Raw genomic sequence first — 144,179 nt, 5'->3', positions numbered from 1 at the left:
CTGGAGGGCCAGGCACAAAGAGTTGTGGTGAATGGAGGCAAATCCAGTTGGCGGCCTGTCACAAGTGGTGTTCCCCAGGGCTCAGTACTGGGGCCAGTTCAGTTTCATCTCTTTATCAGTCATCTGGATGAGGGGATTGAGTGCACCCTCAGTAAGTTTGCAGATGACACCAAGTTGAGTGGGAGTGTTGATCTGCTGGAGGGTAGGAAGGCCATCCAGAGGGATCTGGACCCGCTGGATCTCTGGGCTGAGGCCAATTGTATGAAGTTCAACAAGGCCAAGTGCCAGGTCCTGCCCTTGGGTCACAACAACCCCAGGCAGCACTGTAGGCTTGGGGAAGAGCGGCTGGGAAGATGCCCAGAAGAAAAGGATTTGGGGTGTTGGTTGACATCTGGCTGAATATGAGCCAGCAGTGTGCCAGGTGGGCAAGAAGGCCAACCGCATCTTGGTTTGTATCAGGAATATTGTGGCCAGCAGGACTAGGGAGGTCCCACCTTGAATCCTGTGTTCAGTTTTGGGCCCCTCATTATAAGAAAGACATTGAGGTGCTGGAGAGAGTTCAGAGAAGGGTGACGAGGCTGGTGAGGGGTCTGGAGCACAAGTCTGATGAGGAGCAGCTGAGGGAACTGGGGCTGTTCAGCCTGGAGAAAAGGAGGCTGAGGGGAGACCTTCTCGCTCTCTACAACTACCTGAGAGAGTTGGTCTCTTCTCCTGAGTAGCAAGTGATAGGACAAGAGGAAATGGCCTCAAGTTGTGCCAGAGAAGGTTTAGATTGGATATTAGGAAACTTTTCCTCATGGAAAGAGTGGGGTATCACTTGTAAATGGGGTTTCCTTTTAATTTCACTATCATAATTTCCAGAATTTCCATGGCTCATTTTTAGTTGAAGAGATGTTTTTGCAGCACTGAGCTAAAAGTGCCTTCTAGATGTGTTTGAAGGCTGCCAGCCACCATCACATACCAGCCATTGTCTCCTTGCCTTCTGTAGCTGTTTCACATCAAGCACTCAGTAGTCTCTGCACTTGCTGCTATCCCTTCTTGAACCAAAAGCTTTTACTATTCTTTGGCTTGTAGATGTGGTTCGGATGAGGACCAGTGCCTAGCTGAGGTGTGTACAATAAAATAATCACTCCAGACACAGAGAAGCAACTTCTCCCATGCACACATTAAGCTGGTAGCATTTAATTGGCACCCAGATAATAAAGACATCTACTTCAGTGCAAAACATGGTCAGGATTCACTGATATGCAATGGAGTTGATAGCCTTTAAATTCTCTTTTACTGTGCTGGCTTACAGAAATGGCTTGGAGCCGACGTGGCAGCTCATTAACACTAAGTTAACACTTCTCTACATAGCACAGCATTGACTTTTACATTTTCTTATTTTCAGGGGAGCAATGCATGTGTAACTGAAGAGGGGTAATAGCTTAAGACGCACAAAATACTATGAAGAAATCAGTTTTCAAAACCTTGAAATAAAAAAGCTACAATGTACTGAACGTACTACTTGTGAATACAGAGTCCAGGAGAAGCCTTACTTTTACCTCACCAAGTTTCCAATGCAATGTTATTTCTGAGAGCTCCAACTTCAGGTACGAAAGACAGACACCTACAGAGGAGTAGTTCATTATCTGAGGAAGCATGCATCTAAATCAGCTTCTGTTTTCAACCTTACAGTAGCATCTGTTTTATTTAAAAAACCTATAACTCACTTTAAACTGTTAGGCTGCAAAATCGGGGAGAGTGCAACTCACTTTCTTTGATGCCTCAGCCTTCAGCTCTGAAAACCAGAATGTTCTCTTCTTGCAAATAAAGCAGTAAAAGAGAAAGTGAAAATGTCAGACTGCATTTGATTGCCAGAAAACTGACTGTTTCGCATGATAAAAGAGAGTAATCCCCATGTGAAATGGAGATCTTGTTTACCAGTTGTCTCAGGCCTCAGGCAGAGCAGTGAGAGCCTGCAGGAGATTAATAGGCAGGTTATCTTCCAGCCCTCCCCACTGCAAAATCTGTCTGTGCTAACAACTGGCCTTGCACAGAATGTGCTGAAATCCCACTTAGGTTGCTCTCCATCCACATGAACCCTGGTCTAGCAGCCATCCAGAGTCTAACAAAAGGTCAGGAAGCAACCTGCAAAGCAACTGATACCAACCAAGGAGGAGGAGGGCATGCCCAAGGTGGCCAATAGATACACTGACACCCTCTACAGCTCCCCAGAGAAGCCCCCCTCCCTGCTGCAATGACTTTCATCCAACAACCTCTCTTGGAGTTCTCAGCAGAAACAAACGCTGCTTCTCTCTGCACGGGACTTTGGCAGGCAGCATTTCCACTCTCCCCCTTGCCAGGTCGAGCCTGCCAAGAGAGAACTGAACTTTTCTGACAGTAGGAGGTACACTTCATGTTCTCCATTACCTGCAGAAGGCCATGGATCTTTTAAAGGTCCCTCTCCTGCTAATCCAGGCACTCTGTGGACACCAGGGCCGCGAGTGTGCTGCACAACATGATGCCACACAGCTACCAAACTCATTTTAAGAGAGCTAGTGTGGTAGTAGGGGCAGTACAGCTGCATTGCTGTGAAGCTCCACCTGGCCCAATTAGCCCCACTGGAAACCACTTTGGGTGTCTCTGTGTGGTCTTATGCTGTGCCAAGTAAACAAATCCATCCAGCACATTTGTAAAGACAGTCTTTACAACTACGCCAGAAACGTTCATGCACAGATTGAGTCATTAAGCAGATTTCAGCTGGATGGCCGTGCATGAACTCTGGTGTTTTGCACATGGAAGATGGCAAGCAACCACTGAAGAAGCAGCTCCTGGCCTCTGACGAGGGCCTGTCTCACAATGAAGAAGCAGTCCTACCCCTCGAAGCTAAAAGGCACTGAGCCTTCTTTTGGAAATGTGCTTGCCAGTGGAGATGGAAAGCAGCAGAAGAAACCCTGGGAGATTATGTATTCGGATAGAAATCTCTTATTTGGTACAATGCCCAAGAGGAGTGCCTCCATGTAATGCAACAAATTCTCTTTGGTGAGGGGGCAGATGGGACAAAGGCAAGCCTGATGCAACCCAGAGTTTTGCTCATATTTGCAAACAAAGAAGCTACAGTGTAAAGAGGACTTCCAATGACCTCTGGTCTTCCCTTTTCCTTTCTCTCCAGATCACCCTAAAAACATTCAGCTGAAATAATCTTTCTAGTTGATCAGTCAATGCTGGGTCTCCTGAAGGTTTTCTTCCCATGTATTTGATAAACTACAATTCATGGTAATACCAACTTTAGTTTTATATTTTTCAGATCTATCACTAATTCTGTGGGGTATATTCCATCCTTGAAAAGCAGTAAAATCCTTTATAGTTTTAAACAATAAATATTAAATGACACCTTATTTTCAAATATTACATTATTTATATTCAAAAACTGATTAAAAGTACTGATCCTTCTGTAAGTTAAAAATTTGACATCTCCATATTCTACATTCTCCTTTAATTCTCATCTACCTTACCTTCTGGACATTGGAGATGCAGAGTTTCCAGCAGAAAGAAAAAACATTTGACTTCCTCCAACCATAGAAAAAGCAAAACAATTTCAAAGAACATTTTACATGAAAAAAATCAGCTTTGCATCTCCTTTCACACTCAAGAACATCCCAGGTCAGACGAACTATTGAGGAGCCCATAAGATGGCCAAATATGACTCTTTGTTACAGCAAAATAAAAAAGTGAATCTTGCCACGGGAAGGATCTCCCTTGTTTAATACTGTGTCCCTGTTAAGGATGCATAGAGGCACTGAATTTCTTATATAAACTGAACATAAACTGTTTGACATGGGAAAAACAAGGCTTTATAGGCAGTCTCATTTTGAAAAATGGCTAAATTATCGTATATGAAACCTCATCATCCCTGTCTCCCTCCCACAAATAATTATAATCAGTGTAGGATATGCAGAGTGGAGAAGTGTAGCCCCAACAGTTAAAGTTCAGTAAAAGGTCTGAAAAAAAGAGTTACAGTGGGAAGTGTTAGGTGATCTTAAGTGAAGGAGTTACTACCTGCGTCGCCTGTAATGTCTTTGTTACTGGGGCCTTGGATATTATGGTGATAGCTGCTACTAAAACATCTCAGACAAATATCCCCACATTAATCTCTTTTGGTGACACTGGAAAAATGCCTGTGAGGTAATAAGTGCTTAGCACATAGGAAGATCAGATTTTATATAAATGAACTATTTTTTCTGGGGCTTTGGCACTTAGCTACATACATAAGCAGAAAATCGGACAAACCTGACAAAATAATATGAAAGCACGTGATGGTGGCTTATTAAAAGACTTACAGCTGAAGAATATGAATGCCGCCTTTTGTCTCTATACATGATGTACCAGCCCCTCTCCCATAGCTCTTTGAAGGCAGAGAATCCAGAAGTAACATCTGAATTTTCAGATCTAAAAGCCAATGAACTGGAATATTCCCCCCAAAAGAGATGATGGTGGCCTTATTGAATTGACTCTTCAAGAAGTGGCTGGCTCCCGTAGTGTGGTCAGGGAGCCAGCCATCTCTTGGAATGTATCTGGCATAAATGAGGAGTAATCCAAGGCAGTATCCATGCCAGGCCTCTTGTCAGCAGCTGACGGTGCTGTTGGGATGCTTGGTCTCAGGTCTCATCTCAAGGCACATCAGGGATAAGAGGGTCATTAGGGGCAGTCAGCATGGTTTTACCAAGGGTAAGTCATGCTTGACCAACCTCATAGCCTTTTATGAGAATGTAACAAGGTGGATGGATGATGGCAGAGCGGTGGATGTGGTCTACCTTGACTTCAGTAAAGCCTTTGACACAGTCTCTCACAGCATCCTGACAGCTAAATTGAGGAGGTGTGGTCTAGACGATAGAGTAGTGAGGTGGGTTGCAAACTGGCTTAAAGAGAGAAGCCAGAGAGTGGTGGTCAATGGTGCGGAGTCCAGTTGGAGGCCAGTATCTAGTGGAGTGCCTCAGGGGTCAGTACTGGGGCAAATATTATTCAATATATTCATTAACGATTTAGACGAGGTAATTGAGTGTACTATCAGCAAGTTTGCTGATGACACTAAGCTGGGAGGAGTGGCTGACACGCCAGAAGGCTGTGCTGCCATCCAGCGGGACCTGGACAGGCTGGAGAGTTGGGCGGGGAATAACCTGATGAAATTGAACAAGAGAAAGTGTAGAGTCCTGCATCTGGGCAGGAACAACCCCAGGTTCCAGTATAGGTTGGGAAATTACATATTAGAGAGCAGTGTAGGGGAAAGGGACCTGGGGGTCCTGGTGGACAACAGGATGACCATGAGCCAGCACTGTGCCCTTGTGGCCAGGAAGGCCAATGGCATCCTGGGGTGTGTTAGAAGCGGGGTGGTCAGTAGGTCGAGAGAGGTCCTCCTTCCCCTCTACTCTGCCCTGGTGAGACCCCATCTGGAATATTGTGTCCAGTTCTGGGCCCCTCAGTTCAAGAAGGACAGGGAACTGCTGGAGAGGGTCCAGCATAGGGCAACAAAGATGATTAAGGGATTGGAGCACCTCCCTTATGAAGAAAGGCTGAGGGAGCTGGATCTCTTTAGTTTGGAGAAGAGGAGACTGAGGGGTGACCTTATTAATGTTTATAAATATATAAAGGGTGAGTGCCATGAGAATGGAGCCAGGGTCTTCTCAGTGGCAAACAATGATAGGACAGGGAGTAATGGGATCAAGCTGGAACACAAGAGGTTCCACTTAAATTTGAGAAAAAACTTCTTCTCAGTGAGAGTGACAGAGCACTGGAACAGGCTGCCCAGGGAGGTTGTGGAGTCTCCTTCCCTGAAGACATTCAAAGCCTGCGTGGGCACATTCCTGTGCGACCTCACCTAGGCGTTCCTGCTCCAGCAGGGGGATTGGACTAGATGATCTTTCGAGGTCCCTTCCAATCCCAAACATACTGTGATACTGCGATCCCCAACTCCATGAACACAGGCTTTCCCTCGGCCAACAGCTTCATTCAGTCTCATTCAGAATAAGGAATCAACAGTAGCACAACCAGGATTTTCAAGAAGGTTCTTGGTGGGGTATAACGAAACGGAGCCTGAGCCTCAGGGAAGAGACTACAAAACAGCATTTGCCAACTATTGCTGCTAGAAACAAAGCTCTTGTGATAGCATCTCCTCTGCTGGGAAGGAGCATGGATACGAGCCAAGCCTACATTCCAGTAGACTGCAAGGGTGTTTGAGCAAAAAAGCCATCAGATACCCTGAATGGAAGATCATTTTGCTCTTGCCAGTTTGCTCTGACATAGGTGAGATCCTATATTTACAGATGCCTTTGTTTGTAGAAAAACGAAATAACTACGAGTAACTGCAAAGGTCTCACCTCATTTACCCAGTATAAATAAACTTGTAACAAAAGAAAAAGGAGCACTAGAAGAACCGCATGTTTGTTTCCCCATACAGTATATACAACACAAACTTTACATCCAAATCTAGCAATAAGTCCTTTTCGCTTTCCATCATGCAAATTTCCAGGTTGCACATCAATGATAGCTTTAGTTTCAGAAAAAGTTGCACACAAGAGGTGGAATTATTTGCAAAATAAAATGAAGTGTTGATGATCGTGTCCTCACCATACAATAAAAGGGTATTTCACTAAGTTTCAAGATGCAGAGTGGCAGCATGGTCCCCCCTGTGATCTCGCTCAGGGAAAGGTCAGGTAGCTAGAGAAATTATATTTACTTTCGGAGCATTCAGCTACATAAGGTACCAGCTGGGAAAAAAGCGTCGAGTGACTCAGAGGGAGATGCTTCTACACCCCCAACACGAATTGAAGTTACGAAGTGTTAACAATGAGAAATGGTGGAAGATGGTTCAATCAACTGATCTGTTCCCACTGTTCCAAAAAAGAAAGCCCAAATGTTCCCAAAGTATGGAGGATTCTCCAAAGCATTTTAAGCCATTCTCTATTTCACAGATGAAAAAGTGCGTACATATCCGTGTTACCATGGAGAAAATGATATCTTTGCTCTCCTCTACACGTGGATTTCAGGTTTTGAACTTTAGATTAATACAGGTCATTTTTTACCTTCATCTTTCCTTCACCACAACACAGATGGTCCTGAAACTGAAAAGTAAAACCATTTACTAGTGGACCCATAGGGTTTGATCCAAACCCCAAACATTACCCTATAATTCTCAAACCTTTGGTATATTTAAACCTAGCACTGCATTTTGCATGGCACATATTTTTCTAACATGTTTGACCAAATTCTGAAGCCTGACCACTTGGGCCAGATTCTGATACCTTTCACAATTAGCATTTTTTCCCCTAAAGACCCACAAACTAATAGAATTTGTATGAGTAGAGACAGGAATGTGACACTTTCTAGCATTCAAAATTTGGATTCAAATTCATATTTTACAGGTTGGGTCTAGCCCGCAATCCAACTCATTTGGCAACACTTTTTCTCCTAATTGAGATATACAGTTCAGCATGAATGAAATACCTCCACAGTTAAAGAAGACACTAAAAAACCTTCTTCCAACAGTTAACTGAAATTAATTTCAAGGTAGTAAAAGTCTGATTATAGAATGATGTCATTTGCATGAACTAACTCCACTCTAACACTAGGATAAATCAAATTAACAAAGCTAATGAAGGTGACAAGAGTAGCAGCGTTTTTAGCTGAAATTAATACTTTCAGCACTGTATGTTAAAACAGGTAATAATCTCCTAATCTTTACTTTGATATGTGCTTTATTTCCACATATGCATTAGTGCCAGGAGATCAATTAATTAGTGAAATAAAAAGAAGGATCTCTAAGGCAATATTAGTATTTAAAAGTTCAAACATCATTGTTCCTTATGCTGTTCTCTAAGTTTTGCTCTTGGAAACTGAACCTAACTTCTCCAATGCATATATTGCTCAGGATCCCCTGATGCTAATCTGACTGTTGTTCTATATGGGTTTCAAAATAAGTGAGAACACTTCAAGTATAAAAGCAGTACAGAAAAGAGACTAAGCAAAAATGATACTTTCTCCCTCCTTGTGCACCACAATGACAGAGCACGGGAGCTTCATGGCTGAAGTATCTGCTGTGATTCCCCAGCTTTTCCCAAGAGACATCTCAGAGAACACCATGAGTACATCCCTGCCCCATCACCCATGGAAGCCAGCACTCACGCAGAGCTCAGGGAGGCAGGTAAGCTTCCATATATCTCCTCCACATGTAGTCACGGCATTGCCAGGGTGCTCACTCAGACCCAGAACTTATGACTCACCCTTGGACTCACACAGTTTAGATATAGCCTTTATCTATCCACCTTATAGACAGGAGCAGGTGTTCATCACTGCACCCCCAGCCCACTTGAGAAAACTCTGATCTAAAAAATGAGCTAACTTCTATCCTGAGTCCTGCTTTATCGAGAACATGTTTTGTTAATAACACAGGGGCAGACAAGATCTCATGGGTCATTGAATTTGAGGTCCTTTATAATAGAAACTACACTTCCACAAAATTATCAAGCACAGTCTAATAATAAGCTAAATTGTTTGCCACCACGACTCTTCCTGGGACACTTTTCCAGAACCTCACTATTTGGATGACTTGAAATCTCCTTCTATTTTCTAGCTTTAATTTATATACTCCTGGGGATTTTTACTATTAGCAATTATAAGCAAGCCAAAAAGAGTTTAGTTTAATCCTCAAAACCAGCATGAGCAAAGAAGGAAAGTCATTAGGAGAAGGTGCCTCTTGGGAAATAAGCAAGTTAAATTTCAAAGGCATAAGAGAAAATAAGCATCCACTGTTCTCATATTCACCACTGACAGTTCATAACTGAATTTTCTGGACCCACACAAACTTTTGTCAGGTTTGGTTTTATTACCAGGAACACGGCCCTATTATTCAGAACCAGGGGAAGTTGTACCTCCAACTGTCCTCTCACCACATAGCAAAGAACACACACTTCAGTGTTATGGATACCAAAGAACTGAATGATGTTTATGAGAACTATTACAGAAAATGTTAGATATAATCCAGCCTAGAAAAAGTTCCGATTAAAAAAGTTTATTATTTATTTACAATAGAAAGGGGCACATGCTTTCACAGATGAGAACTGCCCTTTTCTAGCCAATTCCAGTTGCAAGCAGGAAAGGATATAAAATCTTGAATTTAAGTTTAATTTCTGAGTTTACAAGTGACTCAGCCTGTGTTCTCACACCAGTCCCTGATCCTCTTTCTGTCTCCATTTCCTCATCTTTAAAATATGGGTAATAATACTGCTGCATCCCTTGAGTGTTTCTTAAGCTTAATTAATTCAATGCTTTACTAAGTGCTTTCTGATCCAGAGATGGGAGTGCTATGCATATCCAAAGGATTCTATTTTAGACCATTTGTAAATAAATGAAACTGTACTTTCTAGATCTTATTTTTAATACAGAATAGGCATGACCTAGCCTCAAGTGATCTTCTCTCACGGAAAAGGCATTGGCCACCAGGTCTGCAGCCAGCAGTCTCTCCCAGGTCAGTAGTCTTCCCTTGCCTGGGGAATGTGAGAATGTGGCTGCTGGCCAGGCCTCTCATGCACAGAGGGAGGGAATTGGAGCACCAGGCTTCTGGTCAGCACTTGCCAGCCAAAGCTGCACTTTTCTCATAGAAAGCGAATTGGAAAATGCATCTGCACCCCAACGGGTCTTGCTCGGTTGAGAGCTCTGCAGCTGTCTTGCTAGGAAATGATGTGACATTGTACAAGAGCTCTGAGGCCCCTTGTACATTGAAGGAAGGGGAAGCAGAGGTCAAAAACTTGGGCTGGTCTTGTACTTCATTAGGACTACAGCTCCGCAAATCAGATTACTTAAGGTAGAACATGATTTTTGGAGCTGACACTCCACTGCAAGGCCAAAGATGCGAAGCCCAAGATGAGACCAAGGTTTTTCAACTAGGGTTAAAGTGTTTATATGTATTTGGCTGCAAACGTATGTGGAGTAGGAAAGGACCAAGAATTATTGGCTTATTACTTCTTAGTCAGGTCTACCATTCTTTAAACTGAAAGTAACCGGGGCAACTAGGTTGCTTTATCTGCAATACATCTGTTAATGTTGATTTTGCTCCTGCACATTTTGGTGAAAGCTAATCAGAAGCTGGCTTCTGGCTAGATGTGATGTTTCTTTAAAGTGAAAGAATGGCTTGTTGTGGAAAAAGCGTGGTCAAGTGGTTAGGCAGCAAGTTTGGACTCGGGAGGCCCAGAGCCCATTCCTTATCCTACCAGAGGCACAAGAGCGGTACTTGTATTTTCTGCAGATCTCCTCACTGGGAATGCAAAGTGCCACACACTATTTTAAGTCATCCCATCTCTGTGTTTCAGTCTCCCATGTGTAAAATGGGAGACAATAACAAAGAAGTCTCATAGGGACTGTGAGATGCTCAGATGCTAAAGAAAGAGAGGCCATATGTCTTCCTAAAATAAGTAACAGCGTGGATAGGGCTATTTTGGGATAATAGAGCTGTGCCAGCTTTGTGTGCAATTGCCTCCATCACAGCAGAAATCTATACGAGTTTAAATAAAACTCATGTACACACATATACACATTCCTGTATGTCACGTTTCTAAGGTAAATGATTCTGGGTTTTAGACTGCTCAGGTGACATTATTCAGAAATTCTGGCAGCTACTGAAGTCCGCTTTTAAGTGGCATAGATAACACTGTGAGCTGGTGCAGCTCAGAGCATTACCAGTCAGTACTTTTAAGGGTGATGTCCAGGGAAGGTGTCAGTGGTTTGGTGACTGCCTGGTGTGCGTGGTGTACCCTGGCTGCCCACACCAGGCAGGGAGAGTGAGCGCAGGACCAGAGTGGTGTGGTGAAGAAGCAGTGATGGTGGTAATGTCGCTTCATTTCAGTAAGTCTCTGGCTGAGGCTTTAAATATCGGACTTAAACACCTAACATGGCTAGTGGTGGCTTATGCTCTCCTGCAGGCTTAACTTCTTATACCTACCTCGGAATGATAAAAGATAAAAGCTTTGAAATAGCTATAAAATAAAGAGCATGTGGGGCACATATATAGCTTATGGCTGTTTGCCATAATTAGGGTCTACACGAACTCGCTTTTCCATGTCAGGTACAGCCATGCCCCAGACTGTGCCACAATCTAAGTAGCAGGGAGAAAAGAGGAGACCAGACAGCATCACTTGAACTTGTAAACAGACTTTCAGCAACTGGAGATGAGAGCAGGTCACAACGGTTGTTGAGTGTACATCTGGCACCAAGGTACCTCATCACTTAGTTTACGTATTTAATTAGATATAGACCTAGCAATTTAGCTTGTGTTCCACATAGAGAGTGGTCTGATTTGATCAAATATCCCAGAATTTCACCTTATAAAATGGTCTTCTATGTGTGTGTATTAACACATATATCCATATGATACATTTCTCATTGTTTTTAAATTAGAAATGTCACAGTGATTTTCACTGCCTTTTAAATCCAGGAACAGACGCAAAAACTAGAGGACTGTGAAAAATCAGTGTTGAAAATTAGCCATGTTTGCCTAAGTCTCGAAAATATTCACATTTGTGTTAAACTGCTTTACATATTCTAATTAATTTGCTCTTATTTATAGGTAGTTCCCAGGCTTCTTTGCCAGTGAATAAAATGCATAGGTATGTGTACATGCAAGATAAATTATGAGACCAAATTGCTACAGTCATCACAATTTTCTCTCAGAGCTTAGCCTCGAAAGGTGCTGAGCACCATAGCCAGACACACTTGAAGTCAAGAGAATGAATGGGCTCACAGAGATCAGTGTAATACACATTAAAGATATAATTGGAATGACTTGCTATACTGGGCATAATTGTAAGGTTTTGGTAGGAGCTGGGGCTGCAGGGGAGACCTGTGTAGGAGGAGATGAGGGGCTGCCCTGTGCTGGTCACAGCCATTTCCAGCTGGCTCCACAATGGACAACACTGACACACTTGCACACCAAGACTGAACCAATGAGAGCAGCATATAGTGCCTCTGCAAATACACATCTAAAAAAGGCAGTAAGCACTAAACAAGAAGAGATGACAGAGAAGGAGGGCTGCCAGAGCAGGCACAGAACAAGAAGAGGGGCATGAGCAGGGGCAAGAGAGACCCCACAGGAGGGGAGATGCTGAAGAAAAAGGAGAGACAAGAGGAGCCTGATCCAGGGCAAAGTAGGGACAGAGCAAGAGGAGAGGCTCAAGCAGAGGTGACAAGTTGCCAGAGCTAGCACGCTTCAGAGGGGACTGTGGCCTGTGGGGGAACTTCATCAGAGCATTTGAGTAAGAAACAAGGAGCAGTGAAAGAAAAGGAAAAACCATGCACTGACCACCTTCCCCTGGGATGCCCATTGTCTCATCAAAGGGACGAAGCATGATATGCAGTGATGGGACTGGCGATGGGGAAGGAGAGGTTTCACAGAGGGAAGTGGTATTTTCCCTGTTTGTCTTCTTTGTTTCTCAGTACTGGAATAAAGAATTCAAAGTTTATATTAATTGCAATAAACTAAATTCTGTGCAATTCCCCTACTCAAGACTGCCTTTTTGTCCGTGACACTCAGACAACTAAAGTATCAACCAAAACTTCCATTCCAAACCTGAAATAACTACTTACAGTTTAGCTAAAACAAGAACCTTTTCCCTCTGCTGTATTTCTTCATGTTTTCACCATACTTAGCCCAGATCCAAACAGACCTGCATTTTATGAATTGGACAATACCCAATAACTGTGGGAATTAAAAGATAATAATGTGCTAAAGCACTGACTGCCAGAGCTAGGCAGACACGAGGGACAAGAAGAAATGTTTTTTCCTGAGTATCCAGCTGCTTTGAATTCAGCTGAAACATGGTCTTTCTCTGAGAAACCAAGGAAAAATGGCTTGCACTCTGCAAAGCTGACCCGCCTGCTCACTCGGGAGGGACTCAGCCAACCCAGGACATGGAAGAAGTGACATGAGTTTTCTGACGAGGGGGCCAAATTGCTCCCTGTGCCAAGATATCTTGAGCCCAGGAGAAGGGCTGGGATGCTAGAGAGCCTGTGCTGATTCTCGAATGATGCTGGCCCTCGTCCAGCCTCTCTCATCACGGGGCGCTTGAACTTGTGAGAACTGGACAGGGTCCCTACAGGGCTGGAGCCAGATAAGCGTCAAGACCTCCCTCTCTCCAGCTTCATTTCCCTTGGTGCATTGAGAATCCCCCATTGCCAGACTGACCAGCCCAAAAGTGATGAGGAGTTTGAGAATGAGCCTTGATTGTTGTTTAGCACTCACAACAGCTAGATAGACCTTGGAGTTTCCCACTTTTTCCATCCTAAATGCAGGAGTACTGCAAATGCTGAAGTTAAGGTAAACTCATGTTTTAACTGCAGCCCCTGCAATTCTTGCCTGCACAGCCCGATTCTACCAAATAGGTTCAAACTTAAGTATTTTGTGGACAAAAAGGGTCAGAAACTTTGCAGAAAGCTCCTATGGATGATTTACAGGTGAATCATTGCTAATTCACAAAGGGTGTCCAATTTCTAAGTATGATTGCTTTTTCAGTGACTCCACACAGCTCCAGATAGAACAAAGGCTGGGATTAGCACTTTAGGGGTTGTACAATCAACAATCAGCAAGGCTGAGGTATGCAGATCCTATTTATCTCAATTAAACTCTTTTCATGTTACGACGACCTGAATTTAATTACATCAGTTTCATCCATCAGCTGACATGCAGTCTCTCCAGTTAGATTGCTTCTGATACCACTGAACTTGCAGCATAACCAAAAAAACATCAGCCCTTAAATCATCTTCTCTAAAGCAGGGAAACACACAAGTTCTTTTAGGTAACAAAACATTTTTTTTTTTCTTTAGCAGAGCCTCTTTGTTAGGCATGTTGAGTCTAGTATACCCATGCCCTGTAAAAATTTACTGGCATATTTGTTTTGTGTAAAGTAGCACAACACAGCTGCTCTTTATGCACTGAAACTCTTACCTGGCAATGAAATGATCCTTGGCTTCATTTTATAAAGTTGTGGAAAACCTCAACCTGTGATTATTTTGTTAGCTTTAAAAATGACTTTTGTTTTCAAATGCCTTTAGTACTCTCTAATTGTGCTGGGGACTTAGCTGCGTAATTTCCCTGTGTTGATTTGGAAACCATTATTTCTGCCATAAGATCCATGTGTGTGTTTGTAGCATGGAAAGTTCCAGTTTGTGATTCGAAAGCTGCCATTCAATTAGATATGGACATTTCAACTTCAGTCTGGCAAAAACACTACAGTGATTTCCCAACATCACAGATGCTTTATCTGCACACAAACCCTCCAGATGCTCATGCTTTCACATACATACTGTTGAAGGCTGTCCAACAACGCTCCAAGATCTTAAAAGCATTTACAAAATCAAGCTCAACTGTACTCACCAACAGAGAAATCACATTGAAATATGATGACAGTGAGGATATTGCAGTGAAAGTAATGACCACAATGGGCAGGCACCAGCAGGAGCTGAGCACCTCTGGACAATCAGCTCAGCGTGGAAAGGGACATCCAAAACTCCCAGTTGTTTTGTTCTTCATCTTGATAACCAATCCATCACCTGAATTTAAAGGCAGGAAAGAACAGGTTCAAAGCATTTAGGGCCTGACTCAAAGGCTCCTGTCTTCAGAAAGAAAATGCTGTTGCTGTAGGGGTTGGTGGTATAGGTCTGTGATGCATCTTTGAGAAAACATGAATTAAAAAATTATAGAACACAATCAATTGCCAAATTTCACGTGGAAAACTGTTTTCTGAAGCTTTATTTTTCATATAAGGTTTAATTTTGCTTGTAGCCCTTTCTATCTCTTTGAAATTTTGCTGCTCATATCCATGACCTAGACCTTACAGAATGGAGCACAATTATGCTCAGCTGCAAGGAACATCTACCACAGACAAGCCCTCAGCCTTGCCCAAATTTAACTATGTTCCTCAAGCCCCTCAGAGAAAAGACTGCAGCATCATCTTCATAAAAGGAAGAAAGTGCTTGCCATCACGGTGACAAGGAAGATACAAGGAAGAAAAAACAAAAAAGTTGCCTGAACCCATCCAGGGAACAGGCAGTTTCTACTGCAGCTTCTCTGCAAGGAAAGTCACCACCGATGCAGGATTTGCCCTGCAGCAACAGAAATAGCCCCCCAATTCCCCCACTGAGACTGCACTGCTATTAAAGTGATCTCCCAGCGGAGGAATGGAGCAGCCTGTTGCCCTACTCAATACCAACTAGAGGGAGAGAATAACTTTCACTCCTTGTTTTGTAAGTTCTGTTTCTGTCAGGGGAAAGGGCTCTGGAGCACCCTCCAGGCCACCACCAGGGGAAGGTGGGGTCTGCTGTGAAAAGGAAGCGATAGGCAATCAAAAGCAGTCAAATCACATAAGAGCAGTATTTGGAGGAGTTTGGGGAATAATGAGGGGTTCGTCTCAAAATTAATTTCAATACAATATGTTGAGAGAAATAATATCTGATGGAAACACCAGATCAGCAAAACATTAAGTGGGTACTTAATGTAAAGTTAAATATAAAATCAACTGAATGTAAGTATAACCCAAAAACTTCACCAAAAGTCTTTTCAGCTACTTTGCATGGATTTGATTACTCCACTCAAGAAAACACCATACCCCATCTATTTGCATTTTTCTCTTCTAGGAATAGGCCAAAATCCTCTTTTTCTTCATCCCCCAGATAATTACTTCAGTATAAAAGAAAGATTCCCCACCCTCTTCCTTATGGAGAAACTGTTGTGAGGTTATACCATGGACTTCAACAGATGCTCATAATTACACAAGTGTTTTCCTGAATCAGAGTTTGAAAGAGAAAACGGTATATAGCAGAATGCTAATTATAGCCTACTGAAGTCCCTGGAGAAGGCCTGGCACTACTGTGGCTGAATTTGGTTGAGCATGCACATATGTCAAGGGTTTGGTTTAAAAGCACAAGATTGCAGAATGTCAGAAGAAAAAATTTAGTACACTCAGATATATTCTTGTCTCAGAACGCTGTGAGCAGGTTCTGCAGTAATGAGTTTGATAAAATCCCTCAGGTTCATCTGCACCATCTTGTACTCTTTAGAGGCACAGGGGGAAATATCTTCCAAAGCAAGAGTAATACATTTTGGATCTGAAAAATATTTAGCTTCCAGGACAGTACCTGTGCAAGCAGATATGAAGTAGAACCGAGAAGCATTTAATCTGACCATCTTCACGTTAGTCCTTGGGCGGGAAACCCTTTCCTTGTTGAGGGTCAAAGAGACTCGCTTAGCCCCATTATCACTCACCTTATCTAAAAATGAGGAATCCCACAACATGAAATTAAGTCACAGGTCACAGCCAACAGTCAACAGCCAACAGGCAGTATTTCCCATCCTTACCCTAGATGAAGCTTTGTGGAACATGAACCTTATTTTTTTGTTTGTAACTGTAAAGTATAATGCACATTGCAGTTTCCATAGTGGAACACCATAGGTTCTGCAATGGCCCACACTTTCATGAGTACTGTTCTGTGCATAGCCTTGGTTAAGGAATGTAATATGTAAAGGCTTTCTGCAGACTTAGAAACTAAAAAGAAAAAGCGTGTCTTAAAGACTTAACTACTATATGGATTTCAGAATGAGGAAAGAATTGTTCCAGTCTTCCTGATGTAATTCCTTTATTTGCCTGATTTACAAAATACAAAAAATAGTGCTCACTCCTCCTTTCTACTTCACTAGGCTGCTATGAAGACCATACATACAGTACACCACATATGCAAAATAGTATTTAGCTGTGACATTTGATTTTGCACTCGGTAATCAGAAAAACATGTTTGTTTATGCTCCAACTAGTTTTATTAGAAAATTATTTGCTTCAGAAAATGTTTCTGGCACTTTCAAAACCTGTATTGTACGATAACTTTGTTTTATTCTCATTTATTGACTTATTAAGCCATTTCATTTAGTGTTAATGATGCAAGCAATCTTGTTTAATGCTTTGATGCTGCCCAACATATTATTGCTTTGGTCTGCAGAATAGGGCACTTTTAATACCTCTCTTTTAAAAAACATTATCATTATTTAATTTTTATTACATAAGTTTTACAAAAAAGCCATCTCAGAACAAGTAATTTATAGATTAACTAATACCACAACAGCTTTAAAAACAACACTGCAGTGTTCCAGAGCATTGGCTTAAGACATCATAACAATAATTTAATGAGCTCTTGTGTTTGGGACAAGTACTGTGATTTATCCACACTACAATGTCCCTTTTCAACAGTTGAACACAGTACAGTGCAATGCAGTGTCACCGCAGCATCAGTATGCTGGAATGCTGTGTTTATTGACATGAGAATGTTCTAGACAGAAGTTTTCCAATGAAAGAGACAGTGTAGCTTTGGGCCCAACCTTCACTTGAACAAAGTTCCTTGTTCATTGTCAAGAGAAAGTGACTTTTCTGATTGTTAAGAGGCTGTTGACAGTAAAACACAGGCTGGAGCAAGCAGCAGTGACAAGCTGAGCTTCAGGAAATACTGCAAAACTCTTTTACGACTAGTACCAACCTGCTGGTGGGACATCAATGGGACTACACTGAGATCTCAGCAACAGAGTTGCTGAAGAATACAGCCCTCTTATTTGTTACTAGAGGCAAGACTAAGCTCTTGCAACCTTCCATAGGAGAAAGAAATGGGAATAGGCAGAAAATCTGGAATTCTTGCATTGTGGCATAGAAACAAAGCAGAGGTACTTTGCTTTCCTCTGGACCCCAGCCACCCTGCACAACATCACCACTACCTCTATGTGAACTTTAACTAGAAATTTATTGTTACATGAGTAGTTCTTCAACTTCAGCAGGTAATTGTAAAACCCCTTTGGCACCAGAATTGCTGTGATGTGCTTCAGACCCATTGTTCTGACCTCACTTATTCCTTTCAGGCAGGTGTCTGTGGCATCATGGACTGTCTGCCCTGGTTTAACATTGCTGCTGACATTTCTACCCTGTTCCTAATGGATGTAGCTGTACTTTGGGCTTCATTAATATTCTGAACCATTTATAAGAAGGTAGATATTTTAGTGTCCTCCATGAACAGACAGTATAGCAATTGAAGAAAAAGAAAAAAAAGACACTGAATTCTACAAATGTACAACAGACATTCTGTTACAAGATTAGCATATATTAAAATAGTATACAGTGTCTGTGTAGTAGGGTCCCCAAAAAAGTAACTTTCCATCAGCAAGGTCCTTGTTTTTTATAGGTCTTACTGTGTCATTATTTTTAAGAAACAGAATAAGCAAAATTTAATCAGAGTCGGTCTAAAGCATCTTTTAACCACCTCCAAAGTAGGTTGCATTTTTTTTTATCTCTTTCCCCACTATTCGAGGTTACAACGTTTTCTTTTCCATTCCAATTGTTCCAGTAACTGAATTTTTACTTCAAAGCTCTATTTCTTTCTGTACAATTCCCAGCTTCTGTTGCACCATTATATGAAAGGCATTTTTGTTTGACATTTCATAGAGCCTTATGAGAACAGTATACTTCATGCATCACCTGTGTATTTCATTTCAAGCCACTAGAAGGTAAACTTCATTCAACTCTGTTGAGGTTATCTGTCTTATCCAAGTCCACACTGGTTAGAAGGGTTCTTTCACACAACTGCTCAGGCAAAGCCCTGAATTTTCCATTGCTAAGGCTGCTTCCTCACCCACAGATCGGAGCCCTTTTGATCTGTTTCCCTCTTTCACTTTATGAACAGATTTCTTTCATTTTTAAACACAGGGGACCACCACAATGGTTATTTTAAATGTGGCAACAGCTCTCCAACAACTCAATGACAGATAGAAAACCCATGATATGGAAATCAGCTAAACAAGTCTACAATCAGTTAGGGAGACCACTAGGAAAAGCACCCCTAGCAAGCACCAAAACTTACTTATAGAAATTGTTAAATGAGACAAAGATATTGCAAGCTAGAAAAGCCTTTCTGTGACTTGCAGTTGAAATACTGAATTCTTCTTTACCTTCCCAAAGCTGTATGTAGCTACACCATGGTTTTAAATTCCATGAGGTATGATGCAACAGGAAAAGCACTGTTTTCTCATATGCTATATTACCAAAATCATTCTCATTATCTCCCTTAAGTTCACTGTTTGGCCTTATGGTGTTAACCATTATACTGCCATTCCTTCAGCTCTCAAGCACACTATCTCCTCCCGTGACAAGCATCAGTAACAAACGAGACCCAGGATGCAGTACAACTGTGTATGAGTAGGACTGGTACGATTTTCCCAAACATGAAGTTACTACTAAAGAATATGTGATTAACAGAAGAATGGTCAGTATGTCTGTATTTAGGTGGCTCGTTTGGAAACCTGATTTGAAGGGCACAGAAAAGAAAAATCTGGCTTAAAGCCATGGATTCATAGTCAATTCGGGTATGAATCCATACTGGTGCTTAGCCAGTGGCTCTTGCCTCACTACTTGCAGCAAAGCTGACATCCACATGGCCACACCATGACCTAGCTGACAGACCTGATCTCACCGAGGAGTGACCTGTCCCAGAGGAACAAAAGCCCCCTCGACTTGAGCTCTAGTATGGGGCGACAACACAAACAACGGGAGGGAACTGGGAATTTTTCTGGCAACTGCAGCAACCGGATTAAAATGACTGTTCAATCATGGTCCCTGAACTTAGATGTAAAGCCAACAGGCACAACGCAGCTGGTGCTAATCAAATGCTAATGGGGCACTGAAACAGCGATGACCCCACTTCCCCCACTACCATCCATGTGCTCCTGCCTCTTCCCTTTGCCTTAGTTTTGATACTCATGTCACCTCTCAACAAGGCGGCTCAGCTTCCTGGAGTTTAAGAAAACCAACTCCACAAAAGAGCTGGTGCAGAATAACCACACAGTAAACTGAGAGGAGACTCACAGTCAATGTGATACATAGCAGGGGATAACCAGACTTGAGGGAGAATAGAAACATCATCGCCCTTTTCAAAAGCAAGAAGTTATAAGCTTAGCTCAGCAATTTTCACACTAATGGCTGCAATGATTACCTTCAAAATATAGGACATCTCTAAAGCACCTGACTCTTCAACAGGAGCTTCTATTGAGCTCAGGAGATATCATGGAGATAACATAAAAGCTTAATGACAACAAATTATATTTTAAGTCTTAACTACTCCATTGTTAACCATTTTAGTAGAAACAGCAAGCTAAGGTGTTTATCTGCTGGTAGTGACTTCTCCCCTGGGTGAACTTCAATTAAATCTCTGCAAGCATAGGGAGAAGAACGTAAAATTTCACTCTCTCTCTGTCTCACCACATCCTAAATCTTCTCAAACTGGAAGAAGAGGTGCATTTCCACAAAGGCTGAGTAGTCACAACAAGATATTAGGTTTGTGGGGCTGCAAAACATAAGGAGTCAGAGCAGAGAGGCCTCATTAACAAAAAGTATAAAAGACCACACTTGTCCTTCTCAGTTGGAGAAGTGATAAAGGCAGATTTCAGAAGCCAGCTCTTACACCTGCTAGCTATGAAGAAAGCGTAAATTAGCTTTACCCTTCACCAAAAGGGATCCAAAGCACCATGCCCTGCTGCCACAGCTGTGTATGAGTACGCACGCAGACAGCTACTGCTGACCTGCTGAAGAATCGCTCCCTATCTGATTGTGTGAAGAGTGGCTGACATGCCTACCCCTACAAGCTCAGTTTGGGTTTTGATGTTAATATTGGGCAGTTGTGTCAGAGAAAAGACAATGGCCTTGGTACCTTGTCTATATATATTCTGCATTTAGGACAGGACGGAGTAATGCCATTTCGTAGTATCTAAACCAGTCACTCAATGCCCCAATGTCTCCTCCTTAACTGGTTAGCCTTGAGGGTTTCTTGGAAATTGTAGAAACAAAACCAAATATCAAAGTTGCAGGTGGGAGACCAAGTAGAGAAAGAAGTGGAGTAGGACAGAGGCTTTTGGAGGGGACTGGCAGTGTGTCCCTACTGCATATGACCAAGGCCTTTCTCTTGCTTTAAGGCTTTCCTCTCCGGAGCTCAGAGCCATGACTGAAAGGATGTAGGAAGAATTTAAGGCCTTTCTAGAATGTGCTCAGGACCTCTAAGAATGGCTATGTGTCAAATAAAAACACAGTCTGACTTAATTTCCTAGCTTTGATCAGGGTACCAGCTTCAGTCTTAAACAAGAATTAGGAACAAAGATGATTTAAGTGTTCTCAGCTAAAATGTGTTAAGTTCCCCATGGTGCAGCTTATGAGATTTTGCAGATTGTAAAATTTATCCTGGCACTACTGAAGGCAAGTTCCCCCTAATGAGCTAATAAATTGTTGTGAATGACTTTCTCACCCCTTCAGAAAGCATGTAAGTTCAAACAAGTGGGTTAGAATAACTTAAATCCTCCACTGACCTGGAAAGAAATGGGGAATGTCTATTTCACCCCAGTTCCCACAAAATTTTTGTGTTTTCTTGTTCTGACCCAATTTCTGTCATCCACTTCGGCGATGGTCTTAGCCACTGTTTACTAGAAAGGTTGGGTAGTGGGACAGAACAGGAACCTATAGAGGGAACACCAAAGGAAGCGCCCCCGAGAGGCAGCGTTTCATTTAACTTTCGGTTTGAGCATGAGAATACAAACCCATGGAGGCTGCAGCCGTATTTTCAACCACCAGATGGTACCAAAACTGCTCACAATCTAGGAATGCTCATTCAAAACACCTACCAAAGGCAGCTGTCAAGTCTTTGCTTTAAGTCCTTACCGCTAAAATTAATAAGAAAAGTTGAATAAAAATGTAATTAACAAAACAACGAGAACTCATATGCATCACACACAAATCTTAATTTCTCTCCACAACTTCAGGAAAATACTGTGTTTCTTTTTCCTGGGCCTCTTTCCTCAACATACAGAAACTACAAACCTTTACTTATATCAAATATCCTTAAAACCATACTCTTCCCCTGTTTTCAAGGCCATTAAAATAGCACATTAAAAATTTGTTTTGATTAAGCTTGTGAGAAATGCAGTTGTGATTCGTGCTGATAAGATGTTTAATGTTTACAGATATAACCAAATAAGGCACAGGCTCTGAAGAAAATGAAAAGATAGTTAAGTTTCATGTAAAAAGTTATGGAACTTGTTTTGTACCATCTGCACATGTGACATGAAGGAGAAGGTAACCTTCTCCCGGGGCAGCCGCCACAGGGGAAAGGGGGGAGAACCTGGTAGAAAAGACCTCTTAGTAACAACCTGGAGTCTGCACATGAAGAAACGGATACTGAGGAAGAAGGAACTCTTCAACCACCTATCAGAACGAGAGAAGACCCTGAGTGACAACCAACCACGGAGTCAGAGTACAAGAAGGACTAGCCGAGGAAATAAAAGGAGTTGGTCAGAAACCTAAGGTGTGCCTGTTGGTGAGCGTGGGCTCCCCTTACACCGAGCGCTGTTTTGCTTATGCTTTAATGAACACAAGTTAATAAATTGCATTAAACGTTGCTGTTAATGAAGAAAAAGCGTGAGTAATTTATTTCAAGCTGACTTAATTAAAAGATAGTGATTAATTTGACTTTGAAACTACTAAAATTAAGTGGATTACAGATGACCATTTTCCTCGGAAGTGTTACATCAAAATTATATTCTTACCAGACTGCAATGCTGTATACAGGGAGCAAATGTTTGTAAAATACATTTCTAAAAGTCAGCTATGATCACTGAGGGCAGAGAGATCCCTCTGGGGCTGAGAGGGAAGGATAGGCTGAAGTGCAGGCAAGAGGGGCAAGGTCCTCATTCGTTCCATTAATGTGTCATGGTCAGAAAGCACCATAAAAAATAGTGTCTTAGCCTCTCAATTTTATTTTAAAAGCTCATGCTTAACTTCTGTACATAAATTTTCCATGAGACTGTGAAGCCTGGTACCAAAGCAGATATTGCTCACCTCATGTGCTTCTGGACCTGGTAACTCCAAATGGCACCTGGCACTGGGATCTCGCTCTTTCCCATAGGATATGACTGGACTGGTGTTTGCAGCAGCTAGGGAAATATTCTCCAGTTTAAGCACCACTGTAGTGATACAATGAAACACACTAGTCCAGTACAGACAACTGGCTGGCTCCTTGACTTCACCTTTTCCTCATATTCCCTCTTCCACCATAATTTCATCTTCAACGCTGTGAGCTCATAGAAGGCTGCAGGCAAAGGCAGCATCCAGACACCACACGAGCAATTCCTGCTGAAGACATTTTTGCATGGTACACAACTAGAAGAGCCAGTGAATACTGGTATTTTGTCTAGAGCTGGCACTTTGATTTTGTGACTGCTACTAGGAATATATGGCTTTATAAAAATTATTTCTGATCTAATGTACATGTTGCTTCATTTTTTAACTTGCCCTGAGTAGAAGCTCAGAATGAAATCAGCTTAATAGAATAATTTTACTGCGTGTAGATTTTGTCACAAGTATTGCTTACAGCTGGGATCTAAATTAAGCCTAGAGAAAATAGCTAGAACTCTGCCAGACTGTAAAGTGATGGCATTATTCTCTTATTCTGGGCTCCACTGACATACAGATATACCCAGTGGGCACTGAAAACCAGTGTATAGAGTTAGTGAGACTTGACTCTTTCGTAATAAAATGTATTGCTTCTATTTATTATTTTCTCAAAGAAGAAACCAAGATGAGAAAAGGAAAACATAAGATAGAAGACAAAATTATTCACAAACCACATTTCTGTTGTGATTTCAAGAAGAAAAGCAATTCAAGTAGCAGAGAAGGAATATAAGAATATTCAAATGCAGAACTCTAATTTCTCTTCTATTTCTAGAATTAAATTATAATATTGCTAGCACCAGAAGTTCAGAAAAAAAGGGGGAATGTCAGCCCTAAAGTCTCAAAAATACAATCCCTTCTGCAAATACAAAAAAATAAGATGACACTCTTTTGTTGTATCATGACTTCCAGAGTGAACACTTGATGGAAAACAGTGTCAAGACAATAACAACAAAATTTTGAATTATTGCTAGCATACATAGGTATGAAACACAGAGATAGTAACTGGTGTAAGAGAAATGATGTCTTTAAAACAGTCTTATTCACCCTGCCCCCTTCTTTTACACATCATATTTGTAAGAAATCCTTGATTTAGATGAAGGGATAAACATCTTCTTTCACATACTTCTTTGCCTGCTCTGCACTTTCTGTCACATTCCCATCTAAAACACCATCACACCCACCTAATGTCCTCTAGTAGTTTTGCGAACGTACTGTTTTGAGCCACAGTTCTTGCCTTATTTCTATGAACATTTTGGGTGTAGACCAAATCTGAAGGTGGCATGTGGAGAGTAAAGGTGATGATGCTGCTAATGTGACAAGGCACCCAGTGTATACCCTTATTTGATGTCCTGTGATCACCTACTTCAGACTACAAGCATCTTGGTGCAGCAACCATATTTTCCCAGGTAGGTAAAACTTTATGAAATGATGCTCAAATATACATAGTAAATAAGAGCACACTGCACTTGCAAACTGAAGCAGCCAAGAACCAGTAAATGCCAAAAATAAGGTAACACATAACCTTAATCCAGAACTTGAGGGAATACACATTGTGATGTCATTGTCATCTTACAGGATAGATAGCATATTTTTTAATATCAACCTGCCTTGCTCAGTGCACAAAACAGGCTGGGCTCATTAAAAAAGCAATCATTCTGCATATTTTGTTGTTCAGTGATCCATACCTTGTCTCCTGTATACTCTTCTAATCCTATTCTGAAGGCAGAAGAGCCCATAAGGAAACAAATATTTTGATCATACTCTTTGCTGCAGTATCTGGGTAATCTCACAAACATTCATTTTCACTTATTTTACAAAAGCTGTTATTTGGTGCTGTTTTTGTGATTCACGATACGGAGTAAAGAATAAACTAGTATTAATTTGAAGTGCTTATAGCTTGCCCGGCTGCTGAGTTTGAGAGTACTCTATGCATTTGGCATGCTTTTCATACTCAAAGTATAGTTTCCCCCTGACAACAGTGGGAGCAGTAGCTCCTCTTCAGTTATGCAAATAGCCTCAGAGACAAGGAGTAGACTATTACTGCCATCTATGAAAAACTGTGTTTAAGTGATTTGCCCATTGTCATACACTATCATGTAGCAGATGCAGGGATACAGCTTTACTCTCTTAAACAGTGTTCAATTGTTGTACACACACTTTCATTTTACTACCTGTCATTCCCCAACTCTTTCACCAGTTCTCCTAGATATAGCCACATTTTGGATACAGAAAGGTTGCTTGGGCAGATTTTCAAAGTATTTTTGCAGGTGGCTGAAATTTCTAAATACATAGCAGAATAGCTCTGGTCAGATAGCTGTACAGTCAGTAATCTCTGGCACGTTCAGCACATAAATACAGTCTTACCACATGGATGTGACTCCACTGCTGCGTTACAGAAAAATAGATAAAACACTCCCTCGTACCGATGGATTTCCTGTGAACATACACACATTGCTTTCTGAGGAATCCAGGAGAGAAATAAGACAATCTTTCTTACAAGATATTCTTGACCATGAAATGGAGGTCTTAACCTCCTCAACTACATGACAATTCACCCTCAAAGTCTGGTTTTCTCTGCCTCAACTTGAAGAGAGTCTCATCAAGACCTCTGAGCCTAATAGTGTACAAAGACCCCAAGAAATACTCACAAATTGATTGCTCGTGGCCTATTGCTGTAATACTAGCCATACACTAAAAGAGCATGTACCCAGCTGCCTGCTTCGGTACATAAGAAGAGCTGAAGTGAGACAGCAGGGTTGGGGCAGCAAGTTCATGTTACTGTAACTGTTCTCAACAACAAACTTCCAGGGAAGCGGGCAGGCATTTTCCAGACACACTTCATGTTGGCCCTGTTCCTTCATCAGCTTAATGGGCCAAATAAAGGCCTTGAAGGCAGCTTCCCCCATAAATATCCAAACCACAAGCTATACAGAGGCGCCCAGCTCACTGATTCAGCCTTTTCTTGCCTTTCAGGGGTGGAGTGCTGAGGCAGGTAACAGGCATAAACACACAAACTTATTTATTATTATTTCAAACACCCTTGAAGAGAGAAACAAAATAAAACCAAGAACTACCACTGTTCCTCCTGCTGAAAGAAGCATTCTCATTGAGAGACTAGCTCCCCCTTAACATGGATGCTTGCCCTCTCCTCTGCCTCCTGAGGTACACCAGGTGCACAGCTAGAGGGGCACGGGGGAAGAAAGGATAACACAGCGCCAGAGTCCAGTCTTGCCCACACACCTAAGGCCTCACAGCTACACAATCGGCCCGACGCAGGTGAGAAAAGGGTTCATCAAGCGCCCTTGCTCTCTGAATGGTGCATTTAAATGTCAATCAGAGCTCCTTCCACCCGCGCTTCCCTCGCGGTTGTACTGATATGAGGTGGGAGGGGCGAGGCCCCGATCCCTCGCAATTCGATTGGTCAACTGAGCCGGCGGGGCTCCGCCTCCTCACCGTCTTCCTCTCAATTTACGGTGAGGGAAGGAAAACCGTGCAGAGATCTCTCGCTATCTGATTAGTCAAGTGGAGACGCCACTCAAGTTAAGACTCCGCCTCCCCGGGGGGACAGCGTCTCAGCTGATCGGTCAACCCCGTGACAGGGTGGGCGTCACTGGCGAATGGTCAGTTCCGTCAGTCACTCCTGGAGAATCCCGCCCAGCCGCCCCGAATCTCACCTACAGATTGGCTGCAACGCTAGTCCGTCAACTGTCCCTAGGGGGCGAGGCGCTCGGCGTTTTCTGTCCGCCGGTGCGGCCTGGTGTCTTCCGACCGGCGTCTGGCAGCGCGGCAGCCGACGCAGCGGCGGCCATGGGGCGGCGCGGCGGGGCTCCCTGGGCCCTGGAGGTGGCGGTACTGGTGACATCGGCTTTTCTCGCCGGTGAGCCAGCGTGCGGTAGCGCTGGCCCCGGCCAGCTGCCACCGGGGGGGGGAGGGCTGCGGAGCCTCTGCGGGGGTTGGGACGTTGCGGGGGAAGGGGCGGCCACGCGCCTCAGCGGCAACGGTTGGGAAAAGGACGCGCGAGGGACTGGGAAGGGGGAAGGGAGGCCTCGAGCCTTGTGGGGCGGGTGGGTGGCCCGGGGAACGCGCGGCCCTGTGCCGCCTGGGGCACCCCGGGAGGGGAAGCGCCCCGTGGCCCGGGCCCCGCACATAACCCGTGGCTTCTCCCACCTGTGGGCAGCGTTCGGGGTGTGTGTGTGTGCCTGCTAGCTTCGGGACTGAGAGGTGTGGGCAGAGGGCCGCCAGCCCTCGAGCAGCTGCTGTCCCCTCGCTACAGCTCCCTGCCCTCTTTCTCCCCTCCTTTCCCCCCAGCTCCCTAGGGACTTTGCTGGGCCACTTCCCTCTCCCTTCCCAGCAAAGGGCCCTGCGGAGCGTTTTAGGAGTGCGCATTTTGTTATGCTCTGTTTTGTTACCTCGTACGGATTTTCATGTTTCGCCAAGCTGCTTTTGTGACCATTAGAGGTGGTCGTTCGTTGTGAGTTGGGCATGTGATGTGTGCTTAAGGCTTCCAGGCCCTGTAAATGGTTTTCACTTAGTACACCTTAGTTCTTCAGTCCAGGTTCACAAAGGTTTTTGAGAGCTGAAGTTTACCTGAAGTGCAACTTCTCTAAGGTAGACGTTTAAGTTTTCTGTAGGTGGGTGAATAACAGTATGCGGAATGAATTGCACCTTGGAATTGACTGTCTAGACTTCACCGCATGTGTTGCCCACTAGGGTGTCATGGTCAAGCAATTACAGCACGTCTAAGGAAAAGGCTTATGTTCCCAAGTTTAAATTCACTTTTGCTCATTGAGACCTTGAACAAGTGTAACAAGGCAAATTACGTTAAAAAGGGTAATGCTCTAATTTTATCTGCCTAAGCAACCTTGTCCCAAGTAAGCCAACTTATCCTAATAACTTATGTGACTATCGTATAGCCTTGTGGAAAATTAAAGCAACATGTGAAATCCTGCAGACGAAGCAAAAATATTTGTGGCAATTTTGTAAATTCCTTCCTAAGCAAATTGGTCTGGAAACATTTCTGTTCTTTCAAATATGGTTTGCTACACTGTTAAAATTGATAGTAGGTTATCCAATGAACACATATCAATTTAAAACAAAAAATGCTTTTATCTGCTCCATATACATCTGTTGGTTTGGCTTATTTCCTTTCTTTTGCCACCCTTCCCCAACTTGCATCACAGTACTTTGTTCCTTTAGTGTGTTTATCATAACATAGCTCAGATTTACTGTCAACATTTGTATGCATGATCATGATCAAGACTTTAAAAGAAGCATCTTCAAGGTCAGATTGGTTAAATTAATGATAAGAAAGGTTGTAACTGCACAACACACCAGTTTACTATTGCACTATTTTTGTAAATAGCCTTTAAATTTGCAGATGCTCTGCAAAACTTTTATGTGACTGCTTGGATTGGTAACTAATTTTCAGTGATCATACGAGGAAATACTACTTTTTTTAAAAGTTATCTTATTCACGTAATTTTGGAGTATGTAGTCAGATTGATTATGTAATTAGAACTCAAACTCAGATGGCCTACAAATATTAATTGTTCTCCTGCTTGATTTTTCTCAAGTCTTCTGTCAGATGAGTTTTTTGGTAGAAACATACACAGATTGCTCTTGGGGCGATATGTCTGAATTTTTGCATTGGGTATGTTACTGTTTATATACACTTAATACATTTTAAAATGTATTTAGATAAATGTGTATGCAGTATTGCAGTTATGCTTAAGTGACTCTAAAATAGGAAGCTAGACTGAAATAAAACTATTTCTTATTTCATGGAGCCCTCTTCGACTTTATTACATAATAAATTACTGTCATCATACAACAGATTAGAAATAACACTTTTAGCCGACTTATCTATTCAAGGTAATGGGGAATAGAGTGAAGGGGGGATCACAAATAAATGAAAACCCAATCATTGCAGATTGTGGTTTCACACAGTCACCTTAGGTCCAGTACCTCATATGAGGAAGAAAAATATCTCACAATGTCATGTGGCTGAGAAGGCAGAGCAGGGACACTGGAGCTGTTCTGCAGAAGCCAGATTGTTCCTGGCAGTGCTCTGTTTAAGCCAGCACTGACTCTGCTCATCCTCCTGGCTCTGGGTTCGGTGACTCAGGTTGTTGCCTGCGTGAAAAGAGGTGTTATGCCAAGCAGTGCTGGAAGCAAATAGAGTCCTGTTGTTGCATAGCTGCTTGTGAACTAGCAGGATTTTGTAGTCTACCTGGCTCTACTGAGAGCCAACTCTACCACATCTGAGCTGTAACACTGCTCACAGCCTGCCATTGAGTTTGCAGAGATGTACTGCGCTGTTGTTTGAATAATTGTCCTACTTTTGTTAACATGGATTTGTCCATCCTTAGTCATCACTGTATAGAAACTTTATTTTGTATTCCAGAACATTAAAATGATCGGTTCTTATTACTCATCTTACATAAATTGATAGGTATGAGAACAAGGAATAAGGAATTTTATTAAACTCTAATATGCTCTTCTTTTTGTGATGTAAAAGAAGGATTGTAAAAACTGACAGCTTTTTTTGGTTTTAGGTGTATGTGGTGATGAATTTAGCATCTTACGATCACCTCAATCAGTTGTTTTTCGAAATGGAAGTTGGCCCATTCCTGGTGAGCGGATCCCAGATGTAGCTGCATTATCCATGGGTTTTTCTGTTGAGGAGGTATGTTTCAGGTCTTGGTTTTTGGAATGCCTCTTAAACTACAGACCTACTCACTTAACATGCAAATCTTCCTGTTGTGTCCTGGCGTATATAAAATATCATCATGTTTGTCTTGAGGAATGTATGACCTGTCAGTGTGGTTTCCAAGCACAGAGCAGTATCAGTCATATGAGCAGCAAAAGGCTGTGCTAACTGGCTGATTTGAGTCATCAGCTACAGAAGGAAGCAAGCCTGTGGAGTCTTTACTGTGGTGTTCTTCAGTTCCTCTGAGACCCAACTACACGCTGTATGCCCCATGCACATTCACATACTGAGAATCTGTGGAAACAACTGTTACTTGCGTGCAAGCTCTCCATAGTGCTCTGCTCTTGGGTACTCTGAACATGGTGAGAAATGGCTTGGCTAGGCAGGTGTGTTTTGTCAGGTCAGCAAGCTTGTCTGTTGGGTATAGTTAATAAGAACAAATAAACCAACAGTTAGGAAGTAATCCAAAGACTCGAAAACCCAATTTGTGATAGTGTTACCCAAATTAGGTTTTTGAACACACTTTTACTCATGTTTAAAGTGAGTCACATGAATAGGAGCCCTTGAATTGATTCAACCTTGCCTACTGGAGGCTGTTTCCCATTTCTTCCATCCTGCAGCTGTGCAAGAGGTCTGATAAGGCTGGTTTTAATGCAGGTCTGTTTAGCCTGTGTTTTGGAATTTATCTGAAAATATCTTGCTGTCAATTAATTACTGCTAGTAACATATATTATACATCAGATGCTATTGTGTGCATTGCACGTAAAGACACCCAGAAAAACAGTGGGGTTTGGCCCATTTTGAGCACTTGACTGTTGGCATATTGGTTATCTGGAAGTGTAACATGGTTATCATGGAAAAAAGTGGTTTAGTACTCACTCTGTGCCTTTGCCAAAGCTTGGAATTAATCTGCTGTGATGAGTTCATAGCATCCTTTAGAAATAGTTCTCTGTTAGTATTATGTCAAATCCTAAAAGCAGGCAGGGAAGGCAGTATTTATGTTTCCCTATTCAGTTAAGCCCTGAAGCTGAAAGTTGTCAGCATTGTCAGTAAGGCAGTGAGAACCCTGAGGTAGCTTCCAGCCCTGGTATGGAGAATAGTGCAGGGCCCAAACACTCATTCTGCAGTTTACATCGAGGATGTAGTCCAGGAACATAAACTGGCAGTGCAGTAGGTGCACTGTAGAGATTTTAGAATTCTTACTATTCTCAACAACAGTCATTCAATATTCCTCTCCTGTTAAGGCAAGATAAAGCTGAACCCCCTTTTTGTCCCCGATGATGCTTTAAAAGGTTTTTCTTTTGTTTCTTTGAGGAGATACAGACCATAACATCAATGACATTTCATTATAAAATCCAAATTCCCAACAGATTAATTTGTATTTTGTACTGGAATAAACCAACCACGTAGCCTTCACTTTGCTCTTACTGATACATAATTGTAGTAAACTACTAAGGAATCTTTTAATGTTTCTATGCAAATTTGTAAGTTTTAGATGAATAGGCTGTTGGTAGATTAACACCCACTCCCTCCTTTCCCCCCGTATTGCTTTCTGGTACTGAAAATGTTAGGGTTTTGATATGCCTAAGCCTGCTTCTCTGGTGTTTTGTGAAGCAGTTCTGGGTTTTTTGTTTTGGTTTGGTTTTTAATTTCATTTCAACCTTCACTTCTTAAATACAGACTATGATGTTTCTAATTTAATTATGGGAAATAGCTCCTGATATATCCAATGTGTATAATGCTTTCTCAGTGTAGACTTGAGTTTGAAGGTACTGGCAGCTAACAGTTCAAACTAACAGTTTCTTCATGGTTAACTTGCAACAGGATTATTCAAGATGAGAGCATTCTAGTGTTAACTTAGTTCCCCATGAAATTTCCAATAGGCTGTCCTGCACAGAGATATTAACATGATAGTAAGTTATTTTGCTGTAATGGTGGGACAGGGCTCCTCTCTTTCTCCCTGTGAAATACAAGTTTTTTTATCATTTTGTAATAGGACCTTTCCTGGCCTGGACTTGCCGTGGGTGATCTGTTTCACAGACCACGAGCTACTGTGCTGGTGATAGTGAAAGGTGTAGACCAGCTGATGTTGCCTGTGAAAGGGATTTCTTATCCTATTGAGAATGTGAGTATCCACATTAGGAACTGTTGCATGATTTCTATGACTCTTGTGATATAATGAGGATTACATGACTCTCTACTGTAGTCCTTGACTTGTTTCTTACTTCACTTGAAGTTCACGTAATCCCCTAGAGTGATGAATCAGACTGTATAGTGAATAATCCAGTCAGACTCCTGTACAATGTGAAAGGCCTTTAAGATCTCCCAGGGCCTCTTCCTGTGTTGAGTTGAGTAACTTGTTTGATCAAAGCCCTCAAAAGGCATCTAGTTTTCGTGTTTGTGCTAAGAGGTAGAGAATCCACTGCTTCTCATGTTAACTTATTGATTCATACTCAGAATTATTAACATTTTTAGCTTCTGCTGAGTGTATGTGAAATATAGCACTCTGAGACACAATTTGATTATACTATATCAAAAAGAAAGCAAACGTTACATTTACTTGTCACTGTCTGTTTTTGCCGAGATTCTTCTCAAAATTGTCATATTATCATAGGATCATTTAGGTTGGAGGGACGTTTTGAAATGATCTAGTCCGACCCCCTGATCAAGCAGGGTCAGCTAAAGCAGGCTGTCCAGAACTGCATCCAGTTGGGTTTTGAATATGTCTACAGATGGAAACTCCACAACCTCTCTGGGCAACCTGTTTTCTTGTGTTCAGATAGAATTTCCTGTTTTTAAATTTATGCCCATTGCCTCTTCTCCTGTAAAATTACTTTGTTCACATACATCTTAACAGGAATACAGTAACGTATAAAATATTGATAACTGTACTGTGTCTACTCGCTCCCCTTTACAAGTACATTGTCTGCTTTTTTTTTCCATTTTGCTGCAGTATTGGACCAGTTCTTCATGTTGAGCTGTTGCTTGTCCAGCCCACAAACTGGTTTCAAATAAGTTGGTTTTTTAGGTTATTTCTAGTTAGTTAATTCTGCCTATCTTGGAAAACTTTGTTTTGCACCAGTTTACCTTGCATTTCGGCGCTGTGTGACTGCTGTGCTTCTGTTAAGAATTATTACTGATAATTTTATTATTTTGGTCAAACTGTGGAATCATCAGTGACAATGTTAAACAGTGTTTTGTTTAATATTGACACCCTGTTGCACACCCCAAGATGAGGTGATGATTTACTTGTTAAATTACTTTTATAGCTATCAGGCAGTCTTTTAATCTATTTTGAGATATCAGCATTTAATTGGAATATTATGTGGCTTTACATTGAACTCAGGTCAAATTCTGCTTAGCATGGATCTGCTTTCACATCAGCTTTCAAATACAGCTCACTACTTCGGGCACAGTTACATTTTGACATTGCTGAAATGCTATCTGGACCAAGGCTTATTTAGGGTTGTCTGCACCTAACTGTGTAGGTATTGCTAACTTGCTGAAACCTTAAATATACTTGAAGAAGTCTTCAGTTGTATTTGCACTTGTAACTTTTATAAAGTTCTGATGTGTACATAGTGCATATTTTCTCTATTTCCCATTTATAGGAACTAATATTCCTGAGCTTTAATTGTTTAACTTCTGCTGTGGCTTCAAATAAACTGCCCCAAATGTATGCTGGCAAAGTAGTGGTTCTCCAGTATTCAAGAATAGTTTCAAATGATCATGAGTCCATGTTTGGCACTGCTGGGTACAAGTTATCCTAACTTACAGACTTACTGAAATTTATTAGAAAAAATATTTTTATGCTGTTTAACTAGCAATTGGAAATATGCCATTCTGTTTCTTTTTAGATGAAAGCCAGAAGTAAGTGTTTATAAAAACTAACAGTTTTATTAGCTTGCCAGTAATGGCACTATATCATGCTAGGATTTCTTTTATTCTTTGTGATTTTTTTTTTTTTTTAATATGGCTCTTTTCTTTGGTGTTTCAGCAGTTGGTCTTTCTACTACTGTATTTTCATTCATCAGTTTCCTATGGTTCATAATTTTCCATTTGCACTAAGGTGGATTTCCCCTTTAGTATTGCTTCTATATTTGTTAGTCTTGCTTTACTGATAAACAAGGCTAAACTCCTAGCTTATGTAAGCCTCTTAATTACACAATCATGGCCCCTTGGATTTCTTAAACACGTATTATGTCTGCCATATATACAAATAAATTATCTGTTCATAGATAGTTGGTGTTTTGTTTTGCATGGTGGCTCCTATTACTTGTTCTTATTACTTTGGAAATATTCATACTCTTTCCTCATAAAGAGGTTGTCGTGTTTTTCCAGACTTCTGTAGTTAAGTACATTATCTCCTTTTTTATTGTTAGGGTCTGTTTTACCCAAAAATCTAACTAGACTTTGTTTTGCAGGCTGTTCCGATCAGTCTTGACAGTGTTGCGAATGCTATTCATACTTTGTTCTCTGAGGAAACTCCTGTGGTCTTGCAGCTGGCGCCCAGTGAGGAAGTGAGTATTGCTTCACTTCTTGTTCCAGATATTCTAAATAGTAAACCTCTCTCCACTTGTGCAGTTGGAGCAAAACCAATTGATTAAATGAAATATTTGCATTGGAGAGAGCTTGCAAGTATAATTGGTTATTAATGTGTGACTGGAAAAACTAAAAACTAACCTCTGTTATTAAACAATGGCTGTCCCTGCAGAGAGTGTACATGGTGGGCAAGGCAAACTCCGTATTTGAAGATCTTTCCGTCACGCTGCGCCAACTGCGAAACCGCTTATTCCAGGACAACTCCATTCTCAGCTCCCTTCCTCTCAACTCCCTCAGCAGAAACAATGAGGTAAAAACCTTAAATCAGTGGGAACTTCTATGATTTTTTTTTTCTATTATTCTTAGTTAGATTGTGCTTTTTTTTTTTTCCTTCTTTTTCCTCCTTTTCCTTTGCCTTGGAGAACCCACTCTAATTTTTTTTTCTGACTGTATTCTAAGAACTAAGTTTCAAGATTTTTTTGTAAGTAACTTTATTGAAAGAGTAATTTCCTTCTAGCATGTTCTGATGCTGTAGCAGACATAACTTGTTATAAAATACCGAGACTTGCAATAAAATGAGACTTCCTTAACTTTGTTTTCATTAAAGGAAATACCTGTCTCTTTCTTTCTGCATCTTCCCCCAGGTGGACTTGCTTTTTCTGTCAGAGCTACAAGTCCTACATGATATTGCAAGCCTGGTAAGACTTTTTAAAATGCTTTTCCCATCTTATGTCACAAACTTCAGGGATCTCATTTAAAGGTAGAGAAGCCGTAGCCAGGATACTTGGCAACCGGTGATATAAATTGAAGTATGTCATCAGTTGGTTGCATCCGTTTAAATAATCCAATCTCAAGCTATTTGTACCAGCCCTGCCACAGGCGGAAGAAAACAAGAAACTTTATCATCTGTAGTTTCTTTTGTATTGAGTTTGGTGAGAACAACGGAATTCTGAGCTGCTATTTCTCCATACGGAAAGACACATGAAGTGCTCAATGAAGGATTTGCTGGAGCTTTCCTTGTTTACTTACCTGAGAAGTATAATGGTAGTTGTGGACATGGCAAAGAACATGTTCTTAATTTTGCTTCAAAATATCATCATAACATTTTATCTGCAAAGACTGGAGTGACTTTTGTAATATGAATAGTGGTGGTGATAGAAATGTTCCAATGGAGGGGTGAACTTTTCATTCTGACCTTTTTAAGCAAAAGCTTTCTTATGGTCTTTTTACTAAGAAGCTACTATATTGTTGCTGGGGTTTAGGGTTTGTGTTGGGATTTTGGGGGTATTTTTGTCCTTTAAGCTGCAGCCTTCAGCTATTTAAAGTGAAAAAAAAAAGTCATGAAGAACTCCAAAGTTCACATTAGGTGAAGGGCAGTGGAGAGAAATGGGGCCAGTGGGGAGAAATGGGGCCCTTGAGAAAATGGAGTAGAACAACTTGGTTTTGTCTTGCAGACTAGCAATGCTGTAGTTAAAGTAGATTGGAAGACAGGAACAGGTTAAGTTTTTTGCTTTCAGAGACTGTTCTCTTGTGCAGGCAAATGTCAGTGCTGCAGCTTCACACTTGTAGAAGTGCAAGAATATCACTGCTCTCCTTTGAGATAATTTGAATTCTATTGGTTGGATTTTATGACAATGGGATGATACTCCTTAAGTAAACTACTTTTGTACTTGAGCAACAGCAAGGCAGAAGATGTAACTAACTCAGTTTTGCAAGGGCCCGCTTTGGTGGAGGAAGTAGTAGTTAGTATCCAAGTGTTGTAGTTATGTATATTTTTTTCTCCAGGTTTTAATTTTATGGTAACTACTGAACAAGAATTCTGATGTATAAGTATAATGTTTCTTTTTAGGAGAGCTCTATATTACATGTATATAACGTCATGTTAGGAATAGAAGCTACATGATCATCTGCTTTCTCCTGTAGAATAAGAAACAATTGTGGACATCTTGTAGTTACCTGGGAAGAAATTCCACTTCCTAATCAATATGGAATATGACTGTGGAAAGTGAGGCTGAATTAGTCCCAGCAAACTTATTTTGTGAGATGAGTTTTTAAAGTAACCTGTGTATGAATTGATTTTTTTTCTCCCCTCCATGGTGTGCCAAAGCTGTCTCGACACAAGCACTTAGCCAAAGATCATTCTCCAGACCTGTATGCCCTGGAGCTGGCAGGTTTGGAAGAGGTTGGAAAACGATATGGGGAAGACTCTCAACAGTTCAAGGATGCTTCTCAAATTCTTGTAGACTCTTTGCAAAAGGTATGCTTTCTACCTAACGAACAAAACACACAGGAAATATTTTTTTGTGTTAACTACAAGGGAGTTAATTGATTGACTGCCCTCTGCTTTGAATTGTCACTTCATTAGTGATGGCTTGACTGGTCCTTGGTTTTGTTTTTTGGTCTCTAAGATGCAGCGGCTTAGTTAGAAAATTGAATGTTGCAATTTGTTACTCTGTGGGAAGTGTTGACTGGGTTCTACAATGTGTTAGATATTTTGCATAAAGGAGCAGGAATACATAGAAACCATGTATCAACATGACTTGATATGTTTGTTTTTCCTGAATAAATATATTGCATTTAAACCACTGGATGTCTCACAAAAATGGGCTCTCAGAAATGCAGAAATATCTATCCCAGGGTACAGTGGTTAGTTTCCCTTTGCTGACAAAGCTGTATAAATCTAAATTTCCAAGCCTCTGAAGACAACTGCTGTTCGTCTGTCAGTGTTCTCAATAAAGTAATTCTTTAGCAGGTCTTATGCAATCATTAGATAAAATCTTTATGAAGACCAGTCACTTTTGAGAGTTTCAAAAGCATGATGGAAAAATGTAAAAAGCATTAATTTGCCAAGCCAAGTAACTTTTTTTTCTGTGAACATTACTTCTTGACCTATTTGCATTTAAGTAAATATATTTAAATAATAGACATATCAGTCTTTGGACCAGATCAAAATATTCAGGTTCATAATTTCCAAGTGGATTCTTGAGAACCTAAATATTTTGTTGAAGCTGACAGACATAAAATTGGGAAACTATATGGTGATGGGCCTTTTGTAAAAGGGATGGAAGAATGAGTTTCAGCCCAGAAAGCTGTCACAAGCCACTGTCTGATGAACAGTGGTCAGGGGGTTTTAAGGAGATGTTGTAAACCAGGTGTAAGTTGACACCTTCTTAGTGGAATTCTATAACAGTACAATTTTTTACAACTTCCCCTAAGGTTCTTATTTCTGAACCTAACATCTTACGGTTTGGTACATCTTGCTGACAAAACTCTCCTTAATTCCCTGCTACAGTGTAGTTTTAAAATCAAATTATTTTTGCTTTTCCAGTTTGCAGATGAGATGTTTAATCTGTATAGCGGGAATGCAGTCGTGGAAGTGGTGGCTGTAAAGGCCTTTAATTCTCCCCTCATGAGGAAGACTCGCTCCATTCTCCAGTCTTCAGAGGTAGTATATATTTCTATATATAATTTATTAAAAGTGATTCAAACTGTATCACTTCTTCACTTGAGTGTAACTCTTTATTTAAGGCCTAGAATACTGACTATGATTTAGGCATGGGTGCAAAGAGGTCTGCTTATCTGTCTTGATCTTTACTTAATCATGTAGTAATTTGGATTGAAGAGAGAGCCTCCAACCTTCTGCTCAAAGCAGGATTAATTTAGGGGTTAGGTCAGGCTGCTCAGGTCCTTGTCCAGCGAAGTTCTTGAAAAGTCCATGGCTGTAAGTCCCAGAGCCTCTCCGGACAGCTTGTTACAAAGTCTTAACCACTTTCACTGTGAAAATGTTTTCCCTTACATCTTGTTAGAATACGCATTTCTACCATTTTCTCCCCAGTACAGTAGTGCATGCAAGACCTGCCTCATGGGTGGGGAAAAAATTGTTTTCCTTGACTTGCTGCCTATGCTTCAGATGCAGCCCAGGATGCAGACATGCTGCTGACTCCTGTTCACCTTGTCCACCAGGACTTCCAGGTCCTTCTGGAGAGCTGCTGCCCAGCTGGTCAGTCCCCAGCCTGTGCTGTCAGGTGGGGTTATTCTGTCCCAGGTGCAGGGCTTTGCAGTCATGCTCGTTGAGTTCCTTTGGATTCCCTTAACGTCAGTCACATAATCGCTTTTGCATTTTGTGCCCTAGCATCAGAATTGCCTAGGGAAAAATGCATGTCCTAGTCAGATTGCTTGGATTTTCGATGTAGTCAGAATGTATTTTGTATGCAAGCTAACTTTAAAGTAATACACTTACTTTCTTTATTACAGGGCACAGCAGATAATCCGTATAACCTTGCTTATCAATATAATTACAACTACTCTGTGATCTTCAACATTATTCTGTGGATGATGATAGGTCTTGCTTTGGCTGTGATAGTTATCTCCTACAACCTCTGGAACATGGATCCTGGGTATGACAGCATTATTTATAGGATGACAAATCAGAAGATAAGAATGGATTGAACTACCCTGTATATCAGCGCAAGGAAATGATGAAGAGTAAGATCTCCTTTAAACTGTGTGGAAAACAAATATTCTGACATGGTTAATTGTGGAATTTTTTAAAGGGTGTATTTATTTCTAAGTATTTTTTCCCACTCAAGCCTATTTTAAATGTTAGTAGTAGCACCAGATAGGATTTAGACATTGAAATCTGCTAGTTTAAAAAAAAAAATCTCCAAACTAATTGTTATTAAAGCAACATCATTCCATTTTTTTAATTATGTAACATGAGTTTTTGAAATGCCCTGTACTGCCTGTGACCGTGTGCAAAACAGAGAAATCGAAATTATGGTAGCAACGTGTTGTTTGAAACTTTTACACTGGAAGGTTAGAAGTTACAGCTAAATTGTTTTGTTGTATATTATGAACCAGTTGTAAATGTTTGATGTAAATATTTATAATGGCTGTGTGTTAATTTCAGAGAGGATAGTAATTATTCTTTAGTATACTAAATATAGAAATATTTCTACAAGACTATGATTCTAGTGGCACAGACAGCATTTTGATGCATGTTGATGGCTCCGATGTGAGCAGTAGACAGAAGGATCCTTTACCTAGAACTTTAATGATTTGGAGGTGAATGACACTAGTGTGGTTGGTCTATCTGATGGAGAGTCTATAAATATTGAAGTAGCACCAGTCCCATCATGGTCTAGCATCATGTACAGTTAAAAGTTCCCATTATGATGCTTCGTATTCCTTCCATTTGTGTTGATGTTGTTATTAAAAAAACAACCTAAATCAATTCTTTTTGATGATAAGAGTGGACCAACACTTGATTTAAATATACCTGGATTATAGTCCTGCTTCAACCATTCAATAAAACAAAGAACAGTTGTTCTGGAATGCATTTATTCTTTGTGGCTTCATAGGTGTGCCTACTTCTGTAACAGTTTAGTTTTAACTGTGTTTTCAAAAGCAAATGTCAGAAGATCACCTTGCATGGTTTAACTTTCCTAAGCCAAATACTGAGTGTTGTTAAAAGATGCTGTTCATCTCTGTCTTGAATCTTTTTTAGAACTACCCACTTTTTAGAAACTGTCATTTGCTCTTCTGGTAAAATGAATGGAACATACTTTTTCATCTTCTTGTCCTCTAATGTACTTAACTTTCCCTATTGTTAGGAGAGATCTGTTCTACTTCCAGAAAAGATCTGCTCAGTGAATTAATTTGTCTTGCTTACTGGGAATGTCAGATTTGGAGGGGTTAAAGTTGTTCATGTCTTGGATATCCTGGACAATACTTTGTGTTGAATTGAGTAATGTGCTACAGCTTTGCCCAGGTCTAGGAAATCCAGTTTAATATATTTTACAATCATCGGAAATTACTTTCGATGGCACTTGGTTTTAATCACCCAGATTAAGGGAAATAGATAGAAAGGTAGAGTTGCACTGCCAGTTTTTCTGGACAATTTTGACCAGACAAGAATATGTCGTCTAATTACTGAACATTTGTAGTGTTTTGATAGGAAACAAATATATCTGATGAAACTGTACAAAACTGTATTATGGAAAGAAGTAACATATAGCTCTGTCATCCTGTTTGATAGGCATGAACCCTAATGTTTTAAGTAAACTATTACATGATAGTCTTTGTTTTAAATTTCTTTGATTGTTTTAGGGTTACTTAATGTGGAAAACAATACCCAAGAACTTTAGCAGGAAGCATGATCTAGGTTAAGAAAGGGGTTAGTACACTTGTCATAGAATCTTTCCAACTAAACCATAAATTTAAAAAATTACTTATGTGCCAGGAGGAAGAACGACCACTGTCAGGTTGTCAGATTGCAGGGACCAGTTTGCAGTGAAAGGTTAGCAAAAATAAAGGTAAGGCAAAGGTAAATGCCGTGGGACTATTTAAAAGCTTGCGTTGTTTTCAGCTGTCTTGGACATAAAGCAGTTAAAATAGAGTAAGACCCTTTATGGGATTCTGCTTGTCCTAAACGATACTAAGAGGCTTAGTATGTTAAAATACTCTTTAAAAAACCATGCCACAATAGGTTCCCTGATATTTCAAATCACTCTGAAATTTCTACTTACTGATTTACAATTAAGTCTTTATTATTATTATTAATTCCCTTGTCTCTTAAGGAGATCCTGAAACTCCATTTCTGAGACTCGTTGCATAAACTTTCTGGTGAACATCTTTACTGTGCCATACAGTGATTGCAAAATGTGCCAAGGCGACTGTGTGCACCACTAGAAATTAGGAGCTCAGCTGTGCCGCAAGAGTAAAGCTGCTGTAATTCATTCAAAGTAGATGGGCAGTGTTATTGTGACAAACTTTTTATGAAGAACCTTGCAGACAAGTTTTCCCATATGGAAAAACAGTATCTCTGGGGTAAAAATATGCTACACTGTGATTCTGATAGGCCAAGTGCTGTAATATCAGAAAGTTTGAGAGAGCTCATCTGCTTTTATCAGCAATAAGCAACTCTAGTTGCAGCTTTGTAGAGTATGTTTTAGCAAGGCCTTTTAAGGAGGAGAGGAAAAAAAGGGGATAAAACAAGTTGCACATCTGTTATCTAGTGTTAGGATTCCCGATGTTTTTGCAGGATCAGGCTGTCAGGGCTGTGGGTTCTTAATTTTAAACAAAGTGAAGTGCTGATTGCCTGAAAATTAGTCATGCTGTGGACTTTTTGGTGAGGATTTCCTTCAACTTGAGCTTTTACCTTGTCTATATTGAGTTAATGCATTTCTAGTTAATTCAGAGATTTCATCAGGCTGATATTCCAGTTACTGATGCAGAGTTTCACAGAAGCTAGTTGTTTAAAGTGGCTGTATAATTAATTGTTAAGTCTTTCATGTCTGCATGCCAGGTATGCCTGGGTGGTTACATGATAATCAGTCTGAAGTTGGCAGTATAGAGTTCGTTAACATGCAGGACCACTGTTCCAGCTGCTTGCTGCTGCTGTAGGCTCTAACTTCAGTTTTTAAAGCCAGTCTTAGACTGCTCCCACTTTCCACCATCTGTCTGAAGGGCACATTTGAATTCCCACTTCCCGTATTAGTACCAAATTTGTTCATCTTGTGGCTACAGGCCTCCAGCTGGCACTAAAGGTGCTTTGAGGACTCTAATGTGTGCTGTTTCTTAAATACCAGTTGCTTTGTGCAGCACAAGCTACTTTTTGAACTATTCTAAACCCACAGTGCTTTAGTTCGAGCTAGGTAAAGACATGTTATATTGTACAACAGCGGTGGTCCTTAACTGATAATCAAATAGGCAATTACAATACTTATCCCTGAGCCCAAGAAGCTCTGTGAAGGAAGACAACAGAATCCCACAGTTTTGTTTTCCAAAGGGAAGTTATCACTGTTCTTTGAGGCACTTCTGTGAGGCCAAGGGAGAGAGAGGGATGCAAGGAAAAGTGCAGCTGGCATTGGGATCCTGTCTGCGCAAAGTGAGAAGGGCAGGAGAGTCATGCAATATTCAGCAGCAAGCACCTTTCATCTGGGCTGAGAAAGGCTCGATATCCTACTGTCTGTAGGATTTAGGATGTAGCTGCTACAGGGAGTGGTGATCTGGTCACCAAAGAAGAGTTTTTCCTTCAGGAGCTTGGCTTCTGGTAAAAGGGGTGGGATGTATTTGATTGTGTGCTTCAGAGCTTAGTCATCTATCATCCAGTATTTGGATTGGGGAGTACCTGGGGTCCAGGTATTGGTTCTCATGCAGTACTGACATTTCTGAAAAAGGAAAGAATTAGGAGTCAGAATTGAAGCCTGAGTATTGCTTTCGATATTTAGATTGGAAGGAGAAAGAGAGATGTAAAAGAAAGGGTGCTTTCAAGAGTCAGTGTGTTGCTTTTTCTAGATAATCCCCTGAAGTCTAAACTTGGCAGAAGGGAGGTGTAATCTAGGCTCTGTGTATGCCTCCATTTTCCAGACTTCTCTGTGGCAGGCAGGGCAACTTTCAGAGTTCTTCCAGCCAATGCGTTGCTGTTGCAACACACAGGGAAGGGAAGCCTAAAGCACATCAGAAATATGTAAATATTATGTTTAAGTCAGGGGGAGACAGGAGGGAGGGAAGTGAAAATGAAGAAACCATGTTGAAATGCAAATGTTCAGCAACATTGCAAGTGATTGTTGGGATCTCTTAATGGAGGTGACAAGGATGCTGCCAAAATCTAGCGTAAGGAGATAAGTATCTGTCTTAAAACAAAAACCACAACAACAATAATGTTTTGAATCCTATGCTCACACATTTTTTTTTTTTATGTTGAAGTGGGTGCTTTGAGCTAAAATTCACAAATGTTTTCTAGAAAGAAATACATTTCATGCTTACATAAAGGTTGGGGACTGTCCTGCCGTTTTTTGTTTGTTTGTTTTGTTTTTTGGTTTCGGTTTTTTTTTAAATTTTATTTTCTGCAGGCCCTGAACCATATTCTTAAGAATTCTCGCATTTCTAGAGAGCGGATCCACACAAATATTGTAGGATGGAGGCGGAACTATAGGATTTCAAATTCAACAGAACAAAAGAAACAGGAACAAATGGGGAAGCCCCAAGTCTATTTCCTGTCCTGTTCTGCTACTAATGCAAAGTGTTGCTATGGAGGAGCTACAGTTACTTGCAAGGCACTAAACTATCACGGGCTTCTACAGCTCCGGTGTGTTAAAGATGGAAGGGAAATGAGTAAAGGCAGCCAGCACACGCACAAGCTCTATCTCCTGTAGTCAGTGGAGAACTAGCAGCTGTTAAACCACTTCCCAAATACACGTCCTGGCACAAGGCAACTGCTGTGAAATCACCATGCTGTTCTGTCTACTCAGGCTTGTACAACACATGTCCTGCCTGACCAATGATGAGGTGCAGGTTACAGAAAGCCCAGGTGACCACATTCCTCTTGATTAAACAGAGCAGAAACTAATGGATGGCATGAAGCCACACATCCAAATAGCCCACTCCAGTACACTCTCCTACCTGAACTGCTGGGAAATCAACTACTATAGATGGTGCCCATCTAGGACAGGCAGGAGAGGGGTCCACTGAAAGGCTGTCTAAAACCAGGAGCAGATAGGCAGTGCTCTGAAAATGTAGAGATTCTGGTAGATGTCTATAACAAAACTATCAGGAATCTTTTTCCAGATTAAGTCAAAAAGGCATGCTAGACTGCATCTGTACTCAAGTGGTTGAGGACAGCTTTTATAATATTAATCCCATCCTTAAACAGGGATTTACCTTGCCAGTGTGCTTGCAGAGTTTAAAGAGATTCTATTGCTGAAGAACAGCTTTATGCTAAGGGACTCTGACAATTAACCTTAGTAATGCCATCGGTGTCACCCAACATCACCAAAAATCCATAGCTAAGTTTTTGGCATGAATGCACATCATAAAATATTTAGAGTACTTCATAAAGGAAACAACATTCATGGTTGCACCAAATGTTTTTATAAGGGCAGTCAAATTCCACTTTAATTAGGCTCCAGTGCATGAATTTATGATGGCAAATTTAAATGCCCTTCGTCTAGTGAACATATGCTTTTCATTAGGCAACCTGGATAGAAGCAATATGGCTAAGATAAATACACAGTAATTTAGCTGGTAGCTTATAGCCAATGCTGTAAGGTCGCTGACTGGAAAGACTTCAATGCTGCCTACCTACTTACCTGAACAACCCGCTTATTTTAAGTACTTCCTTAAAATGCCATGGTCAAAGTACCCAAGGAATTGATTAAAAAAAACCCCAGTCTGTGCAATAGCTGTGCAATCAATTACAGCATCTGGAACATAGTGAAGCTAAATGGGAGCTCTAACTACATCCTACAGTAGGTCATCAATCAAAATCTTGACTAATGTACAACATCCGCTTGGAAAGAAAAAATCCTTTAAGTGACAAGACAGCTCTCAATGCCAATTCCTGTCACTCAGTCTCTGCTGAAAAAAAAAAAGAAGAAAAAGGAAAAAATACATAGAACCAGCTATACTAATTCATTTCAATTAGCCTATCTCAAGTGTTTCAACTGGTTGATAGAGCCAAGAGGAGGCAGCTCGACTCCACTGCCAGCACTCCCCATAGCTGAGCTGCCACCCCCACAGCTGCTGGAGCACTTTGCACCAGGGCAGCCAACCCCCAGAAAGTCATCAGCTCTGCAAACAGATCAGTTAGTGTCACCTAAGCCATGATACTGTGTTCAGTTTTGGGCCTCTCACTGCAAGAAAGACATTGAGGTGCTGGAGAGAGTTCAGAGGAGCGTGACAAGGCTGGTGAGGGGTCTGGAGCACAAGTCTGATGAGGAGCGGCTGTGGGAACTGGGGCTGCTCAGCCCAGAGAAAAAGAGGCTGAGGGGAGACCTGATCACTGTCTACAACTACCTGAAAGGAGGTTGTAGCATGGAGGGGGTTGGTTTCTTCTCCCAAGTAACAAGTGTCAGGACAAGAGGAAATGGCCTCAAGTTGCATCAGGGTAGGTTCAGATTGGATATTAGGAAAAAATTCTTCACAGAAAGGGTTGTCAGGCATTGGAAAAGGCTGCCCAGGGAAGTGGTGGAGTCACCATCCCTGGAGGGATTTAAAAGACGTGTAGATGAGGTTCTGAGGCACATGGTTTAGTGCCAGTGTTAGGTTAATGGCTGGACTTTATGATCTTGAGGGTCTCTTCCAACAAAAATGATTCTGTGATTCTGTTCTGTGATGGTGAATGTGCAGCTCTGCCCTCTGGAAACCTTCAGGGAGGTGTGCTCTAAGTTATTCCGTATATCCTTGGGAGCACAGAGGCTCTCTTTTATAGCTGAATGTTGTCCGGAGTAGCTCTGGGTAAGCTGAAAGCAAAATGTACGAGAACAAGGAAGTGTGATGAACTGTCAGTCATGCAGAGAGGCGGATGGGGTGAGGAGGCATAACTGGGAAATGCAAAAACTAAGATAAGCACCCTCCTGCTGTATGAATTGGTCTTGATCTCTTTGGGGCACATGTACATGTGCACACACGTGTATTTATATCGGTCTTTATAAATGAAATGTTGGAAGAAGAGGTTTCCCATTCCTATTAAAATAATTATGTTTATTAAAAAGTAGAAATATTTTTACCTTCTTTCCATATTTTAAAGGAGATTTAAAAAAAAAGTATGCACAATATTTTGTAAAAATGAGGAATTATAGACTCAGAAAGCTAATAGGAATACACCTACCTAAAAAGACGTAAAAACGTCTGGAGGAAAACTGCCCATGCCACTAACATCCCAAAGGTGAGGCTGAGTACCTGAAAATGGCTCTGATGTGTGTTACTTTTGGAGAAAAACAAAATAAGCATACCGAAAATAAGCACAAGTGAATCAGGAAAATAAGCGTGCTGGGTCAAAAACAGTACAGCCAAAGCCTAATGGTCTCAGCATCAACCTGCAGCACAGTGGTCACTTTAATTTTTTCTTCGTCCCTTAACTGCTGCTGTTTATCCAAGGGGACAGATGAGTCCATACCAAAGGGAACACTGAGGGAGCCACAAGGGCCAGGTACAGAACTGAAAGAAATGGTGTCTCCTGCAGGCAGCCGCTGCTGCTGCGGAACATGTGCCAAGCCTGGGGTCACCAGCTGCCTCCATCTTCATTCCTGACTTCTAGGGAGCCCAGGGGCACGAGCTGGCAGCATCCCCACAGGGCCCTATGATGCGGACATAGACAGCCCCCAGCCCCTGGCCTATCCTCAGATGTGTCCACACAGCCCCTTGAGAAGAAACTTGTCCCAGTGGCAGCAGAAAGCCCGAAAGTTTAGAAAAGTCATCTCAGGGCAGCACTCCCTTGAAGTCTGACATCCCTGCCAAGCCCCCTGTGCTCCCAGCGAGGAGCTGGCTGCTGGACAAACCACCTTGTCCCAGGAACCCCCTTGGTGAAAGCAGCCCCTAACATGTCACAGTAGGAGTCATGATCATCCTCATGACACCAGCTTCCTCATCTTGAATGAGTAGTCTAGATTTAAATATCACAGACAGCCATGCTGCATTTTAGTTCCTTCTCTGCTCCAGCCCCCCCCTTTTTTTTCTTTTTTCTGTTATCCCAGAGGTTCCCAGGAGTTCATCCACACAGGAATCACCTTTATTTCTTTTTTTGCGACCTAATATTTGGCCACTTCCACACCACAGGCCTGACTCGTAAGAAATTCCACAGCTGTTGGAATATTTAGATTGTTGGCAATGGTAAAATGAGTCCTTGTTGCTAACATTTCCAGCACTGTGTAGGAGTCATTAGCTGCTGAAGCCTAAATGAACTATTTTTAGCGGAGGGGAAATAAAATCTAAACCCCTGAAGTCTCCAAATCCTATTGCCTGCCAAAAAACTTCATGAATTTCCCTGTAACATGCAATATAGCCTTAGCTAGAAAATAAATGCTTTTACATTCTTACCTTCATTTTTTTCCTCCTCAAGCTCTTCTTTTCCAGCCTCTGTTAAAATTTGGGTTTGGTCATTTGTTTGGTTTTGTTGCTTGTTTGTTTTCCCCCAAAGCATTGTAGCCCTGCACTCCTGTCCTCCCGGAAGTTCTTCATAACCTGCATCTCTTGCAAGCATTGGAGTAGCACAAATAGAGAAAAATATTCTGATGGAATGAAATATTACCATGGAAAGTACCGAATTTTCCCGATAATCTGATGTCTACTGTGAAACTGCGTGTTCTCTAGCCAGAAGTAAACATTTCTGATCCTGGACTTGCAAAACTCAACAGTGGTTAAAATCACTTTAAAAGCATAAAAATCAGGATCTAGAAAAGACCAAGATACAGGACACCCTTGAAACAAACAGGCTACCGTGATGGTGGGTTGTTTAACACCTCCCAGCATTAAAACCCACTGAGGCTGTGACTGCTTGGTATCTGGGGCTTTTCCATGTGAAGAGCCGGCATTTTACCACACGGTGCTGTGGAAGCAGAGACTCGGTGAGACACAACATGTCCCATGAAAACTCCAGTTGTTTCTCAGCCCATGGGAATCAGAGCAGCCTCACTACAATGCTTCGTGAAGATGCTTTGCTGCGACGCTGCCCCAGCCGCCCATGGCACAGACTGTTCATCCTCTCACCTTGTAATTTACACCTGTAACTGAGCATATCATTGCACATGGAACCCCCTCACCTGAACAGGAGGCCAATTTCATCTGCCCTGGCTCTGTTTTCAGCTGTGTCCCCCAGCACTTGCCTCAGGGTGGCCTGAGCCCCGCTGTGTGGCTGCGCTGCCTGCTCAGGCAGGGAAGGTGGGAGAAAGACTGCCGAGGTCACCTGAACTTATTGCTTCTGCCCTGTTTGTGGTAAGGGACTAGAGCAAACTAACATTTAATAAACTGCCATCTGAAGTGTCAAGCAAAAATAATTTCCTGAGATGATTGCAAACTTTTCTTTTACTCTACTCAAATCAGTTTGCAGCCTTATAATCAAGTTGTCCTTGAAAGCAGCGAGACTGTTGGGGACGCCAGCTCTGAGGAATGCCTGCTTGGACCCAACAAACACACTGATGAGAAAATCCCAGTACCAGGGCAATTCCTGGGAGCAGCAATAAGCTTGTGTAGTGCATCTATGCTAGTGGCAGTGCTGGACCACATCTCCATGCTCCAGGAATGTCCCAACGGAGAGACAATGAGACTTCCGCCATGTCCAACACTGAAACACCAGAAGGCTCTTTTGGTGCCAAGAATACAGGGAAAATGACTAGATTTCCATGTTGGAAACGAATTTATGAAGACAATCTGTGAAGTGAAACAAGGTTCTCAGATTAAAGTCTATGAAATGCCAAATTTTGGCAATAGAGCATGGATGGTCAGAATGGGGAGGGATGGAGGGAGAGGACCACACATAGGGTGGGCAGTCTTCCTCAAAGTGGACAAGGAGAACAGAAGCAGAAAACCCCTCTAATACAAAATCTTGGTTTTGAAATACTGAAAATATTCAACCTGAAGGGATACTTCTGTGTCCCTACTGAGTATACAACAAAGCCAGATAGCAAATAACTGTAATATACTAAATAGTTAATGGGAAAAGTATTTATTTTCATTTTCTTATGGATCCAGGTATGTCCCAAGTAACCATGAGGTTAAAAGTACTCATATAAATTGAAAACCTACTACAAATTTTAGGAAAATATGTGGAACGCAAAGAAAGCTAGGCTGGAGGGTATTTATCCCTAGAAAAATCAACAGTTCATTTAAAAAGCATTTCCACTGCCATTATAAGAATCACTGTTTGAAACAACAACAAGAAAAAAAAAACGAACAAAAACCCCCAAACCAACCAAATGAAAAACCGAAAAAACCCACCACCCACTTGCTATTGGTAAAATTAGATTTGTTCTATCAAATCATCTGTGACAATAGAAGAGTGGAGGAGGAGGAAACACCACATTTGCTAAAAGCTTTATTTTAACTCCTGATCTATGCAGGAAAACAACCAAGAGCTGTGAAGGGAGGAGGGCTGGAGGAAGCGGTAGCCAGACAATAGCAGACACCGTCAAAACCAATGTCTTATTTAGAGCAGGAAAAGGAGGTTCTGGCAGAACCATTTCTGTAAGTGCATATCCAAAATTAAGGGTCATAAATCACCAATGTGGGCAGTGGTTCAGAGCAGAACCTCAGCTATTATTTGGGTTTTTTTTTTCCCTTGAGGCTGCAATGTCAGCTTCTGCCCAAACACTTCAAGGTGCAAGAATGAAACAGAGGTGTTACAGCGGCAAAAAAAAAGAAATGACCCAATTTCTCTATGTAAAATTTTATCAAAGCAGCCAAACACAGCCAAATTTGGGGCAACGCTGCGATGTCCAGCAGGTGGGTTCACCTAAAGTAAAAATAGAGCATGTATGTACATGTGCATCAAGCATCCTCCCACAGCCAGAAACTAAAGGGTTAAACAAATCTTCCTTCCAACCTGGGTCCAGAGCCACATTTTTATTCAAAACCAAACCAAACCAAACCAAAACAAAACAAAGAAAAAGAGGTCCAAGTCTCTCACAGTGAAAGCGTTAATAGAGTTCAAAAAGGCTCCGTGCCGTCCCGGGTCCAGACTCGCCCCTACTGAGAAAAGTCTCCTCTGGTGTGCTCGGAGGTGCCCGCTGGCAGCAGGGTCCTTGGAACCCCTCCTGTTCAAGAGGACAATGCGATTTAATTCTCTGGGGCTGGCCTGTTCCTGCACAGCCTGTATGATCTTCATTTCGTCAGCTTTAACCTGTGCTATGCCAATCCCCAAACCAGGCTAATCCTGTGTGGTTTAGCATGTGGGGCACCCTGGCAAAGATTTGGGCTGGGATGTAGGAAGGTACTTTAAAAAATGTTTTTATTTATTTAAATGCCTGTGCAACTCAAATGAGGAGGAACATCTGGAAATTCAAAGGGAATCAGAGTAAGATTTTGCCATCCTTCCTTAAAAACTGAAGTATGAAAAGCACTGAAGCAAAACAACAATACAGGCTGGTCAGCCTCACTTTCTGTTTGTTGTTGTTGATTAGCACAACGTTGCTATATTCAGATTTGCAAAACCGCAATGATGTTCGCATCCAAAAAACCCCACCAATCAACCAAAAAAAACCCCAACAAAACCCAACCCCAAAACTCAGTGCCCTGTCTCAGCTATCTCCACTGGAATTAGAATTTGCATAGAAGATTAATTTTGTAATAATTCCATTTTAAACTTCCTAAATGTTTAAAACTTTAAATGTCATAAAATTTCCTCATAGTGCTAAGTCAAACTATGTAGACATAGACAGGCTTTCAGATAATTACATTTGCTCCAAAGCCCAATAATGACGGGTTGGCTTCATTATTTTTTAAACCATTTCCTTGTATAAACTTTACTAACTTAAGTCCTCCAGAGTCATAGCATGATGATGCATGCAAAATCTTGACTGTAGGACAAAAAGCTCCAAGAAGCTGTGGGATGGGAAAAAAAGGCAGAGAAAAATAAATTCCTTTCAAAATCCCTTTATTTGGAATTGATTTTGGTTAACTTGGTTAACTGAGGAGTCTTGCTGCTGGCAGAGATAGGTAAGAAATATCTAAGAGCTACATAACTGCACCAAGGAGCGAGAGGGCATCTCACAAATGCCAACAACGGAGACAAAGGTGAATGCGCGAAGCCTTCCCTGCAAAATTGCCATGCTGGACTGGAGCAAGAGAGCTGTGAAGAAGATGAAGAACATTTATGGTACTTTTTGGAGGCACTCCAGGTTTGTCACATGGCAGCCTAAAAATCTGCCTTTGCTCACACAGGCCTTCATCAGCAAATACTTTGTTTAAGGTCAAACAAGGAATCCTATAGAACAATCTGCCTGCTGCTTTCCTAAAGCTAACCTCTCTAAAATGAAAAAGTGAGCCCAATAGCGAGGGCTCAAGAACCTTGTCAGACAGCCTCTCCTGCTCTTCTAGATCTCTTGAAGTCTCTCCTTTATTAATTCCTGCTCTGATTAGTTTATTTGCACAGAGATCAAGCACCCTCCCGTCTCTTCTTGCAATCCACCCAATGGATCTGCCTCCTGCTGCACATGGACAGCCCAACCTAGTGACGAGCCTGAGGCACGAAGAGGAGAACAGAACAGGCAACACCAACCCAAGAGAGACGTTCTGGCTCCCTTCCATTTGTTGGGAGGGTGTCCCAGCACCTGGGGCTGGAAGAGCAGCCATGCGGAGCGGGGAGGAGGGAAGCAGCCAGGGACAGTCACTCCACCCAGCCCGTGGTGGGTCGTCCCCAGGCTGATGAAAAATCACAGAATTGTAGAATCATTTTGGTTGGAAAAGACATTTACGATCATCAAGTCCAACTGTTAACCCAGCATTTTTAAGTCCACCTCTAAACCATGTGTGTAAGAACCTCATCTATACATCTGTTAAACCCCTCCAGGGATGGTGACTCCACCACTTCTCTGGGCAGCCTGTTCTAGTGCCTGACAACGCTTTCTGTGAAGAAACATTTCCTAATATCCAATCTGAACCTCTCCTGGCAAAACTTGAGGACATTTCCTCTTGGCCTGTGCTGCCCTCCTTTCTTCAGCTCCCTCCACTCTGCCCTAACTTTAAGCTAGGTCTTTAAGAGAGAGCTGTGGTCCAGTGGATTTTGTTGTTGTTCTTGCAGGAGAACAAATCAAGATGCTTCTAAAATCGCAGTTTAACAGCTGCAGCCCGACTGTGGTCCTAACCCTGCCCAAAGGACTGGAGCCCAGAAACAAGATGGAAAAGGGGCAGTTTTTTTCACTGAATGCTTAAAAATATCAGCTCATACTTTCTGTGACTGACGTAATCTCTGTAGTGCACCACACGGCTCAGAGCAGTGAAGGTCTCCAGGAGCCTCTCCAGGGAATGCTGAATAGACTTCTGAGTTTAGGCAAAAGCACGTGACTTTAAGTGGAGCCTGCTAAGTGTATAAAGAGCATTTTACAGCGCATTTGCCTGCAGTGGATCTGGGTTTGGAGACACAGGAGGCCACTGCCAGCCCTATACTTCTCACTAGAGGCAAAGCAGAACCCGTTGTTTTACCTTTTTTTTTTTTAATATATATATATAGCTGTACAAGCAGTCAGATCTCTGGTACCTTCTGCAATGCACACAGTGAATCTTGGGTTGCCCTCCCAAACCCCTTCAGCCAGGGGGAATATTATTATTATTATTATTATTATTATTATTATTATTATTATTATTATTATTATTATTATTATTATTATTATTATTGTTATTATTATTTCTGCAGAACGCATCACTTCATTGCGGCTTCCAGTGTCCCAAGGAGGAGGTGCAGAGCAGCAGTGATGCCACTACCCAGCACTGATACCACTGCCCACAAATACCCTGCACAATGTAGGGCTGCGCAGTACTGCATATTATGAAAGAAAAGAGGACTCCTTAGAAATACTCTGGTCAGGATGACATCTGTGACTTTGTGCTGATGTATGTCTTACCTCTGAGGCAGTGGTAGCAGTTGAAAAGATGGAGAAGTGCTGCTGTGTCCCAACAATCTGGCCCCAAAACTTTCGTTCTGCCCACAAGCTGGGTAAACCTGCATAACAAAACCCACATGGCTGATGGATCACTTGGGCTTCAGCTGCATACTCTCCAGCATCACTGCCCAACCATGAATGCCACTGACGTTTCAAGGTCATATCATGTGAAGTAAATTAAACAAATTGGAATAATTATCTTCCAGGATGCCCAGAATGTGCTGTTTGCCAATTAACAGCATGTTTGAATAAAAGGTTGATACCTTCAGACTTAAATCTTTCCCTGTCTGAGCAGGTGACTCTTCAGTAAGAGTTGAATATGGATGGTACCACACTGCACCAGACTGTGCAGCAACCAAGAGGCAGGAGGTTGTATAGGCATCTTTTTTTTTTAAAGCACCCATCTGCAACAAAACAACTGTACAAAAACAAATGCAGAAGTATGTAGAGAAAAGCAACTTAAATATCTGGTTTCAGGCTCAACGAGTGCACTTTCAAATCTAAGATGAATTCAAGTTGACTACGACCAACTATGTATAAACCTGGGCACCTGGAGCGTAGAAAAGAATGAATTTATTTGTAAAGCTTACCATGCTCACCACTTGTGAAACACTGTGAAGAGAAAGGCACTAGCCAGGACAACAGTCACTGCCACGGTAAACTCCAGTCCACGGAAATCAAAAGGAATTCAACATTTCTGAGCATCCAGAGCTACTGCAAACACGCACGTTATGCCCATGCATTCAGCATGGAGTTATGTGATGGTAAGGGACTGCACCTACACTGCTGCATGAGAGGGGCAGGATCCAGCCTGGGCCCTTGGGACAAGGGGCCTCAACTGACTCACACCCGCACGTGTCCATACCCACCCCTTTGAGCAAATTCAGCTTGTGGAGAATCATAGAATGTCCTGAGTTGGAAGGGACCCACAAGGATCATCGAGTCCAACTCCTGACCCTGCACAGGACAACCCCACAGTTCACACCATGTGTCTGAGGGCTTGTCCAGTCTCTTCTTGAACACTGTCAGGCTTGGGGCCGTGATACCTCCCTGGGGAGCCTGTTCCAGTGCTCCACCACCCTCTGGGGGAAGAACCTTTTCCTAATGTCCAACCTAAACCTCCCCTGGCACATCTTCCTGCCATTCCCTCGGGTTCTGTCACTGGTCACCAGAGAGAAGAGATCAGCGCCTGCCCCTCCTCCTCCCCTTGTGAGGAGGCTGTAGCCGCCATGAGGTCTCCCCTGAGTCTCCTCTTCTCCAGGTTGAAAGAGAGCCAGCTGGGGTGGTCCCGCACAGAGCCAGGAAGCTTGCTGGCCAGCAGGCTCTGCAGGTCAGCATAGCAAGCCTGAGTTCATTCTCTGGCCCCCTGTTATTTAGCAGGGGAAAAAATGCTGGAATTGACCACAACCTTCAGAGAATCCTGCTATGCAGAAAATTCAATAGTGTGACCACCATGGGTTCCCAGGAGCCTCCTGGCAAACGCCGAGGTCTGTGCTTTTGTTTCCCGTAGCAACTCCTGCATCTCTGCTGGTGCAGAGCAACAGGCTGGAGAACACCAGAGGTTTTTCCATGGTAGTAGCTGTCAGGCAATCACTGCTGGGATGGCTGCTCATCAAACAGCTTCTCATATAATGTCCTGACATGTTAACTGACAGCTGAACTGGAAAAGTTGAACCCAAGAGTGCACAGTGGGTGGAAAGGGTAGAGCCAGGTTCAAATAGGGGTTAGGTCTCAGCTGGTGGAAAAGCTGGCCGCTCTCCTCTGGGCGCTGAGATGACAGCTAAACAGGATTCTTGACTAAGAAGGGCTCAACCAGGCTGCTTCAGCGTGTGGGGAGAGATGTCTTAGTAGTATTTGAAGTTATGCTTCAGTTTCCACACAGCAATGTTACTAAAATACTTCTTTTAACATAGCTTGATCCTTACGAAATGTTCTGCTTTGAAGGCTGCCTGAATAGTTAAGGCATACAACCATTTAACCTTTATTTTTTTCAAGATCATTGGTGCCACATGTATACAAACACTTTTTTTCCTTGCAGCTTTTGATGGGAGAAGGGCACAGGATAAATTCAATTAAACAAGATCTAGTCTGCCCTGCTGTTTTGCCAGCAGACAGAGTCAGCACAAAGGACACAGACAACAGGTTCAAAAGATAAACTTAGTTTAACTCCAGTTTAAAGCAGCAACAGAAAGAGTAAGCAAGGCAATGCACCTAACCATTGCTACATGGAATTAAGTATAACGATTAAAAAAGACGCATCACCAATTGCTCTAATACTTCACCATCATCCAGATCCATGCTTCAGCTGGGGAGCCCCTGTCACAGCAAAGGATCAGAGAACTTTTCCTGGAAATTTGGAGGTTCTACTAAGTGCATCCACTCATAGGTGAGGTCTCTGTCATCGCTGTGAGGGGGTCCTGCTTTTATACAGGTTAACAAACAAATCCACGTATCAAAATGTACCGAAAGGTCTGGTAGACTGGCGTCCTCACTTGCGCGCATTCTGTATCTGGTCAGGATCCCGAGCGCGTCTGAGGAGCTCCTGTTCTGCTAATTTATCTGTATCTTTGACAGCTTCTGAGGATGACTCCCATGGTTAGGTTTGGCTTCGACTACATATTTCCAAACAAGGCCTGATAGCTGATTTCTTGGCATAAACAAGGAAACATTAATTTCTTATGACATTTTATTTTCCTTAATGATTATATTTTATCTAAGCTACATCTTTTGCTAATGCTCATACATATTTCACTAATGATTCTACATATTTCACTATTAGATACAGATATAACATTTGTTTGGGAGGTCAAATTTGGTTCAGGGCCTATTGCTCAGGCATCAGTACTTCAGGAGACGAAGCTGGTGAGGGGTCTGGAGCACAAGTCTGATGAGGAGCAGCTGAGGGAACTGGGGCTGTTCAGCCTGGAGAAAAGGAGGCTGAGGGGAGACCTGATCGCTGTCTACAACTACCTGAAAGGAGGTTGTAGCATGGAGGGGGTTGGTCTCTTCTCCCAAGTTTCAAGTGATAGAATGAGAGGTAATGGCCTCAAGTTGTGCCAGGGGAGGTTTAGTTTGGATATATTTGGAAAAATTTATTCACAGAAACAGTTGTCAGGTGTTGGAATAGGTTGCCCAGGGAACTGGTGTTTAAATGACACACAGATGAGGTTCTCAGGGACATGGTTTAGTGCTTGAGTTAAGTTATGGTGGGACTCGATGGTCTCTTCCAAATAAAATAATTCTATGACTCTTGGTATGATCTTCCAGATATATTTGAGATTATAAGCCTTCGGTATTTACTCCAGTGTTTTTTGCAACATGTTTTATAGCACGTAATGTTGTATGGCTCTGTTTAACGAACGGGGCTCCCTGAAAACCCCCTGAGAGCAAAGTAATGCAAGAGAGACAAACAATTCTTAAAAAAGTAACCTAGATCAATGTATTGTAAAAACATATTTTTGAAAGGACTGCAAAGAGAAGCAAGCACTTTTGATAGATGTCCAGTGGCTAAAAAGCTTCCTAACTTCAGACACTTTCAGATCAGCTTCTGAACCAAAAACAATATAAAAAAAGAGCAAAATCAATGCCATGCCATGTCATGCTTGGAGATCCAGAGCAGCTCAGATGCTCAATCCAGGGAGCCCAGGGCCAGAGCCTCAGGGTGGTGGGGCGTGGTCACAGGCCAGGGGCGGGGCCTTGGGCATCAGGGGCGTGGTCACAGATCTGGGGGGAGCCTCGTGTATTGGGGGCGTGGTCGCAGGGCCGGGGGTGTGGCAGGCGCAGAGCCACAGGCAGGTAGGAGCCGCACTGGCTGTGGCCACAGGACAGGGCTTGACGGCAGGGGCAGGGCCACAGGGCAGGGCTTTGCTGGCAGGGTTGGGGCCGCAGGGGGTGCGGGATTATGGGGAAAGGGGTGGAACCGAAGGCCAGGGCTATAGGGCAGGGGGCAGAGCCACAGGGCAGGCCAGCCCACGCTTTTCTGGAAGACACCAAAGGGACTGGTTCTTTTCAGCCTCATGTGAAAAGGTGAAAACCACACTCCAACGTGGGACACAGCACCTTGTGACTCGCTTCCTCCCTTTAGCCCCAGGTACCATCATGTTCCCATCAATACTGAGCACGTGGGAAGGTCAAGAAAGCCCCCCCAAAATAAATTCTAAGATTCTGGACCACAGCACAGCAATTGCACTGGAAGGAAGGAAGAGCAACAATGCTTGGTCACATGCTTTAGTGAGAGGATTTCAGGAGAAATGTCATCCCAGGCAGGAACGCTCATGCACTTCGAGGCCTTAGGCCAGATCATGTTCTTCCCTCTCTTCTTCTGCTCCATCTGCACATGCCCCCTTGCCATCTCTTCTTTCCAAAGTCTCCTCCCATCCTCAAGCTGATCACTGCTCCAGCACTTCCCAGCACTTGCAAAACCCTCTTCTGGGCCCTTCTTTGCCAAGCTGTGAGCCTCAGGGAAGCGATGCCAGTGCCTCACCAGACAGACCTCAGTGCAGGAGAAGATCTTGCCCGGCTTCCGACTGCTAGGCAGTTGGTACAAAAGTGATTGCCATGTTGGGCCGTGCATTTTCAACCGTTACAACTAGGCTCAGACACATCTTTATTAATCAAAATAGGAACCATCACAACCAACACAGTTTGGGCAACAAGGAGCAACTTTGTTTATTCCTGTAGAATAAAAATTCCTGCTTCGGGATTGAACCAGCTCTTGCTGCATCCTACTGGTTGTGGAAGTGTTTTTCCTGCAAAAAGTTGTTGAGATGCTTGAAGAAGTGGCAGGTGGCTGGCAAGAGCTCAGGTGAATATCATAGTATCACAGTATAGCCCAAGGCAGTCACCTTGTGAAGCGCTGGATGGTGGAGGGGCTTTGTGGGGAGGGAGTGCGTGGGGGGCCAGGGAAGGGGCTCAGTGGGCTGCTGGGGTGGGTGTCCTCTGAGACTCCTCATTTAGATTGGACATGAGGAAAAGGTTCTTCCCCCAGAGGGTGGTGGAGCACTGAAACAGGCTCCCCAGGGAGGTGTCACAGCCCCAAGCCTGACAGTGTTCAAGAACACCAACACAACGCAACACAACCCAAATGTCTTAGCCCCAAAACAGCACAAGGCCAGGACTTAGGGAGCCAGGGATCCACGACACCAGAGAAGGCGTGGCCACTGGCCAGGGGGCGTAGCCCAGGTAGAGCCACAAGTCAGTAGGGCTGGGGACACCCAGCACTGTCAGCTAGTGGGGGCAGGGCCACAGAGCAGGGGCGTGGCAGGAGGTGGGGCACATGCCAGGGGCAGCCCAGGGCTTTCTGGAAAACACTGAAAGAGCTGGTTCTTTCCAGCCTTGGTTCAAAATACAAAAACTGGACTAAAACATGGTACACTCTGCACTCTCTCACCCACTTCCTCCCTTTAGCCCCAGATAGCATAATGTTCCCATCAATGCTGAGCAGATGGGAAGATCAACAAAGCTTAAAAAAATCACTTGTAAGAATCTGGACCACATCAAGTCAATCATGGTGGAAGCAGGAGCAAGAACAGCAGTCAGGATCAGGCTTTAGTTGGGGTGTTTCAGGAGCAATGTCATCCAAAACAGCAGCACTCTTGCAATTCAGCCTTGGATCAGACTGTGTTCTTCCCTCTCTTATTTCATTGCACAGATGCACCCTGGCCATCTCATCTTTCACCAGTCTCCTCCCATTCTGAAGATGCTCACCACTCCAGCACCAGAGTTCTACCCCAGCACACTTGGGAAACTCTCCTCTGGGCCCTCCTGTTCTAAGCCACCAGCCTCAGGAGAGCAGCTCCCATGCCTTGACAGACAGACCTCACCAGAGGAGGAGATCTTGCCTGGCTTCCAACTGCTATTTGGTTGGTGCAAAAGTAATGGCTGGTTTGGACCCTGAATTTTAAATCTTTATAATTAGGCTCACATCCATCTTTATTCGTCAAAATAGGAACCGTTACAATCAACACAGTTTTGCCAACGATAAACAAGTTTGTTTCTTCCTGTAGCCTAAAAATCCAACCTTCAGGATCTGATGAATTCTTGGAAAGCATTTTCTGCATCCTGATGGTTGTGGAAGCGTTTTCCCTATAAAAAGTTTTGAAGATGCTTAAAGAAGCGGTAGTCTGTTGACGAGAGGTCAGGTGAATACAGCGCATGAGGCAAAACTTCATAGCCCAATGTGTTCAACTTTTGGAGTGTTGGTTGTGGGACGTGTGGTTGGGCATTGTCATGGAGAAGAATTGGACCCTTTCTGTTGACTGATGCTGGCTGCATGCATTGCAGATTTCGGTGCATCTCATCCATTTGCTGAGCATCCTTCTCAAATGTAACAGTTGTACCAGGATTCAGAAAGCTGTAGTGGATCAGATCAGCGGCAGACCACCAAACAGTGACCGTGACTTTTTTTTTGGTGCAAGTTTGGCTTTGGGAGGTGTTTTGGAGGTTCTTCTCAGTCCAGCTGCTGAGATGGTTATTGCCAGTTGTCATATACAATACGCACTTCGCACATTTCTCCTTTGCAAAACTTCTTGAGCCAGATACATACTCAGATTTATATTTTGTCTAACATAATTTCCATAGTCTAAAATAAATATAAGCAGCAAGTAATAAGTCAGTAGCAAAAACAAAAATCAAGCAAGAAAAGCGCATTAAAATGATGTATAACATAACCACATTTACTTCAGAATGTACTCCAATATCAAACAGCAAATGTCAACAATGCAAAAAACCACAATTCCTTTTGCACCAACCTAATAGTTTTATGGAGCTTTATCTCAGCTACTTATATTAGAACTTGTTTCCTGCAATCTTTGTAAACTCAAACACTCTCAAAGGTAACCTGCAGGACACTCAAATATGTGCGGAGAGCAAGTAATTTAAACTTAGTTTCAAGTAAAAAAATCCCCCAAACCCTCACCTTGAATCAGCTCCTTGTCTGACTGTTTGCAGGGCTCAGAAACGCCTCTTCCCCTCTTTTCTGTATTAAAAGAACCTTTAACATGATCAATATTTGTTATCTGGAAAGCCAGAAAGTCTATTGCAGTCATGTGGGATGGCTTTTTGGATAGTTGAAAAGTTGTGTTCCCATTTGATACTAGCTAACATTGCTATGACAGATTTGTGGATCAGTTCAGAACTCCTTTTTTTTTCTTTCCTTTCTTTGTATAATTCAATTTCTCTCACGCTTGTCCCACAAGCAGGTTTAGCAAAAATAATCCAAGGGTTCTGTAGGGTGTGGAGTCACTGCAGCACTTTTAGTGAAATAAATGAACAACCAAATCTTCTGCAATGATGAAAATCTGCAAAGAGTACCAATGTAGCAGGTGGATGTGACATCTGGCTATCAGAAAACTAGACTGAACACATGAAAAATGAAATTTAAAACTGCACTTGTGAATACAGAGTCATTTATTTGAAAGCAACAAGTGTCACTGCTCAGTGGGAAATGCTTCCTTTCACTAGTAGCATTTTCCCTAAGAATTAAGCATTTAGGAGAGGCTTAAAACATGGTGGATGTTAAGAGGAGTGGTGTGCATAATACAAAATAAAATTCAATCTTCCCATAATCTCAGATTGGGAATGTCAGTTCATAACCATCTGTCACTAGTTCATGTATTTTGTTTTCTCTGCCCTGTGGGGAGAGACCTTCCCTCTTCCCACCCCCCCAGCTTTTACCTTCAAGTGCTGCAGCTCTCACAGCAGGGGAGGCTTTGCCACCAGCACTCGCTTGCCCCTGAGCACAATGAACACAAAGCTGCTTTAAAGGTATGTGAATGCTCAGACCTTGAATCCAGACTAGTAGCCAGGAAAATAGCCAGTCTTTTTCAGACATACTCATGTCACTTCTCAATTTTAAAACATCTGTGAAGTTGTGAAAAGAGAGAAATAGAAAAATCTTTCCAACTGAGTTACAGAGGTGTCTATAACTACAAACTCCTTGACAGATGAAAAAGGTACTTTCTTCCACTAAACTTTGCTTTTGGGACAGAACAGATGTAGTTCTTTATGATCATAAGAAATGAAGCATCATTTTAACTAATTACTGGTTATTTACACAATGAGGAAAATGAACAAACTCTGGTTTCCTATGACTTGGAACAAATCAAACCCGCAGAATAAATGAAAAAAAAAAAAACAATACATGAACAACCACAATCTTTTTGTTTGTTTGGTTGGTTGGTTGGTTTTGTGTCTTTTTTTTTTCTTAAATTAGCAGCACATGTGCACGCGTGCGTGTGTATAAACAAGGTCGCATACAGACAAACCCAAGTAAGTGTGAATACAAGAGATCTGGCCAGTGGCTACAGTGGAGAGGAATAATATTTAAGGTTATACAACACCCAGGTTAAGATTTTTTAATCCAGTTTATTAAATATTGCTTTTTGGGGACATGTTTACAACAAGCCCAAATAAATTGTCTAAGGATTCAAAGCAGTCATATTAAAATACAGCTTCAATATAAAGTTTGTCACAGTTTTACAGTATTCAAAAATGACAGACCTGCCTTAAAAAAAGACTATTACACCAAAACATAAGAAAAACAGAAAAACAAACAAGTTTGGCATTTTCATAATCTTTATAGTATAAAACAGAATATTAAATCTATTACCAGCAAGCTGATACTTCAATCTGTTACCTAGTCTGAAGTGTCTCCCGTTAAAACACACTATACAACAGCACTATACAAAAGTCGTGGTGATACTCATTTGATGAAAGTGCATCCCTGAAAGTTTGCCAGTTTATTATAGTTAGCTCTTAAAAAAGGTAAAATTACAACGTCCTCTTTTAACTGAAGGCTTTATAATTTTTTTTTTTTTTTCTGTTTTGTCTCACTTTCAGCCTTCTTTTAAAAGTGTCTAGGGACGCCCACCAGGGGGCAGCGTAAGATTAACCATCAAATCACGAACGGCTGCAAATATTGTGCATTCACCTGGAACAGGGAAAAGAGACAGGTTAGCATCGCTCCCCGGCAGGCCCTCACGCCAACAACCTCCCCAGGCAGCGCCCAACACCGGCTCTGACCACACCGGCGACCCCGGATGGGCACGGGCTGACCGTATGCACGGTGACCACCACCCACAAATCCCAGTGACCGCCAAGGACGTTGGGATTTGCAATTTATTTTATACTGAAGTAACTCCGGCTTTCCCAGCAGGACAGCTCTTGTGGGCCGTGACATTGCAAGAGGCTATTAATGTTCAATTCCTTTTGAATGTCACATTGAATCTATATGAGAATTTATCATACGTGGCACTGCAATCTGAATTTTTCCGTGTGTTATTAATTAAAAGCACTACATCTTATAGAGAAAAACCCCATTTTTTTCAAGTTCTATTTGTATTGATTAAAAGCAGAAACTAAACATTTCAAAAGACTCATGTCTGAAACAGCTGGAAGATGTCTTCTGTCCTAAGCCAAGTCCTAGAAACATTTCTAATTCCAAGACTAGGCAAAAGGCAGAAATCTGTTTCTTCCAACCAAATTGCTCTGGCTCTACCCTTGACATCTAAAATGTAAAATAAAATACAGAGAAAATGGACTTTTATTTCAAACAGCTGAGATCTGATACACAGAGAAAAAACCAGCCACAGCCATCTGAAGATTTGAATACCAGCATTTTTTTATAAAAATGCACACACACATTCAGAAATTGCTTAAAGTTAAAACCAGTAGCATCAAAAGGTTTTGATTAGAACAACAAAAGGTGAAGTACTAGGCAGCTGTGACTTTCATCTACTGAGAATACAGTTAATAGCCAGTGTCATACCCTGGTCACTGTGGGTTGAATTTTTCCTGTGTATTTCAAGAAACATCAGTTAGAAGACACTGAATTTTGTTGTTGAAGGAGCAACAGTGTGAGCAAAGAGATATGAGTAGAGCCTGTTGGGATGCATCAATCCTAACTGCCAAACTAGGGATTCTCAAGATTATTTGGGGCAAGTCATTACCATATCAAAGCTACAACTCTGGGCTAAATATCATCCACTGCATCACTGAAAATCAGACACCGAAAAATGCTTAGTCATGAAGTGCTTTAAGAAATATCAGGAGTCCCTTGAGTTTCTCTCTAAGGGTCACCTCCAGCATCTGTAGGGACTTTCATTTCCTTACCAGATTGATGTCCACTACATAATACAGGTTGCAGACTTACAGCTCAAGTTTAACCCTATTATTCCAGGGCTTGATTCCACCTCGGTTCCTATAATTACTTCCCCAAATAAAATATTTTTTCCCACGAAGGCACAGGTAAAGTGATCTGAGAAACACAGCATACTCACAAAGAGTCAACATTTTACTGTTAAACTGCCCACAGATCGGAAAAGAAAACTCTTCCAAAAGAACTTACTTTTCAGGCACTACCATTTTATTAAGAGGAAAATTAAGCTGAATACAAAATACTTTCTCACAAAGAGAGAAAGGTAAAAAAAGATACAGCCAAAATGAGGCAACACTGATTACGGGTTACAATGAAAGTGCCAGTAATATCATACGTGCATGATGGGAAGCCCTGGTCCTTTCTGACTGAAACAGTGAAAAATTCACTTAACCAAGCAAATTGCAATTAGTGCAGCAGAAGAGCTAACACAGGTAGGAAAATCCTGGGAACAGCACAATAGCATCAGGAGAGAAAGGATATGCATGTGGGATCTCCCTTGTATTCCTGTTGTAAAAGAAGTCTCCCGACTATCTACTTGGATCTGTTGGCTCTGCTATCACCTTTCAATGGCAAATAAGGTATCTTGTTCTCTTTTATAAGATAAAACAACATACGTTTTAACAGTAAGAACACAGGAAATTGCATTTCAAGTGTCCTCAGGGAAGATCCTACTTCAGCTGGTGATATGTAAATAAATAAAATAAATAAATAAATCCAGACAGACTCAGCCTTTATTTTAGAAGTCAGAGGAAAGACTACTAGAAGTGTCCTCTGCTCAGCTAGGTACACTCTTCCGTGCCTGGATAAGGTCCTGCTTGGGGCTACAAGCTCTTTTTATATACATTTTTTCCCCTGTCTCTACTCTGCTTCCTGTATCGCACTCCGAAACTACATCAAAACTTGTGTGACAAACACAAATTGTCTATCCTGATCTATCTAATGATCATCAGAAGACACCCCACCTGGGATACTCAAAAGCAGCTTTACTCCCTATGCTGCAGCACTTTTACGTTAAAGCATAACTTAGTGCAATAACAAAGAGCAAAACAAATTATTTACCCTTCCCCACAATAGGGGAACTCAATGGGGAAGCACCTTCCAAAAGAAACACCTGAAGCTTAGTTTACGTATCTTGAAAGAGAAGTGCTACACAAACAACAGTTCTGTACCACATGCAGAACTCTTACAGGTAACCTCACATGCCCTCAAGGCTATTCTCTCTCTCCTATTTACTATATGCTATTACTATATGTAAACCAGAAAATGCAGGTTAATTTAAATCTCACAATTTTCAGAAACGTATGCATATCCACACCAATTTAAGATAAACATTGCTCATGTTCTAGCAACCGAAATAAATCATCAAGCATGGTTAAAATTACTGCATAACAATGAATAATTATACAGAACAGAAGCAGAATTCAACTTCTAGATTCACAACTTCAATCTGTTCACTGGATTACTGAAAAAAAGGCTTCATTCTTCAGCATGTCACTACAGCAGAACTGAAAGGTATTGTTCTTATGAGCCATCTATATATTAGGACCTCACACCACTGCTTACAGACAACATGCTGCCCAAAGAACCTGCCACCATTGTTCAATGCTTCAGATATAAAAAAATATAATTAAAAAGCATGACAAACGAGGGAAAGTAAAGCACACCATCACTCACAGCACACTACCTACAGGCCAATGAACATTCAGAACAACCTATTTAGATCTAACACTTCACAGCACATTTGGTGGACAGAACTGCATGCACCTCTGTTAGTGTACACACTGACAAAGGAGTATACAATCGCTCCAGCTACCTTTTAATCATTCACAGCACGTGAACAAGTTCTCATAACTATTTTAACATCCCTTCATATTCTACTGTTAAGCTCAAAAAATTAATAATTAACCATGAAATCTGACACTTGACCATAGCATATTTCTTGTGACTCATTCTGGGTCCATTTGTTCAAAAAGTATGACTCCTACTGCACAGCAAGAGCTGGGCCAACAAGACATGCATTCTATCACTTGGGCAGAACAGCAAAATCCAGCCTGAATCATCAGTATAACCTTCTGCTGCGTTGCCAGTACTTGCTATTAACTTATGTATTGCCTGTTACATCAGGAGTTTGTAACCACTAAAGAAGTATGATAGAAACTGAGAAGAATTCAGACTCAAGAGAGGTTTAGTTTTACACTGGAGATTTGTCACAGATGTCTGGGTGAAGAGAATATATCTACTGGACATGTACAGTACCTGGTCGTGATGAATTCAGTTCAGCAAACCTCTTTAGAATATTGCTAACCATCATTGGAGCAGCAACAGAAGAGTTCTGTTGCCTCGGAATGTCAGCCTGTTGCGTTGTACCCGAAGCCATATCATAAATAATTGGGACAATAATACTAACAGCTTCCTGTGGGACTGTTGTTTTCTGTGTTAACTGGAGCTGCGAGAAACAAAAAGTGTGTTAAATCGAAAGACCACGTAGTTCAGCACAACTTCAGATAAACTTTCTAGGCCTACGCACGTGAACTTCCACCCCCTCAGCTTTTACACATCAATTCTGTAACAGGGAAGTTATCAATCAGGTGTAGACTATTTTCTTCTCAAAAGCACCCTACAGTGACCATTGCCTCAGTGAAGACACTAATATAGATTTGTTCTAAACACCTCCTTCCTGCTGTCCCTTCTCAGCACCACTTATGTGTGTATCACTTACTCTAGGGTGGTTAGTGCCTCAAAGAAGAAAACACCCAGAGGCTGAGCATCTGAAGATATCCACAGCCCAGAGGGAACTGAATTTATATATTGGCAACTTCTCACCAAGAACACAAAACATGAAATGTTGCTGGGCTTTTATAGGAGGGAGAACAGGAATACTAACTGAACTCATTACAAAAGAGATGAACACAAATCTAGGCTTCCAAACAGCAGAACATCTTTAGCTATTACAGTTGTCAGATACAGCCTGCTTATGTTTTGCTACTAACTTGTGATTATTTCAAAGACATGCAGCCCACAAAATTTTAAAACAGATAGCTCTACTTACAAAAAACAACATTTTGGATTTCAGCACAACAGCAGGTGTTCCTGGAGGCGCAATTGGTGGTGCACTGGGAGGAATTGTTAAACAAAACTGCACATTCCATTTCAGCTGACTTGCCTGATCAGGGAACTATTTAGAAAGAGCAGCACAGAGAAAGCACAGCAAAGGTTTCATGTCAGTAACATATGTTGATATGAAGTAGGGAAGCATTAAAAAGCAGCATGTATCTCCCTAGCTAAACCTGCAGATGTTGCCAAGTTTAGCATAAGTCAAAATAACTCTGAAAGAATTGAGCACAGGATAAACAAGAATACGATGGGAATTATTTCAGCCAGCCCATTCATGTGCCTATAGTGCAGAAATGTGCCTGCAGTTTCTCAAAATCATCAGTTTAAAGGAGAAATTTTGGAAGTTTCCAGGAGAACGAGCGGTAAAATGAAATCTTCTGTATTAACACTACATAACTTCTATAAATTTAGAGTAATTCAAGTGTTTACAGATAAAGATACAGTACCTTTCTTAAAAAACATAACAACCAAAGTTGGGTGAACTAAAGGGAACAGTTAACTTACCAGCTCAAGTTTCATGATGTGGACACAGTCCCTGAGGATATGCGTTGGAGCCCCTAGTAATTTTGTGAAGGCTATTAGGGTGTTTGCTTTAAAAGGTGGTCCTGCAACCTAGAGAAAGACATTATTTAGTACTGCCTGCTTAGCTAATAACTATGTAATATAATATGGTAACCAGCAGTTATTTTGCAGTCCTTATACATGCCAGTGACAGTCAGCAGTACCACCCACACCACCACCAGAGATTAAAAGCAATGCACAAAAATGTAAGCATTACTGATCTGAGTACATACCCTTGTTTCAAAGAACTTCTCCAAAACCTGTAACTCCTCAGATTTCCACTGTCCTGTATTTTCAGGTGTTACTTTCAGTTGCAAGGTCTGGTTGGTTTTGGGATTGAGAGCAACCCTGCACTTCAGTGCCTCCGTCTTAAACATAATTACACCTGGTTCATTGGAGTTTATTAACTGTAGCTGCATAAAAAGAAGTATCACTTTCAGTTGATCATTCATTAAATAGCATGAACACACACATTCACTTCCAAGACTGTAATGGTTAATCTGCTCTCTTTCCAGAAACAAACATGCTATGTTTGTAGACAAGTAAAATTGCCTTGAGAATGAAGCTTATGCAACATCTGGCTTATTTCTCAGTCACTGAATCAATGCCAAAGAAGTGAAGAGGCACACACTGTCTGTCCCAAACCCTAAAGCAACATTCATGACTGAGTAGTTCAGTTATTGTCAGCTAGTAACTAATTTTTTGAATGCTCCTTGCCAAGTAGTGGCATCCATAGTAACCCTGTGGCTACTCTATTACAGTTCTTATATTTGAAGCATTTCAGTTTGTGCCTGATTTGAAAGACGCGGTACAGAAGCACGGAAAACAATAGTTGTGAAGTCATACTTGCAGGTCAACATTAAAACAACATAAACCACACCGTTTCTTGTTGTATGATCCTCTGAAGATGCCTCCTCATAATAACTGATCCAAGGAATCGCTCAAGAGGGGAGCAAAGATAGCTGCCAGCTAGTCCCGGCACAAGCCCAGGGGTAGGAGAGGGCAACAGCAGAATATTCAAGGCACTGTGGGTGAGGATTGTAGGTATGGATGCAGCCCAAGAGCGCTGAGGTAGTTTCCGAGGTGGAGGCATGCTAGTCGGCATTGCTTGGGAACCTATTGATACGGAAAAAGTACTTGCAGTAAGGGAGGATTTAAGCAGAAACATAAGATGTGTTCACTTTATTTGTTGTCGCTATACAAGCAATGAGTTCTCTGGGCCAAAGCTAATCCTTCTTATTTAAGAAATTTGGCTGCCTAGTGACAGGCAGACAGACAAAGTCAAAGAATTAGAGTTCTGACCCTCCACCTGTGCAAAGACTCTTAGTAACATTAAAATCCTACTCTCTTTTTGCAGCATACCAGCAGATAGCAGGTTTGTATAACAAACTCAATGAGATGCAAAGATGGCTAAATCAATCGTGCAAAAGCAGCATGACAACTCTGTGATGCGAAAAGTTAGTTATTTGTTTAGGCAAATATGCCTATCATCGCTTTCATTCTGAACAATTTTCTCTCAGTCATAGAGCTCCATAACTTAAGATTAGTTTCTGCAGTGCAACAAGAGGTATCAATCCTGATGATGTTTATACTGTATGATCTAACTTGTTTTCCATTTTTTTATAGAAGATTTTAATTAGGGCAGACTAAAGGCTTCATTTCATTAGGTACTTTACTGCACAGGGGAGTAATGACTGTTAGGCTGATACACAAAACTATCAAAAAGAACAGAATTAGCAATGTTAAACATGAGTGTTTCACAGTTATAACACTGATAGAGAAGCCTACTTGTTCCAGCTCGTGGGGAATGAGAGGCATCTGGGACAGGTGAATGAAGGGAAGGGTTGGCTGGTGACATTCCAGGCATCCGTGCTGCTGGTGATGGACCAGAGACTTGGGGAGATCCTGGCCAGTTCCCTGCACGCTGACTGGGTGACATCATGGTGTACGGTGAGCTTGGGTCTATGGTACCTACAGATGTTACAAAACCGTTACTATTTTTAAAGTAAGTACAAGGTTTCCTAATCTAGAAATCTAAAAATCCAAAATCTGTAAAGCATGCCAGTGTCTGCAAGCTTTCAGGACTACAGTTTACAACCATACAAAAAACATAACTGGGAGGGGGGAAGGAAATCAAGATACAGATTCACGGGTTTTCTGGTTTCATGTTTTAAAAAGCACAATAAAATTGAAGGCTAAGGCGAATCAGCATGTTCAGCACATAATAGGGTCTAAACTAAAAAGAGCTCTTGCCTATAGACCTGGACTTATACTGCTTCTTAGCAAATGAAAGCCTCAGCTGGACTGTTCCTCATCTATTCAGTATCTCGCTGTTATTTCTGCTATAAAGACTGATCAGAACAAGCTTCTTAAAACAGTCTGTTGTATATCTATCTCACTTTGTTCATTTTGACAGTTAAACTTGTGTGCTAAAATTACAATCTGAACTGTTCATTTATTGTGATCTATGGAATGGTTTCCAATGCACTGTGATTACAACAAACAATTGTTTTGGCAGATTTCCAAAAAGACTTAATAAAGGAAGCAACCAAAAGCCATATTGCTTGGATATAGGTATGTCAAACCAGCAAGACTCTGACAATGTTTTCAAATTGCAAGTATTTGAATTTCTAACCTGTTCCAGCTATTTTTCCAGGAAATGTAGGCAGTGAAAAATCATTCCCTAATCTAACAAGAGACAATGCTCATTAAAAGCCACAGCTGCTGTTCTGCTACAAGACCACACAGAATTTCCCCACATTAGTAAACAAGAAAGAGGGACTGACAGTCAATTTTTAAAACATTAGGAACACCTCAACGTGCCATGTAGCTACTTTTGACTACTGTTAAGAGTTACTGCCACAGGTATGAAAACACCTACTTAAGCCAATTACAAAACACCAATTTGAGTTCTCAGTTAACTTAGGTCTGTTCTGGAAGACTTCAAGAAGCAAATGTGCCCTCCCTGCCACTACAGATACACCTGCCAGAAAAGAACTCACCGTGTGGGCTGGCAAAGTTAGCTGTTTGTCCCATTGTGATTCCAAGAGAGGAAGGTGAGGGAGTTGGACCAAAGGACGCTGGTGATGGTGCTCTTAGAGCTCCGCTAGGTGAGCTTGCAGCATGCAAATTTCCTAATCAAAGACATCATGTCATTCAACATAAGTATTTCTCATTTTTCTCTGATATTTTTTTCAATCAACTGCTATAGCTATCTCCTTTATAGGGAGACAGCAAACAAGATTCCTGAGAACTTGGTTTTGCACTCAGAGGCTTTATTTCATGCATGGATGAGCGTTATATTTTCCAGATTGATTCGCCACACAAAGGAAACTCTCCAAGATATTTGGCTTGAAGAATGGCATTTCCCCCCTGCCCAGTCCTACCCCAAACTTAAATATTTTTCAGCTGTTGCTCTATAACAGCTGTGAGCAGAAAGCAGAGCTCTGGTGATTCAAAGCTCTTCTGAAGAAGCAGGTATTTAAAATTAACAGGTTTTGATCTGAGCAAGTTGTAAGCTGTAAGAATGAAACAGTCCCAAATATTACACAGCTAAAGATAACAGTTCCACTGAATTAATTTTTTTTTTAGCTTCAAAATGTACTTTCCAAAACATGCATGGCATGACTTTGCTTTGCTATTTTTCCACAATATAAGGTGCATTCTCTTGGCTAACCCAGAGTGAAACACAGCTCAAATAACAGACAAAAACATCCACGCACATAGAGTTGTGTGCACATTTCCAGCACATGATCAGCACACAAGCTCTCGGCCTCTTACCTGGTGACTGTGTGTGCATCATAGAGGGAGACGGTGTCACTGTGTTGTGATAGGAGGTGGGTGGGGAAGTGAGAGGGTAAGCTCCTGATGCTCCTCCCTGTTTTGCAAATGGCTGAAATTGGCAACACAGAACAACGAAAACTTTTGATCATTTTGTACTAAAACTAAAATTAAGTATGCACAGAAGAATACTACCGAGAGTTTGGTCACCAGATATGAAATCTTATAGGTCCATCAACATGATTGTTTAATTCTATCACATTGTTCAGTGCTCACTATTTTTTTCAGTGACTTTTTGCAGTTTTTCCTTAAGATATAATAGCTCTGCAACTCATTCTTATTTATCTGCCACCCTATAACAACAAAGCCTCCTGACTCCCCTCCCCATCTTTTATCTTAACCAGTCATTTTCCCTCCCTCAGTCCTTTGCTTCTAAGGCAGCAAGTCTCATGTGACCTTCCAAAGCTGCTGTTCATATGCGACGGGCTGTTTACACTGGAATAAGAAATGGCAAAATAAATTAATACATTTTGCCCCAAGGGGAATTCCACAGCAGAGCAGTTTTATAGTCTCCCTTCCAATTTCTTTACTGCTAATCCTTTTAGAACACAAGTTCTTCAAAACTTACAGGTGTGGAAGACAATAATGTTTCTTATTTTGCCTGGAGGGTACCTGTTGTTGTGGTTGCTGTGGTTGCTGCTGGGGTTGAAGCTGCGATATCAAAGAATCCATCATGTCTCCTCCAATAGGAGAAGGTGGGTTATCATCCTCATTTACAGATCGTCTTCGTGCATCCTGATTGCTGTCAACAAACATGTTCAGGAATGTCTGTGGAAAAATCATTTTTGTTAGCAATTTCCCCATTTAAATTTTATTTCATAAATGAGTACAGTATTTGCTGAGCTGTAATACTATCTTTATCAGCTACAACACATAAGAAACAGGCAGGTGTCTAGAACTGAATACTAGTGGGCATTCATTATATACAGTATGAATAGTTTGCAAAATGTATCAATTCATAAACAGAGCTTCTCAGTGGATTTTTAATTCCCTTTTTCTTTTAAAAAGGAGTCTTGCATCACCAGCAAACAAGAAACCTTGCTCACTGACACAAAATATCTCTAGTTAACTGAAATAGCAACATTTTTCTTTTTCCTGAGGGAAAAAAAAAAAAAAAAAAAAAAAAGAGAAAAAAAGAAGAAAAAAAGAGGAAAAGCCTACACTTGGAAACAGCTGTTCCAGAACAAATCATCAGTATCCAGAAACTATTGAGCTGTTGTATCACACCTACAACTGCTCTGTTTGGGTAAGTATGCCCAGGTCCCCTCCTCCATAGCATTCTCTTGTACCCAGAGGAATTTGCCAACCATCTTGAATTATTTCCTCTTCTACCTTCCCATTTTAATTCTCTTATACCTTCCGCTGGTATCTACAATCCCCTTTCTCTTCCCATTAGCCTTCCACTTGTTATTTGTGAAAGAGAGAGATGCTTAGGATCAGCCAGATGCAGTACCACAGAATCAAGTGTTCAGTTGCAACCGTCAGAAGAAGAAATTAGCAAACTATTTTGTTTTAAAATGCGTGCAACTTTCCAGTATTTCAGTATAACTAGCACTGGTGCAAGCTGTCCTCAGCTAAAGTATTCTGTCAGTGTGCACAGATTCATTTTTCAGGCCAGCACTTTATTCAGAAGCAAAGCCACAGCCTCCTGCCACACACCGATGGAAACTATTTTAAAGGAGAAGTTTCCATCTAGAATCGTCTGACACAAAGCATTTCCTCATCTGCAATATAGGAGCACTGTCCTGCCACACAACATAGTTTGTGAGGAACAATTATTGTCAATCCTGAAGAATACGTGTAGTCTAGTCACAAAGCTTCATTAAGTTTTAACAAAAGGACGCCTGAACTAGCCTCTATGTTATTTTACATAGATAAGAAAAAGAACCCTTACACTCGATGTTAGTTTTCTTAAAGGAAATATTTTAATTCAAAGTAATTAACAAATCTACTGATAAATCAGAAAATTCCTTCTGTGCTCAGAATTTTGAAGGGACTGCAGCTCTTCACAAAAAAAGCTTCACAGAGCTCTTTGCATCAGATCTGTACTTCAAGTTAGAAGCTCATTTATTTACACCATGCCAGAAAACACAGAAGTGGTCACCTTTAATCCAGGTGCAGGGTAAAAACCTTCAACTATTTTGCTGTTGTCAAAGAGACTATACGCTCCATCACGTATTGCTACGACGCCACGACTTCGGCAGTAGATGTCAATGCAGTACATATTCCTGAACGCCAGTCTGATATGCGTAGGTGACTGTGGCAGAATTGAGAAACACTGATAGGCAGTGTTGGTGCGTTGAGTCAGACCCAGCATGGGCACAGTTGGCAGTTTGTTGATGGCATTTAATGGAGCCTGAGTGTCAAACAAAACCTGAGAGAGAACAGATAGTGAGAGATCAGGTAGCTTCCTTTTAAGTAAAGGTCAAGGAAAAGGGGGCACAGGAGGGAGACAATCTTCCCCAAGCCACCTTCTGCCAATGAGATCCATAAACAATCATGAGATATACAAGCAATTTTGAAGACAACAGTTTAAACAGAATTCAGCTCTTAATTATCTTGTACTTCTCTTGAGAGAAGTTTTTAAAAGTTACCTGTAACAACTGCACCACATTTGGTGTTTTATTAAACATCTCCTGGAGCTGGTGCAGAATTGTGTTGTGACAGTTACTGCAACCTGAGTTTGGGCCAACAGTTCCCAGCGAAATGTGGAACTTCTGGAGCATGGAGTTCCACTGAATGCTGATCTGCAACATCAAGAACATAAAGTGGTTTTGGAAACTAGAACAATTATGAAGTTATAACAAGAAAGCTGGTTGGCTGTCATTTTTAATCAAGCCTCAACAGATTTCTAACTCATCCTCCTCAAAAGTTGAAGTTCTGAAAAAAAGTGCTGCTAACTTGAACATTCATTTAGCTAGCCGGATTGTTGGCAACCACAAAACTAGAGAATTATTTAGCAAGTCAATCAGAAAGAACAAAAGCTTTTTCTGCCAAAGGTGAGATAGAGAAAATTGAACTTTAGAGATTCATGCCATAGAGAACCGATTAATGAGTTACTTGGGGTGGTCTGGTTTTCTCAGCTACACCACACAAACCCAAGAACTGGACATGCTAATATGCAAGGAAGTGACCTCCACAATCCACACTGCTACTTTTGCTACTTATTCACTGTGCCAATATAATGCACATAGAAATACTATCAAAAATTCAGCTTAGAGCACGATCACAAAAGCCTTCCAGGAAGCAAATTTCAAGTGCAGAAGCTATACACAACAATACATTCTCAGTCTATAATAACCATGCACACGCTTTCTCCTCTACCTTGCATTTAATGCAAGGGTGTGAGCAAGTACACATTTCAAGTAATTAATAAGATGTAAATTCAAACACTAAAGAGTAAGCTAGAGTTCTGAACAAGGGAACAAACATTGTTACAAAATAATTAAGGACCACCTCATTTCAAAGCACAGTACTACATCTAAAACTTTAGAGTTCTTTCTTCTAAAGCAGTGTTAAGCGCACAGCTTAGATATATCCATATACCCCCAGTATACAACAGTGACCAGTAGCAACACTTGCCATAAGTTTGTCAGAAAAAGGCTGCCACACCAGCTTTCATCAATCAGCAGCACAAACTGTCCTTCTCACATTTTGAAGCATCTTATACAAATTCTCAAAAATTCTGAACACCTAGTAACCTAGCAAATGAGTAATTTGGCACTCTCACTCATTTCCACATTTTTCAATAGGAACTCCACAATAATGCAATACAAGGAAATACATTGTAGCACAACTCTGAGATATCTAGGCCTGCCCATTTTGTTTTCAAACATACATTTTAAGTGTGCTTAGGAGTTACTTACTGAGCTCCCCTTGGTAGTTCCATAACAAAGGATAAGTTTTCGGTAGTTGTAGATACGAACTTCTGAAAAAATGTTTAAGTGGTTGGGTATGTCTTTGAAGAGAAAGGGAAAAGAGTTAGAGTGAGAAAACCATAGTAATCTGTAAACACATAATTTCAATGAAAAGGAGATGATTTCTGTACCTGGTAAGGATCGTGCAAACTCCAGGACACATTCATACAGGCGAGCAATACTGTTCCAGTCATTAAGGAACATCTCGACAACTTTGCGACCTCCAACTGGTTCAGATAACTGGTTTTCATACGTCAGGTAAACATGACGGGTTGGTCCTGCAGTGTCAGGAGGTAGTAAAGACTGATTAAACTAGCGGTTCCTAAACTGTGGTTTACACACTTTGAGTGAACTGTGGCAAGTGACCAGGAAGCATATTTTAATAATAAAAGTGCATCAACTCAGCAGTCAAAATTTTGATTCAGATGCATTGTGGTTTATTAAAATTTTAAGAGCATACAGTTGTCCAGTAACACCAAAGCAAAGAACTACTGGAATAGACAGTGTAAACCACAAATAAACAAAATTCACCACTCTTCCTAAATAAAACTTACCTTGTTCCCTGGATGAAGTGCTATTAAGTGGACAGTTTGCAAACACCAACTCAGCCACCCACGTGCGGTTATTTCTACCTTGTAATCGGAAAGTGCAATCAAGAAGAGATCGGTCCAGAGCCTTCTGCGTTTCCTCATTTACACCTTTACAGGGAGGAATTCTATTCATGAAGAAAAACAGATCTCAGTTATACACAGGATAATTCCAAAACTAAAAATACTACCTTCTAACATTTCCTGAAGGACTTCTAAGCCTTGACATGAAAGAATGAACAAAACAACAGCAAAGATAGCTGGAATGCACAGTGAGATATTCTGTTCCTCTTCAAGGACTGTAATAAGTGTGTTACAAAAGCACTCTGAGTTAAGACCAATTTTTATTTGGATTTAACAGCTGCAAATTACAAACTGTTAAGGGATCTGCTGAATTGCCCTGATCTCCTAGTGAAAGAGCACAGAGATATAAAGCTTTTACACAGAGAAACAAACAAACAAAAAAAAAGGTGAAAACAGATAAGTTCTGTGGCAAGCTGAATTAATAAATTGGTTTGCTTCTAGAATAAGCTCACTCTAAATGCAATGAACCACCTGGTTGTTTAGTACCCACTAAATTTATTCATATCTCAAGGTGAGAATTGAGCTCAGGGGCACAGACTAAATAAAGCTTGAGTAAAAATATGCTGAACTTTTTCAAATCCTTTGAGAGTATATCCAGAAATTCCACATATCACCTTTAACTTCAACTCACAAGTTCTCAGTACTTCTCTGCTTATATGCAAAACTAAAAAGGTAGGTCCTGATGCACTTAGAGACTCATGCGTTTATATCACTGTACACTTCTGCAGCATAAAAGAAGAGGCTTTTACTCTAGAACACGTCTTTGTTGTTTTGGGGTTTTCTCTTCCTTACGTTTTGCGGTTTGTTTCTTTTTTTAATGTTTTAAACCGATATAATCTGTTTTACTTTGTAACACAATCCCAAGTTTAACTGGTGAGGCTTGAAGTAGGCTCCAAGAAGTGTGAAAAACTGGCTGGACTGCCAGGCAGAGACCACTATGGTCAATAGTTGCAGGTCCAATTAGCAGCTGGTTGTAGCTGGCATTCCTTGAGGTTAACACAGAGGCCAATACTGTTTAACAATTTCAATAACCTACGTGACACAAAGGAATAGCAAGTTTGCAGATGACACCAAACCAAAGGAAGCACTTAACATGCTGGAAGACAAGGCTCAGTGGGCAGGAGGAACCTTGTGAAGTTCAACGAAAAATGCAAACTTGCACTTGGGCCCAAAGAACCTCAAGCAACAGCACAGGGTGGGGACTGACTGGTTGGGGAGCAGCTCTGCAGAAAAAGAACTTGGGGGCTTGGGAGCCAGACTGAACAGGAGTCAGCAGCGAGCCCTTGCAGCAATGACAGACAGACGCATCCTGCGCTGTACTACCTTGGCAATCAAGTGACTGCTCCTCTCTAGTCAGCATTTGAGATCGCTGTGCCCAAGGAGGGGACAAAAACCCTTGGAGACTGGAAATGCAGTTGATCAGCCCTGCTCTGAGCAGGAGCTTGGACCAGATGACCTCCACAGGTCCCTCCCACTCTTAAATTATTGCGCAATTCTCAGATGTTTCCTCTGCAAGTTTTCTACCATGCACTTGTCTTTTCTGGGATTCCTTACATTTTCCTTTGCAGTATCCCATACTAGTAATTGTCAAATAACATATGGAGTATGTAGGCCTCTGATCTGATCTGCAATTGCAATTACATGTTTGTGAATCATCATCATATCTTCTTTAGCACTGCCTCAATTTTAGGATTGAGGATGGTCAGACTGTTTTCAGAGCTCCCCAGATTAGGCTAATGATGGAAACAAATTATAGTTGGCTCTGTGTCTACTCTTATTTTCCTTTCTCCAGCACTGCTTCACATGAGAGTGCAAGACACACAATAATTCAAAAACAAACCAAAAATCCAACCCCCCCAAATCCCTTGTCCTGATATTTTTAGTGTTACTCTCCAATAATAATTTTTTTTTTCTCTCAGGCGTATTTAGAGTAATAAAATGAAACACAGGAGTATATCCTCTTACTTTAATAAACGTATTGAATGGCTGAAGCCATCTCCTTCTACTTGTACTCCTTGGTGGGGAATGTCCATATTAGATAACTAGGAATAAACAAGAAAAATGTTATGCCCAGCAAAAAGTCCAGCAAAATACCTAATTTTTTCGAGGATTTTTTTTTCCCCCCTGAAGGGTGACAAATGTTTCACATTGTCAAGCATTGGAAAGCCAAAAAATAGTCTGTGCAAATCTGGTATAAAGTTGTCTCCCACTCCCTCCCACAAGTGTGTCTTTCATCCTCTCATTTTCCCTTTTCCCACAAATTTTCAAGCTTTTTGCAGCGTCTGGTATTAGAGAACCAGCTCTAACAAGACAAGAGCAATCCAGTGTGGAACATCAGTCACCACAGCTCAGCTGGCAGGGAAGCTCCAAAGTGAACACATGACCACAAGTTTGCCAAATAGTCACATCCAGGCAAAAGAATCAGAAGTAGTAGAGGGGAAGAAAGGCACAAAATATTTTAACACATACCTCCAAACGAAGCCCTATAAATGGCATATTTGTATCACACATGGCTACAATATGAGCTAGCACTTTGTTGAAGGCACACATTTCTCCCGACCGTTTTGGTTTCTTAGGTTCTATGGAACATGGATCACCAGACAACTAGAATTAAAACAGAGATAAATGTACTTGCACATTTGGAGTAAAGATTTTGAAAACAGGTCAGAAAATCACCTCATTCATTCAAGTTTTTAATTAATCACACCCTGAGCATGAACTCTTCACAGGATCTGGTCTGCTTCAGGACTGAAGCAATTCAGTTAAAGTAATTTTATAATCATCTCCTTCCTTAAAACAGTATTTACCTATCACTAAGCCATGTCAGCCTGACCCCAAGAATTAATTTGTATCAGCCCCTGCAAGTCTTTCAAAGACTACACAAAGCATATCACATAGATACCAATGCTCTGTGTACACAAGCTACTCTGGCCACCTCAGTAGAGTGCTCTGCCTGGGCTCTTCAGAACAGCTGAGAAGGCCTGGCATGAATTAAAAGACAACTGTTGCAAAATAGTTTCCCAACATCTCCCTGGGGAAGCAGTCAGAGAACCAAGCCACAATATAAGAAAGATGTCAGCCATAGAAACTTTTGAAACAACACTAGTTGGTGTTGGTGCTCAGAACATGCATTCAGCTTTCACACTCTATAACGAGCCCGGTGGCTTTTGAAGCACGTACCTTGCGCTTGACACCACTTTTCATTTGTTTCCCACTTTTTGTGTCTAGTACCAACTCTTCAATGTTTGGTTTGAACTGCTGTAGGAGAAGTGCAGTAGCAGGGCTGTCATCTCCTTCAGCATAGCTCACAGAGAGAAAATGGTATTTGTACTCTAGTTCTGTGGGGTTGCCAGGAACATCAAACATCTCCACAACCTATAATTAAATGAAGCAATAAATTGAGAAGACCCTCAAGCTAAGAATACATCTACATCAGTTCCTATTATCCCCCGTCAAGATATTAATTGAAGATATTAATACTGTGGCTAGGAGAAGGATCCAAGGAGAGAAGGAGGACTAAACTTCCATGAAACATAACAAGAATGAGAAGGTTGCTGAGTAATAAACCTTAAGTTCCCTCCTCCCTATGAGCCTGACTGCTTAACAAACCCACTGAATGCGAGAAGGGAGGGAGAGAGGAGCGTCAAGGATGACATTGGTCTCTTGGTTCCCATGTTAGAGTTAAGAGTACAACACACAAACTGTCTGGTATATCCATGCCTGGGAGTAAAAGAGAAGTATTTTTCAGTTACTTACAATGTAATATTGTGGAAGGCGAGTAAGCTTGATAAACAATTTGTGTTTGGAAAGGTTTCCCACTGGATGGTTCGCATAATTAGCTAGTTGAAGAGTTTCACTGCTCACTGTAGGCAGATGTTTTATAGACTGTTTGCAACGTTGCTGTCCAAGCCAGAACCTTATATTGAAATAAAGGCATTAGTACCCTGAGACTTTTAAAAATTATTCTAATATAGTGCTGTGTAGAGCATTAGTGTCAAATTAAGTCAGTCATATTCTAAGTCAATATCTATCATCGCTGCACAAGTTATACACAGAACATTTCAGTAGTTTATATTTTGTTATTCCTATCATTACATATTGCCTTCAGCTTGACAGCTGTTAATTTCAGAAGAAAAGCTCTGAATAATTTGCTGAAGGAATAAATACTTTCTGTACACCACAATATAAAATTACAATATAAAAGAGAAGGGACAAATAAAACCACATGTAGATTACAGTTATTTTACCATTTGGAATCTTTGATTAGTTTTTGGTATAGAAAATAAAGTCTTTGCTCCCATATACTGGTAAGCAATATAGTAAAAAAAAAAAAGTCACCAAAGCTGGATTAATGTCACTCTTGTTTATGTTATAAACAAACTCATTCACCTGAATAAGTTTGGACACGAAGAACCACATGACGACACCAAATTTATTCTAACGTTTGGAATTAAACTTTTTCTACATCAATAGATTTCAACTACAGTGGCAAGGCCAAAAAGCATAGCGAGGCTTGAAAGGGGCTCAGAAATGTGTAGTTTGGCTTATCAGTGAAACTTCCACTGAAAACAGCAGTAGAAAGTGTGGGTGCTCAGAATCTCTCCATCATGACACCTCGTTTATTCTTGTAGATACATGTTAGATATAGCTGTCCTAAAAAGACATTTTGTGGGACTGTTTAGCTTCCTCAAAACCTGCAGCACTACCCAAGCCATTATCTCAGGTACGTTAGTTATAACAAAGGGAGGTTGATTACTTTCTCCAGGGTGCCAATGCTTCATGCGTCATCATGCTTCTTTTATAAGCAAATTCCTCAAATGGAGGTTTCACCCTGCCATTAGCTCAGAGTACAGGGAATTTCCAAAACGACAGAGCAAGTGGAAAAGGTTTTCATGCAGATGCAAATTGTATTTGTATTATTTGCTACAATCTCTTTTAGGAGCCAAATGTATCTTGTGCCTAAATCTCAGAGCTTTATGGAAGGAAGACTAGAGGTTTAAACCAGTAAGGGCTAAAGTGTTAGAAGAAAAACAGATATTTAAATCATCCTAGGCCACTTCCTGGTTTTCCCTCTGTATTGTGGGAACGGAGATCATTCTTGCTGAGAAATAAGCAGAGTTCAGCCGTAGAAACAGAACGGAATAAAGGAGGTGCAAAGAACATGAACACAAAATGAGATCCTCGGTGAAGCAAGTGGTTTGCTGCTGACTTAAAGTGAAAAGACTTCATGCAGAGTGTGCACACAGCAATGCATGAGGTGTAATTTTCCCCACCTATTTAGAGGAGATGACAAATAAAGTCACTCAGAACAAGGAGAAAGTATATTCCCTACTGTAGGAAAACACAAAGCCATGCAGGTGCGATCATCCAAAATAAAAATATGGTGATACATTCCATGCAAACTAAGTGAATCATTCAAGTCACTCACTTGAGTTGCTGGAGCCAAGGAATGATACGCTTCATATCATCATTAACAGACTTCTCTATGTCATCGAGTGTCAGTTGATCTGCAAGAAGATGAGTGAATGGTGTTAATACCTGCTCTTCACACAAAATTTTCACCTTCCATCAAAATGTCTCACCTAATCTAACAACCACACAATCATAGAACAGGCCAGATTAGAAGAGACCTCAAGAGAACATCTGGTCCAACCTCTTGTGGGAAAGGGAGCCTAGATTAGAATATCAAGCACCCTGTCCAACTGCATCTTGGAAACTTTCAGTGATGGGGAGTCCCCCACAACCCTGGGATGTTGTTCCAGTGATTGATTGTTTTCACTGTAAAAAATTTCTCTCGTATTGAGATTAAACCTCTGCTGTACACCTTGTAGTTTTTGCCCCTTGTCTTCCCCATGTGGCTCATCATAAAGAGATTAAGACAAATTATAAATTATCCATAATGCTTTAAAACCACAGCAGTATGTTATAAGGCAAATAAACTAACTCCTTTTCTTAAGTAATCTGAAACCTTAAGTTATATTGAACAGTAACTCATGATGCATAAGGTCACATAATACAATTTTCAACCACGCTCATAAGAAATGACTGCAGCCATTAATAGCACAACCCAGGAATCGTAAGTCAAAGAACGTGCATTGCAATGATGCCTAACAACATTTAGCCTGTTGTCCTCTTAAAATGCACCTAACTGAACTGTGACCCTGAAGCACAAAGATCCACTTCTCTGTTCCTCAAATGCAAACACCTAGATGATGACCCAAGTGTGGTGTTCATCTGCATTACCATTATTTACTTACAGAACTTCTCAGATTTGACAAAACTGTTCACAGAAAATTACCTCCTAATGCAGGATTCTTGCAAAATATTAAATACAATGTGGTTTTGCACATACTTACCAACACCATACAGCATCAGTTGAAACATTCCAGAGTGGAGATCAACAAATACATGTAGGCACTCTGATCGCCCACATGGTTCCAAAATTGGAATTACAAGAGTTGGAAGAGCCGTCTCAATGAATGCTAAACAAGAAATAAATGTTAATAATTTGGCACAAAATTCAAGCTCATCATATTAAAACTTAACCCATTATAATCACAAAACCTGTTTGTTTTTATAGAAGCAATCTTCACTTCCACATTATTATACTGTTAGCATCATAAAGAAGGAAGTAAATATGAAAATTTATCTGTGAAAATAGTGCTGGTAACAAAACAACGAGAAAAGACAGACCAAATTTGAAGGATGTTATTAATCCCTGAATATGTTTTAACTCATTGCTTCACAAGTATAACCTCAATTTGAATCCAATAGTTTCAACAACAGCTTAAGCAAAGTCTTATCAAAGCTAGCTCAAGACAGTGAAGAATTTGCTTGCAATTCTGAACACATACAAGTTTTCCAGGAGACAACTTCAAGCCAGACTACAACGTTCTGCCAGCTTTATCTATTACACCGCATTTAGAGGTATGAGTATTTTACAGTTATCAATGCAGAATAATTTAAAGCTAAGTTGTATTAATTCTGAATGCACCTCCCTTTATTTTTTTTTTTATTTATTTAAATGAAAGAAAACAAGAAATACCAGGAAAAAAGAAAATTATTCCTCTGCACAAATGGAAATTAACTTAAAAGTGGAAAGCACATACAATTGTCATTAGTGTTGTAGCTCTTTAAAATGGCTTTCAGCTCCTGGAGTTTTTGATGAGATCTTGCATGGACACTGTCTATTAGGAGTTTTTCTATTGATAGGTGGTCAATCTGTAAAAAAGGAATGTACTTGAGCAAGTTTAAATTCAACATGTAGACTTTATGCATTAGCACACTAGAAAAAAGCTACTTGACCTAATAAAACAATTGCTTAAGAAAGAAATTGCATAGAATTGTGGTGACTCAAAAGAGCTATTAACATGAGTATTTAGATCACTATAAAATACAACAAATTAACATAAGATCCTGTCTGTGCAGCAGGCAGTGGGACGGTTTTTCATAGGAGACTAGAAGAAAATGTAAGAAAAAAAAAAAGTAGTTTCACAAACTATACTGTTACCAGTCACTGTGCAGACGTACTTGTTGTGGATCAAGGCCAGAGTATATTCTCCAGCTTAGCATCCACCTGTTTAGATCTGCCCTAAGCTAAGGGACAAAAAAACCAACCAACCAACCCAAACAACAAGAAACCCCAACCAACAAAAAACCCAAAAAAACCCCCACCACACAACCACAAAAAAAACCCCACAAAAACAAACAAACAAAAATCCCACACCAAAAAAAACCCCAAACACAAACCAAACAAAACACAAAAAAATCCCACACCACACCAAAACAAACAAACAAAAAACCAAACAAACCAATCAAACACACCCCCCCCAAAACAACACACTATTAGAATACGATTGTATCTACACAAAACACATACGTAGCTATAGCACGAAATACAACACGCTACTTCTAGTCCTGGTAAGGGGGTGACAACGCACTGAAGATGCAGCAGCAGACAGCGAATATGAGCAACCCTACTAAACCCAGGAGTGTCTAGAGGCTTGTTGCGCTGCCAGCACTGAAGCTTATGTCACCACTTATATAAACTGTAGCTTACCTGTGCAACCTAAATTAAAGTATTCGCATTTATATCCCTTCACATTAGAGTCATATTATTTACACATTTTGCAAAAGCAAAACTACAGATTACTGCAACACCTTTTTCTAATTAACCTCACATTGCTTTGAAAACTGTTCAAGGTGAACTGAACTAAAATTTTATTCTAGCATAAGAGATAAATGCAGAAGAGGTTTGTACCAGAATTTCAGCACATGCCATTGTGCATACTAGAATGACTTTCCCCTAAATAGTAGCTTTCCAAGACAAGGACTTAAAAATCAAGAGTTTATCCATCCACAAGAGCATTTAAACTCAGCAGCTGCTATGAGTTAAATCTTCCTCAAAAATAAATGACTACAGCTTCTATAGCTACATCCAATTTTCAGTAGGTTAATGTATAATAACCTGCTTAGACAAACATATTTGTTCATGCCACTGTTTTATATAGTATCTTAAATAAACAGAAACACAGTGTGCTATCTACGTCATTACAGCTGAGATCATTATTCAAACACTAGAACAGCAGTGTATATACCATAGCTGATAAATTTTTTTAAGCTCAGAGCAAGTAATTACAAAAGGACTTAGCATTAACTTTGATAAATTTCAAATTTACAGTGGCCTCATATCTTAATCGACAGACTGTAGACACGATTTACTGAGCTTAGACTGCATCAGCTTCAGTGGAACTTCAGCAGATATTCTAGATAAAGCACATTTTCCTAAATTTAGGCATAAACGCAGCATCTTCACTAAAATAACTGTATATTTAGTAGCCTAAACATGTTAATTTATGCTCTTAAATTTGTAAATTTAGTTAATACTAAAAGTTCTACTCTAGAAATAGGGTAGAAGGCTACTATGCTCCACAAAGTTTCCCACATTCCTCTGTTGCCCAAACAGATGAAGTTCTTGACATTCACCATACAGAGACTTGTCTGTCAGACATGGTAAACAAGATGGACCAAGAGGTGCAGATACAAAGTGTGTACAGTCAGTGAAGGTTATCATCAGGGGAAGGTTCTGCAAGACAGGTGAAGCACCTGAGCTGGAGAGTTTGTTCCTGTGGGAAAACTATACTGAAAGTTTGAAAACTACACCACTCATTCCAGTTCATTAATTCTCTTCAAAAACTCCAATACTGTAAGAAATAATGACAAACACACATCCTCTTGCTGAGGAACTTACAGAAGACTTGTTATAGAACCTAAAATGCAGTGTCTCTTAGATATCATTAACCAAGGTCAGCATTATCACCAGTGAAGCCTTATCCAAGCAGGAAGCTGACTGCATTGCTCATTTCAGATCATTTCAACAATTCCACCTTTAACCTATGGGAATTTGATCAATACAGAGGCATGTGCAAATAGGCCACACAACAATCTGGTTAGTGATAATGTAAAATCAAGCTTCACCTAACACTTGCAACAAGAAAACCACATTAGCTCCTTTACACAAGATTTCAAAATCATAATGTAAGATTTTCTAAAGTGAATAGCACTGCTGGGTGATGAACTCAAGCAACATGGGGAAGCTGATTTTCAGAGGAAGTTTGCTCATCATCCTCGAGACATAAAAGGGAAGAACTAGCTCTCTGTAAAGCATTTCAAGCCAAACAGAAACCGTAACTGAAACCTTGCTGTTGTTTCCTCCCAGGCTCAGCACTCTGTCTCATATGTGATATATAGTGCACTGTAAAGTAGGTGTAAGTTTTAAGATGAAGTCAAAGCAAATAATTTCACATAATCACAGAATGGTTGGGGTTGGAAGTGACCTCTCAAGATCGTCTATTCCAACCCACCTGCTAAAGCAGGTTCACCCAGAGCAGATTGCACAGGAATATGTCCAGGTGGGTTTTGAATGTCTCCAGAGAAGGAGACTCCACAACTTCTCTGGGCAGCCTGTTCCAGTGCTCTGGAACCCTCAAAGTACAGAAGTTTTGCCTCCTGTTGTGTGTAACAACAATACAAGGTCCAAATATAAACACACCACAACCTAGAGTAACTGCAGACTGGAAATGGCTCTTTAAATAGAATCAAAGTGAAACAAACCAAAAACGCAAAGCATTTTTAAGTTTTCGATTTACAAAACTCGATGCCTACTGCAAAGCAAACCTTTACCTTCATGGCTCTTTCCATCAGCTTGGAATCACAGGCTGGCAGTGGAGGCTCATGAGATATTTGTAAGGGTTTTGAGACATCAGTCTCATCAATCTTAATAGTGACCTTATGAACAGATGCAGTCCCTGTTTTCCTACCAAGAACCTGTTGACTTAAAATAAAGAGAATAATTAAACCATATAACTGGAATAGAAGAAAACATACTTTTTCAGTAGCTGATCCTTGATTCTTAGTTATGCATAAAAATAAGATTATGTCAGCTGAACTGAAAAAAAGCATTTGTTTTAGCCTACACTTTAATGCAGAACTGTTGGTAAACTATAACTACATGAAGAAGTTTTAGATGGCTGCAATTCAACACAGAATCAGAAGAGCATTTGGATTGCTTTTTGAAGATTTTTCTAGTGCAAGTCAAACAGTAAATACAGTGAAAGAACGGCAGAGAATTGTCTAATTCAGTTTTTAAGTTAGATATCCACAAAAATACAAGCTGATTTATGACCGTATCCACTGTTCTCCCGCACATTAATGTACACCCCTCACCTCTTTGCACGTCAAGCAACATGTTCAGGTAATTACAGGAATTTAGGAGTCTCACATCAAAAAGAAAGTAAATTCTGAAAATTCTGGCTCAAGCTTAGTAAATGAAACCCTCCTACCATTTATTTTATTGTTTCTTAATAGCCCTTTTACAATTAACTTACTTCCAAACAGAGAGTGAGAGACATTTCCCTGCATGATATCGCTCCACTTGCACAAGGTCACCCCAGCGCTCTCGAATCAGCATTAGTGTTTGTGAATGCAAGACTTCCAACTGAAGTGCTAAGCAGAAGGAGTCTAACAAATGGAGTTAAGAAAATATAAGAGCTCCAGAGAGTCTGCACACTACACAAATCCATTCCTGTACACTAAATAAATCCATTTGTCACAAAAGTCAGATGAGACGCTGTCTGAAAACACACTAATGTATGAATAAAAGATAAAGACAGATAAACAGCATCAAAAATTTCTCAATTTTTTTCCCCCTTTTAATTTAGACTCTTATCTAGGGCAGAGTCTAAGACAAGAGTGGCATGATAGCTTTGTTTTATAGATTTTAACTCTGATCACCTTTTACAGAAAAGACGATTACTAACAAAGAAATTAAATTCACCTGATAGTTAACACTAACCCCACCCTTCCATGGTCACCCTAAAATAACATGAATGATTGTTTCTGCTGAACCTGTTTCACTGAAAACCATTTCACATCATCAAGCAATTTGCCTTTTGCACACAGAAAGTCACTGCACTACTTTGTGCACATGCTATATCCCATTTTATTATTCACACAGGTACAGTGCAGTTAACACACCATCATCACCTCACTGTCATTCTTGGTCGTAAGAATTGTCAGCTCTGGTACCTTCCAGGTCAGCACTGTGTTCTATCTCCAAAAATCAGCACATGCAGTCAGGTGCTGCTGCACTGACTTACCACACAACCTGCTGTCTTGAGTACCCCACCTTTACCTTTGCTGATTAAGTGTGTAGAATCAAATTTTACATACTGCCGCATGAGACTGTTTCCAAGGTCATCATGTTTACTCCACGTCCAGACATTCCCCCCCTATCTTAACAGGTAATCCATCATACTTGACCTCCAGCTACTAGGAAGAGCAAGGCTAAATTACACAGCTTATTCGGAAGCAACTTTCAGAAGGATACGCAGACAGTTGTACATGTCCTGAAGTGGTTTTTCATCAGCAAACAGCCGTGACTGGACCAACTGATGGATGAAGTTGATCTGCATGCTGTGAACCAAGGCTCGGCCATCTTTCATCAATTACAAATAATTCACATTAGACATCATGAAAACAGGTATTTAAAATAATTAAATACGTTAATAAATTACAAAGGAAAAAAAGATACAGCTGTACTGAGCAATTTCCATACCATAATTTCTAACAGAATAACAAAATCCTTGGTTTACTCTGCTTATTTCAGTCAGTCTACTACACTGTCACAGTCTACCATTATTAAGGTACCAAAAGTATACAGAGCAAGGTGAAAACAGGACAAGTATATAGAGCTTCATTATCTTAAGTTGTGATATGAAACAGACCCTGTATGAAAAACCTTACACAGCATCAGAGATGGACATGATAAAAAGAAAGTGTAAAGGTTGGATTTTTTTACCACCAGTTTCCTTGTCTTCAACCAAAATTTCCAGTTTGAGAAGGCGCCAGGGGATGTCAGGGTCATCACCCATCACTGTCAAGGTGGCCTCAAACTCACCCTCAACTCGAAACTTCACACGGCCATTGGCTAAGGAAGAAAAAAAGGTTTTATTTCACTCACTCTCCAAAGGTGCTTCACAATATCAGTGTGGTAGCTCCTGGCACTCACAATATATTACTTCCCTACAGTTTCTGCTCTGTTGCATAAGTTCCTGTGCAACTGTGAAGATTCACAGTTGTTTCTCCAACAGAACCAGTGTCAATAAACAGTATTGACAGACATTCCAAACTGTCCTGAACAGCACTACTTTAGTTAAGGTGTTAACACTTGTGCTACTATAACACTGAGCTGAGTAGCAGCCTGACAAGTTACACCAAAACCACATTCAGCTTAATTTTTCAAATTCTTTGTTGTATCAACAATTAATACTTTAAGCAATACTCAAAAGAGGTTCAGAATGCATGTCAGCCCAAGCTGAAATCTAGCACGCTGGAAACATATCTCACTGCAAACCATTTATTTAACATTAAAATAACTCCTTTTGCATGTGAGGAAGATAACCTTTTGCCTAATTTATATATATGCATACAAGCAAAGGTTATGTACACTATTTATCTAATTGCCATACATATCCTCACATTTTTGTGAACACCACTATCAGTTTCAAGAACTGGGAACAAAGACTTAAAACTACGTAAGCAAGGTCATAAAGAAAATGAGCAGTAGAGCAAACAATTTATTCTAAGTCCTTACTATAAACTGTGCATCAACATTCTTCTCAGTCACTTAACAAAATATGCCAAACACCTTTACAATTATAGACATATGAAATATTCCTATAGAAATTTTAACCATTTAAACTCATGCAGTTTCATTTTCAAAAGAATCACAGACATGCTCTTAAACCAAACGAAACGCCAAAACAGAAACTAATAGTCATTGAAATGCTTAGTTAACTGAGAAATCTGAAGAGCTCAGACACATATTCACTTACACTTCTGTAAGACAAAAATGGCTCTAATACTGATATCGTGAGCATTCACATAGGGACCAGTGAAAACTACTACCAAGATTTTTCAAAAACATCTTTGATCTAGGTCTGTGGTGCATGGCTTACACATAGCTAACCTTGTCCTAGTTAAAAGCATGGACTATGTCCATTCCAGTGTTATTATCTGCAATTCTGCAATAACCTAGTCCAGTTTATAGCCATACTTCCTGTAAAAAAGGTCATCTGAATGTCTACCACTACTTGGTCTAAATTAAGACAGATCTGAAAACGGATTAAGAGATCTGGCACTACAGCGAGGCACAGAACAAAAGGCATGCATAAATATGAACAGATTCTGTGCATGAAGATGAATATCAAAACATATTTAAAAAAGCAACATTAGAGTGATTTAAGCCAAAGTTCAAAGAGTTTCTACAGGAACAACTAAGAGTTTAATTAAATTGCATTTCTAAATTAACTTAAGATGCACTTACATTGTTAGGCTTAAGATTCTTTCACAACACATTTGCTAAAAGAGCAAGACAATGTCTACCACCTTTTGCCATTAGCTGCACAGGATTTCTTCTTGAAAGTAAATAATATTTCAACAATATTATCAGTGTCCTCACTTTTTAAAAGACATATTTTGATGTCATACAGAGACAGGATCCCAGTCTTAAGAGTTCAAGCATGCCTAATCATCTCACTTTAGATAGCTTTTAGTTTTGCTTTAGCACTAAAGCAACAATTTTCAATCAGCCTGCAATAATGTATTCTTAAAGTAATTCCAGTTCTTACCAACTGTAAGATTTGCCAGCTGTGGAGGGAGATCTGTAGTCACCAGTCGATGTCGAAGAATCTGGTTTAGCTGGTGAAGTGTGGTTTGCTTCTCACTCTTGGTTATTGGGTCAGGAGGGATTATTTTATCCTGTTAAAATGAAGATGAACAAGTCTATGTATCACAAACGTGTATAATACATTGACAGTAGCAATGGTAAAAAATAACCAGACTAGAAGTCTAAAATAAATACTACAGGCCATTAAAGACAAGTGAAGTTTTATATCTTATATTCAGATTTGTTTTCTAGTTGATTACATTTTACCTGAAACTGACCACTGAATAAAATTGCTCAGCTAGGATCAAGTAAATAAATTCAGGGCCTTCTATCAGGCTAAACTTGTTTTAAAATACTAAGACTTAAAAGCTAATCCTTATTTGTAGCTGTAGCTCTCAGTCACAAATATTACTGTTTCTATCATTTCACAAAATCCTGCTATTCTGCATTTTATCAGTAAGAAAAGGCAGCAGCATTAAAGAGAGCTGTACGTATTTCAGTATATTTCCAAATACAGGCAAAACCTCTTAGCACAACAGAAGTCAGTATCTCCTTTTCACACTTCACTTTTCTAGGATGGTGGCTTGCCACATACAAATACTTAAAGTACCAAGGAAGAAGAGTTGCTACTATACACATCCTAGAGCAGAGCTAGTTTTAAATGGAGAGAATGTTTTACTGGGAGAGCATAACGTTTAAATAGGAAGTGCCCTGCATGAGAAACTCACACTACAGAGACCTGGCACTAGGCCTGTGTTAAACTACAGTTGCATTTGCACATAAGCAATTAATTTCATTAACATGTTTTTGATACTGTACAGGGGATTCCCCCCATCAAGACACACAGTAGCCTTATTTACCCTAATGCAGGTTGGCAGACGCGGGTATGATCCAGTTGTCAGAACATCAATAGCATATGGGATAGCAAAACTAGGCAGACGAGCGTGAACCAAAGCATCTCTAGCTAGTGACGCCAGACGATCAGCAGTGTCCACAAACAGAATAGCTTGCTGATCTAAAAAACTTGATATCATCTGTAGAGGACAAGGAGAAAAAAAAAGGTCCAAAAATGCATAAATCAATGCCCCTTTATATTCAGTTCATCTAGTGCAAATGACTGAGATGACTTCATCTATCATTTCCAATTCAAGTAACCACATCTGTAAAACAAAGAATGAATATTCTGGCCATTTCTCACGTTTGTGTGCGAGGACACTTTAAAACTACATGCCATTTCTGATGCTGTAGAGGATCTGTAAAGCCTCATAGCTCTTTATCTGATGACCACCACTGGAATGCAACCATACTTGTTTGTGATCACTTGGGGCCATTTTTTTGCAACATTTTGGACTTCATTCTTATTTAACCAAGAGTAGGATGAAAGTGATAATAAGAGCTAACACACTGAGATCACTATCTTCTCTGTCCTATCACCTAACCCCCAAGCACTCCTGAAACTATGTGCAGACCATCCTTTCATTTTTTGCCACTGATGAGTTTTTTGGGAAAAAGAACTGTTAAAAGACAAGATTATACAATTCCCAAATAGGAAGAAACTGTTTATAATCTAATATTCATTTGCATATGAAGTAGTATTTTTTGTAAACTTCTAAAGTAAGGAGAAGCTTGAGTATACCAAAATCTTACATCACTTAGAGATTACTTCATATCAAAGTCTGTTGCTAACTTACCGCACATTTTTCCACCTTTCCAGCATTATTAGCCCATTTGACTAAGGCTAACAAACGCACAAACAGTTGACGAGTGCGACTTGCAAACTGCACTATTTCTATTTTTCTGGGGAAAAAAAAAAGTACATTAGGCTAGTGCTCAGACATATAATAAAGCTGCAATTCAAGTCTGTGTCAATAAAAAAAGCTGTAACGATAACTCCTAATTATGTTAATGGAGGCATCATTAACATATGGTTTGTTTGATTAGAACATTTAGAAAAAAAAAAAGCTCACTGTTTTGAATACCTAAATGCTAACAACATATACGGATTCTAATCAACCAAGACTGTCTGGGGAAACAAACCCCCCATACTTACACAAATTAATCACTGATTTTCAAAGAAACAATTCCATAGTGAACTCAATCAAACTATTATTTACTTTTACAGGACTTCCCCAGGGCTTATGATTAAGTTTAAAGTAGACAAGGCAATATACCTAAGTGTTCCAGGACCTGGCAGTAACATTACACCAACATTAACAAAAATAAACAAATAAACAAGTAAATAATGCTAAAAATATCACCTTAGTAATTTTGAGACATCTTTACACAGTATGTTAAACATGCTACCATTTTGCCAGGAAACAGGGTGTGGTGGGGAAGACCACAAAAAAAAAAAAAACACACCACCATTTTACCTTCTTCTCCATCCCTGCCTTGCAAAGAAATTGGGATAAGGAGAAATAACTGATAGCAAATTTTCATCCCACCGTGCTCTATATGAGATAGTCAAAACAGGGAGTGTCTGTTTGTATGTATTAAGACTTTTTTTGTCTAAGAGAACATAATAGGGGCACACCCAGCTTTTCCCCCATCATTACAGTTCTATATTGTAGATGCATTAGACCAGACACGCAGCTCTAAAATGTACATGTGTAATACCACACACTGAAATATGATTTCATCTACTGTTTATAGAGGTTTTCCTCCCTTTCTACATGTTCAAATCAATAACTTTGTCATGGTTTTGTAGTTACTTAGAAAAAAACAAAACAAAACAAAACAAACAAACAAAAAAAACCCCACCAAACCCAAGATGGCTCCCTGATAAGATTGTCTAGAGAAAAAAAAAAGCATTTGGACAAAAAGAACAGTAATCAGTGCAATAAATATTGGTCTCTACAAAAGAAAAGATGCACCTCCTTCTGATTCTAATCTTTAAAACACATATACATAATATAGATAGAGCCTGTTTCTGCTGGAAGCATCAGTGTAACAAGGTTAACTCTTTTGTGTAACATAAAGCATAATATGCTTGTAGCAGATGAACATTTAGGCCAGAAGCACAATACCATCTGGTCCAGTCTCTTGCATTACATCCTACGAACCTCATCCAAAAACTTGGGCATGGAGCCAATAATTTCTCTACATTCTATAGCATATGTTTTAGAATGACATTCAGCACAATATTAAAATTTCAACTGGTGGACAAGCCGCTATATGTATATACTGCTCTTATAAGTAACTACGCTATGAAAACAAGATGCAGAGAATTTTGAAAGATTCAGGAAATCTGCATGGGATTTGAAAGATGTCCACAGTGAGACTTTAGAAAGCCATTAGTCACTCAGACAAACTCCATAAAGAAGGTGCTGAAATCTAGAAGTAGCTATGTCCATCAAACTTCTGTGGTGAAAACAGCACAATAACAAGAAAAGCTCTAACTGTTGTTCTGTGGTCAGAAAATAAAGGTAGAAAAAAACTAAAAAAAAAAAAAAACCCAAACCACACAAAACTCCAAAGAACTCACCCAAAACCAACAAAAACAACAACAAACAAAAAACAACTACCACCAACAGCCCAGAAAAAAAGTATAGCAATTTAATAACGAAAGTTATTATTAATAAAACTAGAAACAGGACTCCAGTAACTGTTCCAGTAATACCACACATACGAATTTACAGAAGACTTGTTACTTCTACTTGTCAGAATCCTGCTTCCAGAACTACCACCATCACCCCTGAGTGACAATTGTGTTGGGAATTCACATCCATCTACTTCTCTACTACAAATCCAAGTCTTTCAATTTTGCTGTGTTCCTTTGTCCTTCATTATAGATACAGGACCTTGTGCTGAGCTGCACAAAAAAAAAAAAAAAAAACCAAAAAAACCCAAAAAGCAGCAAACTATTCAAGGAAGATGAAACTTAAGGAAAGAGTACATTTACAAGGCCTAAAAAAGCAAAGCACATTTAAAAGCTTTCTACAGACCACAGTACTCCGTGCATTCTTTACCTTGGTCTTTATTGGTAAGTTCCGATCTCGGATGTTTCAGATCCTCCAGCCTAGTGGCTGAGTCTGGGGGAGTGAAGCAATAGCTACAGTAGAAGAATATCAAGTTAAGGACCACTTAAGCAAGCTTGACGTGTAAAGTTCATCGGAGTAGATGAGATGCATCCAAGGGCGCTGACCACTATGAAGTTGCTCTCTCTAATTTTCAAAAGGCCATAGGGATCAGAGGAGATCTTCATGCCTGAAAAAAGGCAAACATCATGCCCTTCTCAAGGCCAAGAAAGATCCAGGATCCTACAGGCCAGTTGGCCTAAGCGCAGTTTAGAAGAAAATGAGTGGAAGAAATCTTTCCAGAAGCTATGTCCAGACAAATAACGAACATTAAAGTAGCCTCGGAACAGCCAGCACAGAGCCGCTGAGGGCAAGCCATCCCAAATCAATGTGATTGCCTTCTACAGGACAGAGAGCTGTGATCAAGAGAAGAGCAGAAGCCACATTTACACTGACTTTTGCACAGCTTTTGATATGGTCTCCTGTCGCATCCTTGTAGCCAAACTGGTGAGATATAGCATGAATAAGTCAGCTACAAGATAGGTGAAAAACTGGCTGAGATTTCCAGGAACAAAAGACTGGGGGAGCTGGGTCTGTGTGGGTGAGGGTGCCAAAGCACTGGAACAGGCTGCCCAGAGAGGTTGTGGAGTCTCTTTCTCTGTTGACTTTCAAAATCCCCTGAACACCTTCCTGTGTGATCTGCTCCAGGTGAATCTGCTTTAGTAGGTGGGTTGGACTAGACAGAGGTCCCTTCCAACCCCTACCATTCCTGATTCTGTGAAAAGGTTGTAATTGGCTACCAGCTGGATTTTTGTAATGGTGGTTACTAGTGTTGTTTCTTCAGGGTCAATACTGGGGGAAATACAATTTAACACCCCCATCAACACCCTGTGCAATGCAAAAGAATGCACTCCATGGAAGCCTCCAGGTGATGTCAAACTGATGTCAGCAAGCAGAAGGACCCCAGCTGACTGGAGCAACTGGTTGAAAGGAACCTCACGAATTTCAGCAAAATCACATGCACAGGCTGGATACTAAGCAGCAGCTGGGGAGCAGCTCTGCAGAAGTGGTCCTGGTGGACAAGTGAACAGGCATCAGCAATGTGTCCTTGCAACAATGACAGCCTGCATAAGCACCAGTGCAGCCCAGGTCAGGGAACATGACTGTTCACCTGGAGCCAGCATATGTAAGACCACATCTGAAGCACTACATCCAGTTCTATACTCCCTAGGCAAGATACCGCCATAGAAAAGCGGGTTAGGAACACATGACACACAAGGAGGGACTGAGGAAGCTGTGTTTGCCTTTGCTGAAGAAGAGAAGGCTACAGTGAGATCCTAGAGCCACCTTCAAATATCTAAAGGGGTATGGTAGTGAAAACAAAGAAACACACAGTCGGGCAGTGAAATACTGCAGTAGGTTGCCCAGAAAGGTTGCAGGATTTCCATCCTCAAAGATATTTAAAACTCAACTGGATATGACCCTGAGCAACCTGAACCAACCTGGAAACCATCTTTTACTTCAAGCAGAGGGATAGAGTAGGTATCTCCAAAGTACCATTCCAACCAAAAATATTATCTGTGTCCATGAAAGTAGTGTAATAACAGTCATTTTGTAATTAGAAGAGAATGGAACTCAGTGTTGCACAAAAATCAGGTGTGTTATTGCACTGCTATTGAAGTCACAAATAAAATGCTTTTACATGCAAAGTCATTATAATCCAAGATCCAGTTAAATTTTATACAGCCTTAACTGTATTTAGATAAAAGTTTCCCACATATTACACTTTAGAGTATATTATAAAAAGGAAAAGATAAAGAATACTGAACAACAACAACAAGGTCTCCACTATCAAGCACGCCCTTAGACTTTCCCCAAAATTCAGCACTATTAATTTTACACCACAGTACTAATGTTTTTTTAATCCAAACACTTACTTCTTTTTGCAAAAGTTATTGATTCCCATCATTGACAACTAAAAAATTACCCTTTACAAAGAAAAGGCATATTATACTATGATGCATAATTTCCTATCAGTTTTTCTTACTGCATCATCTTTTAGCTAGACACTGTAGAAATTAATGTAGACTTTATGTGAACTTTATTAGAGGATAATATTATCATATCTTCCAAGTATGTGAGCCATCTCACCAAGAAACAGACCTTTAAGCCCAGCTACTGCTGCCAGTACAGCTGTCAAAGTTAGGAAAAACAAAATAATCCGGATAATTAAACTACATTTCTTACAGATTTCTTCCAAGAGCTGGAAAGTCACTTCAACAAGAAGTATTGTAAGTCAAAGCTAACAAGGATGTGAACAATAAATTTCAAGGCAATTTCATTGCAGGATATTCTTTGTAACCATTGAAGGCTGTCTTAGTTTCTTTTATCTGTAAACCGTTAGGACTTCAGTTGCTGCTCCAGACCTGTATGCCCCACAAAGCAGATCCGAGCTTTACCAAGAAATGCTAGATGGGAGAAGTCCCACCATCAGTATGAGGGAGCTCTGGACCTCAGTTAAATGTAATTTCCTCAGCAAATAGAGTGAAAATTTAAAAAACAAACAAACATCACCAAAACCAACCAAACAAAAAAACTCAACAACAAAAACCCCCAAACCATTTCAGACCATTTCTCTTGATAAAATACTATGCATAAGGAAAAGGTGCACAAGGAATCATCCCAGATTATGATTACCTACAACATGTTATGACAGTTTTGGAAGATTCGAGATAACTGAATTAATGACTGTCCTGGTACACAGAATTCTTTATTAACATTCTTAGGAATATCACATGTCTCTAAAGAAAATTAGGTCAATTAGCATGTCAAGACAAATAAAGGAAACAATTTTCTGACAACTTCCATAACATTTCTTCCAAGATACAAAAAAGTAAATCAAGTTATTTCATCCTGGGGGAGTGGGGTGGGGGTGAGGTAAAAAACAAACCAAAACAAAAAAAATCCAAACCAAAACAAAAAACACAAACAAACAAAAAAGCACCAAACCTGCCTGGTCTCTTACATTTTTTCTCTAATAATCTTCATACTTCAAAAACACACAGAAGAGAAGAAGAAAACAGTGCTCATGATAAGACAGATTAGGTAATATGGAAAAAAGTAGAAAACAGCTTTTTACCTTGTTCTCATTGTTGAACTAATTCTTCTGGACAAAAAGTTTCTTTATCACACTAATTATAATCTATTTAAATTCTCCAGTACCATTTCACATCAACTTTACTGTCACTTCATTGCTTCAAGATTCATGAAGAGAAATATACCTTTAACAGAGTTCACCTACTATAACAGCAACAGTATGTCACTGAAAAATGCACCCAAAAAAGCCCAAACAACAAAAACAAAACCCAACAAAAACTAATACTGCCACTGAGGCTGAGAAAAATCTTGAAACTACGTAGTGACAGCATGACAGACAAGGCTTATTTTCTTATATAAAATCTAAAATTAGGAGAAAAATACTTCATTTAAACATTTCTATATTAATCTTCACATCCTAAACAAAGTGCTATGTTTTAACATGCATTACAGATTGCCGTTTTGTAACTCACCTTTCCATATCAGTCTTTCTTGGTAATCTACGTTAAAAAGAAAAAAAAAAAAAAAAAAAAAGAAAAATGCATATTACATATCGTTCTATTACATTTCAGACTACCAGAAATTTTATTACTAACCTTCAACTACATACAAGAACTCCTACATACATGTAAAGAGCATTTCAAAATTCCTACAACTGTAACTGTTTCCTAAATACAGCAAAATTACATGTTCGATAAAGGAAGTACTTTGACAGCTCTAGAAAGCAGCCCAGTGAAAGAGGAAAAATCAATACAATCAGGCATATAATACCACCACAGGACACCTAACACTACTCTGTACCAGGTAAGATGGAGCTAGTCAAATTAATTTAAAAGCCTGATGAAGGGTGCTGAAATCCCAACATTTCTGTTAATCTAGTGAGCCTCACAGTATCAGTGCCTGTGCTTTGTGATTGATTCTCACAAAGCATCCATGACTAGAGTTAATTAATTCATAGTAGCAGTCCCAGAACATCTGCAGCAAGTTTCAATATTGGCTGTTTCCTGAGTTGCCTGAAATGAGTTTCTCTTCCCTTTTTAATCAACCTAAAAGTGGAGAAATGCCATACTCCAAATTTTATCAGTGATCTGTGTGACAGATACTACTGCAGAGAGGGGACTGTACTTCCGTAATGTTCTAAAGTATCACAGGTATCTCATTTTAAAAGTTATTTTTTGTATTCTGCGACCAGGCTAGTGCTGGTAAAAAAATGAGAAATAATTTTGTTGGAGGGGAGGAGAATACTTTCCAGCTGGGCTTTCTACTAGCCAAATCCATACTTTATGGGGAAAATGGAAAAATCTAGCTCACTCTGCTTTTGGTGGGGACATCATATAGCTTATAAACTGCTTGGTGAATCAAAGTGCCCAAAGCATTCCCCACGTGTTGTTCACAGCACCAATTTTCTTTTGTACCTTAATTATGTACTTAAGTCAAAATGAACTGTTCTACACCTGAAAACAAGAATAACGGACATCACAGGCACATGCTCCTACAAGAACACAAACAGTATCTATTACTGTCTACACATACCATAAACTACACATACCAAAAACTTCTTGACTGGCATTTGGAAGCTCTTCGAAAGCAAACTAAAATTCTAAAACTCCTTGTCCTTCCCAGAGTTTCAACACTCTTAACCCCAAGTAAAGCAAAACTCTGTTTACATACTCAGCAGATACGGTATTTTACAAGGACTATCCCTATTTTTTTTTTTCATTTGTGCTGTAAGTCACTTCTTAAAACATACAGGTTCCCCACAAGAACCTCTAAGGTTAAACAAAGTGAAATGAAAACAGGTTTATTCGGAGTCCACATGCTTTCAGGAAGGTATTTCTTGGCCCAAAAACATTCCTTTGTTTTGCCACTTCAAACACAACAAAGTTGGCAGAGCAGATCATAATGTAAGCATAAATAATTTACTTTATTTCCCCCCAAAAAATCAAATGGTATTTACAAGGTACACAGGTAACTCAAAGAGCATCTGAAAATATCTGTGTTTCTCACATCTCAGTTTCATGTATTTTGATATCAGTGCAAGCACTACAATTTGGTTTTTTCACAGTAACTTGAGGGCAAACTTAAGCACTGAACCAGAGAGCCTGTACTCAGCTGCTCTGTGCTCCTCACAACCCTTTTATCTCTTTATGGCAGATCCCTCAGCATCTTTCGCTAGGCCCTAGCAGAGACAAACTTGCATGAACAGGGCATTTATTTCCACAGGGTGGGAGAAGGGAAAAAAGCAACCCCTTCCCCCCACTGCAGCGCCAGCCAGAGACCAGCACTGATCCCTGGGGAGGCCGCTTCATCCTGCCGGGATAAGGGGAGGCAGCACCGCCAGCCCCGGCTGCAGGGCAGGGAGAGGCGCGGGCCGGGGGAACGCGGGGCACTCACAGGTCGGCCAGCACGGTTAGCTCGGCGTAGGTCCGGTGCAGGAGGAAGTCGATGAGGGTGCTGAGCCGGTAGCCGGGGCTGGCAGCGGCTGTCACGGCGCCGGGGGCCGGCGGGGCCGGGGCTGACGCGGGGCCCCCGCCGGCCGGCACCAGCTGGTTGCTCTCCAGCTGCACCGGCGCCATGGCGGCAGCGGCGCCTCAAGCCCGGGCAGGAACCGCTCGGCAGCCCGGGGCGGCCGGTGCTCCCGGCGCCACCAGCACCCAGCCCGGCTCGCCTCCTGCGGAGGGAGCGGAGAGGCCAGCGGCGGGGCTGGGCGCGAGCCCCAGCGCTGGGGCGGCGGCACCGAGGGAACTCTGCAGCGCTCAGAGCCCGCTTGGCGCAGGGACCGCCGCCATGTTGGGGGCACGGAACCGGAAGCGAACAGCTGTGGCGGACCGGAAAGAGAACCTTTCCGGGAAAGCCTCGCTCGGGGTGGGGAGGAGGAGCTGTCGGGAGGGGCGGGTGGGATTCGGGGCCATGCTTGAGCAGGCGGGGCCTGTAGGTGGCGGCGGTGCGGGGCGCGCGCCAGACGCGGAGCCGTTGGGGCGGGACCGTTGGGGCGGGACCGTTGGGGCGGGACCGTTGGGGCGGGACCGTTGGGGCGGGGCGTGGCCGCCGCCTGAGGGGCAGCGCGCGGGTCCAGGGGGCGGGCCTGTCTCCTTACTCATCACCACCGCGCCCGTAGTGTCGTGCACCGGTGGCGGCGGGGAGGCTGGAGGGGCTGAGCCAGGCCGCTTCGTGTTGCGGCACTGTGGGGGCGGGGGGGGAAATGGCGGAGCTCCCGGGTGAAGGGCTGGAGCCGGCCGCCTGCTCTGAAGTGCTTCGCGGCGGAGCTGCGATTGAAACGTGTAATATATAATTGAGGGGAAACAAGGGGTGATTCCGCCATTGTGTGTCTGCCCGCGGTAATGAAATAGGGGGTGCGGGAGAACCAGATTCCAGATTTGGCGTCTCAGCCTTTGATGCGGTTCTTCGGGCTGTGAAGGAAACAACCGTCTGTGTTAGGCGCTGGGCTGCCTAATCCCTTTTTAATGACTTGAGAAATGCGAAGCATTTGCAAAGGGTGCAAAGCGATGCCGGGCAGTCGAGACTAGAGGTAGCTACCTATACGTGCTCCTTTGGAGTCGCTGTGAACGCTCGGGAAAGGACCAGTGAGCAGCAGGGTGGTCCGCGGGGTCTGGTGGTAAAACTATGGGAACGTTTGCCTGTTTCCATCTTCCAGATTAACGAGCGCTTCTGAAGGGAAAGAGAGAAGATCTGTAAGCAGTTGAACGTGTTTGAGGGTTTTTTTGGTTTTGTGTGTGTACTGGTTACCGAACTGGACTGTGTAAGGGAACAACAGAATGCATACTGAGTGCTTTGTATCGTGATTCACTCAAGTGTTAAATCATAATTTCTTGCCTTGTGTTCACAAGGAAATTCGCAAAATAGGTACGTTGTAGGCAATAAATATCAAAACTCCTCAAAGTTTAGTAAAAGCAAGGTCTTGCTTGTTTTGTCTAATATTACATGTAGTCTTTTGAAAGCCTCTTCTTATCTCTTTCCAAGTGGAAAGTAAGCAAGGAAAGGAAACATTTTTTTTCAACGTGAGAAATGTGTTATTAACAGGTTAATTATTAAAAAAAAAAAAAGTGGGGCATCTATGCCACCAACAAGAGTAGTCAGTTACATTCCTTCAGGGAGTGTGTTTGTCGCTCCAGGTTAGGAGTCAGTTTCCAGCTGATGAGGAGCAGCTTGGCTGGCAGGCAAACTCTCCCGTAACCTCTGTGGAACGTAAAAGGGTGTATTGAGCAAGGTGAACTGTTGGCTCCACGCTGGCACGCCAGCTTTTGCCTCACTGTACGGGCTGCCAGCCTGTGCCTCGGCTCTGAAGAGGGAAGAGGCACTGGCTGTATTAGAGCACTGGTCCTCACCCCTCTTCATAGGAATGGGCGTGATAGTGACAAATGTCAGCTGTGCCAGCCTGCAGGTTTGCAGGCTGTTTCCATGGCCCTGAGATGAACCTGTGAGCCTTAGAGCAGGAGTGGGTGCTGGTAGTGGTTTGGGAATTTTTTACTCCTAAATTCACTAAAATGTGTTTAGACCTAAGTTTTGCAGTTGGTTTTTTTTGTTTGTTTTTGTTTTGCTTGGTTGGTTTGTTTTTAGATTAATGGAAGTTTTTTTCACTAAACATGAAAGAAATGTCTATTTTGTGCTGTTTAAAAAAATCAATCTATAAAGGATGTAATTACACTCCCTGGAGCATATTTTGCTACAAACCAGTTATTCATTTAGTGTGTTGTTAGTTCTTCCCTCCCTGTTGCAAAGATGCATTTTTCCAAATGTATGACACTATTTTTTTTCCCTTTATATGCATTAATAAATGCAGTGTACCTATTTAATGGCCAACTAGTTGCATGGTTGAAGAAATTACTGACTTACATGCACTGGAATGCAATTAGGCTATCTATAAGAATTATAATTTAGAAATACAGGGTTTTTTTACTGTTCTTTTCCCTTCTTCCCATATCTTCCAACTCAGTCCATAATAAAATTCCAAATGATTTCACCAGCACAGTCTCAGAATTTGTTGAAGGAAAGGCAGGTGGGAAATTGTTGTAATGCAATTTGCCTCTAGCCCTGTTAGAGCTGTTGTTGCTTGGAGAAGCTCCAATCTTGGTGAATTTTTCAGCCTTGGCCGGGCAGGGGGGTGTCCTCAGCTTGACCACCTTTCTCCACTTCTCTTGGGGAGGAGAGGTTCATCAGAGCTGTGGCAGGGATCATGCTGAGCTCTCCTCTCACATGGCTGTGTAGGAAAGAAGCTGTTGATATTGTTTTCAAAGAAAGGAGGAGCAGCCACAGAGAAATTTCAGAAGCTTATGCTGTATGCATACAGCAATCAAGCTGTTGGGAGACTTGGCAAGATTAGTTGCTTTAACAATAAACTGGAGATAAGAATTAGGAAATCAAAAATCAGGTGACTGTCCTACATAATACTAATGTAAAAAAATGTGTGTTTGTTCCTCCAACTTTTCTGAGGTTGGCAGTGCTACTGCTCTTTGATAGAAGTGCTTCTAAGGATGAGCAATGTGTCTGAATTCAAAATGCCAGCTTGCAGGAATTGTAAATAGGTTTCAGAAGGGGGATTTCAGAGGGGCCTGGAGTACAAGTCTGATGAGGAGCGGTTGAGGGAGCTGGGGCTGTTTAGCCTGGAGAAAAAGAGGCTGAGGGGAGACCTTATTCTTCTTTACTACCTGAAAGGAGGTTGTAGCATGGAGGGTGTTGGTCTCTTCTCCTGAGTAGCAAGTGACAAAACAAGAGGAAATGACCTCAAGTTGCACCATGGGAGGTGCAGATTGGATAGTAGGAAAAATTTCTCCATGGAAAGGGCTGTCAGGCATTGGAACAGGCTGCCCAGGGAAGTGGTGGAGTCACCATCCCTGGAGGTGTTTAAACGACATTTAGAAGAGGTTCTTACAGACATGGTTTAGTGCTAGAGTTGTGCAGGTGGCCCTCAGGAATCAGAACATCAGCTTCTCCTTCCAATATTCTAATATACTTTGTGCCTCCAGGCAAGCCATTTCTTCTCCATACCTCAGCTTCCCCACTTGTGAAATAGGTACAGTAGTGATTGCACCCCTCTGTATGTGAATATTTATCGAAGCGTGCAGCCAAATATTTTAAATTGGCTCCTCTTTGTTTCCATAATGGGGAGCTTATAAGCCTATCTTCAGATAGGGATTTGTTGGTTGATCAAAACGTGTTGATATTCAGCTGTGGAGCTAATGGGAAGGACAACAGATGACTTTCTATTTCCAGAGAGGTTAAACATTTACTGTTCTTTGGAGCTGTGGGACAAACGTTTAGTGGGAGGGAAGTAGACAGTATCGTGCTTTATGAGACAACCTCCTGGCTGTCCTGTGTATGTCTTTTAGAGCTTGGTCATTCCATTTCTCTGACATTTTTTTAATCAGAGAACTGTATAATCACACAGGCACCTCCTGGGCTTGACATTGAAGCATTCTTTTAACAATAAAAAATAATAACACACAAATATAGTGCAAAGATTTATTTTTAATCACTTAATTTATAAAGCGTTGTGACATTTAGCAATGTTATATCCAAATGCCTATACATATTATGAGTAATAAGAGTTTGATATCTTTCATCCTTTTCAGAAGATGTCAGAGAATCAGATATGGTGTGGGAGAGTTCCCACGCATATCAGTTGTTGCAATGCTGCATATTATGAACTTACAAAGCTTCAACGTTGTATTCAATAAAAGTTAAGGTATGTATTTTAATTCTAATGAGATATCATGCATCACTAGGTATCAAACACATACCAATAGCCAAAAAATACTTAGACTTTTTCCACTGTAACACTTGCATAAACATAAGACTTTTTCTGTGATGTTATGATAGAAGTCCCGTTGAAAAATACTGATGACCTTTTAATCACAAATGATTTTATGGCCTGTGTTTTTATTACTGATTACATTATTTGTTGACAAGTCAGTGCTTCATAACACAATTGCTCGTTTGGGAATTATACAGGGCTATTGTACCCATAGTAGAGCATTCTTTGCAAAAGCATATGTGTGTATGTTAGAGGAAGGAGGTTCTTAGCTGGTTACTGCAGAAGTGCTCTGCTTTTCTCTGTTTACTGAAAGGGATACAAAGGGAACCAGTTAAAAGAAAAAAACAAGCTTTAAGTTTTAAAATTTTAAGTTGCTTTTCTTTTTTGATCTACTTGGTTCTTAGGATTAACTTTGGCAACTATTTTTTGAATGGTAGAAAACAGAGCTCTCAGTCAGTCAGTCGTGGCTTGTGAGACAGCGTGCCACTGTGACACAGAGAATCTCTTGTGCAGTGTATAGTAAAGTACACTACAGTTTTAATGATATGTGGTGGACAACTTAAGAAAAGAAACATTCTCTAAGTCATAAAATAGAATCTTTGATTTTATTTGAATTTACAAAAGTCCCTTTTCTTATAATAATACAAAATGGATTATTTTTTTAGATGCTGAATATAGCTGTATTAGTCCGAGCTTCTTTTTGGTCATCTTTACTAACAATGTTGATATCCACTGTAAATTTTAAATTGGTTTGTCTCTGTCTGACTGGAACCAAAGCTAGCTAAAGTCCTTCCTATCCTTAAAAGAGTTTATTTTCATTATTGTTGTAATTAAGTTAATTACAACTCAATTTACTGTTTCAGCCATACAAGCTGCATTTTCTTCCGTGGGTAAAAGAATGCTTTGTTCACAAGTAATTCTGAAATAGGAGCAAAACAGTAACATCCTTTCTGGACCCCACATCTTTGAAAAGCTAACAAAGGAGAAAGAACCCCAGATCTAGTGTGTGGCAGTGAAGTGATGAATTGCACTGTTCAATCATTGACTTGAACAACTTGACAATACCATCCATAACCTGTAATTTTCCCTGTCTGCCAGTCCCTGAGTGTTACAGAAATTTGAAAAAATACACGTATGCTGGAAAAATACAAAGTGAGCACTTATTTCAACATGAAAGTACTTCTGGCCAAAAGGATTTATCTGTGCAAACACCTGAAGAGATGGAGAGAATATCAGGGAAGTAGATCTGATTAGTCATACCCAGTGGGAGAAGGACTGCAGCTGTGAAGTATTCTGTCCTAAACTTAGAGGGAGACAGTATTTAACTGCTGCTGGCTAATACATTCAGACGGTGCAAACTCTCAGGCTCTTCCAAAGACAAGGATGGGCACCAGAACATGCGTAATTGCAAATGCTTTGTAGATCTGCAGCTGTGGTCAGATAATGTTCAAACGCTGACCCTCGCTCTCGGAAGTGAGGACACACAGAATTACGCCTGAACTGCCGTTCTCCATGCAGACTTTGGATGTGAAGGGAGTTAGGGAGTTGTCCGAGTTTCTGGGCTAAGATGCTCTCTGAGAAGTTTCCTTCTTGCACAGCTTCTGGAATGAGTTTGGTGGTTGTGGTGGTGGTTTTTGTGGGGTTTGTTTGTTTGGTGTGGGTTTCTTGTTTGTTTTTTTCTTTCCAGAAAGGTTAAACCAGCACTTTTTGTAGCAGTTTGGAGAAGCTTACCTGAACTTCACCTGTGTTGCAAAGCTGAGAGATGTCAGCTTTGGTAGAAGGGGATGCTAGAACAGGTTTGGCTCTGGGGACTGAAGAGCTGACTACATGTTTAGTTGTGTGACTGCAGACTTGGTTGATTTTTAGTGAACTTTGGCGACTCCTTGCTGTCCATTAAAATTGGAAGAAAAGTACGGTGAAAAGGCAGAAGGTTTTATCTGCAGCAATGCAGGAATACTGGTCCTCTGGTGGATTACATGATCTTTTGCATATGGACAAGACGAGCAGATTGCTCTCAAATGCCATAGGGTCATGCACACAGGCAGCAATTCTGGCCAGTGCCAGTTTTGAAAGATCAGACAATGTGGGTTGAGGGTGGAATCACCTCTGTGTGAGGATCCTAGTTCTCCTGGAAACAAGCTTCTTATACCTAACTAAATACTGCATGTTCTGCTAGAGGGATATATATGCAGTGGTTCACTTGGGTTCAGGCAGCACCTGGCCGAGCAGTTGTTTAGAGATTTTTGTGGGGCACAGAGCACATCACAAGATCTGCATATAGCCCACAGATCATGCAACTTACATTTCAGCTTAGAAGAAGGTTCCCAGCCCCACTGATTGCAAAGGTAATTGACAGCATGTGGCTTTTTGCAGTGCTGTCCAGATCTGCAAAATTTGAAAAATGGTTACATTTCTGCACAGCTCTAGAATGCAGAAGACACAGTAGAAACTCAGTAAAGGACAACAAGAAGGGCCTCTTCAAGTACATCAGCAGCAAAAGGAAGGTCAGGGAAAATGTAGGTCTGCTGCTGAATGAGGAGAGTTCCATGGTGACAGATGATGCAGAGAAGGCAGAGTTACTGAATGCTTCCTTCACTTCTGTCTTACTCCTAAGACTGGCCCTCAGGTATTCCAGACTTTAGAGACAGGAGAGAAAGTCTGGCAAATGGAAGCCTTTCCCTTGTTTGAGGAAGGTCAGGTTAGAGATCGTTTGGACAAACTGGACATCCACAAATCCATGGGCCCCAATGGGATGCACCCATGAGTGCTGAGGGAGTTGGCAGATATTATTGCAAAGCCACTCTCCATCATCTTTGAAAGGTCTTGGAGAACAGGAGGGGTGTCTGAGGACCGGAGGAAAGCCAGCATCACTCCAGTCTTCAAAAAGGGCGAAAAGGACGACCCAGGAAACTACTCACCAGTCAGCCTGACCTCCATCCCTGGAAAGGTGATGGAGCAGTTCATTCTGGATGTCATTTCCAAGCATGTGGAGGAAAATAAGGTTATTAGGAGTAGTCAGCATGGGTTCACCAAGGGGAAATCATGTTTGACCAACGTGATTGCCTTCTATGATGATATGACTGGCTGGGTAGACGAGGGGAGAGCAGTGGATGTTGTCCACCTTGACTTCAGCAAGGCATTTGACACTGTCTCTCACAACATCCTCATAGGCAAGCTCAGGAAGTACGGGCTGGACGAATGCACCATGAGATGGATCATGAACTGGCGGGATGACAGAGCTCAGAGGGTTGTGATCAATGGTGCAGGGTCTGGTTGGGGGCCTGTAGTTAGTGGGGTTCTCCAGGGATCAGTGTTAGGTCCAATCCTGTTCAACCTGTTCATCAATGACCTGGATGAAAAGTCTGAGTGCACTCTCAGCAGGTTTGCTGATGATACCAAACCGAGAGGAAGGGCAAACACAGCAGAAGGCTGTGCTGCCATTCAGCGAGACCTGAACAGGCTGGAGGACTGGGCAGCGAAGAACCTGATGAAGTTTAACAAGGGCAAGTGAAGAGTCCTGCACCTGGGGAGGAATAACCCCAGGCACCAGTACAGGTTATAGGGGCAGACCTGCTGGAAAGCAGAACTGCAGAGATGGACTTGGGAGTTCTGGTGGACAACAGGTTGACCATGAGTCAACAATGTGCACTTGTGGCCAAGAAGGCAAACGCTATTCTGGGATGCATTAAGAAGAGTGTGACTAGCAGGTTGAGGGAGGTTATCCTCCTCTACTCTGCCTTGGTGAGACTGCATCTGGAGTCCTGTGTCCAGTTCTGGGCTCCCCATTTGTCCTGGTTTTGTTAAAAACAAGTTCTCTTTTAGTGAATTTGCCTGTCAGCTAAAGCCTTCATATTAGCTGCATTTTCCTGGAGAACCAGACACATGTTTTGGTTAAACCTAGCAATGGAATGCAAACTTATTGATAAGCACGGATGGACATCTCGCGAGAGGGGCAACGAGAAACTGGTGATCGAGAGACTGACCAACGGTGTATAACATTCCATTCACGTGAATACTTCATATAAAAGTGGGAGATCACGAGGATCTCGTCTTTTTGCCTTTCCCTTTTTCCCTTTTTTTCCTCATGGCTGACATTAGGAGAGGACCTTGCTGGTCGTCCCTGCGAACTGAGGCCTAGTGACAGACTGAATCCAGCTCCAGTTGGCTACAGAGTCTAATCCAGGACTTTGGGTGCTGGCTCTGCAGTTGCTGAGACTTACAAGATTGGTTTTGTCTATTTTGTATTATTTTCTCTATTCTTATTAGTAGCATTAGTAAAACATCTTTAACTTTTCCAACTCTCTTCTCTCTGTCCTTCTTTCCCTCCCGATCGCCTGTCCTGAGTGGGAAGGGGGGAGAGGGAGGGGCAAAAGGGGGAAGTGGGGGGGAGAGGAGGTTAACAATACATCTGCCAGGGTTTGATTGTCACCCCGCAATCTTAACCCTCGACACCATTTTAAGAAAGACAAGGAATGACTGGAGGGAGTCCAGTGGTGGGCTACAAAGATTATTAGAGGCCTGGAGCATCTTTCTTATAAGACTGAGAAAGTTGGGTCTGTTCAGCCTGGAGAAGACAAGGCTGAGAGGGGATCTCATCAATGTTTACAAGTATGTCAAGGGTGAGTGTCAAGAGGATGGGACCAGACTCCTTTCAGTGGTGCCCAAAAATAGGATGAGGGCAACAGGAACAGACTGAAGCACAGGAGGTTCCATCTGAATTTGAGGAAAAACTTCTTTACTTTGAGGGTGCCAGAGCACTGGAACAGGCTGCCCAGAGAGGCTGTGGAGTCTCCTCTGGAGACATCCAAAACCTGCCTGGACACATTCCTGTGCGATCTGCTCTGGGTAAACCTGCTTTGGCAGGTGGGTTGGACTAGATGATCTCCAGAGGTCCCTTCCAACCCCAACCATTTTGTGATTCTTTAAATCCTAGCATCATTTTAAGTTGAGGTTCATCTGGGAAAGCTGTAGCTCCTTCTGTCTTTCATTTGTTTTTTAGGAAATGATCTGATTCTGAAAATGAGCACTTGTGAAAATGCCTTCTCAAAAGAAAATACAGCACTGTGCAATGGCACTGTAGTGCACACAGAATAAATCACATGGAGAAATGGCTGAGCTTCCCTTCTGTACGTCACTTATTAAAATTGGTTCCTTCAGGCTTGAGAGCATGATTGGCGAGAAGAGCAACAGCAAAGCTATCTTTCTCCCTCTGGTGCCTACAGAGCCAGACTTTTCAGAGTGTGACAGCTCAAAGCAAGACTGAAAGAGATGCAAAAAAAAAAAAAAAAAAAAAAAGGTGTCTTTCTGCAATGAATTTAGGGAAAGTAAAAGCACATTCACAGCTAATTTTAAGCAGCCTTCAGAATGCAGGGTAACACCTTATTAACTCTCTTGTACTTAATCCTTGCATTCTGGTATTTTTAGAAGCCGTCATGCAATTCAGCAGTACTTCCAGCCCGTATCTCTTTTGTAATGGATGACACTGCTCTATTTCTCATTTTAATTTAGAATTCGCTTTCTGACGATAAGCCTTGCTCACACACAGAAGTTATACTGATTTAACTAAAATAATTTAGAAATGTAATTAATTGAACATGAACACTCTTCCTTCTCCTCCCCCTCATGTGACCTTTTTAATTTGGATAAAGAGTGCCCTTGGTCGCAATTTAGGTTGAACTGGTCAAGGCCTGCCCTCACTGCTGCCTTGGCTGATCCTCAGCAATATCATGAGAGTTTGGTCTATTTGAACCTTTTGCCATCTGGAACTGTAGGACGGTGAAGCCACCTTTGCCAGTGAGTAACCTCCTTTGACCAGTTTTGTGGTGCAAGTGCCCCTGCAAGTACTGGATCACAGCAATTTGGATGGATGGGGTTTGAGACCTTTGAAGATAGTGCCTCTGCCTTTGGTGGCTTATTATTTTTTGATCACATGGGAACTCAGGGTACAGCTGTATCAAGTGTAAACAGTCCTGTATTGTCTGTGCCTGGTTTTATCTTGATCCAGTATCTCCCAGTGAGGAGGCTTAAGTTAGCTTTGGGCTGCCTCTAATGAGCTGCAAATGAAAACAAAGTCCTCTAAACCGTAGTTTCTCTCTGTTATGTGTTATCTAATCAGGACTCTCTGAAACAGGCCTTTGCTAACCTGTTCTGTGCACAAGTACATCAACTGGACTTATCAGGTAGTTTGTGTTAAGGCTGGCCTGGAGCAGAAAGAAACTTAAAGAGGTCTCTCTATGTGTTTAGTTACAGAGGCATACACAAAAAAAACTCCTTCTCTCTTCAGTGTCTCGTAGAGCACTAGTCAGAGGTACGCTACGCAAAATACCAGTACAGAGGTAAGAATTTAGAAAAAGGGACAGTAATGCCCCACTGAACATTTTCCGGAGGAAAACAAGGAATGCAAACCAAACGCAATTCCTATTTCTTTAGCTTGCTAGAATGTAGATTAAAAGAAAACATTTCTAGGAATGGCTTTGTGTACATGAGAAAGCTACTGGGAAATCAGCCAACATCTGTACTTAAAACATGATTATTCTGCACCTTTTCCTCCATAGATCCTTTCTCTCTGTATGAAAAGTGTATTTTTGCACTTTAACTTAATCTCTTTCTAAAAGGTGAAAGAAAAGAGACCACATGGTCCACTAGTGCAGACTATCTGCTGCAGAACAGCTGCTCAGACCCACTTCTCGATGCAAAGAAGTTCTAGCTTAATTGTAGTTAATCCAGTCGGAAAAGAGCAACAAATAGCTATGCATGAGAGGTATTTATCACTCTAAAATGTGACAAAAAAACAATGAAAACTTCCCCACAGAGTGCTGAGTCTGAGCTCTAGTCTGGACTGCTCTCTTCATTTTACCCCAAAGTTAGTCTGTTAAAGAGATTCACAATTCCTGTTTCTATTATATCACAGCTTGCTTTGTTACATTACATTACATGAGGAAATTGTTTCTAGGACTTCACCGTAGTGGTAAGTCGTATACCCACCTCCTGGAGAGGGAGGCAAAAGGACAAGGGAATGACGTGGGGGAGCTTTGACTCTTCACATGCTCGGATCTTGGTGCCCAAAGGAGCATAATGATATGACCAGAGCTGCTGTGCCCATGCACAGACACAGGTAGTGCAGGTGTGTGTCTGTGTACACAGTACACAGCAGCAGGGAGGACTGAACCTGAGCAGGGCCATTGTTCTCTCCTATGGTGAGAGTCATAAATATTCAGAAAGTGCGAGAGAAGTAGAAAAGACCACTGAAGATGGGGGCTGTCATCCTTCCCACCCCCTGCCCAATGTAGGAAAGCCTGTCTTCTAGCTCAGAACAATTTCTTTCAGTAGTCTATTTAGTCCTTTCCTGCAGAGCACTGTTTCATTTTCAAACACAAAACACTCAAATTATCTTGAAGTGATTAACTCCCCCAAGCAGAGCAACCTGCAAATGGTATTTCTCCCATCCAACTCCAGCATCACAGTATGTCAGAAGGCCTTCCCTACTCTCCTAAGTTTTTAAGGAGTCATCTGAGCCCTTTCTCTCAGTGACTGATAATCTACAAGCCACAAATATCGGTTCTTAAAATGGGTCCATCTCTGAACAGATGTGGTTTGCATTAATACATGTGATGCTATAACAGCAAAACCAACTTGCTACAGAGCCAAACTTGCTATTGACAATAGCCCTGGACCATGGATGGTAACTTGTGACAAATTTTGACTTAAAAAACCCACCCCGAAGTTAGTCACAGGAAAAAGGGAGAAACAGAAATTAAGAAACTGGAGGAAAACAGAAGAAGCGAGGCTGCTTTTAAATCAAGGCAGGAGAAATGTGATCCATAACTTGCCGTGACGGATGGGATTGAGATCTCACTAGGATACTGATCAGACCACTGGAGGACTCTGGTTTAAGGGGTATTACAAAAAGGTGCTTTTAATCAAACTTATTGCTAGAGCAGGCACCTATTACTTTAATATCCCTGGTTCAGACTAGATTTTTCTGCATGCATTCTGGATGTAAAAAGTTATAATGAAGATAGGAAAGTAATGTATTTCTGCTTAACCCATGAAGAGAGGCTAAGTGCCTTACTGAAATAAATTATCTTCCACAAATTTTGTTATCAGGACAGAAATTATGTGTTGAGGGACTCAGAGGTCTCCACTTAGTATGTAATCATGCACCCTTTGGAGTGTGCACCCTGCATGTGCTACTGTCACCATCTGAGCATGAAGGGCTGGGGCAGAGCATGTAACTTCTTACTGTCATTGTAGAAGCAGAGATGACAAAAGCATTTACAGTATATTGCTAGGAGAATGCTCAGATGCCACATGCACATTTAAAAATTACTCTTCTAAACAGAGGGAGGACCTGCAATTTCTGTAATTGCTGGTCTGGTGGTTGTGTCCACAAAAGAGAGGAGCTCTGCTCCTGTTAGGTAAGGGAGGGTGGTGGTATCAGGAGGGACAAACTACTAATCCAAGATATTTTGGAAGAACAATGGGAATTTGTTGTGCTCATTACCCAAAAAGTCTTGCTTTATTTTTTTCTGTGTGTGTGTAATCTGCACTTTACAGATTTACTAAGATTATCTCCTTTAATCTCCTATATATCACAGACCCTTCAGTTTCACTGAACTAATCCTGTTACTAAGCATAACATGTTCACTGAAGAATACCTTGTCTTTGATATAGAATATCTTGAAGAATGTGTCCAGTCTTGATCTGAAGATACCCTTGATCTGAAGATACCAAAAGGTGGAGCAGCCAAGGTTTTATTTCAGAGATAAATCACTTCCACAGTTTGACAGTGCTGCTGTTCTTCACTTAATGTGCTCCTCCACGTGACTCCATAACAGGGCAGGTTGTAGTTGATACTTAATGGGTTTCAGTGTTTCACATGTTTGCTGTAACATCCCAAGAGGCAGATTTTCCTAGAGGTATAGAGTGCTGTGCTTGAAGGGAGTCTGTAACATTCTCATACTACGAATTGTGGTAGAAAGAAAATAAAATATAAATTTATTACTGTATAGCTAGAACAGTGAGGATAAATCCCCTCTGTTTATAGGCATCTATGTTACATTCCCAACTAGGGATACCATCAGGGAGACAAACTGAGCTCTTTCGATCACTTTCTACTGTGAAAAGGGTTGATCCTCCTTGTTCTTCACACTCCCTCCTACATGATCCTGACTCACCCTTGGACTGACTTCCAGATTCACAGGGCTGATCCAGCTCATTAACCCATCAGAAAACTGTCCCTTTTTTACTTCTCTGAATTTATTTTCTGTCAGTTCAGTGAGCTGAATCAGCTCAGCGAGGGGTCAGCTGAGTGTCAAAAGTGCTGTAAGGAAACGTGAGTGGGCAACATAGAGGTGGAATTAGGGGAAGAAAGAGGAAAAATACAGGAAAAGCACACAAGGTGAAGAAAGAAAACTGTGGTGACAGCCTTACAATCAGCTAATCTCACCTGGTCTGATCACACCTTTAGGAAGGTAATTTCCTTAGAGTTCCTGTGGAGTCAATGTAGAAAAGAGAGTTTCTGTATAGTGTGGTTAAAAGGGAAATAAAGGGAAGTAATTTGATTTGGACTCATAGGCTAGGCAATGTAAATATGCTTGCTCTTTACTGCAAAGCCCTCTGTGAATTAAAGCTTTATAACACAGTTATTGATTACATGATTTAATGCTGGGAAGACCAAAATAATGGTCTTTAAATGCAGAAGTAGTGTTCTGAGAGCTCTAAAAGGTCTCAAGCACAATCAAAAAGACTGTGTAAGTCCAGAGGGCAGAACATGGGCACCAGGTCAATCAGCTGTGTGAGGTCAGTGTCGAGCAAAGGTTGGCGAAGCTGACGTCACTTGGAATTTGCTCGGGCTCTGCCTGAAGAGAAGACCAGGAACGATCCTCCAGCGTACATCTTGTTTTCAGCAGAGCAGCCTTTCCCCTGCCATTCCCTGTATGTCACCAGCTCTCTCCCTAACTTATTTTCTCTCTTCCTCTTTGCACTTGCGCCATTATTTGTTAAACTACTACTGGAAATGACCTACATAAATAAATAAATTGAATGAATAAATTATGAGGGAGAGAATGAATGTGTGAGTGTGTGTAGGTGGATGACACAGAGAACCAGGCTGGTGGGAGCAGCAGGAGCTATTGGTTCATTTGCTGTCAGTGGCAGAACCGCAGGGAGGGTCAAGGACATGAAGTACCTGATTGTGCAAGGTGCTGAGTGCCTTCATTTTCTGTCATTTTTGGAGGTGATTGAAACCATTTCCATACCTTGCCAGTAGAGGGTTCACGGAAGGAAGGAGAGGGCAGCAGCTTAAACCTGTGATTTTCAGCCTTTTTTTTTTCTTTTTAGTTTGTAGATCCCTAAGGTTTTCTTCCCTGTAACGAATCTTTTCATAATTACTTTTCATGGAGCCTTTTAAAATAATCAATGGACCCTCAGGGGCCTGTGCAACTGAGTTGCTGGCTTTCAGATAATGCAATACAGGAGAAACTTCCCTCTTGGAAGAGCAAGGCTGGAAGTGTTATCGTGGTTTAACCGCAGCCCCACGCAGCCACTTGCCCACTCCTCCCCAGTGGGACGAGGGAGAGAATCAGAAGAGTAAAGGTGAGAAAACTTGTGGGTTGAGATAAAGACAGTTTGGTAGGTAAAGCAAAAGCTGCACATGTAAGCAAACCAAAACAAGGAATTCACTCCCTGCTTCCCATCAACAGAGAGGTGTTCAGCCATCTGCATGACAGCAGGGGTCCATCACATGTAATGGTTACCTGGGAAGACAAACATCATCACTCTGAACATCTCCCCTTCCTTCTTCTTCCCCCAGCTTTGATTGCTGAGCACGAGGTCCTATGGTCTCAGATATCCCTTTGGTCAGCTGGGCTCAGCTGTCCTGGCTGTGTCCTCTCCCAACTTCTTGTGCACCTCCAGGCTGCTCGCTGGTGGGGTGTGGTGAGGAGCAGAAAAGGCCTTGACCCTGTGCAAGCACTGTTCAAGCACTGTTCCATAACTAAAACATCCCTGTGTTATCAACACTGTTTCCATCACAAACCCAAAACATTGCCCCATACAAGCCACTGTGAAGAAATTTAACTCTATCCCAGCCAAAACCAGTACAATGTAGTTTCAGAGTTGATACTGGTTGTACCCTCTCAGGCACAACCTCTTCTCCATGGAAGACACCAGCCATTATGTTAATCAAATAGCTGAGCCACTGGCCTCTTGCCACGCCACTAAACCCTGGGGCATTTTCTGTACAAGAGCATGAGGTAAACTCTACGGTGCAGAGGGGATGTGATGCTCCCTTGAGATTTGCCACATCTTGCCCCAGAGATGAAATACACACATTGTGCTGTGTTGTAGAGCCATGCATGTCAACAGCTTTACTGTTCAGGATGGGCACATACAGCCAGAATTCAACTGACTGCAGAAAGATATTTGTTTTATTAAATGGATAAACATAGAAAAAAAAAGGTTTAATTATCAGTGGCGTTCGCAGTAAGTACTTAGTAATCCTGACACTGCAGCAGTCCTCTTTTTATTTATTTTTTTCTGAAGTACTTAAAATCTTTGTATGATATATCCAGAGTTTAAGATCATATTACTGTACCTGGTGGACTGAGCAGGTTTTTAAAGAATCCTTGGAGATGTGTGTTCATAGCTGTGTATTTTATAGGCATACAATTTCCTCTCGCCTTTTCTAAGTATGCCGCTCTACAGCACTCTTCATAGGAATCTAGGTATCCCGCATAAATGGTAAATCATAGGGCTAGAGCTAAATAAATTGTCTTGAATTTTCCTTCAAAACAAGTGTAGCTCATTCCTGATCACTTCTAAAAGATCCAGTTGTTGCCCTTACACAAACTCTTTATAGTTGTCCATTGAAGTTCTTGTGGGAGATCCAAATGACACACTGTGCAGCCAGCCCTCAGGTAGATTATCCACTCCCCTGGAGAGCACTGGGAAGGAAAACAGAATTTTTCTTTTTTTGCAGTATTCAGGGTAGCAGCAGAGGAGAGGACATAAAGGATGAAGTATTGTTGGTTGCAGGCTATCTTTGAGAAGATGTGATCCTGTGAATTGATTTTCACTTTAAACTTGGCAATTGTATATGCAGGAATAGGATATTACAATAATAAAGCCTGGAAATCAGAAATACACGTACAGCTTGGGTCAAGTGCGAATCCCTCAGACAGGAAGAAAGAGGCACGGGTCTGCCTATCAGTCACAGGTACAACAGTCTTTACAGATTCCTCTACAGTGATTGCTTTTAATCAACCCTTTATTCAGCTGCAAGGTGCTGTTAACATGTAAAGTAGGGCAGGTCATCATCTGACTGTTCTTGACAGCCAGTCCAGCGACTGAGTCTAGAGTTTGTTGCAGGTGTATGTGTTAAGTCCAAGGTTACCTAAGTTAATGGAAGAAGGAGACAATTAAAAGGAAAATCCGGGCAGTTGCACCAGAAACTTCATAAATGTGGATCTGGGAGCTTTCCAGAATGACTTGTGAATCACCATTGAGTCAAAGGATGTCACCCTCTACTCCTGCTGAAAGTACTGCTTTCTGTAGGACCCGCGTTTTCAGCATCTCTTACGTACCACATGGGCTTGCTCCATGCCAGGGTGACCGAAGGGGCTGTACAGCAGCATGGTCAGCCCTACCAAGTAGTTTTAAGCCTGTGACCATGGGCCATGCTGGTACTGAGGCAGGAGCTGTGCTCCTTGCTGCCCTGGATGTGCCACCACCTTTCTGTATCTTTCCTTGGATGTTTTCTGTTCATCCTCACAGCATCATGTGTTGAAGCAATGGAAGAGGAAGTAAATCTTGGCCGTAGGCTGATATGGGCAGTGGTAAAAATGCTGCTCTTTTAGAGATTATGTGTGTTATCTTTGATTTGATTGCTTATTCAGGTGTCTGAACACAATAGAAATAATAAAAGTAGATACATGATACAGAAACCTGCATCCCCTTTTCAGAGAGAACTGGGCCATACAAGTACTTAAGGCCTCACTGACGGTGGGACAGATCTTACTGAATATTTAGAGGGGAGATCAAGCATCATGCTTAGTGGGATTTCTAGAAGGATTTTGTTCCTTAAAGTTTACATTTATTTAAGAGTAGGTGCCTAATAATGTAAGCACTTTTATAAATCTATCAAGTGTGCAGTTGTATGTGTAGATGTCTAAATATTTATTTTTGTATGGCACTTAGAAACTCTGAAAATAAGGCTTTGGTCCAGAAGCCTGTACAGTCATGTAAATGTGGCACTGCCTCTCAGTATGGGTTATTAAGTCTGGCACCACATGGCGCTAACTCAGACATATGACTTCTCAACCAGAACTGCACTTGGATGCTTTTAAAAATGCTACCTCATTCAGCTAGAAAACAGAAATGGAGTTAGAACACCACCCTGTCAGTACCCTCCGCTCCTTCAGGTAAGGATTATCATCATGTCACTGTGTTGAATACAGCATCCATGAGCAACAACAGAGGCAACTGCTCTGTGCTCTTTTCCAAGTATATAACTGCAGGCTTCCTTTTATTTTTCTCAGTTCTTGAATCTAAAAATAAAATAAAATAAAATAGCTTAAAAGGATCAGAGATAAAGTGTTATTTACACACCTATTTGAAGTTAAATAATTCACACTGCCTCAGCTACCTTGCTTGATAATCAGGACAGCAATATGGAATAGTATTGCTTCTCGCTTTCACCTCTGCTCTCTCCATCAGTGCTGCAACTGGGTACCCAGAGCACCATCCTGAATACAGATTTTCTTTTTCGTGCTACGTTTATTTCCTTTAAGGCATTTTTTTCCCTCTTGTGGATTGATAGACTTATCAACACTGGCTAAGATTCATTTAATATGCCTAACATAAGCCAAACAGTATCCTGTCCTGTCACTCCATATTCTTTTCTCAGAAAGAATCAGTTTTAGCTGCAATTATTTGCATTATCTGCTTAAATATTTAGCAAATGCAGTAGTTTGGTAGTTGTGCATTGCTGTAATCTTGTTTCAAATTTTAACTCTATAAGCCAATTCCACAGCTGCCCGGTTGGATTTTTGTCTTGTTTTTCCTCCTGGCTGTAACGAGACCCAGGAAGCAGGAACAAGGTGGCACCTGGGGCTGGATGCTGCGCTCCCCGTGCCTGTGGCTCCGGCAGAGATGTGGAGGGGGATCCGCAACCAGCAGGCCTGCAGAATCAATCCCAGATGCCGAATGTGGAGATCAGTATCACACAGCAAGGCTTAGAATTTTTATTTTTCATTCACTAAAAGGCAGGCAGAAAGAAATAAACTCTATTCTCATCCTCCTAAGTGCTGTCACACTCACCCATTTGCAAGCACATACACTGCTGCCTTTATAGTTAATGTTGAGGGATGTAACAGCACAGTAAGGAGACAACCTTACCAAAATCACTTGGATTATGGAGTATATTTTTGTACGGCCTTTTTTCATTTTTATTTTTTTTAGGTTTTAGTATCTTGCAAAATATATTTCTTCTCCTTTTTCTGTCCATTTTAAAACCTCCTCTGACATTAGGCAAAATGTTTCCCTTACTTCCCCATAGGTATAGTCCCAGTTTGCTGCAGATTCTCTGCTGGCCGCCCTGGCTTTTCCCAAAATCATTGTAAACTGTTATTCTGAATATGCTTATCTATGTGTAGGAGTACACTCCCAGGCTACTACAACATTCCTATGGGAAAGACTCAATGGAGCAGTGAGCTGTTGGGCAGCAGCGTGTCCGAGGGCTTTAGAGTCATCCCTTTAATCTGAGGGTACAGGCCACCTGCAAGTGCTGGTGGACAGAGAGCAGGCAAGACTGCCAGAGGTGCCAGCTGAATGCAGAGCAGTCACATGGATACCACATCTTGGTGATAACAGCAGAGGAAAAAATGCCTTTATTCGCTGTAAAGATCATGGCAAGGCATGCCCAACTCGCAGTCTTGAAATCAAATGGAGAAAAGGAGGGACTTGCATTTCTTCCCCCTTCTTGCTGTTTATAAAACCGCCTCTAACACACTCCAGGGCTCCATGTTCCATTTCTGATAGATATGTAAAAGCATGTGAAGGGTAACTTTGTCCAGCTTCCAAGCTAACACACGACCATATCTGGGACATCCTGGTTTTTATGCCCTTGATGTTGGCACATGAGACTATGTGACATCAGAGGATATCCTGCCTGCAGCTGCTCAAAGTTACTGGGAAAGCTCTATGGAAGAATGCATCTTTTTACAGAGTGTGTCACCGACAGACAGCGGTGACACTGTCACTCTTATGGAAGCGACAGTGTTCATACCTCAACAGCATGTTCACCTTGGTGCGTGTTCTGACTTAAAAAACCTTTCTTAGAGAAATTCTCTCAGTGCAAAACTGATACTGGCACATCAGGGACACAATTAACATTCTGCTCACGTGGAAGTGAAATGTTAAACAGAGCCCTTCAACTCATTCCTAGTATTTTTTATTTATCGTTCACCAAGTGTACACTTTTAAAATTTTAATACTTCCCTAAGTGTAGTATGGTTTTTAGATTGCTTTTAAAGTTTTTTTGTTTTTTTTTTTCCATGTCTATGGTTAGTATATCACAATTTGCAAACAAACTTCATTTCATTCTGGTGGACTATGCCCAAATTTAGTGGGCATCACCTGGCATGATGGAGCCACTATCAGTACATGTGTATATATATGTGCTTCATTCATGAAAGCAGCAGTCTCAGCTCTTAGGAACAGCCCTTTCTCTGCCCTTAGACAAATGGCTGGGGAAAGTGCCCACACAAGGTAAGTCTCTTAGGAGCGCTTCTTGAACATTCAGAGTTACAGAGCAGCATTCACCTTCTCTGGCAAAAGCTGCCTCTGATCTTCAGGAAAGCATGTGGAAGTGAAGGGTAAAAGCAATGAGCAGTTGTAGTCCTTGTAGTTTGCAGGCAGATATTGTCCCTGTAACAAGAATGTCCTCCTGGCACGGGAAATCTGTTCCAGGAATATAAGAACAGGGAGATCTTTGAGCTATAGGCTGCTAGAGACAGGGAAACGGAGGGAATATGCTTGCCCTCTTTTTCTAAAGTTTTCTAGGCATCCAGGTTTGGGTGTTATTGGAGAAAGGGGTGCTGGGCTAGAGAGACATTAGGACTAACTCAGTGGACTATTTGTTATTCGAAGTGATTAATGCCTGAAAAAAACCCAGATGATCAGGAAAATATTTTTTCATGCATTTTTGCATCTCCATTTGCTTCAGCTGAGATGATAGGTCTCAGATTAGAATCAAGCCAATGGCTGAAAAGTGTTTTGTCAGCACAAGCAAATTTTTTCTGTTCCTTTTTCAAGTTGTAGAACTCTGCTGAATAGCCTCCATAATCTATTTCACCATTAAGAAGCAAGTGTAAGCCATATACTGTGGATTATATGCTCCATTCTGGTCAAAGGGTGGCAGATGGAAATGAAAGTTGGTTAAGTAACCAATTAAGAGAAGGTGCTTGTCATATAACAAACAGAAGTGACTCATCCAATGTCCCCTTCCCCCTCCAGTCACTGAATCAATCACCTCACCTGCGTCCAAGGAAAGGCCAGTTCAGTTTCTCAGTTCTTGAATGAGTTTTCAGTTTAAAAGTACTGCAGGATCAGGGCATTATTTAGCGTGAAGAGTTGTAGAAGCTGTTATTCAGTTTTACCATGCGATTGCAGTACAATTCTATTAGAATTGTGTCTCAAATACACTTAGTGTGATAAGCATACATCTTGACTAGCTCTCTCACACACTGCTGGTACAGGTTTTCCTCTTCCAAGCTGTTTTCGTGCTCTGCCTTGTTACTTTTAATTGTTTGCCTTAGAAATGAAGACTGAGGAAACAACATTTTTGCTGGAGAAAGAAGTTCAGACTCATTTTAAGAGGACCAAGGAGCTGGAATTAATAAAATATTACTCTTCATTGTATCAGCTGCAAACCTTCTCCAACTCAGTTAAGAGGGGCATTCACTTTTTTTTTCTTCTCCCTCACATTTGGGCTGTACTGACCTCTTCTCTGTATCATTCAGAAGATAAAGGGAGAATAAGTGCTGCTCTGGAAAACTTCAACTTGTCAGAAGTGACGCAGTGTTGGTACCAGGAGGGTTCTTTCATCCCATCGCCTGGCTTTTCCATGACTCTCCTCCTGCTCCCAGCCCCATCTATTTCTATATTACATGCCTGTTACCAAGGACTAGAAGAGTACAGGAAGAAATTCATCCTAGTATGGATTTATTTCAAGGTAACTTTCTCTCATTCCCATTTTGTCTTGATCTTCTGTTAACTGTCATAAGATAAAATCAGGCAGCTTGACATTTTTATTGTGTTTTCTGCACAAGAGGTTGGGTTAACCTATATGGGATTCCTGTACGCAACTTACCCAACTAATTTATGTGGAAAATACCAACTTTGTTGTCCTAGCTTGGATATGAGTTTGAATTAGCTACCTCAGTGTAAGAACAAGCCTAATTTCAAAATGAAGAAATGCTTTTCCCTCATCTGAAGTAGTTTGTGTCCTGCACAGATGTAATATAAAGGAACTTATATATCTTTCTACTGTTTCATTTTCCTCTATTCAGCTGTAGACTCAAAAAGCAGGAGGTGAATAGAAAAGAGATGTCCTGGCAAATCTGGTCATTGCCATTATCATACACGCCAAACGAATAAGGAAGCAGTCAGCCTTTTAAAATAAGGTGTTTAGATTCTATACATATGATCATGCTTGATATTTGGAAGAAAATCCATGTATTTCTGTCTGTATCTCATGTAAAACTGCACACATCCTGGAAAAAACAATTGAAAGATTTCTGTGTTATGAAACACAGGCATTTTTTTAAAGTATCGCACCTAGCTTCAGGCTATGCTTCTCTGTGACTGTTTAACTTGGATCGGTTAAAACTCCTTTACAAATCAGAATTCAACAGCATTAGCAGTTTTGATTGCACTAAGTTGTTATTGGAAATGCTTGTGCTAAGTCTGACTTCAAATATAACTAAAGCAACCAGAATGTAGCTCTTCCTATTGATTATTTAGCCTGAATACAAATTAATAAGGATATAATCCTCCCTCTTTACATTGGAAAAAAAAAGAAATAATTAGCTTATTTGGAGGCACCAGAAAGCAAGTTGTGGTAAATGAAGTGGAAAGAGCACTTTTGCCCATTAGACTATTGGTCTGAGATTGAACAAAATCATTGACAGTTGTATAAAGCAGGTTTGAAGAAGCCCATCAAAATGTCTGTACACAGACTGGCCCTGCAGCATAGGAGCAGCAGAATGCACTGCCACAAGGGAGATCTGTCTAGGTATTTATACCATGCTCATTGCCATGGTAACAGAAAGCCTTATGACATGTAGACGTTACATACAGAAATGTTTGTGCTTTTCTGCACTCAGTCTTTCCTTCCCCCCAACACTGGAGCTTTCATGGATGCTTTTATAGTGAGGAGGCCCAGTGTCACAGAGTGACTTGCACTGATTCCCACAGCCTTGGGATTCCTGGGGCAGACTGGTCCAGTGCCCCTTGAACTGCGTCCTTCGGCACTGGATTCTCCGGTCCTGCAGCTGCCCACCCATCACAGGTGCTCCTGAGCCCCCCACGTGTGCCTGGTGATTTCAGTGTATGGTAAGAAGTCCTTCAGCAATGTCTGAAGGGCATAACTGTGGAGAAGGGTCACCAAGACTTTCCTCATAGTGTGTCACCTGCCTCCCTGGGGATATGGGGCAGGGCAGCCACAGGCAGGACACACGGACCTCAGAGTTCGGTGATGGGCTGTCTGCCAGACATATGGAGCAGTTCTGAAGGGATGAGTCTGAAAGTCATGTCCTCACTCCTATACTGTGAGGAAACACTGATGTAACCCCATGCTGCTTTCTGGTCCTTAAAACAGTTTAGAGCACAGATGTACCCACCCCACGCAGATGAGCATGGTTTTCAAACCCTGGACCAGCACCACGGATCTCTCCCGCTTCTTTAGAGAAAACATTTTCTATTTAAGCAGCCATATCCCAGAATCATTCAAGGTGGGAACTCTTCTTTCTATGGTCTCATCTGGTACTGACTGTGTGAATTTTACATAGGTATTAATCATGCTTTTGTACCTCCATACCTCACTGGCGTGCCTTGAGACTTTTTTTCATTAATATCACCATTAAGTGTTTGGAGCTCATTGAACAAAGCTGATATCAATAAAAGTATCCTAACTGGCTTTAAACAAATTAGTCTGTTTCTACTTCTGTCTATAAATTAGTTCCACCCTAAGAGTTGGTTAATTGTTAAGCATTGGCCCTCCTAACCCATGTCTACATAATTTGCAAAGCTGGGCTTAACACAATGCTTCAAGTTAATAGGCTGATACAACCTCATTTTCTAAAGAAAAAGGCAGACTACAGTCTTCAGAAGGAAATATTTATAAATGCTCTGCTTAGTTTTATGGCAGTCTGTTGTACTAGCCAAGAAAAATGAAAGACCAGGTTTTGGGCATTTTGGAGCAGTGAGAGTCAGGAGTGCTGTGGAAGGAAAATGCACGTTACCTCTTCCTTCCCATGGAATTCTTCTCTGTGCTATAAAATATTGCTGTGATGGGTTTCAAATAAATATACCTCACTCTCCTTGACCAGATGAAGAGTTTATGAATGGCAGGCAAATTAAGAATCCAGGAGATTCTGGAATGGGGACTGGAGATATCTAAAGCCAATGGAAATGTGCATTGCGATTACAGTATATTCTTATTTTTCTTAATCTGTTGGTCTATTGGTTTAAAAATCGTATTGTTAACATAGTACTTCTTTTGCTGTAGCTACACAGTTAAATAGGCATGATACAGCACCAGAAATTACTACCTAGAGATCTGGTATTTTGTACACAGTATGATTTCTAATTGCTTGAATAATACTGCACAATGGAATAATTTCTTGCTCAGTGAGAGCAGTTTCTCACTGCTTGAGATATAATAACCTCTTGGGAAGTCATGGAGCTGCAAACTATAATGATCTATATAGAGCATTTTTGCTCAGTCTGTGCTCTTAAAATGCTCAGCATTCAGAAAAAAATGAATCAGGAGAAACCGGTAAAGTAAGTTGCAGTGACTGAATGAGACGGCTCTTCAGAATTATATATAGAACCCTTTTTAGACGCCCACAGTCCCTATATTAAAAACAGTGATTCAGAAAATCAGCCAGCAGATTCCTGAACCAAAGTATTGTGTTTAAGTTTTGCAGTTCACATTTAAAAAGACACATTGTTTACAAGAATGAAATAAGCATTACAAGACACTTTTTCAATAAAGCCATTTTGTGGTATGGTCTCTTTACTTGCTAAGAGCTCTTTGGATGTTGCTATTTTTAGGATACCACTTTAATTTTTTATATGCATCCATGCATTTGTAAAAATTAATTTTCTTCTCAGAAATATATATGAAACAATTCACCCATAAATGTACACAGTAATATTTAAAAAAAAAAAAAAAGCCAACACAGAGTGAGCCTGAAAAGAGTAGCAAAGTCATATATGCAATGCCTACAGGAAAGCACCTGGAGTTAGGAAGCTATTGTGGTTAAACCTACCAGCAAGTTAAATATTTGCCGTCCAAATCCAGAATCACCTTTTGCTTTTTAACAGACACACACCGCACTCACTGAGCAGGGCTGAAGGCACTGACTGCCGCCCAGACTCTGTGCCTCACTCTTCCAGTCACCCTTACAGGTGAGGGGCCACTTGAAACATTTTGGTTTGCCAGTCAAACCACAGTAGGGAAATGTTAGTTAAACTCCCTGGAGGGACAAAAGTGTTTTTTCACATCAGCTGAGCTGAGCTATAGGAGAGGTATTTCTGAAATTATACTACCTTCTCCCTGGGCACAGGACCTCTCAGGGCTGGGAAAGTGCCAAGGACCTGTGTCACCAGGGCCTGGTACAGGGGCAGCAGCTGCCCTGGCCCCATCCTCCAGCAAGATTTAGGATGCAATCCAGAATAGGGGCTGTAAAATTATTTTGAAAGCTGCAGCTTTTCTGTATTAAGGTGTTCTTGCTTCTTACCAAGCAGCAAGACAGATCAGAGCAAGAAGTCTCCTGCTGCAACACACAGCAAACCCTAAAGGGCAGGAGTGCTGCCAGGGAGACCCACAGACCCTGTCCTCAGTGCCAGGAGTTGGGTGGCAGCTGCTCTTTGCACAAGGAGTCCAGGGAACTGTGGGTCCTTTCCCTTTGCTTCTGTGTCATTCACGGCAGGGTGAGGGGCTGCTGATCCAGTACAAGTAACACTGATGGTGGTTGTGCACATTACACAGGCACTTCAGTAGACTGGAAGCTAAGGCAGTCCAAATGCGAGGTAATACATTTTGAAAGGTCATGTACCCTGAAACAATTTTATACTGGTGTATATTGATGAGCCTAGGACTACTTTTTTATAAAGTTTTTAGTGACCCACTTGCCTAGGTTGCAAAGCTCTGAGCAGACTGGTAGCTCAGTACCCATGGTGGCCACCCTGCTTGCTCGTACCAAGAATTCATTGTGCAAGAGGGCCAGCAGCTGTCTGGAGTGAGGTGAGAATTCCCTGGAGGGATGGCTCCTTGCTCAAACCCTGCTCAAAAGCCACGAGAGAGAGGAACTACCTACCGCAGAAACCCTTCTTCTCCACCAGAGAAAACCAGCATGTGACCTTTTTAAATGCCCGTGCTGTGCTGAGTATTCCTCTTCTATTCTAAGTTATATTTTAGACTCAGTATAGAGCAACATTGATGGTGGCTGTCCATATCACACAGTCATGTAAGTAGACTTCAAGCTGAGTAACAATTCAAAAAAAGATACACCCTAAGGACTTTTTAGGCAATTAGGGCTACCTAGTTGGAGTGAAAAACTGTAGCTATTTATTCCTTTCCAGGCTCTGCTGCTCCAGTAGCAGTAGAGGAACTTTCTAAAATATCAGTCAGTGTTTCATCCACTGCTATGTGCGATCCTTCTCTGGGCAGAATAAATGGTGGAAAGGGCTTTTCTGGATGGAAATTAACTCTAGTACGTCACAGAAACAACAAGCCTTTGTTTCCCTTCTAATGTTAGCAAGGAAGAAAGGTCTGACATACAGGTAGCTCTCATAGAGGATGAAAGTAAGGTCAAGAATAAGGTACATATTAACAATAAGTTTGTTTGCTGTTTCAGACTAGAAATCAGTGCTGTGCCATCTTCTGAGTTAATGTGGAGTTCAGACTTTGCTGGACACTAATATAAAGGGAGAAACCATAGTGCAAGGGCAATTCTTGGCAGAGTTCCCATAGACGTTAAGGAAAGGCAGAACTCATACAGAAGGAATTTAAAGCAGTCGGTTATATTTTGAGTGTGGCCTCTTGTGTACTCTTTCTCCAGGGCTTTTCAAAATGAAGCTGGTGCTTGCAGGTCTCCATTCCCCTGCAGAAAATCCCCTGGCCATGCACTAGCAAGACAAGGTGTCCTATGCAGTCCCCTCTAAGCCTGTCTCAGGTCTGTGCTAGGGCAACCTGCTTCTAAAGTAAGTGTTAGACCCAATCAGCAAGTGACCTCTCTGCTGAAATTGCCAGCAAATGGAACCACAACTTAGACAATTTGGCCCAGTGGAAGTAACTCAGGTAAGATGTGAGATGGCCATCTGTGTACGAACCGTCCAGGAGGGTTTCAGGAGGCACTGGACTAAGTCCACACTGGTGGCAAAGACAGTTGATGGTGAGTTTTGTTCTATTGCCATTACTTGGGGAATTAAAACCCTTAGAGGTGGTACTGGGAAGAAATGAAGTATTAGCCCTCAGAGAAAGCCGTATTCAAGGAGATGGAGATTCCCCTAATAAATCTTTCACTTGCTCTCTCTGAGATCATGTCAGCCTGCCACAAGTCTGCAATACTTTTCTCTAAAACTCCATATAACCCAGAGCTAGACAAACAAACAGCACTTCTACCAAATGCATGAGGTCCTAGCAAGCGGCAATTAATTTTCTCGTTCATCCTATACGGAATATATCAGAGGCATCCTGCCTGCGTGTTGCTTTGTGGGAAGGGTTGTGTTTAAAACTGTATGAGCTGACCAATGTGGGCATTGTGTATAGTTGTATAATCTGAATGAAAGACCTTATTGTAACGGGTGCTGCTTACGGAATAGAAAATTGTTGTGAGATTTTCAGGCTGAGGTCTCCTGTTAACACTGTCCCGACACGAGGCTATTTGTGCAGAGATTTTGCTGTGTTCCCCTAAGGAGATATCGGAAGACAGTCCAAATGAAAGATGAATATATTGGAAAGGAAAAAAAAAAGAAAACCAGTGTATGGATTCCAAAAGTAGAGGTATATTGGGAACCCCACCATCTTTTACACTGGCCTTTCTATAACATAGGGTTACATCCACTGAGCATAGCAATTTTTTTTCTTATATGTTCTTACCCAGCAATTTTGTATTTAATAGTAAGTGCATGAAGAATGTTAATGCATACGTATATTAGGAAAAAACCTCAGAGTTGATAAAGCCCGATGTAGACAGTCTGGAGCATTAAAGAAGAAACCGAGGGAATAAACATAAAAGATCAAGACCTGAATTGGACTAAACATGCTTTAAACCTATGTCTGGATTACCAAAATATCTACAGTTATGTTAGATCACATTTCAGATATTTGGAAGCAATACAAAGTTTCCTCTGTTAGTAAATTATTCCCTTAACTGTCCACTACAGGGTTTCTTTCATTTCCTTTCCCAAACATCTGGCAGTAGATGCTGCAGAAGCCCACAGTCAGCAAGATACGCAAGCAGGGGCCTAACTTTAGTTCATGAGTCATCTCTATGACTCCAGTGGGACAGTTCAGGTGGTTAAAGTTAAGCATGTACTTATGTGCTTTGCTGAAAAGAAATGAATCTGTGCCAGAAAGAGGTTACTGACGAGGTGAACTGATCGGCTGCCTCATGGCATGTCCTTAACCATTTATAAAAGAGATCCATTTAAAACATAATTAAAAGATGCGCCTCTGCTGTGAGAGCAGTGATTCCTAAATACTTTAAAAAAGCGAACCGCTGTCAGTCTTTACAGTCTCTTGCAAGTGCCCCATTACTATTGAGCTGCTAATTGGAAAGACTTTTATCAGGTTCAGCAGAGCAGGGAGCAATTGCTTACCCTCAGCCTTACAGGGCTCAGTGAGCCTGCAGGTCATGGACAGAAAACCACTGCTCCAGAAGCAAGATACCTGTTTTGTTATAAAAGTTCTGCTTTTCTGTTAATAACAGATCAGCTACTGATCTGATTCCAGGCAAAAATATCAGTCTACAGAGTCGTCATTTGCCAGCAGCCATTTCCACCACAGGGGCACAGAAACAGGGCACTTCCTCACTGCCATCCAAAGTAATGGAGCTTAAAAAAATCCCTTTTTTTTTTTTTTTTTTAATTCTGTTTGAAGCCATTTTATCTAGGCCATGCTAACTATGTTCTCTGAAGCCCTGATCCCCCCCATATCTGTAACTGATTTTGCTCAGGCTGGAGTCCTGTCTCCACGACACCCCGAGTGTTTGTTTTCACCCCAGCTTTACTGCTGCAAACCCAACCACAGGTAACGAGCTGGTGTGTTAGGTGAGCTCTGGGCTTTGTAGTAGGCACATCTGAGCTGCGCTGTCTCAGAATATGTCTTGTGTTATCATGCCTACACAAGACCTGTATGATGCGTCCAAATAACCCTTTTAATAAAATTGAATAATTATTTGTAACTGAAAGAATGGTTTCAAAACTCTTTCTGAGAGTATGTGTGTTACCAGTAATTCCTTTTTTTTCTGAATATAAAAAAGGGTAAATTTCACTTTTACCAAACACAGAACAATTTTTCCTAAACCTTAATATCTATATAATATTTCTCCTTTCGCATTTCCCCCCAACCTGTCAAGATAATAAGACTGAAAATTTTTAAGCCAGCAGCTTTGCTAGAAAATGGCAGGCCGCCACACATTTTTCAGAAGAACAACAGAGTCTATTTTATGCTGGGCAGCATTGTTTAAAATTGAGTTTCAAAAGTCCCCAATTTTTCATTTCCAAGTCAAGGCTAATGGAGAAATCCCACTTCCAAAGCTTAGATATGGAGCAACTGAAACCAGGGATTTAGAAGAGAACTGACACCTCAGCAATTGTTTTGAACATTAGTAACTTTTGACATTTTAATACCAGTGGCAGTGATTCACCTAGAAGAGAGACTTAACTAGGATTTGTTTACATGTCTTTCGAATACTACGCATCAATCATCACTCTTTCATGTCTCCGTTTTTTCTTCCACAGGGTCTCTATAAGGTCTCAGGCTTTCATCCATTGAATCATCACGTGATGTGGACTTATTATCTACTCCCCATTCAGCAAACTTTTTCTTCCTTCATTAGTTTTATTCTGCACATATTGAGCATGGCCTGAATTGGAGGGATGTTCCTGCGGTGGAGGGACACAGCTAATGCCATGTGATGGTGTCTCCATTTCTACCTGACTCTGCACTTGCTCAGAGGCTGAGATCATGCATGTGAAAGGCAGATCGTAGCACAATTGATTAAGAAAATGAAGATAAGTAACAGCATTAGTAGAAGCTACAGAAGGAAGTTTTGAGTTGTCATCTTTAAGAGAAGTTTGCTCAAGGGGACTTTTTTATCATTCAGTACAGGGAAAGGTTGCTTTGGCCAGATCCTAGGGATAGATGCAAGAGAGCATTGTCACACACTAATGCTCTCCTGCTGCTAAGCAAATATCATGGCCTTTATTTGAATACACATGCATAATAAATCCTTGGTAAACAACCCGCAAAAACTACCAACAGCTTCCTTGAAATTAAGAACATTCAAGTATTTCTCCACTTCCATAAATTTTCACTGCAACTCCTCTGTTCTAGACGAAGAGCCTTCTCCTATCCTGCCACACAGTGAACAGCTCACCTTCCTTTCAAGTCACCACTTGCAAAACATGGGTGACAGCCCTTGCCATCCTGGGCTGGGGAGGTGCCTGACTTCATCGCAAGGCAGGCAGAGGGAAGACAATTCACACTGTGGGAGAGGAGTAGCATTGAAATGGAAAATGGAAATTACCTACCATGGCAGAGAAGCGGAGTGGTGGAGACAATAAGTGAGGCCATTCTCTGTATGGGATCATCATCTACACCATTTAAATACGTACACAGTCATAGAATCATAGAATGGTTTGGTCTGGAAGGGACTTTAAAGACCATCTAGTTCAAAGCCCCTGCCATGGGCAGGGACACCTTCCACTAGACCAGGTTGCTCAAAGCCCCATCCAGCCTGGCCTTGAACACTTCAAGGGATGGGGCATCCACAGCTTCTCTGGGCAACCTGTTCCAGTGCCCCACCATCGTCATGGTGAAGAATTTCTTCCATATATCTAATCTAAATCTACCCTCTTTCAGATTAAAACCATCACCCCTTGTGCTATCACTACATGCCTTTGTAAGAAGTCTCTCTCCAGCTTTGTTGTAGGTCCCTTTTAAGTATATTATAGGCCACTATAAGGTCTCACTGGAGCCTTGTCTCCTCCAGGCTGAACAGCCCCAACTCATCCTGTCTTCAGAGGAGAGCTGTTCCAGCCCTCTGATCATTTTTGTGGTCTTCCTCTGGACCCCCTCCAACAAGTCCGTGTCTTTCTTATGTTTGGGGCCCCAGAGCTGGACGCAGTACTCCAGGTGTGGTCTCACAAGAGTGCAGTAGAGGAGGAGAATCACCTCCCTCGACCTACTGCTCATACTTTTGATGCGGCCCAGGATGCAGTTGGCTTTCTGGGCTGCAAGTGCACATTGCTGGGTCATGTTGAGCTTCTCATCAAACAACACCCCCAAGTCCTTCTCCTCAGGGCTGCTCTCAATCCATTCTCTGCTCAGCCTGTATTAGTGTTTGGGATTGCCCCAATCCCTGTGTAGGACCTTGCACTTGGCCTTGTTGAACTTCATGAGGGTTGCATGGGACCACCTCTCAAACCTGTCAAGGTCCCTCTGGATGGCATCTGTACCCTCCACACATGTCGACCACACCACACAGCTTGGTATTGTTGGCAGACTTGCTGAGTGTGCCCTGTCACTGTCCATGTCACTGACAAAGATCTTAAATGGCGCCAGTCCCAAAACCAGACCCTGAGGAATGTCCTTGCAGGTGTGTTTCCTGCTTATTTTGGCTAGAGGAAATAAGGCAGCAAGGAATACGAAAGGCTCTGGAAAAGCACCTGCCTCAAATTACAGCTTGTACAGCTGTCCCTAGGCTGCTCAAAGAAGACTACAGAGAAGAAAGTCTCATAGAATAAATTCTTCTTTCTGCTCTCTTTCTTCAAGCATCTCTTTTCCCTTCCCATACCTTTCCCCTGACTCCTTCCCTCTGCTTTCAATCCATAGGGTAACTTCAAAAAAGTTCCTGTAGTTTGTCACCAGCCTTGTCACTATTTCTGCACAACCGAGAGCACAGCACAAGCATGAATGCTGAGCATCTTGCAGCACAGTCTGGAATTACTCTTTAATATTCCTGATTTCCTCTCTTATCCCTACACTGTCCCCATTCAGGTCCTTCAGACCAAATGTGTCTATAGCATGGTCACACATGCTCCTGCTGAGAGCTATCAGAGCTCTTCTTCTAGCAGTCATTTATCTATAACCCAACAGGCATATTCTCCATAAAACTTCTTCTTTAGAAGTATTTTCCTTTACATTATCCAAAATGATTGTTTAATAGTAGCCTAAAATTACTCACTTGAAATGCATATCTGAACTTAGGCATCTATCACATCTGCCACAGACAGAATCATAGCAATCTGCTGAAATACTGGTCTCTAGAGACATGCTTCATCACTCCAAACACTTGAAAATGCCTCTAAAGAGCAAAGGCTTATATCCAGGCCAATTACTTATCTAATGCAACATTTTCTGAGGATCACTTCCATTTAGAGAAGAGGTCAAAAAACCTCAAACCCTCTCAAAAAATTAATTTTCAATTGCTCTATGCTAAAGGAATGCAAGAATGTTTGACACAGCAGTCATGTTAATGTGGTCTGTAAGTCTGCCTGGAATAGGAAAAGAACATAAACAAATTATTTCATACAGTGTGGTTCTGTCTCTGATGGAGAGGAAGTAAAACTGTGCAATGATGCTATTTAACCCTCGGAGGATCAAATATTAGCAGCCGGCCTTAAATTACAGCATTGTTTTGCATGTTTTATTGTCCCAAGCAGAAGTAGAGGCAAAGGGATACACACTCTTCTCAAGGAGAAAGAAGCTCTCAGAGCATATGCCCATCTCCTTTCAAAAATATTACAGGAGTGCATGGAGTTTTTTTGCAACCAGATAAATATCATTATACTGTGGCCAGTTGTGCCCTCTCATTTAAATAACACAGCAGATGAAGCCCAGATTTCAGGAGGGGGAAGAACTTGTTCTTAAACATACGTTTAACACTTACATAAGCACCTCAGACATATTAAGAATAAACGTAATTTGAATAGACTGTATACTATTACATAAAGTAAGGCAAGGCAAGTTTAGCAATCTGTGATGAAGTGTGACTGTTTTGAAAACTCTCTGGAGTGTTTATTGCCATTATTATGCTAAGTAGCTCCCCACCAAGAGATCCAGAATGAGTGCGTCAAAATTGGCAGGCAAAAAATATACTGAAAGAAATAACATGTACAGACATCAAGGTCAAGCACAATAGGTACCACTTCAGGTACCGCAGCTCTACCAAAGTCTAACCTGTTCACCCTGTTGACAGAACATCCTTCCTGTGGATACTGCTACATCGACAAACCTTCATTTCTCACTGCTATAGCAGAACCACCACACCTTGGAGGAACTGAGAACTATCCATGGAATATGTTCTAGTTGCTACTAGTATGTTGTTAGTATAACTGTATCTGAACAAGAGATTTCCTCTGGCAGCAAAGAACACTTTGCCTCTTTATACCCCCCCAGGAGACGTAGGTGTGTTGGCAGTTTCTTATAGCTGGCAAAACGCTGGAGCAGAGGCCAGGGCTTCCACACTGAACAGTACAGTGCTATTTCTGAACAATCATCACGTTGAGTGTTTACACAGCCCTAAATGTAGATTAATGTTCAGAATGAAAATCAAGTAGCATCTACTTTTGCCTTTAAGGGGAGGCAAGCAACACTTTTCTAAACAAGAAATAGATTTTAAGATGCTAATGGCAATACAAACCAAAACAAACCTCATTACAGGTGTCAAGGCTCAGCTGTAAAGAAGCAGCTGTGTGGTCAGCATCACACTGCATAGAAATATCTGTGTTAGTCCAGAACAAAGCTGAATTTGTGGCAATTTTCTTCTTTCAAAAGCTTTTTGTTCTTTGTCCTTCAGAGAATGGAATGTAGTTCCGTCTTTCATCACTACCTTTCCCTCCAAGTCTGATGCAATTTTTGGTTGTTGCTTTGTGATGAGAATGTGTTTATGATTCTGCAAACATGGAGAAATATGTTGTTCACATTTCCTCACCCTTCAGGTCCTGGAATTCTTCTGGCCAAGTGTGCGCTCCAGCAATCCACTGAAGGTCTCTCTGCAGTGTTAGGCTGGAAAGAAACAGGCTCTTGTAGGGCACCACTGTCTCATTTAAAAATAGCTGCCTAAGGAGAATGTAGCCCCCTTAAAATTTCAGAGAAGTACGTACCACCTTTACATGTGTATATTTACACCAGGACGGGATGAACTGTGTCCTATAAGGCCTTGCTTCTCTCCATTTGACTCCAAAGGGAGACCTGTCAGTTACATCAGTGTAGCTGTCTACACTGTAGGGATCTAAAGTTAGAAGATACCAGTCTTGTCCCAAAATGTCTTCCTGCCTCAGCCTCTTCAGTAACACCATTGCACAGGCATGCATGCTTAGCGTGTGCTTTATATTTCTCTAATTCTAGCTTAGTATCCTTGACTGCATTTGACAAGAACCCAGCTGCAGGCTGGCCTGCACACAGACATCTAAGCTCCTCAGGTCTAATGGAACTCACCCCATGATGGGAACACATCCTTTAAGGCTGCAGGTAAATCCAGCTTTGAAGGAGAAGACAATTGCATTAACAGCATGACAATAAAATGGAGCCATGGCAGATGGCCATGTTACCGCCCATGAGGTAGCTGCCGGTAACCCATCCCACACACTCACCCAGCCAGACTCAGCAGTGGCACACCGGGACTTGAGGTGTGGTTTGACATTATAGCGAAGCCTGTCGAACAACTCAGTGCAGCTGAAAAGGCAGTCCCGCTCCCTTTCTGCTGTGCCCAGCCTCCATTCCCACTCTTCCTCCTCCTCGCTAACACTGGGGCTCTTCCAGCGCTGCTGGGAGTCAGCTAGAACTCACCCTTCAGCAGAAGGGATTTGCTTTCTGCCATTTTGGCTCCACGGTCTGGCTCATGTCGGTGTCAAAGGAGCGCTGCTGGAGAGGGGAGGAAGACACAGATGATGCCAAAAGGATGGGAACACGCAGGGACTGCCCTGGCTGAACCTCTAGGGAGAGGTTTTGTGTCAAGGCACAACAGCTTTCAGTTGAAGCATGCTCAGAACAAGTTACCCTAACTCAGGTGATGGGAAGTAACGTGTTCAACTACAGTATCTTTATCTTTTACCTTGAACTTCTACTTCCCAGACTCCTAAAAATTTTAGAGAATTTTCTCTGAAGGAGGCCAGCGCTGCACTTTAATGTGGTAGATATGCTCCCATTGAGCACAGGAAGCCTTCTTCTCTAACACAGAAATAACAGGTAGAATTCAAAACCCTGAGACATGCTTATCTGCTGCCTTTTCTACTTCAGAGCTTGCACTGACAATAAATGGATACCTACAAACCCTGCCTAGGCTGTCCTCTCAAATTCCGCCTGTCTTCAAAATGGCAGTTTAATAGAGCTAGCAGGTGAGCCATGAAACAGCAGTGATCACTAGACCTTTCTTCGACCAAAATGGGTTATGGTATTCTGATTGCCCCTAATACTAATTTACGATTAATCAATAATATTGTCAAGTAACTGTTGCTTTATCACCACTTTTTCATTCATTTCATTATAAAAGGAGATTCATTTGATTACTTTGTATTATTTGAAAGGGCCAACTGTTTGTGGTGCCTTTTCCTGTCCTGTTACTTTGGTGTCTGGAACCAATAATGGGCCAACAAAGTAGCTGGTAGAAAAACTGCATACAAGAGCCAGAGCTTAGTTGAGTCAAGACTAAGTCCTATCCCAGGGACCTCAAATAAAACTTCAATAAAAAGGCAGGCATCGGACCAAAGACCATGCTGAGTCAGAGAGGTCACTGCTGTTGCCATAGTCATTTTCGTGACCATCACCACCTCTCTGCCCTCATCCAAAGAGCACCGACACAAAGCCAGCATCTGGCATCTTTTTTTGTTCAATGATTTAGATGGCCTAATTTCTCTTGTATCTATGCATGTAATAAAGCCAGTCTGAAAGACTTTGAACTAAATTTGCTGTGGAGGTCATCTGCTGGCACTTGGTTCTCTGGCAGCCCTGAGGAAAAGAGCACGTGGCCCTGCTCTGCTTCTCGTGGGGCTGTTCTGTCTGTGGTCAGAGCAGACAGTGGTGGGGAGGCCCTCGCAAGTGTCTTCTCCCTCTGGAAGATGATGAGATGAGGCAGAGCCTACCCTCATCCCAGGAGGAGCCCCTCAGGTCCCAGGTTGCCTGGTAGCAGTTCATGATCGACTCCATTCGTGAGCAACACATCCATATACTTCTCAGGAGCAGCATCGCCAAATCCTCCAGGCTGCCCTAATTTTCCTGTACCACTTATTAATGTTTACAATTACAAATTAAGTGGACCTGCTGAGTTCATAGTGAAGGCACATTTTTAAATGCTGTAATCAAAGAACTTTCAATTGGATTAAGACTTCAGTGTGCTAGTGGTTTAATTACAGGAACATGTAAGCACAAATAAGCTTTTGGTTTACTCCGGCCTTTCAGATAGGCCATGGCAAATTATTTCTGCCCATTTGTTATTGCTGAATATTTGATGCCAGGACTCATACGTGGCATCTCAGGCAGCCCCAGACATGCTCAGCTCCCAGGGTGCGATGCCACTAGATGCACTTAGTCAACATGACAAATATCAGTGATTGTGAAGAATTCCTTAGGAGGAGGCATCACGTGAAATAAAAGGTTGAACTGAAAGATTTACTGTTTGACAAACACTCAAAGTCATCACAGCCACTGAGAGTTGTTGTCCTGCTCTCCCCTCACTTCCAGCCATCAAACTCAGATATGCTGCCTCTTCCTCTCTGCTGGTAAAATTGGTTCTATATACATATGGCAAAGTAGCATCAGGAGACTGATTTGGTTGAAAGCATGAAAGCCACCTTTCTGCCCCCGCCCCGACTCCTCCCACCCCGCAGGTATATCAGTTCCTTGAGCAACTGCACAAATATTTACAATAGCATGAAGAAACAGGGAGCCCAGGGACAGGGACAAGATGCTACGGGTGAGCAGAACCACTTAGTGTGATGGGAGTACCAGCATCTGTCTGCTTAAATATTGGTCAATTTGAATCCTAAAGAGAATGGTGAGAATGATAGTCAGCAGAAGTTTCAAGGGGACTATTAAGCTTGAGTCCTATAAAGACAAATTGTTGCTAGAATTTGGAAAATATTAATTACTTATGCACTGCGAGTCTAGGAAGGGCAATGTATTTAAACAGCAGTAGAAAACGTGGTCTATCAAACAGGCTTCAAAGAGTCCCTGTTGGCAAGCTTCCTAATTTGGGGCACAGTGAGATGTTGTGCTGCAAAGGAGGTCTGAGCAATAAGCAAAACACACTGGGACTTGAGTTTCAGTTCTGCTCTATGTTGTTTGCAGCCCAGTCCTTTTCTAGTTACAGTGTCTGAACTTCTCCCAAACCCACACACGGACTGGTTGGTAGGCAGGATGTGCTGCAACTGCCAGAGAGATTACTTGAAAGAGAAGTGCAGATGAACACCACCAGCCTCACACGTGCACACACACACACACACACACACACACACACACACACACACACACAAACACACACACACACAAACACACACACACACACACACACACACACACGTATCAATTAACTATTTCAGTTTAGAAAAGATTGAGATAAACTGATACAGTCTTTGTTTTGGACAAGATTAGAATGTATATGCCTTTGGCTTGTCAGGTGCAAAACCACAGAGCTTTTGAACTACACCACCACCAAGAAAGGGAAACTGCGGCTGCGACTCTACAGGAGTTATAAGACGTTGTTATAATCAAATAGGTATAAAAATAGCAAGGAGCTGCCCATGTTTTTGCAGAAATACATACATACAGCACACTGAGTTTAATTGTAGATCATAGCATTTTTCTAGTAGCAAAGTAATTGTTTTATTTTGCTGCGGGGTGTTTTGCTTCATCTATCTGGCATGTATCTGTGCTGATGAGGAGCGGCTGAGGGAACTGGGGCTGTTCAGCCTGGAGAAAAGGAGGCTGAGGGAAGACCTTATCACTCTCTACAACTACCTGAAAGGAGGCTGTAGCATGGAGGAGGTTGGTCTCTTCTCCCAAGTAAAAAGCAATAGAACAAGAAGAAATGGCGTCAAGTTGTATGAGGGGAGGTTCAGATTGGATATTGGTAAAAATTTATTAATGGAAAGGGTTGTCAGGCATTGGAACAGGCTTCCCAGGGAAGTGGTGGAGTCACCATCCCTGGAGAGGTTTAAAAGACACGTAGATGAGGTCCTTAGGGACATCGTTTAGTGCCAGAGTTAGGTTGGACTCGATGATCTTGAAGGTCTTGTCCGACCAAAATGATTCTATGACTCTATGTCCTAGATGCACTGCAGCCCCTAAAAAGCTGTCAGTTATTTCAGAATGACCAGGAATTCACATTAAATGATTACCCACTATGCAAAAATTATTTAACGAATGCAAGTCTGCAGTCATTGAATTTTGACTGTTGTGTAATTCCTGAGATTTCATGGACATCTGTATTACATTTACTCAGTGTACAAGTAAGAGGTACAAATAGAAGTGTGTTACTATTTCAAACAGGAAAAACAAACAATCTTGACCAAGCTGAAGCATCTATCAATGCATGTAAATGCAATTTATCTTCATTATAAAGACTCAGCATCGAAACATGGGTTCTCTGCTGATGAGCACACTGGAAGTTATTCCAGCTCCATTTTTAGATATTAATAATAGTGATGCACAATTATAATTTCATTATATTATATCCTATTATTATGTATTATATTTAAAATATTAAAATAATAATAATGTAATCTTAATAGTATATAATGTTTTATTTATCAAGTACAATATATAAAATAACTAAAATAATATTATTAATTACATATTTTGTCTATCTCTGAAATGGAATAAAAGCTAAAGGGTAGTAGTCATCTGTCCAACCACAGAATACATGTCGCCTTCCAAGAGAGGCCTTTTGGCTGCCTTTAGGCAGCACAGAGATGGTTGCCACAGGAGTGATTGCCCTCAGTCTAGAGCAGCTCAAGTGAACCTACTTCACCAGTTCTTACACTTCTAAATGCCCAAAGAGACATCACCCAATGTTTTATTTACTTACTAAATTTGAGCAGAGATCAGACAGTGGTCTTTCCGAGAGGAGAGAAAACTGCAGTTTTGTCAAGTGTGACTGAAAATAGGAAATTATGATGGCAACAGCTGCTCGGTCTGACCTCCGTAAGTGCTGCCACAGGCATCCGTGAAAACGTTTAGGGGAAAAGTGAAAAGCAGTGTTTGTTAAATTGATTTGTGCTAGCTATGCCATATAAAAGTCTCGGCAGACACATTACCTTTCTTAAGAGGGTCGTGAGAGTGCCTGTCCCCTGAGCTGCTGAACCAAAATCATCACTTTCACCCAGGAGCCCCTGAGGGGATGTGGGCAAGTTTCAAACTCATAGACAGCTGCTGTTTAAATAAACTGTGTGCTTCCTCAGCACTAAATCCTCCTGCTCATGAAATGCTGCCAGACGATAGAGAATCAGATTTTTCATGAAGCTAATGTCACTTGAAGGATTCGTGTGAATACTTTATGGGTTTTGCTTTCATTTTCAGTATTATTTTATAATATAATCACATCAACTCTTTCATTTTAAACTCAGTTTCAAGTCTTGCACCAAGGAATGCTTTATACATCTATAGTTAGTAAAAGGCAAGTTTACCCTCTAAGCTGCACAACAAACTGACACAACACTTTATAGACCCCATTTTCCCTTTCACAATACTTCATTCCTCAGACAATAAGCAAATGCATTACTCTTCTAGAGAGGAGTTTCATTTCCTTCTTATGTACATTACCTCAAGAATTATTAAACTTCAGGCTTATTTTGCAAAATGCAATTTCCGCTTCATCCAGCAGCTCTTGGTGACTTGTTCACGGGGTTGTGTGGCGCAGAGCTGGTGCTGGCAGCCCTGCTCACCTGCAAGGACACCCCTGCCGCGACCCCAGGGGCACGAGGAAGAAAGGTCCTCCTGGGCAGGAAAAGAAGGGGCTCACAGCCCCTCTCCTTGGAAGACTAAACAAGACTTCAGCTGCTCCCCAAGGTCTCCCTGGGAAATGCACAGCTTGTAGGAGCTCTGGGTATCACGGTTACTCTCCATAAATGTTGCCTAAAAATAGAGCTGAAATGTGACTGTTCAAGATACAGCCTTGCAGTAAACACGGAAATCAAGCACATAGCCATGCAAGGCTTTGCTTATTTTTGTGTCGTGATGGGTAACTGTTAAAATCTATTGATTGTCACTTCTTTCTTCAGGGCCAATTGCCAAGGAGTTTAAGAAAAACCTTCTGTTGTTCCACTGGTCTAGCTTGCTGCAGATCTCATAGACTACTTGCACATTTAGAAGCTTTTTTCCAGTAGGCACTTTGATTCATTTAGCTTACAATGTAAATAAATTTGAAGACATATGCCAAGTAGTATAAGCATTTGTATTACAATTGCCTAAAACTGCCCATTATAATTTAATTTTCAGTTGCCTATGACTTGGGTGAATATTTTCCAGTTTTTATATTAGATTAAAAATAGAAGTCCATTTTCAGGGCAAAAGCAATCCCAACAAAAACAAACAAAAAACCCACAAACAGCTCAGCTGTTTCAAAATACTGAAACACAAGCAGTCCAATATCAACCGTTTCTCTCTTAAAATTTATGCTGCTTAAACATTTCTAAAGATAATACAGAATCAGCAACTGTGGACTTAAAAATATATTTTGCTTTCTATAAGAAATCCTATTCACAGACTTGACAGACTCATAAGTCTTTGCTAAGACTTTTGCGTGTGCATGATGGACTCATTCAGAGCCACAAGGATTATCACACACTTGACCTGCCACAAAGAACTGAGCGTCTTGGGGAGGACATACATAAAATTGATGATATTTTTCCAGGCTTGCAGTGCTGAGGGCAGCCATGGTTCTCATATTTCCAAATCCTTGAGCATCTGAATTTGCAACCTGTAGAATCCCTTAGCTCACCTTGCAAGCTGTTTGCCATCCATACCTAAAGCCTTCCTAGGACATCTTGGAGAAAGGCTGCTCAGGAGGGACTGGCAGGGCAGATTCTTCAGGCCCTGGCAATAAGTGATCTAAAAAGCCTAATGACCAATCTCCCTCCTTTTCCAGCTTCCTCCGGATGTGCACAGCTGCATCCTTCTCAGGACGCAGGAGTGGGAGGATGGGTAAGACAGAGAAGTGAGAGACAGGAACTCCCCTGACATGCAGGTAGCTGGTCAGGATATTCTCAAGAATGAGTGGAAGAAAGACTCCAGGAGCCCCATTTTTTTGCCACACCACGACAGTTGTTCACCATTACTGTGCCATTTCTGCCACACGTGGCTGTTGGACTGTCACCACTGGCAAGAGATTAAACGTGTTGAGCAGCAACACAGCAAGGTGGAAGCTACAAACCGGGCTGCTTTCCTTCTCTAACAGCAAAGCATCACAGACAGCCCAGAAAGGATAGAAAGAGGACAAAAATGAGAGTATGGAGACTTGATCAATGAGGGATTCAGCAACATCTATGTAGAAGGATTGTAAAAGGTCAGGTGAACCTTTAGAGACAAGTAATGTCTCACTCACAAAAGCTGTTTTGTGGAGCCTGTATCCCATATCTTGCTGTTGTGCCTCACAGTATCACAGTATGTTTGGGATTGGAAGGGACCTCAAAAGACCATCTAGTCCAATCCCCCTGCTGGAGCAGGAAGGCCTAGGTGAGGTCGCACAGGAATGTTTCCAGGGAAGGAGACTCCACAACCTCCCTGGGCAGCCTGTTCCAGTGCTCTATTACCCTCACTGAGAAGAAGTTCTTTCTCAAATTTAAGTGGAACCTCTTGTGTTCCAGCTTGATCCCATTGCCCCTTGTCCTATCATTGTTTGCCACTGAGAAGAGCCTGACTCCATCCTTGTGACACTCACCCTTTATATATTTATAAACATTAATAAGGTCACCCCCCAGTCTCCTCTTCTCCTCTCGGTACGCCTGATATCTCTGACATGTTTCCCACCTCTTGTAGTACCTTTGGCTTCCTCATCACCACTTCCCTTATGGATATCTTCCAGTAGTCCACAGCTTTCCATAAACCTCTTCATCATACTCTCAGCTTCATGTTGTTTCTCCCACATTTGTGCTGTTTCTCCTCCCAGTTTGGGGAAATGATGCCTGCATATTTATCATGCAGCAGGGATGTCAGATGGACCATGAAGGTAGCCAGGAGTGCAAACTTTCTGTTTTTTATCGTGCAACTGACTGACCCTTGCCCTCACTGGTTTTCAGGCTTTCATCTGGCTCTGAAAAATCCTGTTTGAGTATTACAGTAGGACTGCACACCAGTCTCAGATGCCTTTACTTTTGCTTTCAGATTTTTCACTGACATTTGTCTTCAGTGTCCCACCTGGAAAATGATCTAGGACCTAACCTTAAAATTAAAGCATTGCTATGTACCACCCAAAACTCGTGATATGGACAGCTAACTTTGAAAAAAATCACAGTGCAGTAATGCTTACAGATGTCTTTTTACTAAATTTACACCCACAGTTTTTGCACAGCCAACCTTACAAATGACAAGCACAGGCCTCCTAAAAACACGCTGAAGACTGCACAGACAAAAAAGGATGGGACAGAAAGGATTTTGTTGCTGTTGTTGTTAAGGATGGTGTGAATGAAGGGAAGCAATGAACACACTGTCTTTCATTGCCTTGGCAGGACAAGAGCTGTGAAAGGACCTAGGCATGCTCAGGGCAACAGAAGAGGAAATGAGAGGGCTGCTGATGACTTGCTCCCTGACATGCAAAAGAGGAACAGAAACTATATGAAGATGTCACAAGGAAGGAGGAAGTAAACACAGAGATGGTTGGAGAGACTCTGGAGACCCTGGAGAGGAATGGGAAGGTGTGAGGCTGGGAATTCACTGAGTTCTCTGTGCAGTTGCTTCACCTCTCTTCTCCCTGGGGGTACAGCAGGAAACTGGGTTATGCTCCCACAACTTCTGGCTGCATGGACACATGCCCAGGGAGACACTGCAGCTAGACCCAGCAGAGAACATATGGGATGATGCAACGTGGATAAATGGAAATTTTGCCCAGTTCAAACTGTCAGGACAGAAGACAAGGTATGTAAGGGGATTAGACATACTCCAGACTACAAACAATATGTATGTTTTAAATGCCTCAGTCCTGCTTGGGAGCCTTCAGCACAAGAAAGACATGGACCTGTTGGAGAGGGGCCAGAGGAGGCCACAGAAATAATCAGAAGGCAGGAACAGCTCTGCTGAGAGAGTTGAGGTTGTTCAACCTGGAGAAGAGAAGGCTCCGGGTAAACCTTACAGTGGCCTTTCAATATTTAAAAGGGGCCTGTAAGAAAGATGGGCACAGCCTTTTTATCAGGGCCTGATGTGATAAGACAAGGGGTAATGGTTTTAAACTAAAAGAGGGGAGATCCAGGCTAGACATTAGGAAGAAATTTTTTTACCATGGGGGTGGTGAAACACCGGCCCAGGTCACCCTGGGGCTGTAGATGTCCCATCCCTGGAGACATTCCAGGCCAAACTAGACGGGGCTCTGAGCAACCTGATCTAGTTGAAGATGTCCCTGCTCATGGCAGGTGGCTGGACTAGGTGAGCTTTGAAGGTCCCTTCCAACCGAAACTATTCTGTGATTCTCATACAGCATTGTGAAAGCATGCTATAAGGCAGGAATCAGAACAGCTATTATCCCTTGTTCTTTCAAATGGGCAGACCTTGTCAACAAAGTCCCTCCCTTGGCAAGTGGGGCCAGAAGGACATGAGAAACTAAAGGTCCAGGGCAGCTGGAGTGAAGAAAGGGAAACCAATGAGAGAAGAGGGATCCCCACAGTGAACCACACATAATGGAGGCAGAAGGGCACAAGGGATGAGTAGAGGGGAGAAAGGTATATAAAGTTATGACTAATGGCACAGGAGATCTAATTGTGTAATTGAAAGTCAGAGAAGAAAAGGGTAAGTGCAAAAAGAGGCCAGGCCAGATGGCGAAGGGGAGGACCATGCAGGAAGAATAGGGCAATGACATCTTCTTGGAAAGACAAGTAGAGTTGGGGTACTGGCTTTCACAGCACTCTGGATAGGGAAGTTTGATTTACAGCTCTATGACTTGCACTTACATCCAGCAGCTGAAACTTCCTTGGCGGTACAAACCTGTGTCTCCCAAGTTGTGGTTATTTCTTCTGAACAATGGAAAAGCTCAGAAGGTGTTCCTGTTCATGCTGAGGAATTTGGCAATGGCAGTGGTTGTTATCGTGTGCATTTATAAAGGCCCCCAACACCAACAGTACCTGAGCACACAAGGAAGTTGACAAAGTCGAGACAGCCAGGTGCAAACCTGCTCACAGGATGTAATGTTCCTTGCTAACACTTTCGTAGCTCACTGGAGACAGCCTCTGCCCATACTGCTGTACACTATGTACTCAAAAGAAAGCTTCCAGCACACACATTTAATTCACATTCGTAATGGGAGATTATAATTTTCAAATATTTGTCAGGATTTATCAAGAGCTATGCCAGAAATTATTTGTACATCAAAAGCATTTGAATAGTGCAGGAGGCTGCCTGGGAAAGATGATTTTTAGATCACAAATACTGTGGTATCATGACAGCTTTTCACTGAGAGTTGTAGCACATGCATTCACACTTTTATTATAAATCCTTGTTCAGCTGCTGAAGCAGCTAAAGCCATTCTTAGGTTCTTTGAAAGATCTTTTTAATTCTCAGCTCTCCCTGGAGGAGGCCAGCTATTCTTTCTAATTGGAGACTAGGTACCTAGAATTCTTGACAAGTTCTCTGTAAGCAGACAAAAGCAGACTAAAAGCAAATACATTTGTTAGGAGTTATTTCATTACATAGAGAAATTAAGAATTGTTGGTTCTTATCCTAACTTGCCGCCCTACTTTTAACATATGTGGTCATTCTTGAAGAAAAGACCTTTTTCAAAAGTAAAAAAACCTCATATTTACATGGCTTTTAAGAGAGAAGAATTCAACAAAGCCAACTAATATGCTTAAGTGTTCACCTATGAAAATTTAAAATATTCAATCATTTCATATATCAGTGGATGAAAAGTAATTCCTCTAAAATTAAGTTTATAACAATCTTTTCCTGGTTTTGTGTAGAGGGTGTTCTCGGGGATATTTCGGACATAGCTGGTAAATGTAATGGGCAGTGTGATCCTAATGCAGAACCAAAACCTTTGTCCACAAGATTGTACCCAAGGAGAAGTCTTGCCTGCAGGCCATGACAAATGAGAGGAGTTGAAAAGAATCCCTAGAGAGCCAGTAACTTAGCTCAGTCATTGTTGCAGAGCTAAGCTTCCGACAGAGTTTTCCAAAACATCCAGCCTCCCCATAGAATAAAAATATGGCAAAGCAGCACAAAACAACCATTCAAAATCCTTAATACAAGCACTATTAAACATTTGGATTTCCCTTTTAAATACATCTGATTTTGGTTTTGTAGCTAGTCTGTTTCTCAGTGCTTAATTTTATCTCAGGAGACACAGTCACCTAAATCAATATTTACTGCAATAATTCAGTAGAACCATTAAATAAGACATATCAATAGAATCACAGTGTCTTTAATTTGAAAATACATCAATTCTAAGAATTGGGATGTAAGAAATATAACCCTGAAATTGCCCATCC

The 144,179-nt window shown here is 41.5% G+C and overlaps 2 protein-coding genes across 2 annotated transcripts; one reads left to right on the top strand and one right to left on the bottom strand.

The window, feature by feature from the left end:
• Positions 1 to 26,655: 26,655 nt before the first annotated feature.
• On the top strand, positions 26,656 to 39,627 carry ATP6AP2 (ATPase H+ transporting accessory protein 2). Its single transcript, XM_065860116.2, has 9 exons — positions 26,656 to 26,919; positions 29,597 to 29,727; positions 31,748 to 31,876; positions 34,176 to 34,271; positions 34,466 to 34,603; positions 34,938 to 34,991; positions 36,401 to 36,550; positions 37,622 to 37,738; positions 38,548 to 39,627. The coding sequence occupies exons 1-9, from the start codon at positions 26,850 to 26,852 to the stop codon at positions 38,740 to 38,742; spliced, it is 1,080 nt and encodes a 359-aa protein (XP_065716188.1). The 5' UTR covers positions 26,656 to 26,849; the 3' UTR covers positions 38,743 to 39,627.
• A 21,384-nt stretch (positions 39,628 to 61,011) lies between these two features.
• MED14 (mediator complex subunit 14) lies at positions 61,012 to 99,078 on the bottom strand. Its single transcript, XM_065860123.2, has 31 exons — positions 98,660 to 99,078; positions 96,739 to 96,765; positions 90,845 to 90,950; positions 90,014 to 90,187; positions 89,116 to 89,245; positions 87,285 to 87,413; positions 86,814 to 86,921; positions 85,813 to 85,945; positions 85,109 to 85,259; positions 82,036 to 82,147; positions 81,283 to 81,408; positions 80,355 to 80,433; positions 78,683 to 78,842; positions 78,107 to 78,301; positions 77,396 to 77,530; positions 76,892 to 76,968; positions 74,810 to 74,970; positions 74,387 to 74,533; positions 74,205 to 74,296; positions 72,933 to 73,085; positions 72,443 to 72,712; positions 70,951 to 71,106; positions 70,279 to 70,390; positions 69,501 to 69,632; positions 68,287 to 68,469; positions 67,379 to 67,614; positions 66,732 to 66,911; positions 66,442 to 66,549; positions 65,873 to 65,998; positions 65,080 to 65,269; positions 61,012 to 61,596 (listed from the first exon to the last, which is right to left on the bottom strand). Exons 1-31 carry the CDS (start codon positions 98,839 to 98,841, stop codon positions 61,523 to 61,525), a joined length of 4,344 nt encoding a protein of 1,447 aa, XP_065716195.1. The 5' UTR covers positions 98,842 to 99,078; the 3' UTR covers positions 61,012 to 61,522.
• Positions 99,079 to 144,179: the final 45,101 nt, after the last annotated feature.

The sequence above is a fragment of the Patagioenas fasciata genome, chromosome 1, assembly GCF_037038585.1.
Source record: "Patagioenas fasciata isolate bPatFas1 chromosome 1, bPatFas1.hap1, whole genome shotgun sequence".
Classification (NCBI taxonomy): domain Eukaryota; kingdom Metazoa; phylum Chordata; class Aves; order Columbiformes; family Columbidae; genus Patagioenas; species Patagioenas fasciata.
The sequence above is the reverse complement of the archived record's forward strand: the minus strand, read 5'-3'. Positions and strand labels throughout refer to the sequence as shown.

Coding starts and splice junctions, on each gene's coding strand:
- MED14 (XM_065860123.2), bottom strand. CDS start 98,841: ATGGCGCCGGTGCAGCTGGAGAGCAACCAGCTGGTGCCGGCCGGCGGG. Junction 80,434..81,282: donor ACTGATGCTGTATGGTGTTG/GTAAGTATGTGC, acceptor ATCTTCTTGCAG/ATCAACTGACACTCGATGAC. Junction 74,534..74,809: donor CACTTCATCCAGGGAACAAG/GTAAGTTTTATT, acceptor CTGACACTGCAG/GACCAACCCGTCATGTTTAC.
- ATP6AP2 (XM_065860116.2), top strand. CDS start 26,850: ATGGGGCGGCGCGGCGGGGCTCCCTGGGCCCTGGAGGTGGCGGTACTG. Junction 34,604..34,937: donor CCCTCAGCAGAAACAATGAG/GTAAAAACCTTA, acceptor ATCTTCCCCCAG/GTGGACTTGCTTTTTCTGTC. Junction 34,992..36,400: donor TACATGATATTGCAAGCCTG/GTAAGACTTTTT, acceptor GGTGTGCCAAAG/CTGTCTCGACACAAGCACTT.